This window comes from Natrix helvetica, assembly GCF_964273705.1.
Source record: "Natrix helvetica genome assembly, chromosome: 8".
In the NCBI taxonomy this organism is placed as follows: Eukaryota; Metazoa; Chordata; class Lepidosauria; order Squamata; family Natricidae; genus Natrix; species Natrix helvetica.
The window spans coordinates 5501997-5644775 of NC_138559.1; the positions used below are offsets into that span (position 1 = coordinate 5501997).

Below are 142779 nucleotides of genomic sequence, written 5' to 3' on the forward strand. Positions count from 1 at the left end.
CCATTAGTCTGAGGATGGTGGGTGGAGCTTAACCCCTGGGCGGAGCCAATCAACTTCAAAAACTCCTTCCAGAAGAGGGAGGTGAACTGTACCCCTCTATCTGATATTATGCACTTCGGCACCCCATGCAAACGATATATATGTGTAATAAACAAATTAGCTAAAGATTTAGCTGAAGGGATCTTGGAACAAGGCACAAAATGAACCTGTTTAGAGAACAAGTCCGTGACCACCCAGACCACGGTATTTCCTTGACTCTCCGGTAATTCAACAATGAAATCCATTGATATTTCCTTCCACGGGGATTCAGGATGGGCTACACCTTGAAGCAGGCCTAAGATGTGTATTGCTTGTATCCTTGCTTTTTTGCTATTCTGTATCCTGCATGTTTATATTGTTAATCTAACAGGCTAGACTCGATTGTGGGTATTAATAGAGTCTAGAAGGGGGGATAAAGTTGAATAAAATATGGATTAAAATATAAGAATGAAGACGTGGCATAAAAGGGACAGTTAGAAGGTTGCTTAAAGGGACAGGGAAATGTCATCAACCTTCAACCACAACATGTTTCAGCAAACGTCCCTATGTCAAAAGTCCAAAACCACAAGGTTCAATTAAAGTTTGCATAAAGACACATAGTCAGTACCTGTGGCCCAAGACAAAAGGAGAAGTAAGACCCCCGTCTCCTTGTAAGGCTTTTTCCTCAAGGTAGCCAATAAGAAATGAGTTAAGTGTTTCCGTGTTACGCTGCCTTTGAGAATGTATAAGAATGTGTGCTTTGATAATGAAGGTTCTTCAGAACTTGCAATGCTAGCCATGGGCCAGCTTTCTGAACCTGGCTGCCAAATAAACTCTTCCTGTATCCTGAGAAGTCTAAGTCTGTCATTTTCTGCAACATAAAAGTGTATACACTAATATTCCCCCTTCTCTTATTTCTATCACTTATTCTAGCTTTTAATCATGTCACCCTTTATTAAAAGACTTTTCCTTTCTCTCCTCAAGATTGAATTACTCTGTAAAGAAGGCTTTAGTATTTGCTAGAATGTGGGGTCATGTATGTTTGGCACATTTAAAAAGAAACAAGAGACCTTCAATCCCCTGGACTCATCTGTTGGAAGAAATGTCCATCTGGGTTCAGTTCCAAGTGGGGAAAAAAGACACTGGATTCATGGAAGTTGCTTTTAAGATGGTTTTAATGGTGGATAGGACGACATGCCTTGAAGATGTTGGATGAAGAAGAAAAAAAGGGAAGAGATGCTGAGAGTGCCCTGAGTTTTATACCCTTTCTGGGCTTTTGAATTTGAGCTTGTATTGTGATTGGTTGTCAGACTCCCATGGGGCCATGCAGGGGCAACTCTGTAGGCTGTCCAACCAGGCTTGGTTGAGCCTTGCTGGGTAATGTAATCTTCCCAAGTGCTATGTGGTGAGATGGGTAAAAGGCTAAGCCTACCTTTGTTGGATCTTGGGTGAGGGCATTTGCCTATGAATAGACTTAGCTATCTCTTAAGTGCTGACATCTGCTGGGGCTTTTGAGAAGGGTGGGAACTATTAAGAGTGATTTTGCTTCCTGCCTAAAAGCAAGTTTCTCCATTTCTCATCCAGGGAAATATAATATTCTGCCTTTTTAATATTTCCTAGAATATTTCATTTTTCTAGGAGAGGGGTGGGTTAGGGTTAGAGTTAGGGACGCACTTTGGGCACGCGCTTCGTGTGTGTGTGTGTGCTTGATGTGCGTTACCCGTGCATGCGCAGTAATCATCATAAGTGTAAAAAATGTTTCCTTTTTCCAGTGCTATCGGTCACTAAATGAACTATTGTTAAGAAGACTCCCTGTGTATTATTAATTGCACGGAGTGGTGGGATTCAAATTTTTTTTACTACTGGTTGTGTGGGCGTGGCTTGCTGGGTGTGGCAGGAGAAGGATACCACAAAATCCCCATTCCCACACCACTCCAGGGGAAGGATACTGCAAATTCTCCATTCCCTCCGAACTCCAGGGGAAGGATACTGCAAAATCCCCATTCCCCCCCCCACTCCAGGGGAAGAATACTGCAAAATCTCCATTCCCTCCCCACTCCAGGGGAAGGATACTGCAAAATCCCCATTCCCTCCCACTCCTGGGGGAAGGATACTGCAAAACCCGTATTCCCTCCCCACTCCAGGGAAAGAATACTCCAGGGGAAGAATACTGCAAAATCTCCATTCCCTCCCCACTCCAGGGGAAGGATACTGCAAAATCCCCATTCCCTCCCACTCCTGGGGGAAGGATACTGCAAAACCCGTATTCCCTCCCCACTCCAGGGAAAGGATACTGCAAAACCCGTATTCCCTCCCCACTCCAGGGGAAGGATACTGCAAAACCCGTATTCCCTCCCCAGTCCAGGGGAAGGATACTGCAAAATCCCCATTCCCACCTCACTCCAGGGGAAGGATACTGCAAAATCCCCATTCCCTCCCCACTCCAGGGGAAGGATACTGGCTGGGAGGTAGCAAATAGATCAGGGGCAGGGCCAGCCAGAGGTGGTATTTGCCAATTCTCTGAACTACTCAGAATTTCCGCTACCGGTTCATCAGAACCGGTCAGAACCGGCTGAATACCACCTCTGATTGCAAGTTTATAAAAAGCAACAGAGAATTATTATCATTATGACTGTGCAAGGTGCAACAGGCATGCTTCATGCAAGGATCCGTTTTAAAGGCCAGTCTAATTCCACTCTTAAAGCTCTTTATTATGATTCTTATTATTATCATCATTAAATCATGTCCAGAATTTTGCACACCACCTTTCTTCTGCCTCTGGAAAAGTGGTTGAAAAGCAGGTCATGAATGAGACAATATAGGATGCCATGCTGAATTCTGAACCTTTTGTCCTTGCACCTTGAAAATCACTCTCGGGGCGCCTAGCTGAAACGGGGATCCACTCTGCATGGCTGGCACCGATTTTCAGGGGATCACAGTGAACAAGAGGAGAGTTTGCTCCTTGGCTGAAGTGCTTCTGTCGATCAGCACCAGGGGGCGCTCTGAGTACTTCTGGATGATGCTGGAGACACTGTCAAACAGCTGGGGAGGGAAAGACAAAGATCAACATCTGGTGTTCCCAATTCTCTCCTTTCCCTACTTTTGAATCTGGGTTTCCGTAAATCAGGGAAGATCGTGGGATCTAACTTTGGGGCCACGCATTTCATAATTATCCCTTTCAACGAACGTTAGTTTACATAGAGTAGAACAGAACAGAATAATGGAAAATATACAATTATAATAGAATAGAAAAGAATAGAAACCAGAATAGAAAATAGAATAGAAAATAGAATAGAGGTGAGGATAGGAGATGAGAAAATAAGAGGAGAATGAATAAAGAAATGGGATGGAATAGAATAATAGAATATTGAGAGAAGAGAAGAGAAGAGAATGGATAATGAAATGGGATGGAATATGGAATGGAATGGAATGGAATAGAATAGAATAGAATAGAATAGAATAGAATAGATATTGGAATATAGAATAGAATAGACTAAGAAAAATAGGGAACACAATAAGAATAGAACAAAACAGAACAGAATAGAATAGAGCTGGAGGGGACCTTGGGGGTCTTCTAATCCAGCCCCCTGCTCAAGCAGGAGAACCTATATTATTTCATATAAGTGACTGTCTAGACTCTTCTTAAAAACCTTCGGTGTTGGAACTCCCACAACTTCTGGAGGCAACTGTTCCACTAGTTAATTGTCCTCACTGTTAGGAAGTTTCTCCCTAATTCCAGGCTGCTTCTCTCTTTGATTAGTTTCCAACCAAATGCAGGATATCTGCCCTGTTGTGTTTGGATGTCTCCTCATCCAACCCCATCTATAGCATCAGTAAGAGGAGTATTCCATGTTGTGGTTGCTAGATGTTGCTTTTCCTTCAAGATGAACCCCAGTGCTGTGCAACCTTTTAACTTTCAGAGTTGTGGACTTCAACTCCCAGAATTCATGAAGCATGGCTGGCTGGAGAATTCTGGGAGTGGAAGTCCACAACTCTGAAGGTTAAATGGTTGGACACTCCTGATGTACACTGTACCTTTTCCTCCAGCTTAGTCTCACCCCAAGGACCCTACTGGGGTGGTTGGACTGAGTACCATCTCCAAGACCACCTCCCCTCCTGAGTTCCTATGGGCCTCTCCAGGGAAAGTTCCTAGCCCAAATTACTATACGTACTTGGGGATTGTGGGATGGAGGGTTGGCTGAGCTGAGCCATTCGAAATGGTTTATGGTTTAGCATGTTGTGTGGAACCAATCAACTGTAGTTTATTCAACCAATTCTAGTTGAATAAAGCATGGCTTACTACCATGAGCGATCCAGGCCATAAGCTGTCAATTAAAAATGTTAAACCCACTGATTTCCTTCATTACCCAAATGATCCACAATCGACATGATTTTACCAGGTTGCCTGCCATGCTGAGATGACATCACAAGCATTGTGATGTCACCAAGCAAAGTTGGAGGTAACTTACACACATGACGTCACTCATGGCTGTTTGACTCCCATTGGCTCTCTCCCATGGTTGTCTATGCCAGATGGCTTCTAAGCAGAGGCTAATAGCAATAGTGTGAAAAATGCTCCTGTCATTTTTTTCAGTACCGTTGTAACTTTTGGTCACTAAATGAATAGATTGTAAGTTGTGAACTATTTGTATAGTGGCATCTCCTGGAGATCCAATTTTCCCTTCAACTCACCTCGTGGTTCTTGGGATCCTTGCCAAGCGCAAACTGGCAGCTGCTCTCCTGGTAGTGGATAGGGACATTGTAGACATGGTTCTTGTAGAAAACCACCAAGGTGAAGGGCTGGCTGGCAGAGTGGTGGGAACTCTGCCGTACCATGAAGGCGCCGTTCTGCAAGAAGGGGGGGGGGAAGCAGAGGAGAACAAGAGTAACAGTTGGAAGGGAGCTTGGATGTCTTCTATTCCAGCCCCCTGCTCAAGCAGGAGGCCTTATACCATTTCAGACAAGTGGCTGTCCAGTCTCTTCTTAAAAACCTCCAGTGATGGAGAACTTACAACTTCTGGAGGCAAGTCGTTCCACTGATTAATTGTTCTCACTGTCAGGGAATTTCTCCTTAGTTCTAGGTTGGTTCTCTCCTTCATTAGTTTCTACCCATTGCTTCTTGTCCTGCCCAGGAGCTTTGGAGAGTAGCTTGACTCCCTCTTCTTTGGGGCAGCCCCTCAAATACTGGAAGACTGCTGCCATGTCACCCCTAATCCTTCTCTTTGTTAAACCAGCCATGGCCAGTTCCCGCAACTGTTCCTCATCTTTTAGTTTACAGCCCCCCCCCCCCCAATCATTCACTGAAACACTAACAAATGAATTTTCTTCTCTCTCTTGTGGATTTAAGGCATCTCTGGCATGAGTGCCCTATGGAGAACTGTCCAGGCCAACCCTTTGAGATCTTCCTTTGTGTAGAGCAGGACTTCTTCAAGGTGAAGAAGAGATTGAGATTACAGAGAGTGGTGGTGCAGTGGTTAGAATGCAGTATTGCAGGCAAACTCTGCCCGCTGCCAGCAGTTTGATCCTGACCAGCTTAAGATTGACTCAGCCTTCCATTCCTTCCAAGGTGGGTAAAATGAGGACCCAGATTGTTGGGGGCAAGAGGCTGACTCTGTAAACCACTTAGAGATGGCTGTAAAGCACTGTGAAGTGGTTTATAAGTCCGTTGCCCTCCCTCCCTCCCTTCCTCTCTTATTCCCTTTCTCCTTCTTGATGCTCCAGTGATTAGAATGCAGTATTGCAGGCAAACTCTGCCCGCTGCCAGCAGTTCGATCCTGACAAGCTCAAGGTTGACTCAGCCTTCCATCCTTTTGAGGTGGGTAAAATGAGGACCCAGATTGTTGGGGGTAAGAGGCTGACTCTGTAAACCGTTTAAAGAGGGCTGTAAAGTACTATGAAGCAGGGACGTGCGGTCAGGGGAGGCAGGGGAGGCAGAGCCGCACCGCTCTCATCATGAAAAATTTTTTAAAAAGGGGAAAGGGAAAAGGCGCCGAGGAGCCTTCTGCACACGTGGTCGGGAATGGGAGCGCTCTGTGGTCCCCTTCATGTTGACTCAGGAGTCAGGAAGGAGGGGAATGGGACCACGTGTGCAGGAGGCTCCTCTAGCCTCAGCCTCCCTCCTGTGCACGTCCCATTCCCCGCCTTCCTAAGTCAACATGAAGGGGACCGCGGAGCGTGAGCCTTCATGTTGACTTAGGAAGGCGGGGAATGGGAATGGGACGTGCGCAGGAGGGAGGCTGGAGGATCGCGGAGGAGGGATCGCGCAGCGTGAGCTGTGGTCCCGCGGAGTGTGCTCCGTGGTCCCCTTCATGTTGACTTAGGAAGGCGGGGAATGGGACGTGCGCAGGAGGAAGGCTGGAGGGATCGCGGAGGAGGGATCGCGGAGCGTGCTCCGCGGTCCCGCGAAGCGCGCTCTGCGATCCCCTTCATGTTGACTCAGGAGTCAGGAAGGAGGGGAATTCCCCTCCTTCCTGACTCCTGAGTCAACATGAAGGGGATCGCGGAGTGTGAGCCACTGTCCCTAGGAAGGCGGGGAATGGGACGTGCGCAGGAGGGAGGCTGACGTGGTCCCATTCCCCTCCTTCCTGAGTCAACATGAAGGGGACCGCGGCTCACGCTGATGACGTCACCAGCCTCACCAGCCGTAAAGCTCACCGCACGTCACTGCTATGAAGCAGTATATACAGTAAGTCTAAGGGCTATTGCTATTGCTACAGACAGGCTTGCTATGTGATAGGATTACATTCTGTTGGGATTTCCCAGCCAGGGTGGACCAAACACGACCTCAGGGCTCAGACTCTGCAGACCGGAGATTGGAATGTATAAAAATCATAAAACAGGGCTAGGCTACCTTGTTAAATTGGAGGAGGGCCGCTTCCGCCGTACGCCGGTCACAACTGCCTGCATACCATGGAGCATTCTTCACATCCAGATCCTGCAGGAATATAACAGAGCCAGTGAAACTGAAAAACGCAAGCTATGGCCATGGGGTTGAGGGGTGCCTCCCCTTTTCTAAGAAATGAAACTGACACTTCTGTTCTTGAGCCTTGACCTTGAGCCTGGTGAGATTCAAACTGCCAAATTGCAGGCAGCTGGCAATCAGCAGAAATAGCCTGCAGTACTGCACTCTGACCACTGCGCCACTGCAGCTCTTTATAAAGTTGTATGTGGGCACCCAGCAACCAGCTATACTGTTTTTCACTCTTTGTTCTTGGGGGTGGGGGAAGACAACCAGTGCAAGTGGAAATTCAATGCCTTCTTCCTGCATTTGAGAAATGCATTGAGTAAAGCCCCTTGGGTCCTTCCGAATCTTAATTAACCTTAATAAGCATCATCATCAAAAGAGTCGTGGTGGCACAGTGGTTAGAATGCAGTATTGCAGGACTTCCGGTTCCGGCGGCTGACGGCGACGGGCAACTAGTTGCCTGCTCCGACTCCCCGGTGGGCTCCCCCACTTCTTGGGGGGCACAGGATGCCACGCAGAGACGTCCTGCTGGAGGGGCGGCATCGCGGGGGATCCCTGCATCGGCGGCGGCCGGCAGGAGGTCCCCTGCGCGCTCAAGGCACCGGGGAGCAGATCGGAGGACACGTGGGCGTCTTCGCTAAGAAGCTGTTCGGAAAAGAAAAGAAAACTGAAGGATGCGGCGGCGGAGCGGTGAGGCGTAGACTCTCTTCATTCCTATAACCAATTTAAAAACTCGTCAGTTGTGCAAACCCTTTTTTCGGTTTGACTTAAAGAGGTGCGGCTGGAGGGGAGGGGGATTTCCCCCCCCCTCGGACAAGCGGCTGGAAACAAGTTCTCAGCCCCAAGGGAGGTGGGGGAGAGCCAAACCAAAGATGCCACATCCTAACTAAGTGGATTTTTGGACTTAAACCTACAAAATAATGAGATCTGGAAGCTTTGGGACTTTTTGAACTTTGAAAACTTTATTTGTTGCCTCGAAACCCGAAGCTGGCAGGGCAAGATGGCACACTTCCGTTGTCTTTATGAAATGTGAAACTTGACTCCACCTTCCAAACTTCAGGCTTCCGGTCTTTGTCTCCGTGCTACTTGGATAACTCTCTTGTGGACTGTTTGCCTTTGAACCCCTTGGAGTGGAAAACTTTTGCTCATCTGCCAGGGTGATTAGAAAATCCCCCTCTGTTTGGACTCTCTGTCTCCTGGACTCTCCTGGCTGTCCTATTCTTCTGACTAATCCCTCTTTATACTGACTGGACTCTTTACTTTATAAACAATGGCATCTAAAAAACCACCTCCTGGAAAGTCAGGCTTTGCTGCCTCAGCCCCAACATCTGCAACCTCCAGTCCAAGCACACAATCAACGTTAACAGCCTTCAAGCAACCTAAATCTACGGACTTGGAGCTTCATCAAATGTTACAACAACTCCTACAGGGTCAAGAGGAAATAAAGAGACAATTGAAGGAGATGAAAGAAGAAATTAAAGAGAACCAGGATAAAATTAATAAGAACTCACAGAGACTGGATCTTTTGGAAGATGGGGCGGCTGAGATGAAGGGAGGGATAGAGGGTGTGCAAAGGGGAAACAAAGAACTTGACACCCAACAAATGAAAATAGAGTTTGAGATAATGTCTTTTTATCTTAGATTCCAGAACGTGATAGAGACAGATGATGAAAACATAAGGGACATCATGACAAACATTTTGGCTGAGTATATTCAGAAGGAGAAACAACAGATGGGGTGGGAAATAGACCTGGCTTATAGAGTAAACTCAGCTTACGCTAGAACACACAATGTTCCCAGGGAGGTACACATTAAATTTCTTAGGAAGAGTACAAGAGATGAAATCCTGAATGCACAAAGGGGGCAAGCCTTGACATATAAAGATAAGGAGATAACCATTCTGAAACAGATCCCCAAGAAAGTGAGGGAAAAAAGAAAACAATATTCGCAATTGGCGAATAAATTATACCAGAAGGGGGTGTGGTTTAGATGGTTGATGCCTGAAGGGATGTTAATATTCTGGGAGGAGATAAGAGTTAGGATTAACACACCCATAGAGGCGCAGGCCTTTATGGAGAAAAATAAACTGCTCCTAGAAAAACCAAATGATCCTCCAACAGACATACAAGACACGGGAGGGGCCGGAGCTCTGCCAGCGGGGGGAGATGGGGCGACAACAAGAAAGCTCAGATCACACAAATGAGTAAGAAAAGTCATCTGATATAAACTGATCGAAATTACCAATTGAATTTACCACACTGACTATATGTTATTATGTTATTACTTAATATTGAATTTTATGCAAATGTATACTATGAGTTTGGAGGGGGTGTGCATCTACCATATTTCGCAGCTGCCAAAATTTGTAACTTTTCCCGTACCTTTTCCCTTTGTTAAAATTAAAAAAAAACAATAAAATTTTGTTCAAAAAAAAAAGAATGCAGTATTGCAGGCTGACTCTGCCCACTGCCAGGAGTTCGATTCTGTCCCGCTCAAGAGTTGACTCAGCCTTCTATCCTTCCAAGGTGGGTAAAATGAAGACCCAGATTGATGTGGGGCAATATGCTGACTCTAAACCGCTTAGAGAGGGCTGTAAAGCACTGTGAAGCAGTATATAAGTAAGTTCTATTGCAATTCCTTCCTTCCTTCTTCCTCCCTCTCTCCCTCCCACCCCCCCTCTCTAACTTTCTAACCCATCCCACAATCAAAGGAACAGTAACCCAGCCAAACATTTCTATGCTCACCTCTGGAAGGTTATCAGTTTTGAGGCACCTACCTGGAAAAAAAAGAGAGCATTTCTGTAGAGGTCACAACCTTTTTTCCCCCAATGCTAGTGCTAGCCTTAGTCCAGACAGGAAGCCTGCCCAACGTGCACCATCTCTATCTTTATTCTAAGGTTTCCTGAACAGAATCCAGAAAAGTCTGAATGTACATCTCTACTGCCCTAGAAACGAGGGAGGGTCCCTTTCTGAGACATTTGCAGTGATGACTTTCTGAGACTTTTCTGAGACTTTTCGCACTGAGACTTTCTGAGACTTTTTCTTCCATGGGCTCAGCCATCTCTTATCTGACTGCTCCTAGTTTGCTCTGTCAGGGGAAAAAAAACGCCTGATATCTGAGATCAATGGACCGTGGCTGATTCCCTTCCGCATATCTTTTGAGATATTGAGAAAAATAAAAGTCTTTAAGTATTCTAATTAATAAACAAACTTTAATACGAAAATAATAAAAGTAAATGAAACAGAAAATAGCTAATGGTTACATTTTGATAATGAAAGCTACGTCTGCCAAGTTAGCAGGCGAACAAAGAAGAAAGGAATTTTGGAATGTGTAACGCGTGCGCAATAAATCACTTTCAGATAAGAACCTTTTTTGTTTTATGACCTGCGCAATAAAGCTTTCTTAGTTTAACTCTTGAATGTCAGTTTAGGCAGTTCAGGCCTAGCAAACTTTTTAACATCGTGACATGCTCCTCCTCCTCCTCCTGTTTCCTGGTCATTTCCCCATACTGTTACAGACAGACCAGAGCTCATGAGTTTGCAGAACAAATGAGTTATATTAAGAGAGCAGTAGGGATAAAATCCATCTGGAAGACGGTCTGGGGCAGTGATATTTCTGCAATTCTGCAAAAGTGGAGGAAGGGGCTCCTGAGATGAGGCAGCCTTTGCAGTAACAAAGCATGATTTATTTATTTATTTTGCTTTGGTCTTTCTCCCCCACTATCCATGCCCACATCCATCCGTGGAAAACCATACCCTTGTCACTCTCTGTGTTGTCTTCTGGACTTCCCTGGAAAGAGAAAAGATGGAGGAGATGGTTATTTCTCTAATCTGGATCAGATACATCTCTTCATCTGTTCCTTTACATAAATCTGGATTCACGTCCGTCCTCCGGTCAGGATGAGTCCCGACATTCTGAGACTCTGTGGCTTTTGATGCTCTCCGCATCAGCTGGCTGAAGGCCCAGAGCAATCCAGACCAGCCACATTATTTTCATCCACAAGGCCAAAAATTTCTCCCCACTCCTAGAAGTAAAGTTACAATAATACTAATGGCTGGTGGAAAGGAGGAAAGGAAAAAAGAAAAAAGAAAAAAAGGAGAGAGAGAGAGAGAGAGAGAGAAAGAAAGAGAGAAAGAGAAAGAAAGAGAAAGAATGAAAAGGAGGGAGGAGAAAAAAGAGATAAAGAAAGAAAGGGAAGGAAGGAAGGAGAAAAAGAAACAAAAAGAGGGAAAAAAGAAAGGAAAAAAAAAGAATAGAAAATCCATAATGACAGCTTCTGATTAGCATTTGATGTTCTCAAACAGTATTTTTGTTTTTCCCATTTGAAGATACCACAATGGTTTTGCTTGAGAGCTGCCCAGAAAACAACACTGAGGATAACAACCTATGGTTTTGCATGGCTAGTGGAGGAAAAAGATCAAAGTAAAACTCCTCCTTGTTACCGTAAGGGCTGCCTCATCTGAGGCACCTTTCATTCATTTTTACAGAATTGCAAAAATATCATTTGCCCTCTGGACATATTTGTTCTGCAAATCCATGGCCTCCAGTCTGCCTTTGCCAGAGTATTAGTATTAATAATACTGCATACTTTTTGAACACTGGAGCCATGAAAGGCATACAGCTATACATGAAGCCCAGAGATACGATTCAAACCCTATCTGTCCTGCAAATATTTTTAAAATGGGTCAAGAAAAGAGTTTCTTGCTTTGATGTAATATAAACTCTGCAACCCAGCTATGCCCATAAACCTAAACATTTTTTTAAAAAGTTTTAAAATATACCCAGGGGTTTTTAAGGTCAGCTCTTTCCCCACAAATGCTGCTTTATCTGCTCCTTATCTCAAGCTTATCCACTCACCTGCCGAGATCCCAAAGAAGAAATTTTGGACCTAATAGAAAGAAAGAGAGAGAGGATTTTGCTACATGAGATCCATAGTATAAGGAAGCATTTATCGACCAGGACAACTTTTAAAATCCATGGACTTCAACTCCAGAATTCCACAGCAGCACGCTGTGATGGTTTAAAGTTATACTAAGACTGAGAAGGTCAGCAGTTCAGCGTTTTGAATCCCTAGCACCGGTGTAACGGAGTGAGCTCCCATGACTTGTCCCAGCTTCTGCCAACCTAGCAGTTTGAAAGCATGTAAAAATATGCAAGTAGAAAAACAGGGACCACCTTTGGTGGGAAGGGAACAGCGTTCCCGTGCGCCTTCGGTGTTGAGTAATCCTAGCCACATGGCCATGGAGACGTCTTCGGACAGCGCTGGCTCTTTTGCTTTGAAACGGAGATGAGCACTGTCCCCTAGAGTCAGGAACAAGTAGCACATATGTGCAATGGGAACCTTTACCTTTAAGGCTGGAAATCATTGCTATAATGTGTAAGAGATAGATGTTTCATGCATTACAATAGACACCTCAAAGGTTGGTGACTCATTTGGAACTTTGAGAACATGCTAGTATGTTTTAAATAGCTGCCACGCAAGATAACTACGTGTGTATCAGCCCCCTTTACGTAGAACTTAGAATAACTTTAGTGTCACTTTCAATGTACACTAATCGGCATACATTGAAATGAAATTTTGTTGCGTACAGCTCTCTAAGGGTCACCACCTCCAATATATACTATGTAAACATGACAAAATCAATTATCTTCTTTTAACAACCCCATAATCCTTTTCAGGGTGGAGTCTGGACCACTAAATGGAGCTAGCAGAGTATTTACTGGCCGGATGCTCTTCCTGTTACCAATGCGGAGTTTTGTTCGGCAGATATATTTATATTGTGCCCAGAGAGAGAAATATCTGCCTCTACCAAGGATCAAACCTACAGCCTCCTGACTGTGAGGCAAGAACTCCACCTCCAGGCCACCCCACCACTCAAACATGAAAAAATAAATACATACATAAATACAAAAAAACCCCAAAACAATTGACTATGGTGGCTGGGGAATGCTGGGAGTTGAAGTCCAGCTTGTTAAACTTACTAAGTTTGAAAAACACTGGTTTAAACCCAATAATTTGCTGCAGGCCTTTCCTGAAGAAAGATCTTTGATGCCATTATTACTGTATTTTTCGGACTATAAGACACACCAAGATTTTTAAGAGGTAAATTAAAAAAAAAAGTTTTTGCACTTTGCAGGCCTCCCAAGCCCTCTGCATGCCTCATTTTTTGTGAAAAACGGGGCATGCAGAGAGTTTGAGAGGCCTTCAAAGTACTTCTGGAGGCTGGGGGGTGGGGTGGAAATGAGCAACAAACGGCCTGTTTTTAGGAAAAAACAGGGCATGTATGAGCTACGGGAGGCCTGTAAAATGCTCCTGGGAATGGGGGGGTGGGCAAAAAAACAAACAAAAACCATCCGGTTTTTTTTTGCAAAAAACAGGGTATGCATAGGCTTGGGAGGCTTGTAGAGCCTCCCCAGCCCCCAGGAGTACTTTGCAGGCCTCCCCAACCCTCTGTACGTCCATTTTTGCAAAGGGGGCGGGATTTCAGGAGGCCAAAAAAAGCTGTATTCAGTGTATAAGACGCACCCAGATTTTCACCCTCTTTTGGTGGTGGGGGAAGGTCAGTGGCGTAGCGTGGGTTGTCAGCACCCGGGGCAAGGCAAGTAATTTGCGCCCCCTAACCCGTGGCAACCCACGCTACGCCACTGGACTCAGGACATGAAGGGAGCTCTGAAGCAGCCGTCCTCCTTAGCAAAGCTCGCAGCGCCCTCTATAGGCCCGAAGCAGAATCATTTTCTTCCCTTGGTTCTGGGAAAATAGGAAAAGGAAAGCCGCCCGAGGTCTTCACTTGCTCTAATTTAAACGTATCGCGTTATTAATGTCCCTCGCCCTGCCCAGCAGTCTTCAAGAGACCCAGATCTGCAGAAGAAAACTTTGGCCCTCTTTCGTGCTCTCGACCCCGGGGAAGACCTGCTCGCGTCTCTTTTGTATTAAACGTGGGAAGCGTTCCTCGGCTTCATTCAATTCAAATTCAGCCTTGAAATACATGCAAGTCAACAGCAGAGAGCTGCGAGTGCGAGCGCCCCCCCCCAGATGTTGCGCCCGGTGTGGCCGGCACCCCCTGCACCCCCCACGCTACACCACTGGAGAAGGTGCATCTTATACTCCGAAAAATATGGTAGATGTTTGGATCCAATCTAACACCAATCCAGCATTACTTGGAGCTCCCTGGGGTCCTGATTCCCTGTCTGTCCTCTTGCCTCACCTGTTGTTGTTGTTGTTGTTGTTGTTTGGCTTTTAATGACCTTACATGGAGATAGAGTCTGGACAACTGAATGGATCTGAATGTTTACTGGCCGGATGCCCTTCCTGTTGCCAATGCAGAGTTCACAGCAGATATATTCTCAGTGTGCCCAGAGAAAGAAATACCTGCTGCTACCTAGGATCGAACTCACAGCCTCCTGATCGTGAGGCGAGAGCCCCACCTCTAGGTCACCGCACCACTCTCTTGCCCACCTGTATGATTGTCCTTAATACAGGTAGTTCTCAACTTACAACCATTCATTGAGTGATTGTTTGAAGTTACAATGGAAAAAGTGACACATGACTATTTTTCACTCTTATGACCATTTCACTATCCCCATGGTCACGTGATCAAATGCTGGATGCTTGACTTACAACAGTTGCAGTGTCCAGTCACGTGACCCCCTTTTCTGACTCTCTGACAACCAAAGGAGAAGCCAGATTCACTTAACAACCATATTACTAACTTAACAACTGCAGCGACTGACTTAACAACTGTTTCAAGAAAGGTTATAAAATGGGTCAAAACTCACTTAACAATTGTCTTGCTTACCAATTGAAATTTTGGACTCAATTGTGGTTGTAAGTCCAAGGACTATCTCTGTTCTTGCCAAACCATCGTCCACACAACAGATTCCTGAATTTCTGGACTGGATTTACACAGGAGTAGGAATGACCCACATGCAGTAGCCATTGCTTCCAAGCCTCTGCATGGAACATTAGGATAATTCTCAACCTTCTGCATCAGAATGAGCCAGTCTTTCAGCTGTTGTGTGCCCTAGAGCAGGGGTCCCCAACCTCGGCAACTTTAAGACTTGTGGACTTCAACTTCCAGAGTTACTCAGCCAGCTTTGCTCTAAAAATTAAAGGAAGGGAGAAGGGAGGGAGGGAGGAGGAAAACAAGAGAGGGAAGGAGGAAAGGAAGGGAGAATGGAAGGAGAGAGGAAGGAAGGAGGAAAGCAAGACAGAGGGAAGGAGGAAAGGAAGGAAGGAAGGAAGGGGGAAAGCAAGAGAGAGGGAAGGAGGACAGGGAGAAGGGAGGGAGGGAGAAAGAGGAAGGAAGGAAGGAAAGCAAGAGAGGGAAGGAGGAGAGGAAGGGAGAAGGGAAGGAGGAAAGAGGAAAATTAGAGGGGGAAGGAGAAAAGAAAGGGAGAAAGAAGGAAGGAAGGAAGGAACTTTGCTGGCTGAGTGGGAGTTGAAGTCCACAAGTCTTAAAGTTGCCAAGGTCGGAGACCCCTGCCCTAGAGAGCATAAAGAGAGAGCACTAGTTTCCAGATTTAGAACCACAGGGCCTTTAATTCCAGGTCACCAAATCTGGAACGTCGATGGATAAACATCTTTCCTGCCCTCCTCCTTTGGATACATCTTACTCACTTGTTTTGTTTCAAGAGGCAGGTTAGAGGTTCCAGGGCTGAAGAAGTAGACCCTTTACGGGGTGCCAAGCCTGGCAAGAAATGAAAAGCAAATCAGCTCTAGGATGAAGGTGGCTTACAAGAAGTTCAGGACCACGATGTGAAGTTTGGCGCAACTTTGCTCTAATTAAGTTTGAAAAGGGCCAGGTTATTCCTCTTTCTGGTTACATTTGCCTTGCCCAACAGATCCAGCAGAAGCCTATGACAGGTCCAGCCTGTTGTGGCCCACCAGCGGCCAGCAGAGCTGGCAGCAGATTCATACAGTGAGGAGGTTGGGGAGGAAGATGGGCCAGTCCTGGAGTCTGGGGAAGGCTCTGATGAGGGCTCTATGTCGGAGGCAGAGAGGGGGCCATGGCCTTATGCCAGTTATCAGCTGCGTTCAGAGTCAGACATCAGTGAGGCAAAAGTACAGCTGGAGCCTGTTCCCAGTGTGCGCGTGCGCAGAGCTGCCAGGAGAAGGAAACAGCTGAAGAACAGGGGTTGACTTGGGAGGAAGAGCACAGGTGAACGATGAAGGGCCCCTCCCAGAGGGAATAAAAGAGGAGCGAAAGGGGAGTGGAGTTTGCAGGAGACCATTAGTTCGCTTAATTGGTCGTGACTCTCCGAGACTCCTTGCCAAGTTCTGCAGAGATCGGCCTGGTAGCTCTCCAAGCCAGAGAAGGTCTGCGACTGTAAATCCTCCCTCGAAAGACTTTGCTGGATGTGAATGAGCAGAATTCACAGTCAATTAATAAAAGGGGCTTTTGTCGGGACAAGGAGTTGGCTTTATGCTTTTGGGAAGCCTCTATACCTTATGATTCGTGACTAATGTATCTTTTCTTTTATGTACACTGTTCTATTCTATTCTATTCTATTTGAATATTCCACAGAATAGTTTGTAATGTAGCCATAGCCAAAGCATATGAGGCTCCACTGAGCTCTCCTGAAATGCTACCTTGGAGAAGATAAGGCACCAAAAGAAGGGACTTCACCTGTGCTGGTGTCACATTCCACATAGATAGGTTGGTCTTCAGGTTCTTCCTGTAAGAGGGAGAGAAAATTTTGAGCCTTGTAGAAACTGGTGCACTGTGTTGTGTTAGAGTATGAGTACAGAACAACAGCTGGAATGTTCCAGATGAAGTAGGATGAATTTGTCATTTGATGCAAAGTTAGTTACCTTGTCCTCTTTTGTAGCCTGGAAAAGATCTGCGAAAAAGTTCAAAGAATAAGAATGAACACCACCAAAAGAAGAAAGTCTCTGGAGATTCTCAGTCCTCCAGGTTCATGGTTGTCCCAAAGGTGCTTTTTTGAAGAGGCAACTGGACTTCCTGGTTTTTCTTTGAAGGCGTTTCGCTTCTCATCCCAGAAGATTTAGAGCTGAAGAAGCTTCTTGGACGAGAAGTGAAATGTCTTCAAAGAAAAATCCAGGAAGTCCACTTGCCTTTTCAAAAAAGCACCTTTGGGACCAAAATATGAACTACCAGGGAGTTGATGTCCACAGGTCTTCAAACTGCCAAGACTGGACAAGCCACACAATAGAACCAGGGATGCTAAAATACTTTCTAATTTGTTGCACTTTCAACATAGGAAAACAGGAGGCTCACTGGTTAAGATGCTGAGCTTGTCGATCAGAAAGTTTGGCGGTTCGAATCCCTAGTGCCACATAACGGAGTGAGCTCCCATTATTTGTTCCAGCTTCTGCCAACTAGCGATTTGAAAGCATGTAAAAATGCAAGTAGAAAAATAGGCACCACCTTTGGTGGGAAGGGAACAGCGTTCTGTGCACCTTTGGCATTTAGTCATACTGGCCACATGACCACGGAGACGTCTTCGGACAGCGCTGGCAATTCAGCTTTGAAACGGAGATGAGCACTGCCCCCTAGAGTCGTGAATGACTAGCACATATGTGCGAGTGGAACCTTTACCTTTACCAACATAGGAATGTCCATTAAGGGTTCCAATAAACCCCAAATAATTTTTTGGGTGAATTAACCTCACCTTAAAATTACAAGAAAGATATATAACATTTTTTAAAAAAATGTTAAAATAGCAAACTCCAATTTTCTCTTCCAAATTTTTGGTAAGTTGTCAGCATGTACAGCAAACTCTTTACTTGCTGATGCAACTGGTTGGCTCAGTTCATTTAAAAAATTCTAATATGTCCCAAATCCTGGGAATTTCCCAAAGTGGCAATCATCGTGATACACCTTGCTACAATTCTACCTACTGCTGTTTATGGCCATTTTTGCTTGATGGCCAGAGAAGGCCGAAGCAGGCAAAGACACTCGGCGAGCTGAGGGTAGGAGTGAAGGGGTCTGAGGAGACTTCATCAATCCTTTTTTCAGTGCTGTAAAGAGAAAAAAATAGTTATCCAACTTGCACAGTGTTGGGGAATCTTCAGCTGCTCAACAGAAATAGAAAAAAGTGGAATTTATAACATATTTAAATATATGTATAGCGTTCTTTAATACTTTGATTTGAGGTGGAGTCAGGGAAACTGAATGGAGCTGTGCATTTGCTGGCCGGATGCCCTTCCTGACACCTATGCAGAGTTCACAGCAGATATTTTCTCTTTGAGTCACACAGAGAGAAACATCTGTTTCTGTCTAGGATTGAATTGTCAACCTTTTGAGTGGGGGGCAAGGGTCTTCACCTCTAGGCCACCATGCTACTCCCCCCCCCCAAGTTAATAATCTATCAAAAAGCTAAGTTTCACCCTGGCATCTGAGGTTTTGCTTCTCTGTTTTGATACTGATGGCTGGGGAATTCTGGGAGTTGAAGTCTACAAATCTTAAAGTTTCCAAGTCTGGAGACCCCTGATTTAATATGGTGCTCAAAGGTTCCAACATGCCTTCATAACCTCTCTTGGTGCCCAACAAACTTCTTGCCTATGCCATTGTGTCTTTCCTTGGCAAAAAGAGAAGCAATGGTTGTTGTTGTTAGTTGTGAAATCGTGTCCAACCCACCGCGACCCCATGGACAACATTCCTCCAGACCTTCCTCTCCTCTACCATCCTCTGGAGTCCATTGAAGCTCACACTGACTGCTTCGGTGACTCCATCCAGCCACCTCATTCTCTGTCGTCCCCTTCTTCTTTTGCCCTCCATCCTTCCCAGCATGAGGCTCTTCTCCAGGGAGTCCTTCTTCCTTCTCATCAGGTGGCCAAAGTCTTTGAGTTTCCTCTTCAGGATATGGTCAGGGTTGATTTCCTCTAGGACCGACCGGTTGGATCACCTTGCAGTCCAAGGGACTCGCAGGAGTCTTCTCCAGCCCCATAGTTCAAAGGCCTCCATTCTTTGGCGCTCAGCCTTCCTTAAAGTCCAACCTTCACAGCCATCCATTGCAACTGGGAAAACCATAGCCTTGACTATACACACTTTTGTTGGCAGGGGGATGTCTCTGCTTTTTAGTCTGCTGTCTAGATTTGCCATCACTTTCCTCCCCAGGATCAGCATCTTTTAATTTCTTGGATGCAATCCCCATCTGCAGTGATCTTGGAGCCCAGGAAAATAAAATCTGTCACTCCCTCCATTTCTTCCCCATTTATTTGCCAGGAATTGAGAGGGCCGGATGCCATGATCTTAGTTTTCTTAATGTTGAGTTTGAAGCCAACTTTTGCACTCTCCTCCTTCACCCGCATCAAGAGGCTCTTTAGTTCCTCTTCGCTTTCTGCCATTAGAGTGGCATCATCTGCATATCTGAGGTTGTTGATATTTCTCCTGGCAATCTTAATTCCAATTTTTGATTCATCTAGCCCCGCCTTTCTCATGAAGGTTAAAAAACTGGATTAGGCCACCTTCAAAGAAGCAAGTCCTTCCATCCCAGTGTTGCCTCCCCCACAGGCCCCTCCTTCCAACATCCCCCACCCCCCAGCAGCCCCTTCCTCTGACCTTCCTCAATGGCTTGGATGTTGATTGTCCCTTCATCACCACTATCTTCAGCTCCAGGCTTTGTGAGCAACTGTAAGGCACAAGAGGAGAAATTTGGTAGGACAAGCAAGAGAATTCTTCCAAGACATCTTGGAGTCCCTGTGGACAACCATTGAAATAGGAGCCATCCATGTGCAGCAGCTGCCAAAAAAGCCAACACAGTTCTAGGCTGCATAAACAGAGGGATAGAATCAAGATCCTGTGAAGTGTTAATACCACTTTATAAGGCCTTGGTAAGGCCACACTTGGAATACGGCATCCGGTTTTGGTCTCCATGATGTAGACAACATGTGGAGACTCTAGAAAGAGTGCAACAAAGAGGATTAGGGGACTGGAGACTAAAACATATGAATAACAGTTGCAGGAACTGGGTATGTCTAGTTTAATGAAAAGAAGGACTAGGGGTGACATGATAGCAGTGTTCCTATATCTCAGGGGTTGCCCCAAAGAAGAGGGAGTCAAGCTATTCTCCAAGGCACCTGAGGGTAGAACAAGAAGCAATGGGTGGAAACTAATCAAGGAGAGAAGCAACTTAGAACCGAGGAGAAATTTCCTGACAGTTAGAACAATTAATCAGTGGAACAGCTTGCCTCCAGAAGTTGTGAATGCCCCAGCACTGGAAGTCTTTAAGAAGATGTTGGATAGCCATTTGTCTGAAACGGTAAAGGGTTTCCTGCCTAGGCAGGGGGTTGGACTAGAAGACCTCCAAGGTCTCTTCCAACTCTGCTATTGTATTGTATTGTATTGTATTGTATTGTATTGTATTGTATTGTATTGTATTGTATTGTATTGTATTGTATTGTATTGTATTGACTCCAACTCCCAGAATTCCCTAGCCAGGCACTGGAACTGAAATCCACAGGTCTTAAAGTTGCCAAGGTTGGACAACTCGGGGTTTAAAACAGTGGTGGTATTCAGCAGTTTAGTCCAGTTCTGGAGAACCAGTAGGATACATTTTGAGTAGTTTGGAGAACCGGCAAATACCACCTCTGACTGACCCCGCCCCCAATTATTCTCTGCCTCCTGAGTCCCAGCTGATCAGGAGGGAATGGGGATTTTACAGTATCCTTCCCCCAGGAGTGGGGAGGGAATGGAGATTTTACAGTATCCTTCCCCTGGAGTGGGGAGGGAATGGGGATTTTACAGTATCCTTCCCCCAGGAGTGGGGAGGGAATGGGGATTTTACAGTATCCTTCCCCCAGGAGTGGGGAGGGAATGGGGATTTTACAGTATCCTTCCCCCAGGAGTGGGGAGGGAATGGGGATTTTGCAGTATCCTTCCCCCAGGAGTGGGGAGGGAATGGGGATTTTGCAGTATCCTTCCCCCAGGAGTGGGGAGGGAATGGGGATTTTGCAGTATCCTTCCCCTGATGTGGAGAGGGAATGGGGATTTTACAGTGTCCTTCCCCTGGAATGTGGAGGGGAGTCCCGGAGTCACATGATCTCCTTTTGTGACCTCTGACAAGCGAAGTCAACAGGGAAGCCAGATTCACTTAACAACCGGGTTACCAACTTCACAGCAGCAGTGATTCACTTAGCGACTGTGACAGGAAAGGTCATAAAATGGGGCAAAAGTAACTTAACAACTGTCTTGGATAGCAATGCAAATTTTGAGCTCAGTTCTGGTCATAAACAGAGGATTAGCCCTAGTTATATGAAAAAGTTTGTGGTTTCAGTAATACAAGAAAGAGGCATATTCAGTTGATACAATGCAAAGATTAAAAGCAGATTTGGGGAGGACACAATGAAATTATTCGTTGCCAGATTCTAGGAATTGGCCCTTTGGTTTCCCTCTTGAAAAACATAGTAGTTGAGTGATGGATAATTCATAATAATATGATAAGTATGAGCACCGCTTTCCAAAACCTTAGTAAGGTCACCCCTGGAATATGGCATCCAGTTTTGGTCACCACATTGCAAAAAAAGATGTTGACTTTGGAAAAGGTGCAAGGAAGAGAAACTAAGACGATTAAAATCATGGGAGGCTAAAACACACAAAGAACAGTTGCAGGATTTGGGTTTGGCTAGCACGGAGAAAAGAAGGACTATGATAGCAGTATTCCAGTATTTGAGGGGCTGCCACAAAAAAGAGGGGAGCAAATTATTCTCTAAATCACCTGAGGGCAGGACAAGAAACAATGGATGGAAACTAACCAAAGAGAGAAGCAACCTGGAATTAAGGAGAAACTTACTAACAGTGAGGACAATTAATCAGGGGAACTGCTTGTCTCCAGAGGTTGTGGGTTCTTCATCACTGGAGGTTTTAAAGAAGAGACTAGACAGCCACTTTAACAGATTAACAGAGTTGGAAGGGACCTTTTAGGTCATCCACTCCAACCCCCTGCCCAAGCAGGAGACCTGACACCATTTCTGACAGATGCTCTCTTCTTGAAAGCTTCCAGTGATGAAGCTCCCACAACTTCTGAAGGCAACTTCTGTTCCATGGGTTGATTGTTCTCACTGTCGGGAAATTCCTCCTTATTTCCAGGTTGAATCTCTCCTTGTTCAGTTTCCATCCACTATTCTTTGTCTGGTCTTCGGGTGCTTTGGAAAATAGATAAATTGTCTGATGAACGGTTGAGCAAATTAGCTTATTCAAGAGAAGGGTTTGGAAGTTACATGACAACTATCTTCCAGTCCTTAAGAAGCTGCCATAGAAAAGAGGATGGACTTATGTTCCAAAGCGCCAGAGGGCAAGACAAGAAGCAATGGGTGGAAGCTCATTAAAGTGAGATACAACCGAGAATTCGGGAGAAATTTCCTTAACAGATTCACAGGGTTGGAAGGGTCCTTGTAGGTCATCTAGTACAACCCCCCGCCCATGCAGGAGAGCCTGCACCATTCCTGGCAAATGACCGTCTCTTCTTGAAAGCCTCCGGTGATGAAGCTCCCACAACTTCTGAAGGCAACTTCTGTTCCATTGATGGATCATTCTCACTGTCAGAAATTATTTCTTGTCTGAAATGGTATAGGGTCTCCTGCAGGGGGGCTAGACTAGAAGACCTCCAAGGTCCCTTCCAGCTCAATTCTGATCATTTTCCCAAACCCCAACAGGTCTCTTACCATGCAGGGCTTGGTGTGCAAACTGCCGAGCGGCATAGAGTAACGTCTCACATTTGGACAATCTATGGACAAAGAATGATCTGAGATGTTATTGGAAATTTGCTCTTCCTCCATTTCTCATTTTCCGCTGCTGTCCCTTCTCCTTCTTCTCCTCCTAGCCCACCTTCTCCATCCATGAAACCTCTTTCTCTGGTATGTAGAGGTCCTCCATGGGTTATTGAGTCCAAGCTTGCTACATAATAATGTATGTGTCTTAAATTAGAGACATTGCCCTTTTTCTGAAGACATCTTTGACTTCAGCTCAGGGCCACCCAACAGCTGCAGCCAACATCAAGCCAACTTGTTTCCCAATCCTCCCTTTTTGACAGATCTCAGTTCCCATGTTACCCTGTCAAATACCATTTTCCATCAGGTTTCATGAACACCAGGAAAAGAGTTGTTTTATTTAACATATTGATGCTTTTTTTTATAAAGAAAAGAACTTTCCCACAAATGTGCAAAAAAGAGATTCATAATCCATCTCTTGCAGGCATGTGACTGAGTTTTTGCCCTGTCATCTGTAACTCTTGACCCCAGAAAATGAATGAATGAATGCTGAGATGGATCACTCTTGCTCAGTTTTGAAGGGTTATTTCATCCACATGCAGTTTAATTTTTAGAATAATGTGAAGAGAGCCAGGGATTTGAAGGAATTGCTGATCCATAAGTAGCACTTGCAAACCGGTTGAACAACTGAAGAATAGACAGATTTCCTTGCTAATTATTATAATAATTAGCTTTATTTAAATTATTATAATTAATCTTAGCTCACTGAATTAATGTCAAGTTTCAAGGTTTTGGCACCTAAATAAGGATCACAATGGTAACCTCTAGAATTGAGAAAGAATTGAGAAAGAATCAAGCAGACAGGAATCCCAAACCATCAAATCAAACTGAACTCCTGATGACCTCATGGATATATCTGCATATGGTTGGGTGGTTTTTTTTTCTTTTTGCAACAGAAAGGTTTGCCTTTGCCTTCTCCTGATCCAACTCTGTCATTTCCTAGAGGTCTCTCATCCGAGCCCTAACCAGCTGAATCTTGCTAAACTTTTTGAGATTAGCCAAGGGCAACAATTAAAACATAAGTGGTGTCTGCAAAATATTAAGAATTTGTGGCATGTATCTTTATTTCAATTGATGTCTCAGGGATTAGATCAATGAACCAAGTCTATCTCTCTGTCTCTCCTTCTCTCTCTCCTCCTTCTTTTTCTCCTTCTCGTGTGTGTGTGAGAGGGGGGGGGAGAAGAAAGAAAGAAAAAGAAAAAAGAGGGAGGAAATAAAGAAAAAGAAAGAGAGAGAAAGAAAGAGGGAATAAAGAAAAAGAAAGAAAGAAAAAAGGAAAGAAAGCATGCCTGATTGGTTTTCAAAATCTACCATGTCCCAAAATATCTCTTGCTATAGCATCACAATTTGGTCTGCCAAAATCCAGCAAATAAGGTTAAAGGAAACACCCTCCCCATTGTTATGATAATCCTTGCATGCTTCTCCCCTCTTTGCACCTTACCCAGGTATATCCCCTGGTCAGACTCTTGCGGTGGGACTACAGACGCTTTCTTAGTCGGTTCTTCTCTTGGGGGAGCTTCATAGGTATCCTGAGCTTCCTCCTCCCCTTCAGCAGGGCTTGGCTGAACCTAAAGGAACATCCCAAGAAAATCGCATGAGGTCCTGAAGATGCCTTCCCATGCCATTGTTTCCACACAGGTGCAGAGAAGCCACGAGAAGACCAAAACAGAGGCACAAGGGCAAATATCACAGTCTGGAATTCAAGGTTGCAACCCTACCAGCTCCAGATAAGGTAGGTCCCTTTCAGAGGTGGTATTCAGCCAGTTCGGATTGGTTCGGGTGAACTGGTAGTGGAAATTTTGAGTGGTTCGCCAAACAGGTAAATACTATTTCTGTCTGGCCCTGCCCCCGTTCCCCCCCCCCCGCTCAATGTCACTCATGTCGAGTTGGCCAAGCCCACTCAATCACATCACACCAAGCCATGCCCACAGAAACGGTAGTAAAAAAAAATGAATCCCACCCCTGGCCCTTTCTAAAGACCTGGAGTATGGAGAGCAACTCCCAAGCACTTCCAGAGCCAGTCCTTTCTCACATGAGAGCGGTCAGATGTGCTGGGACTACAATTCTAATCCCAGCTCAGATGCAGAGCGGGATGCTGTAGAGAAGGCAAGGAAATGTCATTTGGAAGAGCGTAGAGGTGACCTTGGAGAGAATGGTGCAGTGGCCCAGTGGTGGAGCTCTTGCCTCACAATCAGGAGGCTGTGAATTCAAACCTAGGTAGAGGCAGATATTTCTCTCTCTGGGCAGAATATATCTGCTGAAAAAAAACCTCTGCATTGGCGACAGGAAAGGCATCTGGCCAGTAAACACTCAGCTCCATTCAGTTGCTCAGACTCCACCCCACAAGGGATTATGGGGTCATTAAAGAAGAAGAAGAGGAGGAGGAGGAGGAGGAGGAGGAAGAGGTGACCTTGGAGAAGGCTTGGTCCTCAAACACCATTGAGTCTAAAATTTCCATGATTAAGCAAGGCCATTGTTGAGTGAGTTTTGCCCTGTTTTACAAACTTTTAGCCACAGTTGTTAAGCAAATCACTACAGGTGTTAAGTGAATCTGGCTCCCCCCTCCCCCCGCCAATTTAGCTTGTCAGAAGACAGCTGGGAAGGTGGCACATGGCAATCCCATGACCCTGGGACATTGCAGGGTTCATCAATACACACCAATTACCAAGCGCCTGAATTTTAATCACACAATCATGGGGATGCTGCAACATTAACCGTGAAAAGCGGTCATAGGTTTTGGGGAAATCCATGTACTTACCACCTCCTCCTGGATGTCTGAAACACACATAAAAAGTTTGGCTCAATTGCATTCATTGCCTTAACTTGAGCAACACAATATTGTGGCCCACCAGCGGCCAGCAGAGCTGGCAGCCAATTGGGACAGTGAGGAGGTTGGGGAGGAACCTGGGCCAGTCCTGGAGCCTGGGGAGGGCTCTAATGAGGGCTCTGTGTCGGAGGCAGAGAGGGGGCCAAGGCTGTCTGACAGTTATCAGCTGCCTTCGGAGGCAGACATCAGTGAGGCAGACGAACAGCTGAAGCCTGTTCCCAGTGTGTGCATGTGCAGAGTTGCCAGACGACAGGAACAGCTAAAGAACAGGGGGTGACTTGGGAGTAAGGCCACAGGTGGATGATGAATGGCCCCTCCCAGAGGGAATAAAAGAGGAGCGAAAGGGGAGTGGAGTTTGCAGGAGACAATTAGTTCGCTTAATTGGTTCCTGACTCTCCAAGATTCCTTGCCAAGTTCTGCAGATATCTGCCTGGCAGCTCTCCAAGCCAGATAAGGTCTGTGACCATAAATCCTCCCTTGAAAGACTTTGCTGGATGCGAGTGAGCAGAATTCAGAGTCAATTAATAAAAGGGTTTTTTGTCGGGACCAGGAGTTTGCTTCAGGCTCTTGGGAAGCCTCAGTCAGAACACACAATGAGTTTTTTTCAATCTTCACACTTATAATGACTGTATCCTCCCCCCCCCCCCCTTATGCTGGTTTGTCCGTCATAATGCTTGACATGATAGATCCAGATCAGAAGAAGTACTCAGGCTACTCTGATCTGCTAGGGAAAATTATACCTGGGCCTTTTATGTGTTAAACATTAGCAAGCAAGAGAACAAAACTAACTTAGAAAGGGAACAAAGGGCAGGCAAAAACAGGGGAAGAGAAAGATGCGAACAAAGCCAACAATTTACATTATCTCTGTATCAGAAAGCACAGAACTTTCCAGAACGGCTGAAAACAATTCCGAAGTCATCAGCCTGGAAAGTCCCAAAAGGCGCAGCCTTTACATATTCCAGTTTTCAGGCCCACAAAAGCAGCGGAAGAAAGACAGATAAGCTGATCTCTCTAAAGTGAGGCACGACCAAACTAAAAACAAAACAAAAGAAGAAATGTTTCCTCTTTTGCATTTGAGCATGCAAGAAGGGAGAGGAAAAGGAGAAAGGGAAAAGGGAAAGACAAAGACAAAGAGGGAAGATGGGAAGAAAGCAAGGAAGGAAGATTAAGGAAAGGGGGGTGGAAGAAGAAAGGAGAATGAAGACAGAAGGAGAAAGAAAGGAAGGAAGGAAGGAAAGAAAGAAAGAAAGAAAGAAAGAAAAAGAAAGAAAGAAAGAAAGAAAGAAAGAAAGAAAGAAAGAAAGAAAGAAAGAAAGAAGGAAGGGATTATAATGTGAATTGATGGAGGGTCTCAGGGAAGGCCTGCTTTACCACTTAGCCACCACAGGTGCCCCTGACATGAGTAACGTCAAGCTGACCATGCCCACATCCCCCTCGGCCCTCCAAAGTCAAACCCAATCCTGATGTGGCCCTCAATGAAATTGAGTTAGATACCCCTGTTCTACTACAATTAGGCATCATTGGAGAAATAATTTTGCTGGATGGGCATGATGGAATCAACAAACCTTCCTGACTATCATTCCCCCCAATCTTGGGCTACAGAGTTTTTTTCCCCATAAGGTCCCCCTAGTTTGGTTGTATCACTTAGAGAAATACTGCAATTTTGCTGACTGGGATCCAAGCAGGGGTGAAAAGCTATTAATTAGTAGTTAGTTACTACTAACTACTACCAGTTAGTAGTTAGTTACTAGTAGCTAGTAACTAACTACTACCGGTTAGTTGAAAAGCTACCTGTTAGTTACTATCGCCCGAACCGATAGTAAAAAAAAAGTTCTACCGATTCAGGTGCGCTCTGCGCATGCACGGAAGGTCCTGCACATGCATGGAGGTGGCACGAATACACGTGTGCATGCTCACATTGCTACCAAACTGGTAGCAAAGATAATTGGATTTCACTCCCAGATCCAAGTCTGATTTTAGGAGGTCTCTTAAGCGGTTAATGAAAAAGGAAAACTTTTCTGTAAGCTGTGAAAGATGCCAAGTATGGTGCTTGATAAGGAAGTTGAACTTTCGGAATGAAAAATCACAGGATCACAGGATCATTCTCTTATGGGATGGAATCTCACTTACCGGGTCTCTTTGGAGGTTCCGGTGGAAGTTCAGACCTTTAAGGATCACAGACAAAGGTGGCGAATTTAGAGACGTCCTGAAAGGTTCCTATTTCCTACCTTTGTCACTAAAAAGAGCTTGCAACCTGGCTACCATCTCATTCTCTTGCCAGAGCAAAGAAAACCTGACCATTAACTTGGGTTGTATTTTATTGGGTCAATTTATATCCGCAAGAGTTCAAGAAGGCATGCATGGCACCTCCTCCTCCCTTGCTCCATTTGGTCTCCAACCTGAAGCCGTGCTCAACTGGCTTCCACCAAGTTTTCAGAAGATTTCTGGAAAGCTACACGTAGGCAGGACGTGAAGAATGCTAGATGGCAACCAACATCTTATTCTTTCACGCAGAAGGAGTGTGGTTAGGAAGCCTTCTTATACTGGAATCCTAACTGGAACGAAGGCACCATCCTGCATCAGAAGATGGTAAAACCAGTGAATTAATGATGGTCTTGTAGCTGATAAGAATGCAGGATTGCAGGCTAATTCTGCTGCCTGCCGGCTGCCTGCAGTTTGGCAATTCGATTCTCATCGGCTCAAGGTTGATTCAGCTTTCCGTCCTTCCAAGGTCGGTCAAATGAGGACCCAGATTGTTGGGGGCAAATGGCTGCTTAGAAGGGGCTGTAAAGCACTGTGAAGCGGTATGTAAGTCTAAGGGCTATTGCTATTTTGTTACAAGACTTTCTAAGATACCCTGCTCTCTCGTCTGATCTCTTCTTAAATGCCCACCACTTATTCCAGTTTATTCCACTATATTTCTTAGTCTGAGTTTATGCCATAACATTCCATAGAGGTTGTTACTCACGCAGCCTTACTCTTCCCAAATATATTCTGTAGAGAGAATGAGAATGAAAATGTCATCAATATCTTCCTTAATTTTTGAGCATTCCAGATCTCCCAATCATCAAAGGGCCCATGTATTGACCTTTAGCAGCACTGACAGTCTGAGGATAAGTGGAGCTAATTCAAAAGTTCCCTGATGCTCTTTTGTACACTCAAATGTTCCTCCCAAGCTCCAGTTTGCTGGCAGAGGGTTGCAGGAGACCGCTGCAGCCGAAAACAGAGCTCAGGAGCCAGTTTTGGCTGGCAGAGTGCTCAGTCCTCCCCAGGCACTCCGCTGGCCACATCCACCCTGGCCACACCCACCCCAGCCCCCTGAAGTCAAACGCAACCCTGACTCGGCCATCCATGAAATTGAGTTTGACGCCACTGCCTTAGGAGTTATTTCCCATCCATCCACCCTCAACCCTTCCTCCATAAAATAATGCCACAATCACTTACCATGCTGAAGCAAAGCAGGTCCTCCGTGTCTGGTTGAATCTCCAGCACTGGAGAGAGAGAGAGAGAGAGAGGGACTGTGCGTTGCCTATTTGCATAGGCCTGCTGCAGGTATCGACAGGGAAGGTGGGGGACGGGACATATCTTCAGCTAATGGCATGGTAGGGAGGGTTGGATTCTTTCAAAGGTGTTTTTTCAAAAAGCAACTGGACTTTCTGTTTTTCCTTGAAGACGTTTCGCTTCTCATCTAAAGAAGCTTCATCGGTTTTGGCAGAATGGTTTGGGAGGTAGAAGGCTTCGTTTGTTCTGACAGGATGGGTTCCCCTTCCCCTTCATCCTGTCAGGACTTAACCTTTCATCTCCCCCCATCCTGCCCAAGCCAATGAAGCTTCCAGAGGGAAACTCACTTAACCTGTGTCACTCAGTGGCAGAAATTTCAGGCTCAATTGTAGTTGTATATCGAGGGCTACCCGTATAACTTGGAAAAATGGCTGCTGGACACTTAGTTTTGGAGATGTCTCGATTGGCCTGAATGCTGCACTCAGTTTGCTAGTATTTCTCCCACAGGTGGGATTCAGCCGGTTCAGACCGGTTCAGCAGAACCGGTAGCTCTGACCATCGGCTGGGAGCAAACCCAGGCATGAAAGGCTCTAATCTTCGCTACCGGTTCGGAACTAGGAGCGTGCTCATGCACGGCCCTTCTGCGTATGCACAGAATGTCCGTGATGACGTCTGGGTGGGTGGTCAGAGCTTCCCACCACCGCCACTACTTGTTGGCCCAAACTGGGGCGAACCAAGAGAAGACCACCTCTGAGCAAAACGGTTCATTTCAACTTTCAGCTGGGCCCACCAGCCCACCCCTGCACTATACTCACCTATATTGCCCTTTCTGAAGCCCAGCTGATGGGTGCGGCAGAGTGGATTGCTGCGCCTCAGCTGTTTCCCTCCCCAGGAGTAATGCGGAAGGTGATTTCTCTGTAAATTTTGTGCAAAGTGCGCGCTCAGCGAACCGGTTGTTAAACCGGTAGGATCCCACTCCTGCTTTATCCCCATTTTCCTTCTTGGTTCTCTTCAACCTACCCCTTCAGGCACTTCTCCATTGACAGGTTTGTCGGCTGTAAATCATGCAAATGGACCTCAGAGAGGGGTGTAGGTTGGTGCCAAATGATGACAAAGGAACTGACTTCTCTTCAAGGAAGTAAGGATTAGCTCGGACTTAACGTAAATATTCTCTCCTGAAGAATTTCTCAGAAAATGACCGGGCTCAAATTATCCTACTTTAGACATATGATGCCAAGACCCAGCTCTCTGGAGGAGGCTCAAAAGTTGGGAAGGGATGGAAGGAAAGAGAAGATAACGACTGCAGCAGAATGATAGCGGGACTATGTCACAGTGGCAATGAGGTAGGCAATTGTGGAGAAAATGCATAGAGGAAAACGCAAGGAGCTATTTTGGGAGCGCAGTGGTTTGAATGCAGTATTGCAGGCCAATTCTTACCACTGCCAGCAGTTCGATCCTGACCAGCTTAAGGTTGACACAGGCTTCCATCCTTCCGAGGTGGGTAAAATGAGGACCCAGATTGTTGGGGAACAATAGACTGACTTTGTAAACCACTTAGCACTCACAAACAATTGCAAAGCTTCCTTGGATTTGCAAATTTTTATAGACAGTTTATTCCGACATTCGCTGAAATTATCCTACCATTGACTGAACTATTAAAGACGGGGCCTTCCCCAACTAAGCCAAAGCAAACCAACCATTAAAATGGACAATGGACTGTCAAAAGGCCTTTGAGAAATTAAAACGGCTCTTTGTCCAAGAGCCCATATTGCAACACCCCGATCCAGAGCAACCATTCCTAATCCAAACGGATGCCAGTGATGTCGCGATAGCCGCGGTGCTACTGCAAAAGAAGGACACCTCTTGCCATGCGCTTACATCTCCAAGAAACTCACCGCTATGGAAAGAAGGTGGGCCATTTGGGAGAAAGAGGCATTTGCGATCAGGTGGAGCATGCTTACCTAGAGACATCTCCTGGAAGGGAGGGATATACCGTTTGAGGTATGGACTGATCATAAAAACCTCGAAGTTCTCCTTGGCCATAGGAAGTTATCCCCCAAACAAGTTTGTTGGGCCCAATATTTCCAAAGGTTCAAATTTGAAATTAAACACCCCCCCCCCCGCAGGAAAGAACTTGTTAGCAGATGCACTGTCAAGAAAACCCCCGTTTGACAGTAAGAAGGAAGAAGTTGTCCACCCCTTCATATCTCCTTCTCACCAAAAGGCAGCTCAAGTCATCACTCGAAGCCAAGATAAGCTGAAAACCGACAGGACAGACCCGTGGTTCAACAACAACAAGGACATCCTAACGATGAATGATGGCATAGCCTGGAAGGGGTCCAAACTGTACATCCCTGCAGAGATGAGACTGCAAGTGCTACAGCGGAGTCATGATGCGAAACTAGAAGGTCATTTCGGATTCCTGAAAACTCTCCACCTTGCCAGGCGGCAATTTTGGTGGCCAAATATGAGATTGGAGGTGGAAGATTATGTAAAAAGCTGTGCTACTTGTGCCATGATGAAAACCCGGCCGGGAAAGCCCCCTGGACTACTACAGCAAGTGGCCAGCCATAGCCGACCATGGGAAGAGATAGCAATGGATTTCATCGTCGAGCTTCCAGACAGCAGTGGTAATAGAGTAATCTGGACAGTTATTGATTTGTTTTCCAAGCAAGCGCATTTTATCGCTTGTTCAGGCCTGCCATCTGCAAAGAAATTAGCGAAAATATTAGTGAAACACATTTATCGCCTGCATGGGGTGCCAAAAAGATCATTTCAGATCACGGAGTTCAGTTCACTGCCAAGTTCTGGAGAGAATTCCTTAAATCGATCAGGTCCACACAGGGACTCAGCTCAGCATTTCATCCCAGCACAAATGGGGCAGCAGAGAGGACCAATGCGATGGTGGAACAATACATCCGGTGTTATGTGGACTATCAGCAAGACAATTGGTCGGACTTGCTACCCTTCGCTGAAGTAGCATATAATAATGCGGTCCACAGCAGTCCCGGATTAACTCCTTTCCAGATAACCAGTGGCATGGAATTCGCTCCCATGCCTGAACTACCTAAAGAACCTCCCTCCTCCATGTCTCTGAATGAATGGCTGGAGACACTAAAGAAGGGATGGGAGAATACGAAAAAGGCCCTAGCAGATGCGGCAGAAGCCTACAAGAAGCAAGCTGATAAACATCACTCCCTCCAACCCCCCTTTCGAGTGGGGGACAAAGTTTTTGTGTCTACTAAATACATAAGATTAAGGATGCCTAGTAAGAAATTAGGTCCAAAATTTCTGGGTCCTTTCCCAATAGAAAAGATAATTAACCCAGTTACAGTTCGACTTAGCCTACCCAGACTCCTAGGAAAATTTTATCTGGTATTCCATTGTAGCTTATTGAAGCCAGTAATGGGGTCTACCATAAGGCCATCCACCCAAGCTCCCCCTCCTCCTGTAGTGGTAGAAGGAGAAACACATTATGAGGTGAAAAAATCAGGCTGTATAGAGGTCACTTACAATATTTAGTGGATATTGGAAGGGGTACCCTTTGTCTGAAGCTACGTGGGTGAAAAGTTGGGATCTGAAAGCGGATAACTTAGTGAAACAATTCCATGAGAAGTTCCCTGATAAGCCAAAGGGTCCCCCTGGGGGAGGCAGAGGTGGTTAATTGTGTATAGTAATTTCTACTTTTACTTCTTTTGCAGAAAATGTTTTTTTTTAAGAGAGGCCGCCTGTCAGGCCTGCAGAGGTTCCTTTAAGAATCTTTGGCCTGCCACACTTTCTTATAATTTCCTATGATGTTTCATTAGAGTAGTAGTTGGGAGGAGGGAATAGAAAGGAGTAGAATTGTAGACTGTGTTGTTGTCAAAATAAACCATTCCTTTCTAGAAGCCAAGGTCATCTTTTGTCTCCGCACCTCGACATTTGACCGGAAGAAGCTGGGTGGAGATGCCAGCGTGGAAGAAGATTGGGCCATGTGATGGATTTATGAGTGTGGGGATAGATCATGAACTTTCAACTGGGTGGAATTCCAGGATGTAAATCAGAGTTGGAATTCTACAGATGTGCCAACATACCTGTAAAATTAAATTGGAACTTTTAGGGCTGATTCTGCCTTGGACTTTGATTTATTCATGCATGGTATTTGGAACGCTGACAGCCATCTTGCTTCACTGATGCCAGACTGCCATGAACCCCAAGGGAGGGAGGAAACAAGCACATTGGGGTGGGGGACGACAACCAGAAACCGAATCGGCTGCCTGACCCCAAGTCTACAAGTGTGGGAATGAAATGCAGATCATTCCCCACTCCACCTGTTACCAAAACAATTTGTTTGAATCTCATTGCACACTAAACAGGTAATGGGGGCGGGATCTGGGAAAGTAAGTAGGCAGTTTTCACACGCAAACATCAGATCTGGTTCTTCCTATCTTGTAACCACTTGGCTTTATTAAACTTATACCTTTGACTATGAATGCAGTCAAAGGCTCTTCTTTTCTAAATGACCGAGTCAGAACAAGTCTGTCAACCCTTAGCAAGCCTAGCTGAGGCCATCTTTGAGGCTTCATGGTTGCCACAAGGCAGAGGAGGAGAAAGGGAGGGGGGAAATTAGATAGCTCGGCTTTGCCATCAAAATAAAGTTTTCTTGTGGGAACCAAGGTCATTCCAACAGGTGGCTGAGAAAAGGAGGAGTAAGGCAAGTGGCCAGCACCACTATTGGTCAATGTGACCAATGACCTGCGGGGAAGGGGAAACTTTTACTTTTTAATCAGGTGAAAACTGTGGGAACCTTCAGAGTCGGCTTTCACCAGTGGTGCCAATATGATGTATCCAATAAATTGTTTTTGGAGGAATCTACTGCCACCCAATTAAAAGTAAAACTTAGTCACTTCCCCTCCAGTCACATGGTCCAATCAGCATGTAGTCCAGTTACTAGGTGACCTCAGTCTCCACCTTTCAAATACCTGCACGAACGTCCTTGGTTCTCAGGAGAAATAATTTTATTTTGGCTACAACACCCCAGCTATCTCTACACCCCCTACCCTGCCCCCTTAGCTCCAGGCTGTGTCAGCCCTGAAGCAACGCAAAGAGAAACCTTTTTAGAGGAAAGCTACAAAGAGAAAATGGCCACAGTTAGGCCAGCTTCAGGGTTGGCATCTAACTGTCTCAGAGTTCTGCTTTCAATGGGTGCGTTCAGGGGTGTAATTCAGCAGGTTCTGACAGGTTCTGGAAAACCAATAGCGGAAATTTTGAGTAGTTCAGAGAACTGGTAGTGGAAATTTTGAGTAGTTTGGAGAACTGGTGGTGGAAGTTTTGAGTAGTTTGGAGAACTGGTGGTGGAAGTTTTGAGTAGTTCGGAGAACCGGTAGTGGAAATTTTGAGTAGTTCAGAGAACTGGTAGTGGAAATTTTGAGTAGTTCAGAGAACTGGTAGTGGAAATTTTGAGTAGTTTGGAGAACTGGTGGTGGAAGTTTTGAGTAGTTCGGAGAACCGGTAGTGGAAATTTTGAGTAGTTCAGAGAACTGGTAGTGGAAATTTTGAATAGTTCAGAGAACTGGTAGTGGAAATTTTGAGTAGTTTGGAGAACTGGTGGTGGAAGTTTTGAGTAGTTCGGAGAACCGGAAGTGGAAATTTTGAGTAGTTCGGAGAAACAGAAGTGGAAATTTTGAGTTCGGAGAACCAGTAGCAGAAATTTTGAGTAGTTCGGAGAACCGGCAAATACCACCTGTTTAGCCACAGAGTGGGGAGAGAATGGAGATTTTGCAATATCCTTTCCCCAGAAGTGGGGAGAGAATGGAGATTTTGCAATATTGTTCCCCAGCGATGCCCACCAAGCCACGCCCACAGAACCGGTAGTAAAAAAATTTCAGTTTCGCCACTAGGTGCATTACTGGGAACACTGACACCAATAGTCAGGAGACTGATTCTCCATAGCACGGATGACACAACAATGCAAAACCGGCATTTCTCATTTTTAAAAAAGTGCTTTATTCCATTTTTTTTTCACAGTATGAAGATAGCAACTGCAGTAACAACGATGGGCTACACAAAAGGACCTGGTAAGAGAAGTCAAACCAGGCACAATGATTCCTGTAGGGATATGCAGACTCTCCAAGACCTCAGCCAGCCCAAGAAAGAAAGGAGATGACCATGGAGGCCACCCCAACTTCATTCTGTGTTAATCAATGACCAAACGGAAAGAATCCTCTCCGTCCCTCCCCTAAGTGGAGAGGTGCAAAGTGGGATATGTAGTCCCAAAGGTGATAGTTGTTGCAGGATGCTGTAGTCCAAGAGCATTTGGAACACTCTAGACTGAGAAGGTCACCCCTGATGGGGCCAGAGATATTCTTCACTCTGAAGTGAGACCTCAGTGACCACTGCCTGGCCAAAAGAAGACAAGATGAGCAATGAAGGGAGATATAAGGCACTAGAAATTCCACAAGGTGTCTTTTAGAGTTGTTATCACCGGGGTTTGCAACCTTTTAGACTTTTGGACTTCAATTCCCAGAATCCCCAAGAATTCTGGCAGTTGAAGTCCACCAGTCTCAAAGTTGCCAAGGCTGGACACCCTGGGGTGAGAGGCTTGGCTCCTCACCCACATTTTCCCTTCTGCTCTACCCCTGCCCTATTCCAACACAGAAAACTCCAAACTTGGGATTAAAGATCGAGCATCCTAAATTAAAAGGCAGCACCCAGATTGGATTCGGTTTGGAGACAGGAGGAAGCCACTGCCAGGAAATCACGAGGAAAAGGAGAGGGTGTCTTCGGTCCTTGGTGCTAGCCAAAGGACTCAGGAACGGCAACCGACACCAGAACAAGCTTGCAATTTTATGAGCTTCTGGTTCATCTGCACGAGCAGCGAAGGGTCGACGCTCTTGGCTACATTGGAGAGCTGGTGTGGGTCTGCCGTCAGGTTGTAGACTTCCACAAAATTCTGCAAGAGAAAAGTAGGATGAGCAGTGAGCAGTGGTGGGTTCCAGATCCCGTTGCAACTGGTACACTGCAACGGGGCTGGGCGTCCACCACGGGCACGCATGCTGTGCACACATGCGCACTCACCGCCTGCGACGCTCCAGCTGCTTGGCAGAGTGTTGCGTAGGCACCATATGCTGTGCATGTGGATAAATGACCCGTTTCATTCAAATACAGGTAAGGAACAAGGGTGGGTGGGTGGGCCCTCCAAAGCACTGTTCCGGTACAGTGACTGCTGCTTCTGCCAGGCAGTGGTACGTGTGTACCAGGGCATACTGCCTGGAGCCCACCACTGGTCAGGAAGCAGCCCCTCCAAGAGGAAATCTTTCCGCAGCCTTCCTTCAGAAGTCAACGACCATCCAACCTGTCTTCTGCTTATAAGGTGGTCTTGGTTGCCTTCATGCCTGGGGAAAGACTTCACCCCCTTGGCAGAACCAACCTGGGAGAATCATTCCTTAGAACAGGGGCGTCAAACTCAAGGCCTGGGGGCCGGATCGGCCCACAGGATACTTAGATCTGGCCCACAGAGCTGCCCTGGAAACAATGAAGGATCAGCTTGCGAAAACAGGGTCCCGAGCTACCACGGCCTCCTGCAACGCTCTGCCAGAAAAAACGGAGTTCACGCAAATCAATGCATGAACAGCATGACACCTGGGTGTCACACATTCTAATACAAATAAAACTAATAAAATTAGTTATAGAGAAAAGCAAAAGCAAATCAGAACAACAAAAAAGAGAAATCCTCTATCCATCATCTCTGAGGGAACAAATCATTCTGGTAGAGGGTTGTTTTATTAGGCCCTTACTCAAGAGGCCTTCACTGGACCCAATGGAGCTGGCTAATTATCGTCCAGTCTCCAACCTTCCCTTTTTAGCGAAGGTTGTTGAGAATGTGGTGGCACAGCAATTTCCACGACACCTTGACGAATCTGAATATCTAGACCCACGCCAGTCCGGCTTCCGACCCGGGCACAGCACAGAGACAGCCTTGGTCGCGCTGGTTGATGATCTCTGGAGGGCCAGAGATAGAGGTTGTTCCTCTATCCTGGTCCTATTAGACCTCTCAGCGGCTTTTGATACCATCGACCATGGTATCCTATTGCGCCGGCTGGAGGGGATGGGAGTCGGAGGCACCGTTTTACGGTGGTTCGGCTCCTACCTCTCCGACCGGTCGCAATGTGTGTTGACAGGGGGGCAGAGGTCGACCCTGAGGTCACTCACTTGTGGGGTGCCGCAGGGGTTGGTCCTCTCGGCCCTCCTGTTCAACACATATGTGAAGCCGCTGGGGGAGATCATCCATGGTTTGGGGGTTGAATACCATCTGTACGCTGATGATACTCAGCTGTACGTTTCAACCCCAAATCACCCCAGCAAGGCTGTCGAAGTGATGTCCCAGTGTTTGAAAGCCGTCGGGGTCTGGATGGGGGACAACAGACTCAAACTCAACCCCTCCAAGACTGAGTGGCTGTGGCTACCGGCACCTCGGTTCAGTCAGCTGACTCCAACGCTGGCCATAGGGGGCGAACAACTGCCCCCTGTGGAACGGGCGTGCAATTTGGGCGTCCTCCTAGATGCCCGGCTGTCAATGGACGACCATGTGGCAGCCGTGGCAAGGGGGGCGTTCCACCAGGTTCACCTGGTGCGCCAATTGCGCCCCCTTCTGGACCGGGATGCCCTACGCACGGTCACTCATGCGCTGGTGACGTCTCGCCTGGACTACTGTAATGCTCTCTACATGGGGCTTCCCTTGGGACGCGCACGAAGACTGCAGCTAGTCCAGAACGCAGCCGCGCGGGCAGTCATGGGGAGTACTAGGTACTCCCACGTAACACCGCTCTTGCGCGAGCTGCACTGGCTACCTGTGGTCTTTCGGGTGCGTTTCAAGGTTTTGACCACCATCTTCAAAGCGCTCCATGGCATAGGGCCTAGTTACCTGCGGGATCGCATCCTCCCACACACATCCCTGCGGCCAATTCGCTCTCACAGGGAGGGGCTTCTCCTGGTGCCGTCCACTAGGCAATGCCAACGGGCGACACCAAGGAGTAGGGCCTTCTCTGTGATGGGCCCAACCCTCTGGAATGACCTCCCCCCCGACATTAGAACCACCACTGACTTCCGCTCCTTCCGGCAGAAACTGAAGACACACCTGTTCCGACTGGCTGGCCTGGCATAACTTTTAACGTCTACCTCCTGGCATATATATTTCCTACTGGTTTTTTAGGGGACTTAATTTTATAGGACACTGGGGTTTTAAATTCTGTATATTTTAAATTATTTATTTAGCAATTACAGTTCTGTCTATTTTTATCCTCCTCTTATTTATGTATTTATCCATTTAATAATTTTAATTTTTTAAATTTTATTTATGATGTTTTTGATATGGACTGTACACCGCCCCGAGTCCCTTTTGGGAGAGGGGGCGGTCTAGAAGCGCTAATTAAATAAACAAATAAATAAATAAATCTTGCCCGCTTCAATACTTTAATTGCTATGCTTTTTTTGACTTGCCTCCCAGATTCCTCCCTTGAATCTTGATCTCTGTCTGCATCTGAGAAGCTCTGAACATTCTTGAAGACCACAGACCCGACTTTCTGAGCCCTAACACAGAACCTCCTGACGCTAGAGAAGGTGAGACCAAAACCTTACCTCTTTATCGGCAAATTCACAGTATTGCATGTTCGCAGGACTCAGAGTGCGCACGCAGGCATATGTGTTGTTGTAGGCATCTTCACACACGCAGTCAGGGAAACATTGCTGGGGCAAACAGAGTTTGGGAAACCATTCAGAAACTGAAGATTCAATGGGAAACTTAGGTTCTCCTGCCGAGTACGAACACAGCTAATGAGGACTGACCGACTTGCATCAAACTACACCTACCAGAATCGAGGGTGATCACAAGGCTGCAACCCTGTTTGCCTGAGCTTTGCAAAATCCCAAGACCTTTTTCGGTGGGACAAAAACTCTTAGTAGAGCAGTTAAGATGTCAATGCAACCTTCCTTGGTAAAGAGGGCATAAGTAGCTGGCTGGCTGGAGCAGATTTATTCCTTATTTATTGATCGAAGGGGCAGCACAGTGGCTCAGCAGTTAAGACACTGGGCAAATTAGCTGGAAAGCCGGCAGCCCAGATTCGAGACCCGAGCACCCTTTGGTGGCGTGAGCTCCCGCCCTCTCCTCCAGCTCCTGCCAACCTGGCAGTTCAAAAGCATGCAAATGCAAGTAGATAAATAAGTACCACTTTAGGGGGGGGGAGGTAACAGAGCTCCAGGACAGCACTGCTTCAATGGCTTTGAAACAGGGATAAGCACCACACCCTATAGTCGGCAACTAGCGGAGTAAAATTGGCAGGGACTCCATTACCTTTTTATTGAACTAATCAATGGATATAGCTGCTCATTTTTCAACAGCAACTCTTAGTGACTTATATAGAGTTAGAGACACAAATAGACTATAGCAAACTGTAGCATAATGGCAACCAAGAACAACCTCATTTATCAACAATAGCACAACTGTCTTGTGGGCCCTAATTACCTCCAAGCTCCCATAAATAAAAAGGAAAGACAAAAGTTCATTCATCTTTCCATCACTTTCTAGAACTGTGATGGTGAACCTATGGCACATGTGCCACAGGTGCCACACAGAGCCCTCTCTGCAGGCACACCAGCCATTGCCCAGCCCAGCTCCACCGCACACACGTGTGCACCTCTGCCAGCTGGTATTTGGGTCTCTGCTGCCACAGGGGCTTCACCGATCTCTGCAGATAGGGGAAGGCACGGGAGGCAGGAATGAAGAAAGCCTCTGCGCGCTGGGGAGGAACTGCTCAAATCAGGGAAGCAGGAATGGAGGAGAAAGTCTGTCTGTGCTGGGGAGGAACTACAGAGATCGCAAGCCCTCCCTACCCCTGGTGCCATGTTTAGGGCTTGAAAAGCCTCCAGCTGGAAGCTAAAAGGCGGGCGGGGCAGGGCGCATGCACAGAGGGATGCGCAGGAAATGCGGGTGCATGTGGGGGGGCACTTGCATTGCACTTTGGGGATTGGGGTACACACATGTGCATTCGCAGGGGGGCGCACACACTTTGGACTCTGGGCACCAAAAAGGTTAACCATCACTGTTTTAGAATATCTGTTTCATTGCTCTGTATCACAGCAACTGCCCTACTCCTACTCTTAACTTGGTGAACTAGGTGCCCAGGGGTGGGAGACCATGCCTACGCAGGGATGTGAGAATGCAAGAAAGCCTGTCTCTCAACAGCGTGTTAGGATAGACCCTTTATGTTCGCTTTGTGCTTTGCTGTTATGTGGTGACAGTCCATTGTGAACTGTGGAGAGGGGGGATGCTTGGGGGGAAAGTAGAAGCTACTGGTGATGCCACTTCAAGCTCACCCAGCTGGAAGAAGGATGGAGCTGCATACCACCCTGGGCTCAGACTGACCGTTATGGAAACATTTTGCAGGACAGACCGAGATGCGCGTCTGTGTGTATAGAACTTAGTGATTTGGGCACGCGAATCTCAGTTCCGGCTTTGCATCATTGTAATACATTTGATTTCTATTCAACTCTATATTTCTCCACAAATAGAGCCGAGGACCGTTCTTACAAAGAAGTTCAAGCTGTAATAGCAGGTCTGACAGCCTGAGCCATAGGAAAATGATGTGGAGGGCCAAGCCAAGATCTGCTTTGCATAGGGAAATGTGCCAGCCTCGTTTGGAACAGAAATGCCATTCCTGATCGGAACTGCTTTAGGGAGGGTGAAAGAGCCTATTTCTCGGAAGCCAAATAAGACAATGTTCATTTATTATGAGGACCCAGATTGTTGGCGGCAACAATCTGTACTCTGTAAACCGCTTAGAGAGACCTGTAAACGTTCTAGGAAATGATATATAAACCTAAGTGCTATTGCTATCTTCCTTCCTTCCCTTCTTTTCTTTCTTTCTTCCTCCCTCCCTCCCATCCTTCCTTTCCTTCCTCTCTCCTTCTCCTTCCTGGTGGCACAGTAGTTAGAATGCTGTATTGCCAGCTAACTGCCAACTGCCAGCAGTTTGATCCTGGCCAACTCAAGGCTTGACTCAGCCTTCCATCCTTCTGAGGTGGGTAAAATGAGGACCCAGATTGTTATGGGGCAACATGCTGGTTCTGTAAACTGCTTAGGGAGGGCTGTAAAGCATTATGAAGCAGTATATAAGTCTAAGTGCTATTGCTCTTCCTTCCTTCCTCTCTTATTCCCTTTCTCCTTCTCGTTTCTGGTACAGCAGTGGTTAGAATGCAGTATTGCAGGCCAACTCTGCCCACTGCCAGGAGTTCGATTCTGTCCGGTTCGAAGTTGACTCAGCCTCCCATCCTTCCGAGGTGGGTAAAATGAGGACCCAGATTGTTGGGGGACAATATGCTGATTCTGTAAACCACTTAGAGGGGGTTGTAAAACACTGTGAAGCGGCATATAAGTGTTCTTGCTATTAGAAGTTTATCCCATCCTCCCTCTGTGAGTTTGCTCTGTTAAGCACCTAAGTTATGGTTAGCCATTATGGGAACAGAGTACCAATACAGACAGGGGTTCAATCAGACACAACAGGATTTTTCTAAGACCCATCTTCTCTCTCACAGAGGAGTGAATTTTTTAAATGACTACATTCCACTGCCCAGAGGTTTTGCATCACAACTCCCACAATCCCTTGCCACTGGCCATGCTGGCTAGATGGGTAGGGGAACTTTTAGTTTTTCTACAGAACTGCCTACTGTCTTTGTTGGGGTCTTCTGCAGCTACCTAGCAATCCAGAGCCATACCCTTGCCTTCTATTTCTAGAAATGCTTTCTTTACATGCAAAACACATGGAAATTTAGCCGACTAAAATGACAAAGATAAAAGTAAGTCGTTATCTGAGTGGCTTTCACAATTAAAATAAATATTTGCAAAGGAGGGAGCTGTCTTCTGGCCAGCTGTCACAGATGCAAATGGCAGAATCAACGTTTTGTCATGAAAGAGGGTGTTGTATGTGAAAATGAAGCCAGTGCGGACACTTACGGACACTCCTGGCCCCAATTTCGGACACTGGGGGTCCGTGGTTGTGTAGCCTTCTCCAGTATATTGCACCAGGAAATCTGACCGCCATGCAGATTTCTGCACCTTGTTCACCTGCATGAAAGGACACTCGTTTCAAGAAACAAGACGTAAATAGAAAACTGACACTCTTTTACTGTTATGATTTCTAGATGTATTTTAGACACTTCCTTTGTGCCCTATCAGGCACCATTGCCACCTAAGCTCAGAAAGAGAGATTAAAATATTCTTTAATAAACTAATTTGCATCTCTCTCTCCCCCCCTCTCTTCCCCTCCTCTCTCTATCACTCCTTCACTCTGTCCCTTTTCCCTATTTCCTTATCACTCCTTCTATCCCCTCCCTCCCTCTCTTCCCCCTCCCTACCATTCCTTCTCTCTCTCCCCTCCTTCTCTCCCTACCACTCCTTTCCCCCTCTCTCTCCTTCCCTATTTCCTTATCACTCCTCCTATCTCCCTCCCATTCTCTCTCCCCCCTCCCTCCCTTCTCTCTCGCTTTCCCTATTTCCTTATCACTCCTCCTATCTCCCTCCCTTTCTCTCTCCCCCCTCCCTCCCTTCTCTCTCGCTTTCCCTATTTCCTTATCACTCCTATCTCCCTTTCTCTCTCCCCCTCCCTACCGCTCTTCTCTCTCATTTTCTCTTCCCCTCCTCTCCCTACCACTCTTTCCCTCTCTCTCCTTCCCTATTTCCTTATCACTCCTTCTTTCCCTCCCTCTTTCTCTCCCCCCTCCTCTCCCTCCCCCCTCCTTCTCTTCCTACCACTCCTTCCGTCTGTCTCTCTTTCCCTCCTTCCCTCCCTTTCTCTCTCTTTCCCCCTTCCCTTTTTCTCTCCCTCCCTCCCTCCCACTCCTTCTCTCTCTCTTTCCCTCTCCCCCCTCTCTCTGACAGTGGTCTCCATCCATTCAGATTTCTCCTCAAGATTTCTTTATTTGAATTTATTAGAGATCTGCTGAAACCCCATGAATCTTAAGTTCACATTCTGTGGTGTGATTCTGCAACGCATAAAAGTCCCACGTGCGGCTTCTGAGCAAAGCCCACTTTCATAAACACTGCAAATACTTTAAATAAACAACCCCCCTCATTCCTCAGGAAAGCTTTCTAACCAGACTCTCCCACTGGACTATATGCCAAAATTCAAGGCAACCTATTACCAAGAGGGGCAGGAAGGACACCCCATCCATGCTGGTCTGAGAAGCGTTGACTCCTGCAATGTCCAAGAAGGTGGGTGCCAGGTCGATATTCAGGATGGGTTCCTGAGAGGAAGAGAGGAGAGGAGACTTTCTCAAAGCAACTCGGGACCATGGCTCCCTAACCAACAAGTATCACCCTCACAGCCTGCAGGAAGCTAACACAGACAGTCTCAACTTAAAACCGTTTGTTTAGTGACCATTCAAAGTTACAATGGCACAAAACAAAGTGATTTGTTTTTCATGCTTATAACCGTTGCAGCATCCCAACGGTCACATGATCAAAATTCAGGTCCTCGGCAGTTGGTTCATATTTATGACGGTCACAGTGTCCTGGGGTCACGTGATCCCCTCTTGCAACCTTCTGACAAGCAAAGTCCATGGGAAAGCCAGATTCACTTAATAAGTGTGTTGCTGATTTAATAACTGCAATGATTCACTTGGCAACTGTGGCAAGAAAGGTCGTAAAATGGGACAAAAGTCACTTAATAAATGTCTCACTTAGCAACATAAATCTTGGGGTCAATTGTGGTCGTAAGTCGAGGGCTATCTCAACTTTCCATAACAGTGGCAGGAAAACTGCACAGGGGATGAATTCCCCCTCCCCAAGTGCCTTTCCTTCACCTTTACGATTACACAAAGAAAGATGTTAGATAGAAACTCAGTATTATCTAAAGTAAAGGCAAAGGTTCCCCTTGCACGTATGTGCTAGTCGTTCCTGACTCTAGGGGGCGGTGCTCATCTCCGTTTCAAAGCTAAAGAGCCAGTGTTGTCCGAAGACATCTGGCGGCAACAATCCGAAGGCACATGGAACGCTGTTACCTTCCCACCAAAGGTGGTTCCTATTTTTCTACTTGCATTTTTTACGTCCTTTCAAACTGCTAGGTTGGCAGAAGCTGGGACAAGTAACGGGAGCTCACTCCATTTTGCAACACTAGGGATTCAAACTGCCAAACTGCCAACCTTTCAGATCAACAAGCTCAGCGTCTTAGCCATGAAGCCACAGCGTCCCTGTCACTGTTGTCTAGCTCATCCCAAGAAGATGCTCTCCAGCCACACCTTGGTTGGGGAGAACGGAAGCTGTAGACCCGCAACGAGCAACATCCGTCAAGCAAAGAGCTATGGGTGGCCCTCAAAGCCTTCTAGTGTAGCCCTCAGAGATGTTTCCAAGCACATGGGCTGGATGTCTGCTCTTCATTTTGAAACAGGAGACATATCAAAGCGGTTCTGGCCACAAACCTCCAGACGAGGCCTACAATCGATGAAGCAATAAAGGAAAAGATGATCAGATGCTATCTTCTGCAAACTGACCCAGAGGACACTAGGCTATGGGGCTTCAGATCTTCTGCATCAGGTCTGCAGACTCTGTTGTTTTTAAATTGGGGGGGGGGGGGAAGGGCCGGAGAACACAAATGAAGCCTGCGTGGGCTCCTCTTTTTCTCCACGCTCCAAGTGACCCTCTATCAGCAGAATGATGTGAACAAAATGGCAGGGTTTACTCCAGCCAAGATTCTTTGTGACCATTAGCAATGGGAGAACTGCAAGCAGCAATCTTGATTGGGGTGGGACTGGAGGATGGAGAAACCTTAATTGTGGTCTAGCCAAGCAATCTGATCATCAGGTACCATGGAGTCCACCAATAGTCCTATCTTTGCCCAACTCAATACGGAGAATGTATGCTCATCTAACCTATAACCCATCAAAAAGGTAAAGGTTCCCCTGGCACATATGTGCTAGTCGTTCCTGATTCTAGGGGGTGGTGCTCATCTCTCTTTCAAAGCCGAAGAGTCAGCGCTGTCTGTGGTCATGTGGCCGGCATGACTCAACGCCGAAGGTGCACAGAACTCTGTTACCTTCCCACCAAAGGTGGTTCCTGTTTTTCTACTTGCATTTTTTACGTCCTTTCGAACGGCTAGGTTGGCAGATGCTGGGACAAGTAACGGGAGCTCACTCTGTTACGTGGCGCTAGGGATTCAAACTGCCGAAATGCCGACCTTTTTGATCGACAAGCTCAGCATCTTAGTCACTGAGCCTTAACTCATCATGCCCCCATTTTAATTGAAGATGCCCTCCCACAAAGCCTGTGCTACAACTTCAGCACAGGCTTTTCTTCTGAAACAAGTAAACCTACCAGGAATGTTTTATTTCCTTTAACACCTGGGCCTCGCACCAGCAACGGCACCCGGATATCAAACTCGTAAAGTTGTCGTTTGTCAATGGGCAACGAAAATTGTCCTGGAGGGGGGGGGAACCCCAAAAGATAGCAGAACAGACAGAAAGGGAGAGAAAGTCAAGAGGAATGATAGGCAAAGATGAAAAAGAATCATTCTTCAGCGTGCCAATATTCAGTTTGCAGAGCGGATTCAAAGGGAATTCAAATCCTATTATCACCAAAGTGAATTTCCAGATCAGGCTGAGACAACAAATGGCCAAATTAGACCAGATAGCTCACATGAAGAAAAGATTTGGACAACCATTTGTCTGGGATGGTATAAAGATTCCTGCCTTGGGCAGGTGTGGACTACAAGACCTCCAAGGTCTCTTCCAGCCTTATGATTCTATGGATTGAAAAACATTTTTCCAAGTTGATTTAGAAGCTTGAGTAGAATAGAGCTGGGAGGGGACCTTGGAGGTCTTCTAATCCAGCCTCCTGCTCAAGCAGGAGATCATTGAGCCAGCACTGTCCAAAGCCATTTCCAAGGTCATGTGGCCAGTATGATGTCCCGGAGACCTGTTAGCTTCCCACCAAAGTGGTACCTATTTATCTACTTGCATTTTCACGCTTTTGAACTGCTAGGTCATGGGAGCTCATCGGGTTGCGCTCGGATTTCGAACCCGGGCTGCTGGCTTTCCAGCCAACAAGCCCAGCATCTTCACCCCTGAGCCACCACACCACCCTTTTTAATCAAAGAGAGACTCTAAATAGAAACATGATAGCAGTGTTCCAATATCTCAGGAATTGCGACAAAGAAGAGGGAGTCAAACTATTCTCCAAGGCACCTGAGGGTAGAACAAGAAGCAATGGGTGGAAACTAATCAAGGATAATTTAGAACTGAGGAGAAATTTCCTGACAGTGAGAACAATTAATCAATTGAACAACTTGCCTCCAGAAGTTGTGAATGCCCCAACACTGGAAGTCTTTAAGAAGATGTTGGATAACTATTTGTCTGAAGTGGTGTAAGGTTTCCTGCCTAGGCAGGGGGTTGGACTAGAAGACCTCCAAGGTCCCTTCCAACTCTGCTATTGTAGTATTGTATATTGTAAATACATAGTGCTTAGTGAGGCATTTTATTGAATGGTAGGGCTTTCTTGTAGAATCATATTTTCTGCTGCTTTTCTGCTTCCATTAATTAACGGTTGTAATTCATGGCTTCTTATTAAATCTAGTTTTGAATGTTGCTGCCTATAACACCGGTGGAAGGGTTATACGTTCCCAATGTTCTCTGAGGATGTCTTGAAATAATTTCCTATCTCCGTTTGCCCCGTCACAAGGTTTCCTACAAATATACTCACCTGTGTGGTAGCCATGATCTGAGGTGTAGAACACATATGTGCTGTCCAGCAATTTTAGGGACTTCAGCTGGTCCAGCACCTTCTGTACCATATCGTCCACTGACAACAGAGTTTGCCACCTGAAGATCAAAGAGAAACCACGGGGTTAATGCTGATTCCCCCCCCCCCCCTGAAAGTTTAACCATATGGAATGCTTGCAACAGAGCATAGAACCAAAATCACGTGAAGTATTAATACCACTTCGTAAAACCTTAGGAGGACCACACCTGGAATACCGCATCCAGTTTTGGTCACCACGTTACGAAAAAGATATTTGGAAAAAGTGCAAAGAAGAGCAACTAAGATGATTAAAGGCCTGCGGTTAAAACATATGAAGACATATGAAGAACGATTGAAGGAATTGGATATGGCTAGTCTAGAGAAAAGAAGGACTTGGGGTGACATGATATCTGTGTTCTAATATTTGAGAGGCTGCCACAAAGAGGAGGAGGTCAACTTATTTTCCAAAGTGCCAGAAAGCAGGACAAGAAACAATGGATGGAAACCAATCAAGGAGAGAAGCAACCTGGAATTAAGGAGAAACTTCCTAACAGTGAGAACAATTAACTAGTGGAACAGCTTGCCACCAGATGTGGGTGCTCCATCACTGGAGGTTTGTTTTTAAGAACAAATTGGACAGCCACTTGTCTGAAATGGTACAGGGTCTTGTGTTAGAGCAGGGGGTTGGACTAGAAGACCTCCAAGGTCCCTTCCAGCTCGATTTTGATTGATTGATCAGTCTATGAATAAAAACGACCTGCCTTATTTTTGGGTCCATGTACCTTGTTGGTTTTATTGATGGCCAGCTCAGGTCCTCAGGATGGGTCAAGAAACACAACAGAAGATAGATTGTAACTATGTATTTTCTGCTTAAGGATTGATGTCCAGAGAGATTCTTAATCATCAGGGGTCAGCAACCCTCAAACACTCAAAGAGCCACAGAGATCCTAACCGGAAGCCCTCCGTTCAATTTTGGAGCCAACCGTAAGTGCCATTCCCCCACCATAGAGTCTCCTCCTAGTGTGGCATCCTTGCGGGATCGCATCCTGCCACACACATCCCTGCGGCCAATCCGCTCTCACAGGGAGGGACTCCTCCGGGTGCCGTCCACCAAGCAATGCCAACGGGCGGCGCCTAGGAGTAGAGCCTTCTCTGTGATGGGCCCAACCCTCTGGAATGACCTCCCCCCCGACATTAGAACCACCACCGACTTCCGCTCCTTCCGACAAAAATTGAAGACTCACCTGTTCCGATTAGCTGGCCTGGCACATTCATAACTTTTACCTCCCGGCAGATATATTTTTAACTGGTATTTTAGGGGAATTGTTTTTTAAATTTAATTTATGGGATATTTTTAGGGGTTTTTAAAACTATATTTTAGACACTTTACTTAGCTGTACAGTTCTTTTTAACCTCCTCCATATCCATATCTATATCTATCTATTTAATAATTTAACTATCTAATTTTTAACTATTCATGTGATGTATTTTTGTATGGACTGTACACCGCCCCGAGTCCCTTTTGGGAGAGGGGGCGGTCTATAAGCACAAATAAAAGTAAAGTAAAGTAAGTAAAGTTTTTCCTCTACTTGCCCTATCCAAAAGCCCTATCAATTGCGGAGCTGACCGGCAACAGGGAGCCACAGCAGAGGGATGAAAGAGCCACATGTGGCTCCAGAGCTGCAGATTGCCAACCCTTGATCCAGGTCATGGTTGTCCCAAAGGTGCTTTTTCCAAAAGGCAACTGGACTTTCTTGGGGTTTTTTCTTTGCAAACATTTTGGTTCTCATCTGAGAAGCTTCTTCAGTTCTTCCGAAAAGCGAAACATAAGAAAGTCCAGTATGGCTTTTGGAAAAAGCACCTTTGGGATGGCTGGGCTTACATGTCGCACTAAACCATCTTGTGGTTTTTGTTCCTTGGTAGCTTCATATCTTAACCCAAGAATTGGGGCTTTATATGCTGCATTATTGGCTATTTGGGATGTATAAAAAGCCCTTTTAAAATTGTAAGCCATCGTTTATGCCTTACTACAAATGTGTGAACCCAATCAATTACAGTCGCTTCAAGCCAACTGACTTCATCAAGACATCAATCAAATTGGTTTCAGGGGATGCTTTTTCCACCCCTTTTTTCTTTCTTTTTCTTTCACCACTTTTTGGTTAAACAGTGAAAGTCACATTTTCTTACCGGGCTCGATAAACGTGGTCCAAGAACTGAATGGAGGTGTTGGACATGGGCGTCTTCGCTTGTTTTACCAGCCAGTGCTTGTCCTACAAAAAGAAAGAAGATCAAGGAGAGGACTTCCGGAGAGATCCAAAGGTTCAAGGGCAGGAGGGGGCTTCAAAAAGTGCAGCAACGGGTTTGAGGCCCCGTTGCTGGGTGGGCGTGGCGATGGTGGGCATGGCCTAGCCAGCCTCCTGCACCATGGCAGGGTGGTGGTGTTTGCCCTCCCCTGTCTCCGGAGGCCTTTCTCGAGCCTCCGGGATGGGGAAAACTGCTTCCCCCGGGCTCCGGCCGGAAACAGGCCCCATTTCCCCCCACTCCCCAAGCCTCCGCACAGGACTTGCACTTACCTGGTATGATGAACGGGCTGCATAGAGACTCCTGGGGTGGGAGGGGCAATGTGGGTGTGGCCAGCCAGTGGTGGCATTTGGGGGTTTGCCAAATTGGGCACAATCCTAGCTAGAGGATCTCCCGAACCCGTCCGAACCCCCAGCAGCCTACCCCTGTTCAAGGGTGGATATTAGACAGGGAGGATTTATAAAAGGACCCCCCTCCACCATTTCATGTAGTCCTCGACTTATGACCACAACTGAGCCCAAACTTTCTGTTGCTAAGTGAGACCCTTGTTGGGATTTGCTCTACTTTATGCCTTTCTTGCCCCTATTGTGAAGTGAATCATTGCCATTGTCAAGTTAGTCACACGGTTGTTAAGTGAATCTTGCTTCCCCGTTGACTTTGCTTGTCAGGTCACAAAGGGAGATCACTGCAACCGTCATAGATACGAGCCAGTTTCCAAGTGTCTGAATTTTGATCACGTGACCACGGGGATGCCGCAACGGTCGTAAATGTGAAAAACGGTAAGTCACTTTTTTCAGTGCCGTTGTAACTTCAAATGGCCACTAAAAATAGTTGTAAGTCAAGGACCAGCTGTAGTAATCTAAATGGGGTGCGTTAACGTGGCCCTAAGCATACGGTCTCACAGAGCGCTAGAACTCCATCACTAAATAAAATGAGTTTTTAAGTCCTGCGTAAAATCTTTGTAAGATTGCTGAGTTTCATACCATCACCTTCATTTAATAACCCCATAATCCCTTGTGGGATGGAGTCTGGGCAAGTGAATGGAGCTGAGTATTTACTGGCCGGATGCCCTTCCCTGTTGCCAGTGTGGAGTTTTGTTCAGGAGATATATTCTCATTGTGCCCAGAGAGAGAAATATCTGCTTCTACCTAGGATCGAACTGACAGCCTCTTGTGAGGCGAGAGCTCCACCTCTAGGCCACCGCACCACTCTCATACTGACTTTCATACAATGCATTCATTATTCATTTATTCCATTAATATATAATCACCATGCTCAAGTGACTCTCTTGAGATATTAAACAACGACGCCCAAATGGCAACTGGCACATTAAAATGCTGCCAATTCAACCCTCCCATTGATTAGGACTTTGGAAGAGTGCTGCAGCGGCCTAGAGGTGGAGCTCTCCACACCAATCAGAAGGCTGTGAGTTCAATCCTAGGTAGAGGCCAATATTTTTCTCTCTCGGCATGATGAGAATATATCTGCTAAACAAAACTCCATACTGGCGACAGGAAAGGCATCTGGCCAGTACAAACTCAGCTCCATTTAGTTGTCCAGACTCCACCCTTCCAGGGATTATGGGGTCATTAAAAGAAGATGATTGATTAGGACTTTGAAAAAATCCAACCAATGGCTTCCAAAGGAGGCTGTCATTCATGGAAGGTTGACCGAAGAGTTGGAATAGCGGTCAAGATTTCCAAAGGCTGCTTTAGAAAGTAAAGGCCACTGACCGTGAAGTGAAGGCCACTGACCGCCTAGCATGCATTGGCAACTCACCTTCCCGTGCACGTTGAAACTGCCATTGCGAGGGGCTTTGAGGGTGCCGTAGGTGGACTTGTAGTGAGGCGCCACCGTCCAGGGCGAGTGTGCAGCAGGTGGGGCTAACACCATGAGGAAGGGAGGGCGCGAAAGCTTCCGTAGGAACTCCAGGCTCCGGTTCGTCTGCAACACAGAAAGGATTGGGAAGGGTAGAAGACGACACACAACGACAGAAGTGGAGAAGGCAGCTATTCCGAGTCTTACCCGTAGGCAAGCAGAAGACGGTGGCACCAGCGCCACTTGCAGGGACTGGTGAAGAAAAAGTCGAGATGGCAGCCGCCACGCTCCAGTCAAACCTTTACTTGTTCTGTTGATGCGCCGTGCGTATTGCGTTGTGGCTGTGGCCGCCATCTTGACTTTTTCCAGCCTCCCTTGCGGCCACCCCTGCATGGCACCAGAGTGGAGGTGAAGCCCAGGAGGAAGCGGAGTGACTTACAAGCAGGTCCGTGAGGTAGTCCTCTTCATAGTGGTCCCCGTGCTCCTCCTCATGTCCGTTCAATGAAAGGGTGTAGTTGTAGTACTTGGAATTGCCCACCTGTGGGAGGAGACACATGGCCCGTTAGACACACAGGGGCACGTACTTATTTATTGAAATTTTTTTTACATTGCTCGGTCTTAAAATCTGCCCACACAGCAGTTTACATTACCCTCAAAATGCTGAAATGGCAGTTAAAGCAAATTCATATAAAGCCTACATTAAAACAGAACAGTACAGAACAGAATAAGGAATAGGATAAAATTAATAGAATGAAGTGGAATGGAATAGAATAGATTAGATTAGAATAGGGAATAGGATGGATTAATAGGATAGGATAGAATAGAACAGGATAGAATGTAGAATATAGAAAATGGAATAGAATAGAATATGGAATGGAATGGAATGGAGGGGAGTATAGAATAGAATAGAATAGAATAGAATAGAATAAAATAGAATAGGGAATAGGATAGAATTAATAGGATAGGATAGGATATAGAATATGAGAATAGAATATGGAATAGAATAGAATAGAACATGAAATGGAATGGAATAGAATATACTGTATTAGATTAGAATAGATTAGAATAGGGAATAGAATAGAATTAATAGGATAGGATGGATAGGATAGGATATAGAAAATGAGAATAGAACATGGAATAGAGTAGAATAGAATAGAATAGAATAGAATATGGAATGAAGGAGAGTAGAATAGAACAGAACTAATAGGATAGGATAGGATAAGATTGGATGGATAGGATTAGGATAGGATAGAATATAGAAAATGAGAATAGAATATGGAACAGAATGGAATTGAATGGAATTGAATAGAATTAATAGGATGGATAGGATAGGATAGAGTATAAAAAATGAGAATGGAATATGGAATGGAATGCAATAGAATAGAACAGAAGCTAGAAGGGATGGAGATCTTCTAATCCAGCTCCCTGCTCAAGCAGGAGAACCTATACCATTTCAGGTAAGTGTCTGTCTGATGGTCTCTTCCTAAAAACCTCCAGTGATGGAGTACCCACCATTTCTGAAAGCAAGCTGTTTCACTGATTGTCCTGCTGAGGCTGATGACAGCTGGAGTCCAGCAACCCTTGTGGGATGCAGCTGTTCACCCCAGTGCTGGAGAATTTGGGAGTTGAAGTCCACAAGTCTTAAAACTTGCCAAGGTTGGATACTCCTGACTTGGGAGGAAACAAGATACTGTCCTACTCACCAAACCTAGCCAATGGGTCCATCCCATGGGAACATGCTGAACGCCGCCGGCTTGGGGGTGCCCGTACTGTAAGAAAAGGAGAGGCATTGGTGAAAGCACAGCAGGCACACTTGCACAATCGACAAAAGGAAAGTGATTACAGCAGTGGTGAAGTTCAATTTTTTAAAACTATCGGTTCTCTGGGTGTGGCTTGGTGGATGTGGCAGGAGAAGGATACTGCAAAATCCACATTCCCCCCCCCCCCAAAACTCCAGGGGAAGGATACTGCAAAATCCCCATTCCCTCATCAGTCCAGAGGGAAGGATACTGCAAAATCCACATTCCCCCCCAAAAAAACTCCAGGGGAAGGATAATGCAAATTCCCCATTCACTCCCTACTCCTGGGGGAAGGATACTGCAAAATCTTCATTCCCTCACCAGTCCAGAGGGAAGGATACTGCAAAATCCACATCCCCCCCCAACTCCAGGGGAAGGATACTGCAAAATCCCATTCCCTCCCTCTCTCCAGAGGGAAGGATACTGCAAAATCTCCATTCCCTCCCCACTCCAGGGGAAGGATATTGCAAAATCTCCATTCCCTCACCACTCCAGAGGGAAGGATACTGCAAAATCCCATTCCCTCCCCACTCCTGGGGAAGGATACTGCAAAATCTTCATTCCCACCCCACTACAAGGGAAGGATACTGCAAAATCCCCATTCCCTCCCCACTCCTGGGGAAGGATACTGCAAAATCTCTGTTCCCTCACCACTCCTGGGGGAAGGATACTGTAAAATATCCATTCCCTCCCCATTCCTGGGGGAAGAATACTGCAAAATCCCCATTCCCACCCCACTCCAGGGGAAGGATAATGCAAATTCCCCATTCCCTCCCCACTTCTGGGGGAAGAATACTGCAAAATCCCCACTCCTTCCCAACTCCTGGGGAAGGATACTGCAAAATCTTCATTCCCTCCCCACGCCAAGGGAAGGATATTGCAAAATCCCCATTCCCTCCCTCTCTCCAGAGGGAAGGATATTGCAAAATCTCCATTCCCTCCCCACTCCTGGGGAAGGATACTGCAAAATCTCTGTTCCCTCACCACTCCTGGGGGAAGGATACTGTAAATATCCATTCCCTCCCCATTCCTGGGGGAAGAATACTGCAAATTCCCCATTCCCTCCCCACTCCTGGGGAAGGATACTGCAAAATCTCCATTCCCTCACCAGTCCAGAGGGAAGGATATTGCAAAAACTTTATTCCCTCCCCACTCCTGGGGAAGGATACTGCAAAATCTCCATTCCCTCACCAGTCCAGAGAGAAGGATATTGCAAAATCCCATTCCCTCCCTCTCTCCAGAGGGAAGGATATTGCAAAATCTTCATTCCCTCCCCACTCTGGGGCCAAATACCACATTTGCCAGTTCTCCAAACTACTCAAATTTTCCGCTACGGATTCTCCTGAACCTTTCAGAACCGGCTGAATTCCCCCCCCCCCTCCAGATTATAGGGAAAGACTATACCTGGTTGAGGTATTTGCCAGCGTAGAAAGTTTGGTACCCTTGCTTCTGCAGGTAAACCGGGAAGGCGAAGGGCTCCTGGAATTTCTGCCAAGCAACGTTGCTGCAATTCCCTTCCAAGGAATTGTTCCTCACCAAGTGGTTGTGGGGATACAAGCCGGTCAGGATGCTGCTCCGGCTGGGGCAACACAGGGGGGTCACTGCAAACTAAACACAGAGAAATCCGTTGGGAGAAGGGGATGATTCTGTCCCCCGTCTACTCCAAAGTAGCACAACTGCAGAGGCTTTCCAAGTTTCTCTTGCTAGATGCAGCCTGGCTGCCTTGGAGGAGGCCGGAATACTCTAAAAGGTAACCGAGTTGTTTCCAAGAGATGACAGAAGCCATTAAATTGGTGAATGGACAGCAGTTCAAATGCCTCTGTCCAACTTCCTGACAGTGAGGACAATTAATCAGTGGAACAGATTGCCTCCAGACATCATGGGCAGTTCATCACAGGAGGTTTTTAAGTAGAAACTGAACAGTCACTTGTCTGAAATGGTATACGTTCTCCTGCTTGAACGAGGGGTTGGACTAGAAGACCTCCAAGGTCCCTTCCAGCTAATTCTAATTCTTGTTCTATTCTATGGTCCCTTCCAACTCTGTTAATTTGTTAAGTACTCGGTTATATATTGTTCTATTCTGTATTATTTTCTATATTCTGTTTTACTTCTTGTAAACAAACGTGTTTAATTAACATAATAGAATTACAAATAGAATAGAATAAGAATTAAAATAGAATTAGAATTACAATAGAATTAGAAGTAGAAGTAGAATAAGAATACAACCGTGATGGCGAACCTATGGCACGCATGCCACAGGTGGCACACTGAGCCATTTCTGAGGGTACATTGCCCTGCTGTCAGCTCCAGCACACATGCTGACCACGATTTTCAGCCGTTTTTCAACCTCCGGAGGGCAAAAACCCACCCAACACTCAAACCAGAAGTTCGGGGATGGACGCGCAAAGACCAAGTGGCTGGCGTGCTGAACTCAGAAGAGCAATGGGTGACGGGTGGCGTGCCCGGAGAGATGGCTCTGCGTGCTACTTCCGGCATGCGTGCCCTAGGTTCACCATCACGGGCCTGTTGGGAAAGCTTGCAAGTCCCCGGAAGGCAGGAGGAGATGGGTTGGCTCTCCCCTCCTACAGGTGAACCTACACCAAGCAATTCTGCAAACCCCATTTGGGGGATACTTACAGCATTAGCAAAGGTAGCCCCGAACTGACCAATCAGAACTTGGGTTTTCTTCATCGGGCTCTGAAGATTGAAAGTCAAGAATCAGAAGGAAGCCTTCAAAGCAAGACTACTAAACAGTCCCTTCCTTTGGAGAAACTCCACTCTTACATCCCTGCGGGCTGCAGGCGGCTCTCCCGAGCTCCGTTTTCTCTGGCAGTGGTTTGCAGGCGGCCATCACAGCCGAAAGCAGAGCTCGGGAGCTGTTCTGACCCAGCCTTAGCAGAAACAAAACAGACACTCTTTGTCCCGAAAACCCCCTCTATATTTAGCTACTGTGAATTCATGGCATTCACCCACAGAAATGTCCAGGCAATAATCCTTGCAAGGGTTAATTGCAATAACAGACCTTATCAGTCCTTCGATAATTGCCAGGCCGAGAGCTTCCAGTCGCAAAGCTGTAACGTAATTGCTGGCAAGAAGTCTCTGCACATAAGCAAATCTTCAGAAAGAAATATGAACTGTTGTCTCCTATAACCATCACTCCCCTTTTGCTTATATTTATTCCCCAGTCAAGGAGAGGCCATGCAGCGTCCACATATTTATTTATTTATTTATTATTTATTTTATTAAATTTGTTAGCCGCTCCCTCTCCACAAAGGGACTCGGGGCGGCGTACAATAAATAAAAACACATATTATAAAATTACACCTTGTATGGAGGAGGTATAAAACACAATACAATCATTATAATAACATAGAAATATTAAAATAAGTTAAATTAAAACCCCAATGGAAATTACAAGTTTAAAAATTGCCAGGAGGAATAAAATGGAGCTATGGTTGAGCCAGGCCTGCTAGTTGAAAAAGGTGGGTCTTGAGTTTTGAACGGAAGGAGCGGAGGTCGGTGGTAATCCTAATATCCGGGGGGAGGTCATTCCAGAGGGCTGGGCCCATCACAGAGAAGGCCCTACTCCTGGGCGCCGCCCTCTGGCACTGCTTAGTGGACGGCACCCGGAGAAGTCCCTCTCTGTGAGAGCGAATTGGTCGTAGGGATGTATGGGGCAGGATGCGATCCTGCATGTAGCTAGGTCCTGTGCCATGTGTGTCTTTCTTCCTGACCTGGCCCATTCCTCAGTTGTTATCCTCTCCTGAAAGCTCTGTACAGCTGTTCCTCTTCCCCACTTATCTCTGACTCTGAAGGCAGCTGGGAAATGTCAGACGGCCCTGGCTCTATCTCTGCATCCCACACAAAGCCCTCATCAGAGCCTTCCCCAGACTCCAGGACTGGCCCAAGTTCCTCCCCAACCTCCTCCTCATCCAAGTCTGCTGCCAGCTCTGCTGGCAGCTGGCGGGCCACAGCAGGAGCCTGTTTTCACTGGCAGAGTGCTTGGGCCACCCACAGGCATCCCCAACATGAGTGACATCGAGCTGGCTACCCTGGAGACACACACACGCACACACAGTGTGTCAAAAAATCCTGATGCGGCCCTCAATGAAATTGAGTTTGACATCCCTGGTCTAGGGTCTCCTGCCTGAGCAGGGGTTGGATTAGAAGACCTCCAAGGTCCCTTCCAACTCTGTTATTCTGACTGGGTCATGTATCAGAAAAGGAACCAAACTGATCTACGCTGTCACATGGAGATGAAGCATCCTTCGTGACTGGAGAAAAGCAGAACGGAAACTTCAGACACAGCAACTTATTTGTGGTTCCTTTACTAAGCCACATGAGCCACACTAAACATTTCCTTCCTTCATCTGCTGGGACTCTCACAGCATCGCCTTCCAAAATCTATAAGCAGCAGCGATCAGAGAGGCCCTTCGGATTAAGACTGTTTTCCTTTCTCAGAGCGGGGTGAATGGTGACCCATGTCACCCAGTTATAAGAGGTGGCGTGGCAGGACACTTGAACAAACAGCGGATTTTAATACAAACAGTATTAAAAGAATAGATAAAGATAAAGGTTCCCCTCACACACATGTGCTAGTCGTTCCCAACTCTAGGAGACAGTGGTCATCTCCGTTTCAAAGCTGAAGAGCCAGAGCTGTCCGAAGACATCTCCGTGGTCATGTGACCAGCATGACTAGATGCCGACGCCGCATGGAACGCTGTTCCCTTCCCACCAAAGGTGGTCCTTATTTTTCTATTTCATTTTTATGTGCTTTCAAACTGCTAGGTTGGCAGAAGCTGGGACAAGTCACGGGGGCTCACTCCATTACGCGACGCTAGGGATTCCAACCGCCGACATTTCTGATTGACAATCTCAGCGTCACTAAGCCACCCTAAAAATAGACTGGTCTTCAAAGCTGGTAGCCAACTAAGTTTGTTTGATTTTACAAAGCCAAGCGGATCAAAACTGGTAAATATATAGATGAGAGATCACCAGAGCTTCAGACAAGGATGAGGTGGGGTTTTTAAAAATAATTCTTGAAGAAACTAATAAAAACGAGTGAGCAAGTTCTCCTTAAATTGCCCCTCCCCATTATATTACGGAACACTAATATAAGATAATGAGCATTAACAATTTATTACTTTTAAATAACATTGACAGGCCGATTAATATTATTATTATTATATTATTATTATATTATTATATTATTATTATTATTATATTATTATATTATTATTATATTATTAATATATTATAATATATTATTAATATATTATAAATATATTATAATATATTATTATTATTATTATTATTATTATTATTATTATTATTATTATTATTATTGTTGTTATTATTATTATTATTATTATTATTATTATTATTATTATTATTATTCAGGTAGTAGGCTATTTCTTCAGAGTTTCTGTGCTGTGTGTGTGTGTGTGTGGGGAGGTTTTTAAGGACTGTTCTGTTTCTAACACTTAATGTTCTTTGCAAAGTTAGAAGGTAGGCCGGTTAGGAAACACTCTGCAAAACAGTAAATGCTAGAATGTTATCATTGGGTGGTGAAATACCAAAATTTCCAAAGGCGGGTGAATGTTGTCTCCTCCCCTGTTATATCCAAGAGCAAGAATCTCCAACCTTGCAACTGGTGTAGGGTCTCCTGCTTGAGCCATGTGGGGGTGGGTTGGACTACATGACCTCCAAGGTCCCTTCCAACTCCGTTAATCTGTTAACTTTCAAGACTTGTTGCATTTCAACTTCCACGTCTGGCTGGGGAATTGTTGAAGTCGACAAGTCTTAAAAAGTGGCCAAGGTTGAAAACTTTTGCAGGAAGAAAATTAATGCAGGGCCATCTTGAGTCACTTTCTCACCCTTTCCTGGACTAAGGTACAAGATTCTTCTCCTTCAGGCTTATCTTTCCTCCCTTTATAGGACTAAAGTTCGAGGTTCTTCTTCTCTTTCAGGCTTATCTCTGAATCCCGTCCCCAGAGGAATTTACACCCGGTAGTAACCGTAGTAACTCCGTCCCCCACCTTCCTGGGCAGCTTGTTCCCTATCTACGCCCCTTCCAAGAACAACGCCCACCGCAGCCAGCAGGTAGATTTCGGCTGGGCATTTGAGTACGAGACGCTTCCACGTTGCGTCGGGAGGGCGCAAGTCCGAGCTCCGAAGCTTACCATTCCCCCCAGCACCAGATCCTGGTCGTCGGTCAGGATGAGGACGATGTTAGCTCTCTTGGCACCGCCGGCTTCTCCGCGTCCGGCGCCCAGGAGCAGCAGGAGAAGCAGCAAGACCCCCGCGAGCCCCTCCCTTCCCACCAAACCCCTTGCGGGCCGCGTGGGTAGCATCCTCACTCCGTGGAAAGGCCCCTTTGGCAGCGCTGCCCGACCGAAGCGACTTTCAGGAAGCGCCGATGTGCCTCTTTGCTCCGCGTCTTATGACTGGCAAACGCCGCTCCAGCCGCCCACGCAGCCAGACCGGGCTCCAGAGGTGCACAAACACCCCCCCCCCCCAACACGCACCCTGCAAACAAGCAAACAACTCCTGTAGCTCGGCTGGGCTGCGCTTGGCTGGAGCAGGAGAAAGTGAAGCGCTTTCACTTTCGCTACGCGCGGTCGGACTCCTGGCGGGGAGGCGCGGCGCTCTTTTAAGACCTCCCCCCCTTCATTTGCATGAGTGGGCGGGGACAGTGGGGGTGGGGGTGGGGCTTCCTTCGGACCGCAGCTGGAGCAGATGCTGCACCTGGAGGGGGCCTTCTCCTCCTCGCGCCTTGCTCTTTGCCTTGCACTTTGTCGGTTGCAGCAGCCACCCCTCGGGGCTCGGCGGGTTGCGGGAGAGAAAGACGCGCGGAAGCTTTGCGGTAATCACTTTCTCTCCGGAGTGGGGTGGGGGGAGGCTTGGCAGTTTTGTGGCCGCCCGCCCACCCCCCATAGCATCCCTTTCCCCCCCCCCCAACTGACCAAGAAGGTGTGGGAAGCCCCCACCCCCAGAAGCCCCACCCCCCTAGAAGCCACCCCCACCCCTCCTAGAAAACCCCATCCCCCTGTAGAAGCCACACCCCATTGAAGCCCTCCCACCCCCTCTAGAAGCTCCCCAGCCCCTAGAAGCCCCCCAGCGACCCCATAGAAGCCACACACCCTAGAAGCCACCCCCCCACCCTCCTAGAAGCTCCCAGCCCCCTCCCCCCCCCGTAGAAGCCACACTCCCTCGAAGCCACCCCCACCCCCTCTAGAAGCGCCCCCCCCAGAAGTCACACAACCTAGAAGTCACCCCCCCACCCTCCTAGAAGCTCCCAGCCCCCTCCCCCCCCCGTAGAAGCCACACTCCCTAGAAGCCCCCCAGCCCCTAGGTTTAGGTTTAGGTTCATTGGACTTATATGCCGCCCTTCTCCCAAAGGACTCAGGGCGGCGTACAACATAAAAACACATATGACAAAAGTTAAAAGAAAGATTAAATAGACTATCCCAAAAACCCAATAGACATTTACAATGAGATTTAGAAATTAAATTAAAATTAAACATTAAAATTAATAATTTATTTTATTCAGGCCAGGGCGGCTTGCTGGAAAAGCCAACTTTTTAGGGTGCGCCGGAAGAACCGGAGATCGGGGATTATGCGAAGCTCAGGGGGGGCAGCTCATTCCAGAGGGAAGGCGCTCCCACAGAGAAGGCTCTCCCCCTGGGGGTCGCCAGGTGACACTGCCTGGCCGACGGCACCCTGAGGAGGCCAACCCTGTGGGATCGTACTGGATGGTGGGAGGCTACAGGTGGCAGTAGGTGGTCTTGCAGGTACCCTGGGCCTAAGCCATGGAGCGCTTTTAAGGTCATAATTAGTACTTTGAATCGCACCCAGAAAACAACCAGCAACCAGTGCAGGGTGCCTAAAAGTGGTGTAACTTGGGAGCACCTAGGTACCCCCATGATAACCCGCGCGGCCGCATTCTGGACCAGCTGAAGTCTCCGGGTGCTCTTCAAGGGCAGCCCCATGTAGAGAGCATTACAGTAGTCCAGGCGAGAAAGGACGAGGGCGTGAGTGACTGTGCACAGAGCATCCCGATCCAAGAAGGGGTGCAACTGGCATACCAGGTGAGCCTGGTAAAAGCCCCCCCTGGTCACGGCCGTCAGGTGTTCTTCTAAACTAAGCCCTGTGTCCAGGAGGACTCCCAGTTTTCAGGCCCTCTCTTAGGGGGCTAAAATTTCTCCCCCATCATCAAAGATGGTACAAGATGCACAAAGAAGCCCCACAGCCACCCCCTAGAAGCCACACCCCCTAGAAGCCACCCAGCCCCTTCCCTGTAGAAGCCACACTTCCTCAAAGCTACCCCCACCCTCTCTAGAAGCCGCCCCCCTAGAAGTCACACCCCCTAGAAGCCACCCACTGCCACTAGAGAAGCCCCTCCCTCATGGAAGCCACACCCCCTAGAAGCCACACCCCCTAGAAGCCATCCCTCACCCTCCCTAGAAGCCGGCAGTCAGCAGAAGTTGCTTGCAGTACTGCACTCTAGCCACTGCGCCAACTGACAAATTAAACAAAAATAATTCATTTCTCCAAGTAGGCTTCTTGGGGAAAGGCTGGGTGCATCCCACCAGTGGGCAGATTATGGCCCAACTGCTAGTGAAAAAACGGCGCCCTCCGCGGATTGAGCCAGGTCAACCAGCTAACTCCGTGCACCCAGTGCTTTTCCCCGAAGTGGTGCTCAGCCTGGTTGAGAAGAGGATGGGCACCAGCCGGAAAATGTTCCTCACTTCCTTGGCTCGCAGCCGAGGCTTCTGTGTAGACGATCCCTGCAGGTAGGTGGGTCCCCGCCGGAGTGGGCTGAAAGGCCAGGAAGATGGAAGGCAGGGGTGTCAAACTCGAGGGCTGGGGGCCAGATGCAGCCTGCTGGGTCCTTAGATCTAGCCCATGGAGCCAACGTGGAAAAAGCAAAGACCGTCCCACGATGCTTCTGCCAGCGAAAACGGAGCTTGGGAGGGCCAAGCTCCGTTCTCACCGGCAGAGGGTTGCAGGAGGCCGTGGCAGCCGAAAACTGAGCTCAGGAGCCCTCTCCCTTTTTTAATAAAAAGTTTTCTTTTTTTCTTTCCATATACATTCACAAATATACTTTTACTTTTTACTTTACTTTATTGTCATTGTACATATATACAGAGTTTACACATACAACGAAATTCACATAACACCCAGAGACCAGGCCCAACACACAACAATCCCCAAACATCCCCCCACTCACCCAAAGGTTCCCCGCCTCTAAACCACCCAAACATCCCCACAACAGACCAAGTAGTGCTGTCCAATAGCTCCCTGATGGTGACTCTCATGAGTCCTCTTCATATTTATCGGTTATTTTCTAGCATTTATCACAATCTGTTTAAACATATAAAAAGCATAATCGCTTTCTTTCCATCCCGTACATCCATCTTATTTTGCAACAACTCTACTCCTTTCTTCTTCCCAACCTCCCTTCTCTACCTTCTTCTTTCCTCCTCTCCTTCCTCTTTTCTTCTTCCCCTCCCTCTCCCCCACTCCTCCTCTCTTCTTCTCCTTCTTACCCTCTCTCCTACTCTTACTACCCCTCCCTTGCTTCCTCTCCTTTAACCTTTCTTCTTTTCCCTCCTCTTTCTCCCTCCTTCCATTGTTGCCCTTGCTTATTTTCTTCTTCACTCTGATGGATTTTCGGGGAGAAATTCCAGTCATCCTGGTCTCATATTTACAAACAAAATTTCCTCTTCCACATTTTTTATTTCCCTATAATAATTCCACTTGTATCATCTTTTAAACTGTATATTTCTATCTTAATACTTTTCTATTTTTCCCTTTACGTCCCCTTGATTTGATAATGTGTCATATGGGTTGCTTAATCTGTAATCTTTTTCTTTTTTACTTACATTCCTTTTTCTAACCAATCATAAAATCACCCCCATGTCCTGAAGTACACCGATTCCTCTTTGTCCTTTATTCTCAGTGTTAACCTATTCATTTCTGTGCAATCCAATATTTTCTTTATTATCTCCCCTTCTTGTATATAAAGTTTTTTTATTTTTTTCATTTTCATAACATATAATCACATGTATATAGCCAACATTGTATTATATTATTAAATGTTTACATCAATTCGTCTTACCAACAACTCCCAAAAATAATTATTGGCTTTTCTGCCCTCCATACACCATATTTGTACCTTATCCATCACTTTCTTCTCCCTTTCTCCTCCTCCTCCCTACCTCCTTTCTTCCCTCTGTCATCCTTCTCTTCTCTACTTCCCCTTCCTCTCTCCCCTTTCCACTCCTTTATTCTCTTCTCCTTCCCCCCCGCCCACTCTCCTATCCCTCTTTTCTTCCCTTACTTCTCTACTTCCCACTTTTCATCTCGTTTGCTTGGCGTATTTCATCCTCTGAGCAAGCTCCATTTTATGTTGATGGTATTTATAATTCCTTTTCAATATACATATTTAATTTTAACATATATCTTTCTCCTTCTTTAAAAGAGAAAAAAAGTATACATATATAGTGATTGTATTTTTAACCACCACCCCCAGGCTATTTTTCTTATTTTATTATCTCCCCTTCTGACGGGATTTTGTCTGTTTTCCAGTTTTGTGCAAATACAATTCTGGCTCGGGTGCCCATTTTCACTGGCAGAGAATTCAGGCTGCCACAGGCGCCCTGAGACAAGTGATGCCATCTAAGGTTTAATCTGTGATTTGACCCCAGCTCCATACATCTTTGCTTTTGATCCTAGTGAGAAAGTGACTCACGTTGTGTCCGAAGGCAATTCTGGAGACGAGGTGGTTGAGTGGCTGAAGAAGAATGGAAGGCCACCTGCCAAAGCAGGTGTAGGAGATGGGCCAGCTCTGCTGGACTTCAGCTGGTTCTCGGAGAGCATGGGTGCCAGGCGGCCCGTTGAGATTGAACCCAGGCATCGGCTGAAGGTACGAAAGCATCCTTACAGATTGTACTTTGGGGTTGTCTTTAAGAACAAGGCTGGAGCTTTTCACCTGTACGCCTTTCACCTGGCTCTGCTCAACCTGAGTCCTTCAGGGATGGGCCAAACCTTCTTCTGCATTTAACCATCCCTGAATTCAAGACGAAATCCCTCTGGAAAAGAAAAGATAGTGAGAAAAATTTATTTGTCCTCCTTGCTGAAGATTTATTTCATTTGACTTAGCATTCTGTGTGCACCAGTCATTGTGATGAGTAAAGTATGAGTTAGTGTAATGTGTGTACTTATACTATGGCTTAAGCAACACAACCTGTGGTGTCTAAACCAGCCATTATTGGTTGGTCTTAAGTCTTCCTCCCTCCTTCACTCCCTCTTTCCTACCCTCCATCTATGCTTCCTGCATTTGCTTTGCTCTCCTTCCTTCCTTTCCTTTCCTTGCCCATTTATCCTTCCCTATCTTTTCCTATCTTTCTGTTTCCCTCCCTTCTTCCCTCCCTCCCTTTCTTTCTTTCCTTCCATCCATCCTTCCTTCTTTCTCTTTCCTTCCTTCTTTCTTTCTTTTTTCCTTCCTTCCTTCTTTCTTTCCCCATTCTTCCTTCCTTCCTTCCTTCCTTCCTTCCTTCCTTCCTTCCTTCCTACCTACCTACCTACCTACCTACCTACCTACCTACCTACTTTCTTTCCCCATGGTTTCTGAGACTTTGCTAGCATGTGAATCAGAGCAAAATTAATTAAGGCTTTCATTGAAGGAGGGACACTTCTGAAGCGTCTCATCTCTTCCTCTTTTTTTTAAAGAATTTTATTGGTTTTTAAACATTTATAGGGAAGGGTAGGTGGATATACAAAAAATGTTGGCAGCTACATCATGCTGAAAGTAGAAATCTCTCCAAATCTCTCAACTTTTACAGAGAGAAAAACAAAAGATAAAAGATAAGCAGAAACAGCATCTTGTTATACATTGTATCAACCATATGTTCAATCATCTCTTTTACCACTTTCTAATACATCAACAATTACAATAATATTTCAAATACATTTATTTTTGTGACCTGAGTCTTTTCAGTATTGCTCCCTCTCCCTTGTCCCCTGGTGGAGCCGCAGCCCCTCCCTCCCTCATATCTTGTATATTATCACCTTTTTCACTACCTCTTATAGTTTCATCTTCTAGGAGGGAACTCTGTTTTTTCATGAAGGCCTCTGCCTCCACAACTGAATTAATTCTAATTCTATTTCCCTCCCAGAAAATCAACATTCCTTCTGGCAATAACCATCTAAACAAAATTCCTTTATTATATAATTTCTTTGATAAAGAGGAATATTTCCTCCTCTTTTCTCTTATTTTTTTCAGAATTTGTTTAAGAATGGCAATTTCTTTATCTTTATATTTTAGTGGTCCCCCCCCTTTGGGCTCCCAAAACCTCATCCCTCGTGGTCTTCCTAAGAAATTTAACATAGATTTCCCTTGGAACATTATGTGTTCTGGCATATTCTGAATTGATTCTATAAACCAGGTCCATATCCCACCACAGCTGTTCTTTATCTCTCTTAATGTATTCTGCTAAGATTGTACACATAATATCCTTAAGGTCTTCATCTTCTGTCTCGGGTAGGTTCTGGAATCTGAGAAAAAGGAACATTCTTTCAAGTTCCATCTTTACCATGAAGTTTTCCAGTTCTCTATTCCCCTTCTGAGTTGCCTTCACCTCCTCCCTCAGCCCAACCACGTCCTCCTCCAGTACTCCAACCCTCTGCTTATTTTCTATTGTTTGCTGCTGTGCATCTCTGAGCTGCTCTTTAAAATCTGTCAGTTCTTTTTTCAGTTCTTCCTGTCCCTTCATAATAGCCTGAAACATTTGGGCAACTGATAAGTCCTTTGTGCTCTCTCCAGCCACTTCTTGTTGTAAGAATGATAAAGTTTTTGTCTGTTGGGTCATTGGGCTAGATGCAGAGGAGGCAGGTGCCGAGGCTGCCCTCCCCGGCGGTGGTCCTCTGGGCCCCATTTGTTAAGCTCAGGGATAAGTGTAAATCCTTATACAGAAGAAATGGCATCTGTGGAGTGCGCAATTGGGTGATACCGAGGAGACAGACAAGCCCAGAGGTGAATGTTAATCCTCAGTCGCAGTTCCAAGCCAGAAGAAGAGAGTCAAATAATCCAAATCCTGAAAGACCATAAAACAGGGGAGGCTCCAGAAGTCCTTCGGGAGGTCATAGTAATATAAAGCCAGAAATTTCTTCAAAGGTAGTTTCAAAAGGCTAGGTTCATTTATTAGAGCAAAGAAGAAGAAGGAAGTGAGCCATCTTAGCTCTGCCTCTCACAGGGAACCAGGGAGCAAAGTTTCCCTAAGGCTTTTAAAACAGCTCAGGAATCACTTCTTGCAATTGTGATGTAAATCTTTCTCATAGTACAAGTGGGTAATTCAACGTTTTACTCTCTCACTCCATTCCGAGATCGAGAGATAGTTCAAATGCCGCTTTAACCGAGGGGGGTAAAAAAAAAAACCTCCAATCTTGCAACTTCAAATAGATTAAATCCACAACTTGCAAATAGCTGTTGCTCGTCCATTAAATGGTGTTAAAAGAGATTAGGGCAAACTTCTCACCTCCAGCACTTCACTGCAACTTCTGATTGATTATTTCCTTCCGGAATCCATTTGGCGAAGGCGCAGGCAGCCGACAGCTACGCCATGCGCCCCCCTTCGCTCCCTGGCTCCTGGGGCAAGACTGGAAATCCCCCGATGGCTGCCGCCGCTTCTGGGGGCTCCAGCAAGCCACCCTACGGCAGGTAGTCCCTCCAAGACCCCCTGTGCTCCCTAAGGGAGTCCACTGGAGAGACGAGCAGCGGACGGCAACGTCCATCGCCTCTGGGAACTGGAAGTGATCTCCTCATCTCTTCCTTTTTGCCCAGGTGGCCACTCCTACAGAGCCACCAGAAGAAAAAGTCCAGGTGGCCCCCTACATCTGCCAGAGACAGACTCCCCTGCTGCACCACAACTCCACACTCACGGTAAGGTGACTTCCTCTAGACCAGTCAATCTCCACCATTTAGAGAAGTGTGGCCTTCAGTTCCCAGAATCCCCTAGTTCCTCTAGCTCTACCTCCCAGGGCTCGAGGAAAGCCCCCGGAGCCTGAGGAGGGCAAAAGCCCTCCCCCCTGCTGTGGTGCAGGAGACTGAGTAGGACACCGCCCCCATGGCCACGCCTGCCCCCCAGCAACCCGCCTCTTTGGAGGGCTTGGACTTGGTCTGGACCAAGGACTCTCCAGGTGTCCATGTTATCTTCTGCCTTTTTCTAGGAGGCCCTTGAAACCATGGCGGAAGAGGCGAAATTTAGTGGCAGTGAGGTTCGCAGCTTGGCCTTTTCCAGGGCGGCTTCGGTGCTTAAGGCCCTGCCCTGGAGGGTCGACAGGATTCAGCAGCTCCACACTGTGCCCTGCATTGGGGAGCATTCGCGGAGAATCATCCAGGTAGAGGAAGACTCTGGTCGTCTTATCTCATTCGAGCATCGTGACCTTCCTGTTGGTTTTGCATTGTGGTGCCCCTTGTTTGTCATCTTTCTTTCTTTCTTTCTTTCTTTCTTTCTTTCTTTCTTTCTTTCTTTCTTTCTTTCTTTCTTTCTCTCTCTCTCTCTCTCTCTCTCTCTCTCTCTCTCTCCCTTCCTCCCTACCTTTCCCTCTTTCTCACACTCATACTCCTCCTCACCCTCATATTCCTCACCCTCCTTCTCCTCACCCTACTGCTCCACCTCCTGCTCCTCCTCACTCTCCTCCTCATCCTCATATTCCTCCTCACCCTCCTCCTTACACTCTCATACTAACCCTCCTCCTCCTCACCCTCCTCCTCCTCCTCCACAGCCTCCTCCTCCTCCTCCACAGCCTCCTCCTCCTCCTCCACAGCCTCACCCTCCTTTTCACCCTCCTCCTCCTCCACCACAGCCTCCTCCTCCTCCTCCACAGCCTCACCCTCCTTCTCACCCTCATACTCCTCCTCACCCTCCTCTTCACTCTCATACTCCTCACCCACCTTTTCCCCCTCCTCCTCCCCCTCCCCCTCCTCCTCCATGGGGAAGCCAGATTCACTTCCCAACTGTGTTACTAACTTACTGCAGTGATTCACTTAACCGCTGTAGCAAGAACATCATAAAACGGGGCCAAACTCCTTTACAACTGTCTCGCTTAGCAGCAGAAATGTTGGACTCTATTGTGGTTGTGAGTCAAGGACTACCTGTATTGTGTGTGTGTCTTCTCAACAGGAAATGCTGGAAGATGGGGTCTCTGCAGAGGTGGAGAAAGTCAGACAATCGGAGAGATACCGGACAATGAAGGTGCAGCCAATAGCTACCGCTGGATGGGGGAAGAACATGGCATGGAATTTGGGACGTGGCATTTCATGCATCCCTATTGTCAGAGGTTCACTGCCTGAATCCTGGGTGCACTGCTGGTTTACGGGGAAGTTTAGTTTCCTTAGGTTTTGAGGTGCCAGTGCAAGTTTCTAGTCCTCAGTGTTCTCTCGGGTCAAGATATATGCTGAAATTTCAATCCCCAGGTAAAAAAAAAACACGATTCCCACTGAATATTTTATGTTCAGATCTGTAGCTCAGGAAATGTACTTCTACATCTAGTGAAATCCCCCCACACACACCTGCTGACTTTAGAGGGGCCCCCTCCTTCACTTTTATTTTTGTGAAAATTATTCAAGAAGTTTTAAGAACTTCTCCTTGGATTCAGCCTATTGCTATAAAGCCGCTTGGCCAGCCTATAGAGAGAGATGAATTGGAGCCTGTGGTTTTGGATGATCGTTTATTGGGGTTTTTTTTATGTAAAGTGGGATGTCTTGGCCATAATTTACCCAGTTAATAGCCAGGATTGAAAACGGAGTGAAACCCATTTTCTAGTCTTAAGAATGAACTTAAGAAGGAAATTTGATACGACTTGCGGGATCGTATTCTGCCCCATACATCCCTGCGACCAATCTGCTCGCACAGAGAGGGCCTCCTCCAGGTGCCGTCCACCAGACAGTGTCGAGGGGCGGCGCCTAGGAGTAGAGCCTTCTCTGTGGCGGGCCCAGCCCTGTGGAATGACCTCCCTCCGGATATCAGGACTATGTCTGACCTCCGCTCCTTTCGTGTAAAGCTCAAGACCCACCTTTTTCAAGTTGCTGGCCTGGCTCAACTTTGATCCAACTATATCGCTCCTGACGGTTTTTTTTTTATTTGGGGTATTTTAATTGCATTCAATTTATTTAGGGGTTTTTAAACATTGTGTTTTTACATGTTTTTATCTATCAGTTCACCTCCTCCTTGTATATGTCGTATATATGTCTTGGTATATGTTTTGTTATATGTATGTCGATATATTTATTTCCTATGTTTTGTTGTACGCCGCCCCGAGTCCTTCGGGAGAGGGTGCGGCTAAGAAATAAATATTTATTTATTTATTTATTTATTATTTATTATTATTTCCTTAAGAAATTGCACCAGAGAAGACCAGGAAAATGCTAGCAGCAGAACGATGGTTTTGCTTCAATTTTTGGAAATGCCAATCCTGTATGAATTTCTTCCTCCAGTAGAGGAGAATATTTGCAGCTCAGGGTTGAAATGAGGGGTACTTGGTGCTCTCTCTCGGTTTGGTGGTTTTCTTGCAGACGCTTCCTTACCAGCGCACTGAGGATGTCGTCTGGTTTGGTAATGAAATGATTGCAGGAAAGCAACCAAGTCAGAGAGCACCGTGGACCCCACAGTCCTCCTGCTCCTCTTCCTCCTCCTCCCTGCAAACTCCAGTCCTTTCTAGCACTGATGATTTTATCTAGTTTGGTAATGAAATGCCTGCAGGAAAACCACCAAGCACCAAGGATCCCATGCTTCTTCCTGCATTCTTGACCTGTTACGTGGTTGAATTACGGGCCTTTTGCTTACACAGGCAGGGAAGGCATTTTAAAGAACTCCTTTTTCTCCGTAGCTTTTCACAAAGATCTTTGGAATTGGAGTAAAGATAGCCAGCCAGTGGTACCAGGAAGGCCTCAGGACGCTCGCTGACTTACAGTTGCACCAGGTAAAACTGAACAAAGAACAACAAGCAGGTGAGTGGTTCATGCAAAAGAGGCCGTTTTTATTTAGTTTATTTGAAGGGCCCTTTGGTGACACCATATTACAGCAACGGCATAGAAGATTGGAAGCTGGAGTGATAATTACCGTGTTTTCCCTAAAATAAGACAGAGTCTTTTTTTTTGACCCTCGAAATAAGCGATTGGCCTTATTTTCGGGAGGGGGCTTATTATTTTTGAGGTGAGCATGGTCACCTCATGGCGGCTGCTGTGTTGCAAAATTTTCATGGAGGGCTTATTTTGGGGGGAGGGTTTATTTTAGCACAAGCGCTGAAAAGCCCAATTGGGCTTATTATCCAGGGAGGTCTTATTTTCAGGGAAGCAGGGTATGATTTTGCTTCAATGAGGGGTGGACAATATTTTGACTGCAAAGACTTTTTATAGAATTGTTTTTGGAAATGTTGAGATACAAACCTAGTTCTTAAATTACATTTCTGTCTTCCTCCTCCTCCTCTCCTCCTCCTCCTCTTCTCCTCCTCCTTCTCCCTCCTTCTTCTTCGTCTACTCGTCTTCTCTTCCTCTTCTCTTCTTTTTCTCTCCTCTTCTTCTCCTCTTCTTCTCCTTCTCCCTCCCCCTCTCACTCCTTCTTCTTCTACTCATCTTCCTTTTCTCTTCTTCTCTTTCTCTCCACTCCCCTCTTCTTTTCTTCTTCTCTTCTTTTCCTCCTTCTTCTCACTCCCCCTGTCCCTCCTCCTTCTTCTCCTTCTCCTTCTACTCATCTTCTCTTCCTCTTCTCTCCATCTCCTCCGGCTCTCCTCCTTCTTCTTTTCTTTCTCTTCTTCTTCTCCTTCTCTTCTGCCTCTCCTCTCCTCTGCAGGACTTCTTCATTACGAAGACCTCAATACCCCCGTGGAGCTCTGGGAAGCCGAGGCCATCAGCCAGGTGGTCTGCCAGGCGATTGAGCAGGTTTTGCCTGGAGCGACAGTCACGCTGACCGGAGGATTTAGGAGGTGAACGGATTTTGTGGGGTTCGTTGCCTCGTTTTGAAATAAACAATTGCTAAAACTCCCAAGTGAAAACAAAGGGGATTTTATTTACTACTTTGCAAAGAGGGTGCACCACGCACACACAGATACAGGGGGCACCCCTTAAATAATCAGTGTGTTTTCTTTATATTCTCTATTGTTGCAAATTTACCTCCCACCTTTTCCTCCTTGGCTTAGTTAGTACCGTGTTTCCCCGAAAATAAGACATGCCCTGTTAATAAGCCCAATCGGGCTTTTCAGAGCATGCGCCATAATAAGCCCTCCCCTGAAAATAAGCCCACCCCAAATATTTAAGCGCATGCGCAACCAGTCCCCGCCATTAACACTGTACCACCTACCGGTACAGCTTCCGGGGCAAAAAGAGGGCTCGCCGCAAAACAGCGGCAGGCCAGCAATGTGATCACCCCCTCCTGCCTGTTCCTTCTCGTGCAAAAAAACACCGCCCACCCCAACGGCAAAGGCAGCCTGCCTGGTTCCCTTCCTCACGTTCCTCGCCATTGTGCTCAGGGAAGCGGCTGGTGAAAAAAAAACTTCTCACGAGTTCAATCAAACATCTTGAAATCGCGAGAAGGTTTTTTTTTTTTACCAGGGGCTTCCCTGAATACAATGTCGAGGAATGCAACAAAGTTACAAAGGTAAGAGGCGCGCCCCGCGGCCCAACACCGCCCACTTTGCCCCAATGGTAAAGGCAGCCTGCCTGGTTCCTTTCCCCGCCGTCCCTTTAACGAGGGGCGGCAGGTGGGGTGGGGGGGGAGAAGCGAGGCATGCCTCCTACCTTTCCAGCTCCATCGCGTTCCTCGCCCTTTCGCCCATTGAATCCCCTTGTAAAAAAATCTCATTAGTTCAACTCGAGAGATTTTTTTTACAAGGGGATTCAATGAGCAAAAGGGCGAGGAACGCGACGGAGCTGTCAGTCTCTGGTAGCGCTAGGACACGCGTCGCGCTTCTCCCCCCCCACACCTCCCCCCCCTCACTAAAGGGACGGCAGGAGAGGGAACCAGGCAGGCTGCCTTTACTGTTGGGGCGAGGTGGGTGGTGTTGGGCTGTGAGGTACACCTCTTATCTTTCCAGCTTCATCGCATTCCTCACCCTTTCGCCCATTGAATCCCCTTGTAAAAAAACCTCGCAAGTTGAACTAATGAGATTTTTTTTACAAGGGGATTCAATGGGCGAAAGGGCGAGGAATGCGATGAAGCTGGAAAGAGGTGCGCATCGCAGCCCAACACCGCCCACCTCACCCCAACAGTAAAGGCAGCCTGCCTGGTTCCCTCTCCTGCCGTCCCTTTAGTGAGGGGGGGGAGGTGTGGGGGGGGAGAAGCGCGACGCGTGTCCTAGCGCTACCAGAGACTGACAGCTCCATCGCGTTCCTCACCCTTTCGCTCATTGAATCCCCTTGTAAAAAAAATCTTGCGAGTTGAACTCATGAGGCTTTTTTTACAAGGGGATTCAATCGGCAAAAGGGCGAGGAACGGAACGGAGCTGGAAAGTTAAGAGGCATGCCTTGCTTCTTCCCCCCACCTGCCACCCCTCGTTAAAGGGATGGCGGGGAAGGGAACCAGGCAGGCTGCCTTTACCATTGGGGCGAGGTGGGTGGTGTTGGGTCGCGAGGCATGCCTCTTAGGTTTCCAGCTCCGTCGCGTTCCTCGCCATTGTATTCAGGGAAGCCCCTGGTAAAAAAAAACCTTCTCGCGATTTCAAGATGTTTGATTGAACTCGCGAGAAGTTTTTTTTTTACCAGCCACTTCCCTGAGTACAATGGCAAGGAACGCGACGGAGCTGGAAAGGTAAAAGGCACGCCTTGCTTCTCACCTGCCCCAGAAATAATAAGCCCTCCCCTATAATAAGACCAAGGCCATATTTCGTGGGGCAAAAGAAAATAAGACCCTGTCTTATTTTCGGGGAAACACGGTACTACTACTAATATATGTATAAGGGTGGTGTGTGTGTTCCAGCATAACTCTGGAATGCCTGGGCTGCTGATATGAAAAGGAATGAATTATATCTATAGTGTCAAATCCCAGTACTTTTGACAGTGAGAGTGTGCATTTTGGATTCAAGTTTGTCTGTGTCTGTGTGTGTGTTCCAGCATTACTGTCAGGCCTGTAGTTATGTTTCTTTTAGGATCTTTGGCCTGCCACACTTTCTATTATTTTCCTATGCTGTTTCATTAGTGTAGTAGTTGGGAGGGGGGAATAGAAAGGAGTAGGATTGTGGAATGTATTGTTGTCATTCTTTCTAGAAGCTCAAGGTCATCTTTTGTCTCCGCATCTCGACACCTGACCGGAAGCAGAGGGGTGTAGATGCCAGCGTGGAAGAAAAGGATTGGACCGTGTGATGGATTGTGGGTGTGGGGATAGGATCATGAACTTTCAACTGGGTGGAATTCCGAGAAGAAGATCAGAGTTGGAATTCCTCAGAAGTGCCAACATGCCTGTATGATTAAATTGGAACTTTAAGGATGATTCTGCCTTGGTCTCTGATTGATTTCATGCATGGTATTTGGAACGCTGACAATTACTTTGACTTGACACTATAGATATAATTCATTCCTTTTCCCATCTAATACAGGATTAGCATAAATAAATACCCAGGCGATGGCAGGTTATCAGCTAGTTAGTAATAATTTGAGTATAATGTTTTTGTCTGAACCCAGCCAATGGGGGTCGATGCAGCAACATTTAGCACTATTAATACAATACAATACAGTGCAGTACAGTACAACACAACACAACACGGAAGGGACCTTGGAGGTCTTCTAGTCCAACCCCCTGCCTAGGCAGGAAACCCTATACCATTTCAGACAAATAGCGATCCAACATCTTCTTAAAAACTTCCAGTGTTGGGGCATTCACAACTTCTGGAGGCAAGCTGTTCCACTGATTAATTGTTCTGACTGTCAGGAAATTTCTCCTCAGTTCTAGGTTGCTTCTCTCCTTGATTAGTTTCCACAAATTGCTTCTTGTCCTGCCTTCAGGTGCTTTGGAGAATAGCTTGACTCCCTCTTCTTTGTGGCAACCCCTGAGATATTGAAACACTGTCATCATATCTCCCCTAGTCCTTTTTTTCATTAAACTAGACATCCCCAGTTCCTACAACTGTTTTTTGCATGTTTTAGCTTCCAGTCCCCTAATCACCTTGGTGGTTCTTCTCTGCACTCTTTGTAGAGTCTCCACATCTTTTTTACATCGTGGTAAAGCTGAATGCCGTATTCCAAGTGTGGCCTTACCAAGGCCTTATAAAGTGGTATTTAATAATGTTAAATGCCAATAAAAACGAACTTGGCTAGAAATTTGTTGCGACCGTCTGTCTCTCTCCCCCAACAGAGGGAAGCCATGTGGCCACGATGTGGACTTGCTCATCACCCATCCTTCCGAAGGTGAAGAAATGGGACTCCTGCCCAAAGTCATCAGTATCCTGGAGAGGCAGGTAGGCCAAGGGCTTGAATGCAAAGTGGTAGGGAAGGATATGGCAAAATGGGCAGATCTGAACACGAGTGGAAGCACTAAACTTATGTTTGTTCAAAAGGTTGCACACAAGTCACAATTCTGCAGGGGAGGACTTGCCAAAGAGATACAGATTAACAGAACTGGAAGGGACCTTGTATGTCATCTAGTCCAACACACACACACAGACACACACACCGCTCAAGCAGGAGATCCGATACCATTTCTGACAGATGGCAGCCCAGTCTCTTCTTGAAAGCCTCCAGTGATGAAGCGCTCACAACTCTGATATTCTATATTCAACATTCCATTGAATATAGAAAAGCAGAGTTGGAAGGAACCTTGGAGGTCATCTAGTCCAACCCTCCACCCAAGCAGAAGACCTCACACCATTTCTGACAGATGGCAGTCCAGTCTCTTCTTGAAAGCTTCCAGTGATGAAGCTCCCACAACTTCTGAAGGCAACTTCTGTTCCATGGGTTGATTGTTTTCACTTTCAGGAAATTCCCCCTTATTTCCAGGTTGAATCTCTCCTTGATTAGCGCATAGAAGTACATAGAATAACAGAGTTGGCAGGGACCTTGGAGGTCATCTAGTCCAACCCCCACCCAAGCAGGAGATCCTACCGCATTTCTGACAGAGGGCAGTCCAGTCTCTTCTTGAAAGCCTCCAGGGATGAAGCTCCCACAACTTCCGAAGGCAACTTCTGTTCCATGGGTTGATTGTTCTCACTGTCAGAAAATTCCTCCTTATTTTCAGGTTGAATCTCTCCTTTATCCCTTTCCATCCATTGTTCCTTATCTGGCCTTCGGGTGCCTTGGAAAATAGCTTCAAGGAAAGATTAACCGCTACATAGTCCTCGACTTATGACCACAATTAAGCCCAACATTTAGGTTGCTAAACGAGACATTGGTTAAGTGAGTTTTGCCCCATTTTACGACTCTTCTTTCCACATGTGTTGAGTGAATCGCTACAGCTGTTAAATTAGTCCCATGGCCATTAAGTGAATCTGACTTCCCAATTGACTTTGCTTGTCCGAAGGTCACAAAAGGGGGAAATCACGTGACCCGGGGACACCGGAAAAGTCATAAATATGAACCGTCATTTATCTATCCCTGTTGCCAAACGCCCAGTTTTTGGTCATGCCACCATGGGGATGCTACAGCAGTCGTGAGAGTGAAAACTGGCAATGAATCTCTTTTTTTTCATTGCCGTTGTAACTTTGAACGGTCACTAAATGAAAGGTTGTAAGTCGAGGACTACCAATAATGGTGGTTTGTCATCTTTGGGATGCTCTCTTCTCAGGGCTTCTTGCTGTATCACAGTTTCCACCGAAGCGGCCTCCTCTCCCTCGAAGACGAAGAGCTGTGGGTTAGCGGTGGTTCGAGCACCATGGACCACTTTGAGCGCTGCCTCTCCATCTTCCATCTCGGGGACCATCTTACTGGAAGCCGTCCAGGAGTTGTTGGGGCCGCCGCTGTTCAGACGCCTGGCACCTCGGTGGGGTCTGGCAAGTCCTGTCCCCGGAAAGCTGTGCGGGTGGACTTGGTGGTGACCCCTTATGGCCAGTTTCCGTTTGCTTTGCTCGGCTGGACCGGCTCACGGGTGAGTTCCAGGTGGGCTGGGTGGATCTTCTGTCTGAGCTTGGGATGGTTTCCTGTTAACTAGGACTCCAAATTTGGGGGGTGGGCTGTCTGTCTGTCTCTCTCTCTCTTTCTGTTCTCTTTTTCTTTTTCTTTCTTTTCCTCCATTCCGTCCAACAGGCGTTTGGGGTTTTTTTAAAATTTACCTGGAGAGGCCAGGTGCTCCTGCAGGAAAAGAGTTTGTTTTAACCTTTACACTCCAATCCTTCTGCAATCCTTCTGAGAGAAGGTCAAGGCTCTTCACTGCAGAGTGGAAGAGAGATTCACCCAGACTTTCTCAAAGGCGTTTCAGTGCCCAGGATGAGAGCTTAAAGTACCGATTGTTGGGGCTGAAATAGGAGTCCTCTGGGCCTCCATTGTTATTGAATTCTTGGTGCTGCTCTCTTTGAAATGCTCGACTTTCTTCTTCCTGAAATGTTTGTACGAAGGATTAAGAGTCGTTTCTATTTTATAAGCCTGTAACCAAATCTCCCATCCTTTGCTTGTTTGCTTTTGGAGATCTTTCCTTTCCTTTTCTCAAATTCAAGACAATCTCCTACGGAAGAAGACATTTTAGGCATTTCCCTTCTGTAATACTGCAGAAGGAATCCTGCCAACAAAACTGCATCTAGTCAAGGCGATGGTTTTCCCAGTTGCAATGGATGGCTATGTAAGTTGGACCATAAGGAAGGCTGAGCTCCTAACAATGGAGGCCTTTGAACTGGTGCTGGAGAAGACTCCTGCGATCCCTTGGACTGCAAGGCCATCCAAGTGATCAGTCCTAGAGGAGATCAACCCTGACTGCTCTTTGGAAGGCCAGATCCTGAAGAGGAAACTTAAATCCTTTGGCCACCTGATGAAAAGGAAGGACTCACTAGAGAAGAGCCCAATGCTTGAAACAATGGAGGGCAAAAGAAGAAGAAGGGGACAGCAGAGAATGAGGGGGCTGGATGGAGTCACACAAGCAGTCGGCATGAGCTTCAATGGACTCCAGAGGATGGTAGAGGACAGGAAGACCTGGAGGAACATTTTCCATGGGGTCACGATCAGTCGGACACAACTTCACAACTCACAACAACAATACTGCAGAAGACTGAAATCAAATTCAGAATGGATATGTTAAAGAATTAGGGTGAAAATTTTAAAAAATGAAACTTAATTCAGATTTCTGTTTTTAAAAAAATCACCCGAAGGCCTGTTTTCATTTTTTCCAGATTGCATGGAGTAACAGATTGCAAACAGAGGAAGGCAAAAGAGTCCTTCTAATTCTTTGATTATCTGGTTATCATCCTGTTAGTTTTCAAAGCTGTCTTACCTGGATGTTTGAAGTACTTGTTTGAGGCTTTATTCCTGCTCACCAGCCACCAAAGTTAACATCTAATCAAGGGTGTTCAGCAGCCTGGCATTCCTAGAAATGCCAAATTCCTTCCCCAGCCTTCTAAAACTGATTCAAAATTTGGGAGAGAGCAGGTGATCTTTCAGAGACAGGTGAGGCAAACTCCTCCATTCCCATGTATTTCACATTCAGAGGAGCCTTTATTAATAAACTAGCTGATAACCTGGCATTGCCCAGGTATTTATTTCTCCTGATCCTGTATTAGACAAGGGCAACATTAAAAATAAAAATATGATTTTCTGCCTCGATAGTCTTCTGTAGTGAGCCGAAGGACAGAAAGGGGGAGTAGTGAGCTCCCTCCCATATTTGGGCATACCAGGGGTTGTAACACAAATACATACCTATTTCCCTGGCTCAGCTGATAAGGAGGAAAGCCTGTGGCTTAGTGGCTAATACATCTGCCTAATATGTAATACAACCCAGGTTCGAATCCCAGTAAGGGTATGGCTAGCTGATGAGAGCTAAATAGCTTGAAATAGATCTATACTAGTCTCCCTTTATTTATTTATCAGCACAAATACAACACACACGTGTGTGTGTGTGTGTGTGTGTGTGTGTGTGTGTGTATTTGTTTTCGTAGATTTTCACGGGTGTAGGTATGCTGGTTTTGTTGTATTCGGGTCTTTTTCCGTGTAAGGTTGAGATTGTCTTTGCAACGTTTCGGCAGGATCCAAAAGGAGACTCCCCCAAAAAACCAAGATACAGAACAGGACAATGACATCGCCCTCCTCCCTTACATCAAAGGCACCACAGATAAAATCAGCAAAATTCTCCACAAGCACAATATCAGGACAGCCTTCACCACTGACCAAACAATAGCCAACATCTTAAGAAACCCCAAAGACAAAATCCAGCTAGAAAACCAAGGAGTCTACGAAATACCATGCAAAATCTGCCCAGCAATAGGACAAACAAACAGGAGAATAAATGCACGCATCACAGAACACAAAAACGCAGTAAGAAAAAAAGAAAAAACTTCTTCCCTTTTCCAGCACCTTAAAGCTACAGGACATGAAATCAACTTTGAAGGAGCCAGGTTAATCTCCAAAACAGAACACCTCCACAAGAGAATAATCATGGAAGCCATCGAAATAGAGAAACACCCCCACAGCATGAACAAACGTGATGATACCTCCCGCCTACCAAACATCTGGAAACCAGCCCTAGCCAACAAACGAACCCCACCCACCACCCAAGCCGTTACAATACAAAACAACAATGCACACACAGCCTGCACCAATCAGCACCAATCTACCAATCATGATACAACCACACAACCAATCATTCCACTTACTGAAACAAAGCCAGCACCCCATCCCCTCCCACCAAGACTTACAGAAAGACGGCAGCTCCGTTCCCATTTTAAGCCCACATTTTGAGCCCACGCTTGAAGATGGCAGGTGAGATCCTGCCGAAACGTTGCAAAGACAATCTCAACCTTACACGGGAAAAGACCCGAATACAACAAAACCAGCATATATATATGCTGGTTTCACTCAGGACTAAGTTATTTCATTTCCTTCCCCTTCCCTTCCCAGAATTTTGAACGAGACCTCCGCCGTTTCTCTAAGCGGGAGAAGAAGATGACCCTCAATAGCCATGGCCTCTATCACCTGGAGCAGGTAAGGGGTTTCTGGAGGAAGAATCTCAGGAAGGAAGGAAGGATTTTGCATTTGGCACCCTTGGAGAGAATTTTTCTTTTTCTCCTGCAAAGGTTCAAAGCAGATGGTGTCATTGGAGGTGGTAGGGAGACCTGGATACAAGTTCTGGTGTATAAAGGCCAAGAAAATCTTGCACTTAGATGGTATTAATTTGTGTGTGTGTGCGTGTGTGTAGATAGACGGATAGATGGATGGATAGAGAGATGGCTAGGTAAGTAGGTAGATAGGTAGGTGGGTGAGTGGGTGGATGGTGGAAGATAGATGATAGATAGATAGATGATAGATAGATAGATAGATAGATAGATAGATAGATAGATAGATAGATAGATAGATAGATAGATAGATGATAGATAGATAGATAGATAGATAGATAGATAGATAGAGTGGTAGTTGGTAGGTAGTTGGCTGTATTCACACACTTACACACACAGATTATAGAGACAGAGATTGAGATAATATATAGATTGTAAGCCGTCCAGAGATAATCTTCTGGTAAGATGGGCACCAATAAATGTTATAAAGAAATAAAATTCCCTTTTATGACCCTGTAATCCCTTAATCTAGGGTACAGTCAATTTAACTAATTTTGTTATATGCATGATGTACAATGACAATAAAGGCTATACTATACAGTCATGGCAACTGGATGGAGCTGAGCGTTTATTGGCCGGATGTCCTTCCTGACGCCTATGCGGAGTTCGCAGCAGATACTTTTTTCTTTGCTCCCAGGGAAAGAAATATCTGCCTTTACCTAGGATTGAACTCTCAACCTCCAGAAGTTGTGAATGCCCCAACACTGGAAGTCTTTAAGAAGATGTTGGATAGCCATTTGTCTGGAACGGTATAGGGTTTCCTGCCTAGGCAGGGGGTTGGACTAGAAGACCTCCAAGGTCCCTTCCAACTCTACTATTGTATTATTGTATAACCTTCTGAGTGGGAGGTGATTAGCTTCACCAGTAGGCCACCATGCCACTTAAATAAATAAATAATATACATGCATACATAATTTTTGGCTGGCCTGGTCTGAAATCCAGCCATTTCAGTTTGCCAATCATGAGTTCTCCAACCAATACAATTAAAACCTGGTTTAGCACAAGCTACGAATAACATCTTTGTGCACAAGCATACATGTATGGGCAGTCATATGTATTTGGCTATGGGGAATTGGCCAAACCTTGGACAGGATGCAAAAAAATAGAGAAGGTTTTTACTAATCAATTCATGTATATGTATTTATTTATTTTTTTGCTCATTCTTCAGAAAATTTTCCTGCCCGCTGCATCTGAGGAAGAGATTTTCCAGCATTTAGGACTGAAGTATATATTGCCTGAAGAGAGGAATGCTTGAGCCATTGTTGTGCAAAGTCCTTTTTTCACCCTAAGGAATTCACAAATGAATGAGAATCACCCAGGTTACCTTTCATATAACTTTCACTTGTGTGTATGTATTCTCTCTAATAAATGATTTATTTCTGGGTTGTGTCAATGAAACTTTAGGAAATACATCACTTTTTTCCCCCATACGCTGTTGGTTTCAGTTTTGATTTTTTTCACCCCCTTTAACATGGTACAGATGGTCCTTGACTTAACAACCAGAATTGGGATGAGAATTTCTGTTGCCACGCAATGTGGTTGTTAAGTGAATCTCAATAATATGATCTTTTTGCCATGGTTGTTAAGGAATCGCTGCAATTGTTAAGTAAATCCAGCTTGCCCCATGGACGTTGCTGGTTGGGAGCTAGCTTGGAAGGTCACAAATAGCAATAGCCCTTAAACTGATATCCCGCTTCACGGTGCTTTACAGCCCTCTCTAAGGGGTTTACAGAGTCAGCTTATTGCCCCATCTTTTGCCCTTGGGTTTATTATCAGGGAGGGCTTATTGTTTTGGGGCTGCCGGGCGCCTGCTCCCTTGTGAGCTGGCTCCCGAGGAGCCGGGCGCAGCCTCGGTGGCGAGGCAGCCATGGGGTGGCTATGCTCACGAGCGGCCGCCCGGCGGGTCCTCTCTCCAGCCGGGAGGAGCGCCGTTCACTGACCTGGGGGGTGGTCCCTAGGGTGCCAGGCCTTGTGGCGCTCTGCCCGCCCTCCAGCTCCCACGGCTTTGCACATTCAGGATGCCCCCTGGGTCAGTGCATGGAACATAAGCCTGAAAAAGTCGTCGAGGATCAGATGGTCAAGATCTTGTGGGATTTTTGCATACAAACGGATAAAATACTGGCGCATAATACACCAGACATCACACTGGTTGAGAAAAAGAAGGTTACAATCATAGACATCGCAATACCAGGTGATAGCAGGGTCGCCGAGAAGGAATATGAAAAAATCACGAAATACCAGGACTTAAAAATTGAAATCCAACGATTATGGCACAAACCAGCAGTGGTAATTCTAGTGGTAATCGGCACACTGGGTGCTATACCAAAAGCACTGGAATTACATTTAAAACAGTTAAAAATTGACAAAATCACCATCAGTCAAATGCAAAAGGCTGCACTGCTTAGATCCGCACACATATTACGAAAATACGTTATGACGTCCTAGGCCCCTGGGTGGGGCCCGACTAGTAATTAATGCCAAATCCGGCAAAACAACTGGCCACTGTGATACAATTCTGTTGATATAATAATAATAATAATAATAATAATAATAATAATAATAATAATAATAATAATAATAATAATAATAATAATAATAATAATACTCCGCCATTGCCGGTCCCAAGCCCAGTTATAAGATACACAGCTGGTAGAGTTAACTGGACACAAGCTGATTTGGACATTTTGGACCGAAAAACCAGGAAACTAATGACAATGCACTACAGTTTACATCCACGTGGTGACACTGATAGACTATACCTGCCCCGAAAATCAGGTGGCAGAGGATTATTACAAGTGAAGCAAATAGTTGAAGAAGAAAAACATGCACTAGCTGATTATTTAAAAGAAAGTCAAGAACATCTATTAATTGAAGTAAAGAACAAAAATCTACTGAAGGTCCAACAGACGAAATAAAAATACAGAAAAGATGTGATAAAATCAAGAATGGAGAGTTGGCAGAACAAAGCCTTACATGGTCAATTTCTGGAAAAAATAAAAGATAAAGTGGACAGTGAAAAAACTTGGTTATGGTTAACAACAGGTACATTAAAGAAAGAAACAGAGTCACTAATCCTGGCTGCGCAAGAACAAGCTATCCGAACAAATGCCATTAAGGCCAAAATCGAAAAATCCTCTGATGATGCCAAATGCAGACTCTGCAAAGAAGTTGATGAAACTGTTGACCACATGCTCAGCTGCTGTAAAAAAATCGCGCAGACTGATTATAAATTGCGGCACAATTCAGTAGCACAAATGATCCACTGGAATTTGTGCAAAAATTATAATATTAAAACAACAACAAACTGGTGGGAACATGTCCGGTTCGGTGGCTGATGGCGACGGGCAGAGACTGCTCGCCCCGCGCATCCCCGGTTGGCTCCCCACTCCTTGGGGGGCACAGGACGCCCCGAAGAGGCGTTCTGCCAGAGGAGCAGCACAGCGGGAGGACCCCTGCATCGGCGGTAGCCGTCGGGGGTCTCCCGCTTCGCTCCAGGCACCGAGGAGCGCGAAGGGGAGGCGCGAAGCGTCTTCGCTGTGAGGCTGTCTGGAAGAAAAAAAGATACTTGAAGGATGCAGCGGCAGTGCGGTGAGGCGTAGACTCCCTTCATACCTATTACCAATTCTAAAACCTGTCAGTTGTGCTAATTAGAACTTTTGTTTAACTTGGAGAAGTGCGGCTGGAGGGGAGGGGGATTTCCCCCCCCCTTGGACAAGCGGCTAGAAACAAAAGTGCTCGTAGCCCCAGGGAAGGAGGAGGGGGAGAGCCAAACCAAAGAGGTCACACTCCAACTAAATGGATCTTCAGACCTAAATCCTTAGGCTTTAAGAAAATGTGATCGTTGGGAACTTTGAACTCTGAAAACTTTATTTGTTGCCTCAGTACTCGAAGTTGGCAGGGCAAGATGGCACACTTCCGTTGTCTTCATGAAAGCTGAACTTGACTCCACCTTTTAGCTTCAGGCTTCCGGTCTTTGTCTCCGTGTTATTTGGATACCTCTCTTGTGGATTGTTTGCTTTTGAACTTTCTGGAGTGAAAAACGTCTGTTCCCTGCCAGGGTGATTAGAGAGTTCCCTTGTGCCTGGTCTCTCTACCCCCAGAACTCTCTTGGCTGCTCTACCACTCTGACTGATTCTTCTCTATACTGACTGGACTCTTTATTACTAACAATGACATCTAAAAGACCACCTCCTGGAAAGTCCGGCTTTGCTGCCTCTGCCCCGACATCTACAACCTCGAGTCCAAGCACGCAATCAACATTGACAGCTTTTAAACAAGTTAAAACTGCGGACTTGGAGTTTCATCAAATGTTTCAGCAAATTCTACAGGGACAAGAGGAAATTAAGAAACAGCTGAAGGAGATGAAAGAAGAAATTAGAGGGAACCAGGAAAAAATTGATAAGAACTCACAGAGATTGGATCTCTTGGAGCAGGGGGCGGCTGAGATGAAGGGGGGGGGTGGAGGGCGTGCAAAAGGAAAACAAAGAGCTTGACACCCAACAAATGAAAACAGAGTTTGAGAGAATGTCCTTTTTTCTTAGATTTCAGAATGTGATGGAGACAGATGATGAAAACATTAGGGACATCATGACAACTATCTTGGCTGAGTATACCCAGAAAGAAAAGCAACAGATGGGGTGGGAAATAGACCTGGTCTATAGAGTGAACTCCGCATATGCTAGAACACACAATGTCCCCAGGGAGGTGCACATTAAATTTCTTAGGAAAAGCACAAGAGATGAAATTCTGAATACACAAAGGGGACAAGCCCTGATATACAAAGATAAGGAGATAACCATACTGAAACAGATCCCCAAGAAAGTGAGGGAGAAAAGAAAATATTATTCGCAATTGGCGAATAAATTATACCAGAAGGGGGTGTGGTTTCGTTGGTTGCTGCCTGAAGGTATGTTAATATTCTGGGAGGAGACAAGGGTCAGAATTAACACACCCATAGAGGCGCAGGCCTTTATGGAAAAAAATAAATTACTCCTAGAAAAACCAGAAGACATTCCAGTAGATACACAAGACACGGGAGGGGCCGGAGCACTGCCAACGGGGGGAGATGGGGCGACATCAAGAAAGCTTAGATCACATAAATAAGTAAGAAAATCCACATGATACAAATTGATTGAAATTATTTTTAATTTATCACACTGACTATATGTTATGTAATATTTGAATGCTATGCAAATGTACACCATGAGTCTGGAGGGGGCGTATACCTACCGCAGTTTGTGGCCACAATTTGTAACTTTCCCCATACCTTTTCCTTTTGTAAAACACCAAAAAACCAATAAAACTTTGTTTTAAAAAAAAAAAACCTGGTGGGAACATAAGCCTGAAAAAGTCACCGAAAATCAGATGGTCAAGATCCTGTGGAATTTTCGTATACAAACAGACAAAGTACTAGCGCATAACACACCAGACATCACACTGGTTGAGAAAAAGAAGGTTACAATCATAGACATCGCAATACCAGGTGATAGCAGGGTTGAGGAGAAGGAACATGAAAAAGTCGCGAAATACCAGGACTTAAAAATTGAAATCCAACGATTATGGCACAAACCAGCAGTGGTAATTCCAGTGGTAATCGGCACACTGGGTGCTATTCCAAAAGCACTGGAATTACATTTAAAACAGTTAAAACTTGACAAAATCACCATCAGTCAAATGCAAAAAGCTGCACTGCTTGGATCTGCACGTATATTACGAAAATACGTTACGACGTCCTAGGCCCCTGGGTGGGGCCCGACTAGTAATCAATGCCAAATCTGGCGAATCAACTGGCCGCTGTGATACAATCTAATAATAATAATAATAATAATAATAATAATAATAATAATAATAATAATAATAATAATAATAATAATAATAATAATAATAATAATAATAATAGAAAATGAGATGGAAAACCAAAGCTTTGCATGGACAGCACTTGAAAAACACTGAAGGAAAATGTGATGACAACTTGATAGGGACATGGCTTAAGATGGGAACTATCAAGAAAGAAACGGAAGGTTTAATACTGGCTGCTCAAGAACAAGCCCTAGAAACTAATGCCATGAAAGCAAAGATACAAAAATCCACTGACAACCCAAACTGCCGACTTTGCAATGACAAAGTCAAAACTGCTTCACATTTAATATGTGAATGCAGCAAAATTGCACAAACCAATTACAAAGCTAGACACAACCGAGTTGCTAAATCAATCCACTGGTCATTATGTAAAAAATATGATTTACCTGTATCCAGAAAGTCATGGGAACATAAAGTGGAAAAAGTTATTGAAAATGAGAAGGTGAAGATCTTGTGGGACTTTCGAATACAAACTGATTGTCATTTGGAGCACAACACGCCAGATATCACAGTTGTAGAGGACCGAAGTGTACAGTTTATTGATATCGCTGTTCCTGGAGATGCCAGAGTTGAAAAAAAAGAACTAGGAAAAAATCATGAAATGATTTTCATTTCGCGACCTGGCCATCGAACTACACGGCTATGGATGAAGCATGTAGCAGTGATACCCATTGTCATCGGGGCACTTGGCACCATGTCCAAGTATTTTACAAGATATATCAACAAATTGCAGCTTCCTGCAATAACACCAGCGGAACTGCAAAAAAGCTGTGCTACCCGGAACATCTTATATTTTAAGAAGGTCTTTGGTGGATACCCAGGACGCTGGCAGCAACTCGTATCAACCATTAGCACCAGTCAATGGTATTTGTGATGCATTTTTGAATGTTCAGTTGGCAGAGTTTCATGTTTAATGAATAAAGTTTATAATAATAATAGTAATAATAATATCAGGGTTGTAGAGGGCCGAAACGTACAATTTATTGTCATCGCGGTACCAGGAGATGCCAGAGTCAAAGAAAAAGAACTGGAAAAACATCATGAAATACCACCACTTGGCCATCGAAACTAACCGATTATGGATGAAACATGTAACAGTGATACCCCTTGTCATCGGGGCACTTGGTACCATGTCCAAGCATTTTATAAACTACATTAAGAAACTGCAGCTTTCTGCAATGACACCAGTGGAACTGCAAGAAACTGCGCTACTCGGAACATCTTATATTTTAAGAAGGTACTTGGTTGATACCCAGGACGCTGGCAGCAACCCGTATCAACCATTAGCACCAGTCAATGGTATTTGTGATGCATTTTTAATGTTCAGTTGACTGAGTTCCATGTTTAATGAATAAAGTATATAATAGTAATTGACAGCCAGCATGTCCAGGGATTGCATTCCTGACCTATTAAGTAACATTAATTGGGTTGGGCCCTAGAGGCACATTTTGCAACCTAGCCCAGGGTGGTAAGATTCACCTGCAAACCACCCTTGGCATGAATTCACTTCCTGATGCTTCGTTCAGCGAGGCAGGAGATGCGCTTAGGTAAACCTCAGCCAAACAATGCATCCTTGAACAACTGGTTCTGAAAGTTTTTCCCTGGGGAGCCGGTCACAACAACAGCATTTACAAATGCAGGTGCTTCTAAAAGCCTGTGACACCAAGCACCAGCAGCCCCTCTGCTATATGCCACTTTTTTCAGTGCTCTTGTAACTTGTAACGGTCACTGAATGAACGGTTTTTAAGTCAAGGACTATCTGTGTATCTACAAAGATCAGAGTCGTGCAAGCCATGGCAGTCTGTGGAAGTGAAGGCTGGACTTTTGAAGAAGCAGGAAAGGAAGATTATTGAAATGATTGAACTTTGGTGTTGGAGAAGACTTAGAATAACTTTATTGTCACCTTGCCGACTCAGGAGTAAAGGCACAGGTGGACGGTGAATGGCCCCTCCCATAGGGAATAAAGAGGAGTGGAGTTTGCAGGATACAATAAGTTCACTTAATTAGTGTGAAGATTTTTTCCTGACTCTCAGAGATTCCTTGCCAAGTATTTCCTTGTACAGCATTGCGTTTGGAAGCTATCGGCCAGGCGGCTCTCCAAGCCAGATAAGGTCTATGGTTGTAAATTCACCTTTGAAAGACTGTTTGCCGGGACTTCATATTAAATCCTACTTAGTGGCGGTAAAAGCGGCAAAAAGGCAACATTTTTCCGCTCTTATCGCGTCCGCAGACAACTGCCCAGCCGCCCTCTGTTTAGGGTGACCTGCTCCTTACTTAACCAAGGAACTGGGAAAGACCCCTTGCAGGGTAGGGCTGAAGAATTTGTTCAGTATCTGCAGGATAAAATCACTCAGATCCAGACAGGCTTGGACTCTGACTGGGTAGATTTGGGCGAGTCAACGGGGATGAATCTTGTGGAGACAATCTGGGATGAGCTTGACTCTGTGACCCCCGAGGGCATGGACAAGATTATGGGGAGACTCAGTGCTGCCACTTGTGTGCTGGACCCGTGTCCCTCTTGGTTAGTTTCGGCTTCCTAGGAGGTGACACGAGTCTGGCTCCAGGCGATTACCAACGCTTCATTGAGAGAGGGGTTCTTTCCCACCGCCTTGAAGGAGGCGGTGGTGAGGCCCCTCCTCAAGATGCCTTCCCTGGACCCAGCTTCTTTAGCCAACTATCGTCCGGTCTCCAACCTTCACTTTGTAGCAAAGGTTGTCGAGAGCGTGGTAGCACGTCATCTTCCCCAGTACCTGGATGAAGCTGTCTACCTGGATCCGTTTCAGTCGGGTTTCAGGTCCGGGTACAGCATGGAGATGGCATTGGTCGCGTTGGTTGATGATCTCTGGTGGGCCCAGGACAGGGGCTGCTCCTCTGTCCTGGTCCTATTAGACCTCTTGGCGGCTTTCGATACCATTGACCATGGTATCCTACTGTGACGGGTTGGGAGGGGGGGCACCATTTTACAGTGGTTCTCCTACCTGTCAGATCGGTCGCAGTTCGTGTTGACTGGAGGGCAGGGATCGCCCCAAAGCGCATCACTTGTGGGGTGCCCCAGGGGTCGGTTCTCTCACCCCTCCTGTTCAACATATATATGAAACCGCTGGGCGAGATCATCCGTGGTTTTGGGGTACGGTATCATCAATATGCTGATGATACCCAACTTTTCATCTCTACCCCAAACCACCCAAACGATGCCCTCGATGTGATGTCCTGATGCCTGGAGGGGAGGAACAGGCTCAAGCTCAATCCCTCCAAGACTGAGTGGCTGTGGTTTCTGTCATCCAGATTTGTGCCCCGAGTCCCTTTGGGGAGAGGGGGCGGTATAAAAATCGAAAATAAAGGTAAAGGTAAAGGTGCTTCTTGTTCCATCTTTGATGATAGGGGGAGAAATTGTAGCCCCCTCAGAGAGGGCCCGCAATCTGGGAGTCCTCCTGGATACATGGCTTAGTTTAGAAGAACACCTGACGGCCGTGACCAGGGGGGCCTTTTACCAGGTTTGCCTGGTACGTCAGTTGCGCCCCTTCCTGGATCGGGATGCTCTATGCACAATCACTCATGCCCTCATCCTTTCTCGCCTGGATTACTGTAACACTCTCTACATGGGGCTGCCCTTGAAGAGCACCCGGAGGCTTCAGCTGGTCCAGAATGCGGCCGCGCGGGTTATCATGGGGGTACCTAGGTGCTCCCATGTTACACCCCTTTTAGGCGGCCTGCACTGGTTCCCAGTTGTTTTCCGGGTGCGATTCAAGGTGTTAATTATGACCTTAAAAGCGCTCCATGGCTTAGGCCCAGGGAACCTGCGAGACCACCTACTGCCACCAGTAGCCTCCCACCATCCAGTGCGATCCCACAGAGTTGGCCTCCTCAGGGTGCCGTCAACCAGACAGTGTCGGCCGGTGACCCCCAGGGGGAGAGCCTTCTCTGTGGGAGTGCCTTCCCTCTGGAATGAGCTGCCCCCAGAGCTTCGCATAATTCCCGACCTCCGGTCCTTCCAGCGCGCCCTAAAAAGTTGGGTTTTCCAGCAAGCCGGCCTTGCCTGAACAAAATAAAATAAATCCTTGATTTAATTGTTAATTTTAATCTAATTTTTAAAATGTTATTTTTAATATTAATTGGGTTTGTTTTTGGATACTCTATCTAATTTCCTTTTTAACTTTTGTAATAAAGCTTAATAAAAAGGGGCTTTGTTGGGAAAAGGAGTCTGCTTCATGAGTCGGTGACAATTTCTCACTTCCACATCAATTCAATGTGCAACCCCTTTCTACAAAGGGGACTTCGCCATAGCTAAGATGCCAGCTCCAAATTGCTTCTTCCTCGTCCCTTATTCTTGACCATCGCTCGCTGAGGAAATGTTTTGGAGAACTTGAGGTCTTCACCCTAATTCAACTGTGGATACAGTAAAGGTAAAGGTTCACCTGGCACATATGTGCTACTCGTTCCCTAGGGGGCAGTGCTCATCTCCGTTTCAAAGCTGAAGAGCCAGCGCTGTCTGAAGACATCTCCGTGGTCATGTGGCCGGCATGACTCAACGTCGAAGGCGCACAGAACACTGTTACCTTCCCACCAAAGGTGGTTCCTATTTTTCTACTTGCATTTTTTATGTGCTTTCAAACTGCTAGGTTGGCAGAAGCTGGGACAAGTAACGGGAGCTCACTCTGTTACGTGGTGCTAGGGATTTGAACCGCCAACCTTTCTGACCGACAAGCTCAGCATCTTAGTCACTGAGCCACTGCATCCCACAACTGTGGATATGGTTGTTTTTTCCTGATGGATACCTGTGTTGGTTCCGAAGCTCAATAGCTCTTCTCCTTCCTTCCTTGGCTGTTGCTTTGCTGTTTCAAACCACAGTTTGATTTGTTGTTCTTCATCGCCCCATCCCCTGAAGACTGCAGTAATGGGATTAGTGCCAGGAGATTTGCCTGGTGGTGTGGGCGGGCTGGAGACTTAGTACAAAGACACCTGCACACCTGGACAGAAGCAAAAGGGCCCTGTAGCTGTGGTTTAGTTGCAAAAGGTAAGAATTTGGGATAAATTGGAGGAGTAAGACAGGGAAGTCCTTTTGATCTATGGAAGGAATGGGATCGCTGGGTTTTTTCAGTTGCTTTGCTTGTTGCTCGCAGATTAAGGGCAGATTAAGTCTTTGTCCTTTAACGCCCTATAAAAATGATAATGTGGAGTATTGTTAACGCAAACTGTATCCTATGCTTCTCTCTTCTCTTTGAATTGATTTTCAAAACTCCTTCCAGTCTGGAAATTGAACAGGGTACATAAGTCTCAAAAGCATTAAGAGTTAATTAAGAATTAAGAGAAAGACAGTTTCCACTTCTTCTTTTTTTAAGTGAGACTATTAATCTTGAGTGTTCATTTTGTTTGTGTTCTAAATGAATGCGGATTGTGGATTGAAGATAATATTATATTGCAGAATTTGTCTCCCCATAAATTAGGGAAAGGGAGTTTGTGACCTGAGAGATGCTGTTGGGACTACAGTTCCCATCGCCCCTGATATCATGGGGGGGGGGGTTTGGGGGTGTCATTAGAGCTTGAGTCCAATATCTTCTCGGGGGGAGGGGGGAATTTGAAACAGATTTATATTTGGAGTTGCTTCTAATTGATTTATTGCAAAAATGTAAGGTCTGCTCCGGGGACTTTGATTATATATTTATTTAGTGTACATGGACTAGCAACGGTATATTAACATTTCAACGAGGTTAAAATAAAAATGTTTTAAAAATCTGGGTTCAAACATCAACATCTAGGCCATTTAGTGAAGCACAGCATCGTTTATATAGGTAGTCCTCGACTTACGACTGCAGTGGAGCCCAAAATTTCTTGTTGCTAAGTGAAACATTTGTTAAGTGAGTTTTGCCCCATTGTTCGACCTTTCTTGCCATCATTGTGAAGTGAATCACTGCAGTTGTTAAATTAGTCACATGGTTGTTAAGTGAATCCAGCTTCCCCATGGACTTTGCTTGTCAGAAGGTCGCAAAAGTGGATCCAAGCATCTGACGTTTGATCTGGTGAGGGTGCTGCAACCGGTTGTAAGTATAGAAAACGGCCCTAAATCACTTTTTTCAGTGCTGTTGTAAGTTTGAACAGTCACTAAATGAATCATTGAAAGTCAAGGACCACTTGTGTTAAAAAAAATCAGATACTGGACTCGTTTCTGCCTTCAGCTTACAATCAGTCAACGGTCGTAAGTGTGAAAAAAAGATTTCAGTGCCGTTATAATTTTAAACGGTCATTAAATGAACTGCTGCGAATCGTGGACTATCTGTGTTTGATTTAGGTCCATCTTTTCTCATTAGGCCAAGGGACGTGGTGGCTCAGTGGCTAAGACGCTGAGCTTGTCGATCAGAAAGGTCAGCAGTTGGCAGTTCGAATCCCTAGCGCCGCGTAACAGAGTGAGCTCCTGTTTCTTGTCCCAGCTTCTGACAACCTAGCAGTTTGAAAGCATGTAAAAAATGCAAGTAGAAAAATAGGAACCACCTTTGGTGGGAAGGGAACAGCGTTCTGTGCGCCTTTGGCATTGAGTCATGCCGACCACATGACCACGGAGACGTCTTCGGATAGCGCTGGCTCTTCAGCTTTGAAACGGAGATGAGCACCACCCCCTAGAGTCAGGACCGATTAGCACAGATGTACGAGGGGAACCTTTACCTTTTCCCATTAGATCCTTCCTACTTTTTCTTTTGGGAGAAAGGCATGGAACAGAAGCTGTCTTCTGAGAAGCTGTATTAAAATAATGAATATTTAAAGGATGTATTTATTTCTGTGTGTAAACCATGACTGATTTTCCAGGGCTCCTTGCTCTCTTCCTTGTGCACATCTAGATGCTTTTAGGAGGCACTTTTCACCTTCTCCTGCTTGGGCTTCTCCTGTTGGACTAGATAACCTAAAAGGCCCCTTCCACTTCTATTTATCTGTATTTCTTCCTCTTCTCTCTGTATCTTTGGAAATTCTTTCCCCTTACATCCCAAATTGTACCCTCCCCAGTGGGAAATTGCTGGTCCTCCCTGCTGCTTTTAATCCCAGCTTTCTGCCATCCATCCCGTTCTGATTTTGGCTGTTTTGAATTATTAAAAAATCACCCCAATCGGTTGTTTTTTTCATAACAAGGGCCCAAGAAGGGAAGCATGCAAGACCTTACCTGACAGAATCATCCCCTCCCCTGCCCTGTAGGCCAAACACCTAGGTTACCCCATCTTCTACGTTTGGACCAGAAATTCTAGCAACCTAATGCGGGGGATGCTTATATGTTTGCTCTTCGTTGAGAAAGGGATCCAATCCACTATGAACCTCTGCAAATTCTTCAGTAGATGCAGAAGGTCCTTTGACAAGCTCTGGGACCTGAGATGCCTAATCTTTCTTCCTTTATGTGACTATATTATTTTGTTTTTATTCTTTTCTTTTAATACAATAATACAACAGCAGAGTTGGAAGGGACCCTGGAGGTCTTCTAGTCCAACCCCCTACCTAGGCAGGAAACCTTATACTGTTTCAGACAAATGGCTATCTAACATCTTCTTAAAGACTTCCAGTGTTGGGACATTCACAACTTCTGGAGGCAAGTTGTTCCACTGATTAATTGTTCTAACTGTCAGGAAGTTTCTCCTCTAAGTTGCTTCTCTCTTTTATTAGTTTCCATCCATTGCTTCTTATTCTACCCTCAGGTCCCTTGGAGAATAGTTTGACTCCCTCTTCTTTGTGGCAACCCCTGAGGTATTGGAAGACTGCTATTATGTCTCCCCTAATTGTTCTTTTTCATTAAACTAGAGATACCCAGTTCCTGCAACCGTTCTTCATATATCTTAGTCTCCAGTCTCCTAATCCTCTTTGTTGCTCTTCTCTGCACTCTTTCTAGAGTCTCCACATCTTTTCTACATCGTGGCGACCAAAACTGAATGCAGTATTCCAAGTGTGGCCTTACCAAGGCCTTATAAACTGGTATTAACACTTCATATGATCTTGATTCTATCCCTCTGTTTATGTAGCCTAGAACTGGGTTGGCTTTTTTGGCAGTTGCTGCACATGGATGTCTCATATTTAAATGGTTGTCCACTAGGACTCCAAGATCCCTTTCACAGTTACTACTATTGAGCAAGGTACCACCTATACTGTACCTGTGTGTTTCGTTTTTGTTGCCTAAATGTAGAACCTTACTCTTTTCAGCATTGAATTTCATTTTATTAGATAGTGCCCAATGTTCAAGTTTGTCAAGATCCTTCTGTATCTTAAGCCTGTCTTCTGGAGTGTTGGCTATTCCTGCCAGCTTGGTGTCATCTGCAAATTTGATGAATTCCCCATTTATTCCCTCATCCAAATTATTGATGAAGATGTTGAAGAGTACTGGGCCTAAAACAGAGCCTTGGGGTACTCCACTGCATACTTCCCTCCATGTAGATGCAGTTCCATTGAGGACTACACGTTGAGTGCGGTTGGTCACCCAGTTTCGAATCCATCTGGTGGTGATGCTGTCTAACCCACATTCTTCTATTTTATCTAGTAGTAGGTTATGGTCTACCTTATCAAATGACTTACTGAAGTCCAAGTAAACTATATCGATGGCATTCCTCTGGTCCACTAATTTTGTCACTTTGTAAAAGAATGCAATAATATTAGTCTGGCATGATCTGTTTTTGACAAACCCATGTTGACTTTTGGCTATTACTTTGCTTGCTTCTAGGTGTTCGCAAATTCGTTGCTTGATTATCTTTTCCAGAATCTTTCCTGGTATTGAGGTCAGGCTGATAGGTCTGTAGATTCCTGGATCTGTTTTTTTTCCCTTTTTTGAAGATGGGAACCACATCAGCTCTTTTCCAGTCCTCTGGCAGTTCCCCGGTGCTCCAGGATCTCTGAAAGATATAGTTCAGTGGTTCTGAGATCTCATTTGCCAGTTCCGTCAGAACCCTGGGGTGTAATCCATCCGGTCCTGGTGATTTGAACTATAGTGGACAGGGGCTCACTTACCATTTTCTTCCCTATTTCAATTTGTGTTCCTAATCTGATTTTTGTGGTACTGTTTTCTTTTATTCTATTCTATTATTTTTTATTTTTTATTTTATTTTATTTTATTCTTTTGTTTTTAAGTTTTTAAGAAGAGACTAGACAGTCACATCTGAAATAGTAGAGGTTCTCCTGCTTGAGCAGGGGGCTGGACTAGAAGGCCTCCAAGGTCCCTTCCAGTTCTATGCTAGTCTAGTCTTTTAATTTAGTTTAGTTTAGTTTATTATTTTAGTTTAGCTTAATTTTATTTATTCTTTTATTCTATTTTTATTATTTTATTTTATTTTATTTAACATTTTCTTCATTATTCTTTTTTATTAATTCTTTTTTATTCTTTTAATTTATTCTATTTGTATTCTTTAATTTTATTATATTTTTATTATTTTATTTTATTTATCATTTTCTTTATTCTTTTATTATTTATTGTTTTATTTAATTTATTCTTTTCTTTATTTTTCTTTATTCTTTCATATTTTATTTATTCTTCTCTTTTATTATATATTTTGTTTTATTTTATAATTTGCGTGCCACTCATCATGGAGCAATTTCTTACAATGGTCTTTTTCTGAGCAGACACCCTCCAAGCAAACTGTCAAGCAGTACAAATTGCCTTCGACTTAGTCATTCGTTTAGCAATGATTCAAAATGTAATAATGAAATGGAAGTAATAATGGAAAAGAGCTAACTATAAATTGTCTGTATGGAGATTCTCCGGCATCCAGGACATGGTTGTCCCCAAAGGTGCTTCCCCCCGCCACCCCAAGACGCGACTTGGACTTTCTGTTTTTTATTTGAAGATGTTTCAGCTTCTTTCAGCTTCTTCTGTTCCGTTCCATTCCATTCCATTCCGTTCTATTGTATATAGAATGTATCTTGTCTTTTTATGTACCCAGAGAGCATATGCACCAAAGACAAATTCCTTGTGTGTCCAATCACACTTGGCCAATAAAGAATTCTATTCTATTGTACTCTATTCTTCATTCCAATATCTATTCTATTCTATTTTATTCTATTCCATTCCATTCTATTCTATAGAATGTATCTTGTTTTTTTATGTACACTGAGAGCATATGCACCAAAGACAAATTCCTTGTGTGTCCAATCACACTTGGCCAAAAAAGAATTCTATTCTATTCTATTCTATTCTATTCTATTCTATTCTATTCTATTCTATTCTATTCTATTCTACTCTACTCTACTCTACTCTACTCTACTCTACTCTATTCTATTCTCCTGCCTTCCTGGAAAACACAGGCATATCTCTCGTACGGCCTTTGCAATATCTCTGCTGCAGTTACCCAGGTAACAACCTGCACACATCCATGCTCTGCTCTTGGGACCCCAAACATGTTGTAACCTGTCATTAGCCAGTGTTAGGAAGTGGAAAACATTCCCCATAGGAGGATCTTTCTCATTAGATCAGAGAAAGCTTGAAAACAACTTCTAAGGAGACCTCTGCAAAAGGGTTAAGACCAGGGGTGACATGATAGCAGCCTTCCAATATTTGAGGGGCTGCCACAGAGAGGAATGGGCCAAGCTATTTTCCAAAGTACCTTTGAAGGCCAAGCAAGGAATAATGGATGGAAACTGAACAAGGAAAGATTCAACCTGGAAATAAGGAGAAAATTTCTGACAGTAAGAACAATCAACAGGAGTTGCCTTCAGAAGTTGTGGGAGCTTCATCACTGGAGGGTTTCAAGAAGAGACTGGGCTGCCATCTGTCAGAAATGGTGTAGGGTCTTCTGCTTGGGCAGGGGGTTGGACTAGATGACCTACAAGGTCCCTTCCAACTCTGTTAATCTGGATTTAATCTGGGTTGCCCAACCTTTGTTGCATTCCCATTCCATGCTTAGGACAATTCAGGATTTAGAAAGTGCTTGGTGTCAACATGCAGAAGGCCCCATTTTTTAATTATTATTATAATATATATTTTTTATTTTTATATAAGCAATATATTTTCCACTAAACAGCATGTCTTCTGGGTACAAATATTTTGTGCCAACAATTAAAATGTACAATCATATTCATTGTTTAATCTATTCTTAGCTTAACTTCCAATACCTTAAATGCCTGATACTATAACATATCCTCATCATGATTTATTTAATTTTATTAATTATATTAACTATTAATACATTTTCTATATTTTACACAATTTCTTTTACTATTAATTCTTATGTCTATTCCCTAACCACCGGTAAAATGATTTCCAAATTGTATAATAATCCGTTTGCTCTTTCTCATTGATAGCCAGTATCAATCTGCTAATTTCTGCCCATTCTAATATTTTCCTAATCACATTCTCCTCTGTAGGGATCTCTTCACTTTTCCAATTTTGTGCAAATACAATCCTAGCTACTGTTATAACATGAATAATCAAATATATGTTTTCTTTACCAATGGACTAAATACCTATGTGGCTGGAAAAGATGATACAACAACACATTGACTTAAAACCTGAAATATTTTTGTTGAGGGATTTACCAGGAAACTATACTAAAGACAAAAGCCCCAATTCATGGACAGGGCTGAAAAAGCCATATAGATGAATGGTTAATTCAAGTGCAGGCCAGTATCCTCCAGGTTTCATTGCCTGCTGACATGACACTTTCTATATTTACGAAGCCAACTCAGTTTTTCATTAAGATCTCTTTCTGTCTAGTCACTATCCTATTCCTACAGCAATAATAGCAAGAACCCTGGAAAAATCAAGTATTAGTACTGTTTTATATTGCACTGAGGCAGGGGTCGGCAAACGTAAACACTCAAAGAGCCATTTGGACCGTTTCCCACAGAAAAGAAAACACCGGGAGCCACAAAGGTCCTAACCGGAAGCCCCTGTTCAATTCTGGAGATGACCGGAAGTTCAATTTCCCCCACCATAGAGTCTCCTCCTGTCAGCCGTAGTTTGCTGACCCCTGCACTGAGGGACGTGGTGGCTCAATGGCTAAGACGCTGAGCTTGTTGATCAGAAGGTCAGCAGTTCGACGGTTTGAATCCCTAGCGCCGCGTAACGCAATGAGCTCCTGTTACTTATCCCAGCTTCTGCCAATCCAGAAGTTCGAAAGCATGTAAAAATGCAAGTAGAAAAATAGGAACCACCTTTGGTGGGAAGGGAACAGCGTTCCATGCGCCTTCGGGGTTTGAGTCATGCCGGCCACATGACCATGGAGACGTCTTCAGACAGCGCTGGCTCTTTGACTTTGAAACGGAGATGAGCACCGCCCCCTAGAGTCAGGAACAACTAGCACATATGTGTGAGAGGAACCTTTACCTTATATTACACTGGTGAGACCATACTTGGAAAATTACACCCAGTTCTGATCACCACAATATAAAAAAGATGTGGAGACTCCGGAAAGAGTGCAGAGAAGAGCAACAAGAGGAATTAGAGGATTGGCGGCTGAAACATACGAAAAAAGGTTAACAGGAATTGGTAATGTCTAGTCTAGTGAAAAGCGGGACTAGGGGAGACATGATAGTAGTGATACAATAGTTGAGGAGTTCCTACAAAGATGAGAGGGTTGAACTATTTTTCAAAGCACCAAAAGGCAAGATGAGAAATGATGGATGGAAACTGACCAAAGAGGGAAGTGACCTAGAACTAAGGAGAAATGTCTTAATAGTGAAAAGAATTGACCAGTGGAATAGAAATTACATTCAGAAGCTGTGGGTGCTCCATCATTGGAGGTTTTCAAAAGCTAGACAACCACTTGTGTGAAAAACAAATGGGGTCTCTTGCTTGAGCAGGGGGTTGGACTAGAAGACCTCCAAGGTCCCTTCCAGCTTTATTATTCTGGGTGCTATGTGTCCCGAGAAAGGGCGTAGAGAAGAGCAACAAATATGATTAGGGGACTGGAGGTTAAAGCATGTGATGAATGGTTGCAGGAACTGGGTATGTCTAAAGGTAAAGGTTCCCCTTGCACATTATGTGCTAGTCATACCTGACTCCAGGGGGCGGTGCTCATCTCCATTTCAAAGCTAAAGAGCCAGCGCTGTCCAAAGACGTCTCTGTGGTCATGTGGCTGGAATGACTAGATGCCGAAGGCGCACGGAACACTGTTATCTTCCCACCAAAGGTGGTTCCTATTTTTCTACTTGCCTTTTTACATGCTTTCAAACTGCTAGGTTGACAGAAGCTGGGACAAGTAACAGGAGCTCACTCCGTTATGCAGCACTAGAGATTCGAACTGCCGACCTTCTGATCGACAAGTTCATAGTCTTAGCCACTGAGCCACCACGTCCCTTATATACCCTTATGGACATGTCTAGTCTAACAAAAAGAAGGACTGGAGGTGACATGATAGCAGTTTTCCAATATTTGAGTGGCTGCCACAGAGAAGATGGAGTCCAGCTATTCTCCAAAGCACTTGAGTGGTGGATAAGAAGTTACAGATTACAAAATCATTATAGAGATCTCCAATCTAGAGTCTGGGTGCCTATGTCTATCAGGAAAAAATCACACTCAAAATAGACAAACTGAAAGAGCTGCAGGACAGGTGGCAGCCCAGGTTAAATAGGAAAGCCTTGGCAGGGTTGGTCCTAGGAAGCCAGCCAGAGTTCGTTCCAATAGAAATAGAAATAATAGAAGAAATAGAAATAAATGGAAATAGAAATAATAATAGAAATAATAGAAATAGAAATATAGAAATAATAAATAGAAAATAGAAATAATAGAAATGAAGGGAAGGGAATAGGATCTTGGAGGTCTTCTAGTCCAACCCCCTGCTCAAGCAGGAGACCTTTATTTTATTTATTTGTTTGTCAAACATGTACAAGATAACAGGTATAAATATAAACATGGACACGAACAAAGGAAATGAATACAGATGCATGGGGCACTAGGAGAGGGACGGTAGGCACACTGGTGGGCTTATGCACGCCCCCTTTATGGACTTCTTAGGAATGGGGTGAGGTCCACAGTAGACAGTTTAAGGGTGAAGCTATGGGGGGTTGGAGGATGTAACAAGGGAGTCGGGTAGAGCATTCCAGGCGTTGACCGCTCTGTGGCTGAAGTCATATTTTCTGCAATCGAGTTTGGAGCAGTTCACCTTGAGTTTGCATCGATATATTGGACTTAACTCTTCCCATCAGCTTTTTAGCAGCCGTGAAATTGTGTAGAGCTCAGCAGACGCAACTTTTGTGAAACCGGACGAGCCGTGAGGGTTTGCCAGGCAAGTTCCTCAACGCCATTCAAGGCATCCAAAGGCCCCGAGTGACGCCAGGCTGAGCTCTGGGGAGGCATTTCAGCAGGCAGATCCGCGCAAGTGAAGAGGCAAGGCTGGTCCCTGGGGGTCTCATTTAACAGGAAAAGGAGGTGAGGCTTCCATGAACTGGGGGGGGGGAGGAGGAGGAGAGAAAGCAGGGAGGGGGGATCAGCACCCAGAGGAATGCAACTGTCTCCTTCCTTCTTCTGCTAGGTGAAATTTGCAGAGCTGGACTAGCCAGCCCAAAGGCTGAAGCAAAAATGGGGATATGATTAACCCAAAGGTGGGTATTCCCCTCTTGTGTGAAATTGCTGCTGCTTTTTTTGTTGGCATAAACAGGTAAATAAATAAATGCTGGCCGAAAACCAAAATGGAGCATCTTGCCAACTTACAAGGATGCGGTGAAAATAAACCCTGGTGTAGTTTTTGGAGGGAAACACAAGAGGGTCCCAGAGAATAATTACTTCTCTCCAATGTTTGTATTTATGTACATACAGGTAGACCTCGCTTTACAATAGATACAGAGCAACAGATTAAGAGAGTTGGAAGGGACCTTGGAGGTCATCTAGTCCAAGCCCCTCCCAACGAGGAGATCCTACACCACTTCTGACCGGCGGCAGTCCAGTCTCTTCTTGAAAGCCTCCAGTGATGAAGCTCCCACAACTTCTGAAGGCAACTTCTGTTCCATGGGTTGATTATTCTCACTGTCAGAAAATTCCTCCTTATTTCCAGGTTGAATCTCTCCTTGTTCAGTTTCCATCCACTATTCTTTGTCTGGTCTTTGGGTGCTTTGGAAAATAGATAAATTGTCTGATGAACGGTTGAGCAAATTAGCTTATTGAAGAGAAGGGTTTGGGGGTTACATGAGAACTATCTTCCAGTCCTTGAGAAGATGCCACAGAAAAGAGGATGTACTTATGTTCCAAAGCACTAGAGGGCAAGACAAGAAGCAATGGGTGGAAGCTCATTAAAGTGAGACCCAACCTAGAATTAAGGAGGAATTTCCTTAACAGATTCATAGGTTGGAAGGGACCTTGGAGGTCATCTAGTCCAACCCCCCACCCATGCAGGAGGCCCTACACCATTTCTGACAGATGGCAGTCCAGTCCAGTCTCTTCCTGAAAGCATCCAGGGATGAAGCTCCCACAACTTCTATAGGCCAAGCAAACACTTCATTTAGTGACTGAAGTTACAGTGGAACTAATAAAATGACCTACGATCACTTTTCACATGTGCTGAAGCAACCCCAATGTCAGGTGATCAAAAACTCAGGACGCTGGGCAACTGACTCACATTTATGACAGTTGCAGAGTCCCAGAGTCATGGGATTCCCTTTTGCGACCTTCTGACAAGCAAAGTAATGGGGAAGCCAGATTCACTTAACAACCGTGTGACTAACTGAACAACTGCGGTGATTCACTTAACGGTGGCAGGAAAGGTCGTAAAATGGAACTAAGTTGACTTAATAAATGTCTAACATAGCCACATAAATTTTGGGCTCAATTGTGGTCATTAGTTGAGGACTATCTATATAGACAGAAACCTGAGAGCTGGAAGGCAAGTAGTTTTAGGTAAAGGTAAAGGTTCCCCTTGCACCTATGTGCTAGTCATTCCTGACTCTAGGGGGCAGTACTCATCTCCGTTTCAAAGCCGAAGAGCCAGTGCTGTCCGAAGACATCTCCGTGGTCATGTGGCCGGCATGACTCAACGCTGAAGGCACACGGAACACTGTTATCTTCCCCACCAAAGGGGGTTCCCCTTTTTCTACTTGCATTTTTACGTGCTTTCGAACTGCTAGGTTGGCAGAAGCTGGGATGAGTAACGGGAGCGAATAGAATAGAATAGAATAGAATAGAATAGAATTATTTCTTGGCCAAGTGTGATTGGACACACAAGGAATTTGTCTTTGGTGCATAAGCTCTCAGTATACATAAAAGATAAGATACATTCCTTAAGAATTATAAGGTACAACACTTAATGATACTCTTAGGGTACAAATAAGCAATCAAATCATCCTAGGAAACAATCGCTATAAATCGTAAGGATGCAAGCAACAAAGTTACAGTCCTGCAGTCATAAGTGGGGGGAGATGGGCGATAGGAACGATGAGAAAACTAATAGTAATAGTAAGACAGCCTTAGTGAATAGTTTGACAGTCGTGAGGGAATTATTTGTTTACTAGAGTGATGGCATTGGGGAAAAAACTGCTCTTGTGTTTTTGTTTGTAGTGGTCTTTAGTGTCGTTTTGAGGGTAGGAGTTGAAATAATTTATGTCCAGGATGTGAGATATTGTCTGTAAATATTTTCCTAGCCCTCTTTTTGACCCGTGCAGTATATAGGTCCTCAATGGAAGGCAGGTTGGTAGTAACTGTTTTTTTCTGCAGTTCTGATTATCCTCTGAAGTCTTTGTCTGTCTTGTTCGGCTGCAGAACCAAACCAGATAGTTATAGAGGACAGACTCACTCCGTTAATGCGGCGCTAGGGATTCGAACTGCCGACCTTCTGATCAACAAGCTCAGCGTCTTAGCCACTGAGCCACCCTAAGTAGTTTTGAGTTCCACCCAAGGTCAGGAAATTCAGCATTTTCCTGATGCTTTGTTTAGTTATGCAAGAGCATGAGAAGTTGTGCAATTGTGTCCCAAGAATTCTCCTTGGCGCTGAATCTGGCAAGTCACAGCCTCCAACTGGAGGTCGGTTTGTCTTTGTTTGAAGGACAAAAAGTACAGCCAATTCAGCTACGAGGCCTTGGAGCGTAAAAAGAAAACATTACAGCTTGAAAGCAGAAAAAGAGAGAAACGATTTACGGGACAGCCGGGAGCAAAGTGCCACCTGAGGGAGAAAATCACAGGTATGGCTGCTCTTATTTTCAGATTTCTCTGAACCGTAACAATTGAGAGTGCAGGGTTTTGTTTAAGGCAGGGGTGTCCAAACTTGGGAACTTTAAGACTTGTGGACTTCAACTCCCAGAATTCCCCAGCCAGCTGGCTGGGGAATTCTGGGAGTTGAAGTCCACAAGTCTTAAAGTTCCCAAGTTTGGACACCCCTGGTTTAAGGTGAGCTTCCTGGGAATCCATTTCCCTCTTTTTTTTAATATTTTTTTTTATTAAACACAAATTAAAACATTGGAGACAGTGTAACCGTCCTGGCAAAGTCTTTGCCATGCATACTAAGATATAAAGCTATACATTATAACCACCATGCTTATTTACAATTGGTCTATTCAGTATTTACAAATATAAAAATATCGTATTTCCAACCAGGCTGCTCTGTTTTTATCTTATACATTTTCACGGTTATAGTTTCATACATAATTCTAATCTTCATTCTATAAATCTTAGTCATTGCTTATTTTGGGTCCTTCCTTTTTTGTTCCAAACATCGATAAAATTTGTCCCAGATCTTACAATATTCTGATTCGTCTTTATTCTTCAATTCCCACATCAATTTATCCATTTCAGCACAAATCAGAATTTTCCCAATTACTTCCTCTTCTTGTGGAATTTCCCTGTTTTTCTAGTTTTGGCATTCTTGCTGCTGTAATAATGTTTTGTTCAGTAGATTAGCCGCTTGTTATGTTTATTGTTTATGATTCTGGGAATCCATTTCTTAATCAGAGGTTCAGATTTTATGGAATAGAGATAGAATTATAGATCTGGAAGCCACCCTGGGTGTTTTTAACAGATTAACAGAGTTGGAAGGGATCTTGGAGGTCATCTAGTCCAACCCCCCCCCACCGAAGCAGGAGACCCTACACCATTTCTGACAGATGGCAGTCCAGTCTCTTCTTGAAAGTTTCAAGGAATGAAGCTCCCACAACCTCTGAAGACAACTTCTGTTCCTTTGGTTGATTGTTTTCACTGTCAGGAAATTTCTCCTTATTTCTAGGTTGAATCTCTCCTTGATCAGTTTCCATCCATTGTTCCTTGTCTGGCCTTCAGGTGCTTTGGAAAACAGCTTGACTCCCTTCTCTCTGTGGCAGCCCCTCAAATATTGGAAGACTGCTATCATGTCTCCCTCTGGTCCAATTCCCTGCCCAAGGCAGGAGGTCTTATCCCATCCCAGACACATGGCTTTCCAATCTTTTCTTGAACATCTCCAGAGATGGAGCACTGACAAGCTGCTCCATGGATGGATTGTTCCCTCTTGCCAGGAAATTCCTCCTTACTTCCTCCAGATCGTATCTCCCTCCTTTGCTTCTTATCTTGCACTCAGGGGCTTTGGAGATGAGATCCCCTCATCTGTGACAGTCCCTCAAGTACTAGAAGAAGGCTATCATGTCACCTTCTCTTCCTTAATCCTTCTCTGCCTTGGACTAAGCATATTTAGTTCCCTTAACCCTTCATCAGACAGTTTACCTTCCAGAATCTTTATCATCCTGGTTGCTCTTCTCTGCACTTTTTCTAGTCTCAGAATCTTTTTTGTTTTTTGTTTTTGTATCATGGCAACCAAAACTAGACTCAGTATCCCAACTGTGGTCTCACCAGTACAATCTAAAGTGGTACTATCGCGGTGGCTCAGTGGCCAAGACGCTGAGCTTGTCGATCAGAAAGGTTGGCAGTTCGGCAGTTTCAATCCCTAGCACCGCGTAACGGAGTGAGCTCCCGTTACTTTTCCCAGCTTCTGCCAACCTAGCAGTTCAAAAGCACGTAAAAATGCAAGTAGAAAAATAGGGACCACCTTTGGTGGGAAGGGAGAAGCATTCCTATCACCCATCTCCTCCCACATATGATTAAAGGACTATAACTTTGTTGCTTATATCTTTACGATTTATATTGAGATTGTTTCCTGACTGGTTATTTGTTCCCTATGACCATAACTAAGTGTTGTATCTTTTTATTCTTGATGTATTTTATTCTCTTATATACACTGAGAGCATATGCACCAAAGACAAATTCCTTATCCAATAACACTTGGCCATAAATAATTCTATTCTATTCTATTTTATTCTTATTCTATTCTAATTCTAACCTAGCAATTGCCAACCTAGCAATTTGAAAGCATGTAAAAAATGCAAGTAGAAATATAGGCACCACTTTTGGTAGAAAGGTAATAGGGTTCCATATTCCTTCGGCGTTTAGTCATGCCGGCCACATGACCACGGAGACGTCTTTGGACAGCGCTGGCTCTTTGGCTTTGAAATGGAGATGAGCACCACCCCCTAGAGTCGGGAACGACTAGCACATATGTGCAGGGGAAACCTTTACCTTAACGCTTCTTGTGATCTTGATGGTATCCCTCTTTTGATGCAAGCCTAGGATTGCATTGGCTTTTTTTGGCCGCTGCAGCATACAGCTGGCTCATTGTCCAGTGGTTGTCCATGAGGATTCCTAGATCCCTTTCACAGTGAACTACTGCTGAACCAAGTACCACCTCTTCTATACCTGCATTTATTATTTATTTTTTCCTGCCTAAGTGCAGGACCTTGCTTTTTCTACCACTGAGCCGCATCTTGTTGGAGAAGGGCCAATGCTCAAGTCTATCAAGATCCTTCTGAATCTGCAGCCTATCTTCTAAATCTAAAGTGTCGCCTTGGTGTTGTCTGCAAATCTAACTCCGTGTAGATAATACTGTTCTTCCTTGAAAATAAGACCTAGCTTGATTTTTACATGGGTGTCCAATATAAGCCCTGCCCCCCAAATAAGCCCTAGTTAAGACCATACCCACTTCATTGTATGAGGTGAGGCAAAGCACATGGGTAAAAATCAAGCTAAGGTGGGGGTGGGGGGTGGAGCTGACCCTTGTGCCCTGCACCCACTTAACTTAGCCAATTGCAGCAAGGCCTCCCAGACCCCGACACCTGCCTCACCTTGTTGGCCCACTTCTTCCGTGGCAGCCATTTCCGCACATTGCCCCCCGCATCCGTTTCACTGTCGGGCATTTCCAAAGGGCTCTGACGGCAAAATGGAGGCTGCAGGGCCCTGTGCACGAGTGGTGGCAAGCGGCTGCAGAAGTGGGCCAGCAGCAGGTACATGGGCTCCTGATGGTCACACCCTGGTCAGTGTCTCTTTGCACTTCTACCATCAGGCAGAAAGCATCAAAGTATAGCCAACCGAACAAGCAGGCTTGGTTTCTATCCTTGGGCTGTGAGACTTTTAAATACAACCACAATCACTCCATGCACATGCTAGTTTTTTTCTTTTTCTTTCTTTTTTCGTTTCTGTTATAATTTTGCACCAGTGAGGTTAAAACCAATTTCGTTGTATTTAAGTACAATGACAATAAAGATTATACTTATACTTATGGGTGAGGCTGACAGTGGAAGATATCCTCCCAAAATAAGACCTAATACCTCTTTTGGAGGGGAAAAAGGATTGGGTCTTATTTTAGGAGAAACACAGTAGTTCCATTGAGGACGATACCCTGAATGCCATGGGTCTGTCAACTGTGATGCCATCTGGTGGTGATGCGACCTATTTCATTCTTCTATCTTACCAAGAAATAGGCTGTGGTCTACTTTGTCAAATGCCTTACTGAAGTCCAAGTATATTATACCAATAGCAAACTGTAAGAGGAACCAGTTTTGGGATAAGTGTGCATCCAGGCTTACCCCCAACAACTTAAATTCATGTTTTACAAGGTAGGCCATGGTGGGGAAGGGAGGGGGGAAGGATGGCAAAACTCTAGATAACCCCAAAGATTTTTAAAAAGAAGAAAAATGCTAACACTGTGCAACGATCCAGATCAGAGTTTTACAAACATGGCAACGTTAAAATGTGTGGACTTGTTTCCAGAATTTCCCAGCCAGCTGAATGCAGAATTCTGGCAGTTGAAGTCCTCACATCTCAGTGTTGCCAAATTTGAAAAACACTGAACTAGCTGGCGATCCTTCCCGAGGTTTCCCTGACTCATTAGACCCAAAGCTAACTAGCATCCATATTTTATTTAATACGTCTTTATATTTATTTATTAAATGTATATGCTGTCCATGTCACCGATAAAGCAACTCTAGATTTGCAAAGATAAAATATAAAAACACATAGCAAGTTATGGTTTGCAAACTACCAATCTGGGCTAACACAATATCATGTCCTTTTAACAACCCCATAATCCCTTGTGGGATGGAGTCTGAATGGAACTAGTAGAGTGTTTACTGGCCAGATGCCCTTCCTGTCACCAATGTGGAGTTTTGTTCAGCAGATATATTCTCACTGTGCTCCGAGGATTGAACTCACAGCCTCGTGATTGCGAGGCAAGAGCGCCACCTCTAGGCCACCATACCACTCACTGACACAATATGCAAAGCCAGATATGTGATGGTTTAGCCCAAGAGGTGAACCCCTAACTATACCTGCCTGTTTAGATTTGCATCGTTGGCCTTTCAGGAACAGAACAGATTTGGAAGGTACTTGAGCTTTGTGATAATATTTCTATCTTTTTCAGGTGACAACTACTTCCTCAAGCAAATATCATTCTGCGGAAGGGTTAATTTGAATTGCTGTGAGCCTGGACAGTGAAATGTGAAATACCAGCCGATAGTAGACATTGTGCAGGATCCTGTCCTAGCTAGAAAGGGGGGGGGGGGAATTGAACTGTCATCAAGCTCAGGTGTGAAGGATTGAGAATTGCAGAGTTTACGCTTCCCATCTCAGAGAAGGTTCAGAAATGGCCAGAGTTTGCCTTCTGCTGCTATGTCTCAAGATGTGTGAAATTCACACACAAGAAGGACGCTGGGAGACCAACTGGAAAAGGAACGACTCCGATGTCATGAATGACCTGCTGGACCAGTGGAAAAGGAACGACTCCGATGCCCTGGATGAGGATTGGAAGCAGCGGCTACCCAAGGGCATCATCATTGGCGTGAGGAAAGGGGGCACACGGGCTTTGCTGGAGATGCTGAGCCTGCATCCCCAGGTGGCCGCTGCTCACTCTGAGATACATTTCTTCAACGTGGAAGAGAATTACCAAAGGGGATTGGATTGGTACAGCCAACAGATGCCCAATTCCCACAGCACTCAAATCACCGTGGAAAAAACGCCGGGCTATTTTGCTTCCCTAGAGGCCCCAGAACGCATTTATACCATGGACAGATCTGTGAAGCTCCTCTTGATTGTGCGGGATCCTGTGGAAAGGCTGGTGTCCGATTACACCCAGATCCTCTACAACCGCAAAGCGCGGCAGAAACCGTACCAGCCGCTGGAGGAAATCCTGAGAAGGGGCCAAGAGCTGAACACCGACTACAAGGCCATGCAACGCAGCCTCTACGCGCTACACTTGGCTCGGTGGCTGGAGTTCTTTCCCACAACACAGATTCACGTAGTAGACGGAGGCGGCTTAATACGCCAGCCGCTCTCTGAGATGCGTCACGTGGAACAGTTTTTGGGGCTGGAGCCTTACCTAGGCCCGGACAACTTTTATTTCAACGAGACCAAAGGCTTCTTTTGCCTTCAGGCCGCAGGAGAACGGCACTGCCTTGACCCGTCGAAAGGCCGGCCTCACCCCACCGTGGATGAGTTACTGCTGGAGAGACTCTGCACCTATTTCAGCCAGCACAATGAGGACTTTTTTGCCATGGTGGGACGGACTTTCAACTGGTGCTGAGTCTGGTGTCGAGACCAAGCTCCGTGAACATTCCCACCAAAAAACCTTCCCTTTTTTCTTTCAAAATGGAAATTCAACTCTACCACTGTAGGGTAAATCGGTTTAGAGTGAAACAGCCAAGCCTGAAGTTGGAGGTTTTAAGATCCTTGGGGAATCACTTGAAGCAAAAGCATTTTTTGATAAGTGTTTTAAGTGTTTTCTAGCAAACCCAGCAGGTGAAGTTATGCTCTTTATGGTTATGGTGCCCCCACCTCCGCAAAAAAAAAACAAAAAAACCCTTTAGTTTAAGCCAGGGGTGTCCAAACCTGGGAACTTTTAAGACTTGAGGACTTCAACTCTCAGAATTCCCCAGCCAGAGTTGAAGTCCACAAGTCTTAAAGTTCCCAAGTTTGGACACCCCTGGTTTAAGCTTTAGGATGTAGCTCCATTGTTCTTCCTGAAAATCTTGTATTTAATAAGCCATGGGGAAGCTACATGGTTGACCTATGCCCCCATATTCCCACAAACAGCTTGCAAGGATTGGATTCGGCGTCTCTTTTCTAGCCAATCCTGGATTGACTCAACCCTGTAAACTAAGCTATTTGCCTGCCTATTTAGCTAACACGGTTCTGACTGGCAGGGACCCCAGAGTGCCAGGTAAGACTTTCGCCATGAGAAATAATTTAATTAGAGTTTAAAATCAGGCCTTTCTTCTCAGTGGCCTTTCTGTCCAAGAGACACACTGGCACTTGATTGTGGGCCTTTAGTATTTCCTTCAATCAACACCTAAGAAATAATGAGTAAATTAAATTAATCCTGGAACCTACAGGTATTCCATTAATCTTACATCATTCAGCTAAAACGTGGCCAAATAATAACATTTGGATCTTGGCAACATGTATTAATTTTCTGCACTATGATTAATGCATTAAACAAACGGCCTGGAAATTAGTTGTTTTCAACCCCTGACAAAAATAACCTTTCACTCCAATCCTTTCTCTTTTATTTATCTGTTAGAAAACAGCCTCTTTCATTAACAAAGCATTGTTGACATTGTTAATCCAGTGTCAAAAATAAAATGTTGCAGCATCTTCAGTATGGAAATTCCAACTCCTGGAATGCTGAGCCTTTAGTAACAGACGCCTTGTCTGTTCTGTAGCTGTCAGTCCAGGCTATCCATTATACAAGAGTGATATTAATGTTCCTAAGAAAAGAAACACCCTATTCCTAGCAGTGCTCATTTGCTACAAGGCTGTTACTGAAGGGACATCTGGGGGGAAAAACCTATGCCAAATTCAAAGATCTACTTTGTTATATAAATATCGCCTTTGTTAGGACAGTATTTTATTAATTACCAGATACCATGGAATCGGCAAATATAACGCAAATCCCACTCCGTATCCAAATTGGCCATTGCATCTAACTTCCCTAAATAACTCCACCTCACTCACTTTTACCATATGTAGCATTTTTGAAAGCTATTTTAATAAAGGACAATGTTTAAAATTACTTACAATGCACAGGAATATAGTGAATAGTACTTAAAAATACAAATAGCCATCCACACGGATAGGAATGGAGAAACCATCGAAGCCCTATTTCACCTTCTTCAATCCAAAATTCTTAACAATCATCTCCTTTAAAGACTGCCACTCCTTAGAGTTTTAGATAACTAATCAGAGGAAGCCTGGAATTATAACGGAGATAAAATTTTATACGTTAATTTGAGAACAACTATAAGTAAGCCAAGAATTTGGAGATTTGAGACCAGGATGTTTAATCAGCAAAATGCCTATAGTTCTATTATGTAAAGCAGTTCTGAAAATTAGTAGTGGAAAGAAACACTGGCTCTTGTTCAGAGGGGTACCAAAGTGGTAACCTTTCCAGTTGTAATCAAGGCAGCATTGCTCGTTTAACATTTTGTTACAGATGAAGTGTTTGTCAGAACAAAACAAAGTAATACTGAAACGAAAGCAACTCTGCTGGGTCAACAACAGCAGTATTCACTGCAAAGCCATTACCTTCAGTGAGATTATCAACTGTGAGCAGCAAAATTCAGGATGGGCATCTTTGCTAATATGACACTACGACACTTTCCATGTTTGTGGAGCGTAGGAATTTAGAGAAAAGATTTTAGGCAAAGATTTTTTTTAAAAAAAAGCTGTATTGTTAAAATTCATGAAAGTTATTTTAAGTGACATTAAAATCTGGACTTTGATTTCTATGTTAATAAGCAAGAGTAAACAAAGTTAACCATGATTGTGGCTATATCCAATTTAGAATGTGTGACTGTTCTAAACACTTCAATTTAATATTACTGGATTTATCCCTTGTATACCCGAATGACACACAAGAATAGGTTTTGTAAAAAATGGTTTTATCAGTTCCATTTTTGTATAAAACACATGGGAGAAACCTAGCCAATCAACACACAAATTGCTGCCACATAACAGGGTACTTTTTTTGTCAAACTTTAAATCTAGAACATACAAATGTTTTAAGTCTACAGTCAATTGTCTATGTTCTTCCATTTAACTATTCTTTTAAAAAAATTCCACATATCCCCATATTTCTTCTGTCCCAATTACAGTACAATGACAGGGAGGAAGCGGGCTGCCGAAAGCGCCTCTTTACGCAGTCTTCTGCTGTCCCTTCTTTCCAATCAAAGACTTGTGAATGTGAGGAATTACACCTGCAGAGAGAGAAAGAGAGAGAGAGAGAGAAAGAGAGAGAGAGAGAGCAAAGGATCAGGAGACATAGCCACGATCGTATCAAGATTTAAGAGGCTGATCAATACTTATACAAACTCGTCAATTCCTCCTCTTCTTCCCTCCCCCATTCCAACGTCAATATTTAAAAGGGTTTTTATGGAAGAGGAAAATGTCCTTATACTACTTGGAGGACCCTGAACAGGTTGAGAGTCGGAGGGCCTAAATGTGAAACCAATACGCTCAAGTGGAGGCTCTCTGCAGATAACAACACACTGTGTAAATGTGGCGAGGTGCAGAGCCCAGTCCACCTGCTAGTATGTTGGCTACTACCAGAAACATGTACTGATAATGACTTATTTTTGGCCAACGACAAAGCCAAGGAAGTGGCTTCATTCTGGCAGTTTAAAGTTTGATCTAGATACGGAAGAATAGAAGATTCAGGAAAGACTACACAATGATTGCTTCACGTTTCCATTAAAATTAACACTGGGAATATAGTGCTGCTAAATATATTGTCTTAATTTAAGACAACTCATAAGGACAACAGTGCAGAACTGATGTATATATAAAGTAATACCCCATACAAAAATATGAACTGGAACATTTTGTAATATTTTTCACTTCAGGAATGTTGGGCAACTTCAAACTTGTAGAATGGGCGTTGGTCCTTACCTGATATGCTTATTTTCTGGTAGAGACAGCAGCCAGACTGGGTATGCTCCGTCCATTAACCAATCAGACTGAGTCTACGCTTATGATGTCATTGGGCCCTTGTCGCTCCTCCCCAGTTTCAAATGAAGGAAAATTGTAGACTCAAGTGAGAATTGTGAGCAAAAAGTGAAAGTCCATAGTCACTGTATCTCTCTCTCTCCTCCGCACCAGGAATCCTCTCGCGTGACCCATACCAGGGCAGGGCTGTCTGCTGTCTCTACTCTACCAGAAAATGAGCGTATCAAGTAAGGATCAATGCCCATTTTTCTGTTATCATAGAGGCAGCAGCCAGACTGGGACGTACCAAAGACTGGGCTGTCCACTAGGGTGAGAAATTGTAAAAAAGGTCCGCTAGGGCACAAACACTTGTTGCAGCACCCTGTGCCCAAAGGCCACATCAGCCGACGCATACTTGTCCAACTTGTAATAATGAAGACTGTGGGAGCCGCCCAGGTGGTCACCCGGCAGGTGTCTTCCAAAGTGGCTTAAGTGGACCAAGCCACAGATGTTGCAGCGCTGCGTGTAGAGTGAGCTGTAATGTTTGCAAGGACCTGTATGGATTGTAAGTTCATAAACAGTTTAATACAGGCTCTTATCCAGCACCCCAGACTAGATGATGAAGCCTTGGTACCCAAGGAGGCCTGGTGAAAGGAGATGAAGAGGGCTTCTGAGTGGCGGAACGAGGTGGTGCGGTCGATGTAGATCTTGAGGGCACAATGTACGTCAAGAGTGTGCCACTTGCGCTCTCTCTCGTGACGGGCAGACAGACAGAAACAGGTAGAAACAGCTATTGGCCTTCGGTATGAATGTTGGGTCCAGTCTTAAGACAACTCGGTCTGGATGGAACATACACAAGTCATGCCTGACTGAAAGAGCAGCCAAATCAGAAATACGCCTGGCTGATGTTACAGCCACCAAAAACAGCGTTTTAAAGGACAACAGTTTCAAAAAAGTGGATCTCACAGGTTCAAGGGGCGTGGAAGTCAAAGCCTCTAGGACACAAGGTAAGTCCCACGTCGGATATCTATGTATGGCAGGGGGACACAGGTTGGACGCTCCACGGAGAAATCTCCGGATCATGGGGTGAGAAGGTAGATGTTTGGATGCCAGGCCATCCAGAACAGAGGCCAGAGCGGCCACCTTTCGGCGTAGCATGTTAGTCCCTGATCAAGTCCCTGATCAAGCCCCCTCTTCAGGAAATCCAATATCTGCGGAATGGATGCCCTAAGTGGGTCAACAGTCTGGTTTTAACGCCACAGAGCAAAGGTCCACCATGTGGCATCATAAATGCGGTTAGTAGAGCTTCTGCGTGATGCCTGAATGGTAGCAATGACGTTGAGGGAGATGGCATCGGCTGTTAAGGTTTGCCGCTCAATTGCCATGCGGTTAATTGCAGCCACTGGGGGTCGGGATGACAAACTGACCGTAGGATGTGCCATGGGGTGGAGATTGACAGAGTCACTAGGTCAGCATACCAAGGCCGGCGTGGCCAATTCGGCGCTAGCAGCAACGGTTCTGCCTCCTGCTCCAGCATTTTTTGAATTACCCTCTGAATGAGGGGAAGGGGAGGAAATGCGTACAGGAGACCCCTGGGTCACTGGCATCTGAGAGCGTCTACTCCTTCTGCCATGGGGTCCATGAACCTCGAGTAATACCTGGGTACCTGGTTGTTGTCTGCCGTTGCGAACAGGTCTAGGACTGGGAGGCCAAACTGTAGTGTCAGTCGATGGAAGAGGTTTGGATGGATGTTCCACTCCGCCTGATCTATCGTTGTCCGGCTCAGCAAGTCTGCTTGGATGTTGGAGACCCCCGAGATGTGTTCTGTCCTGAGAGATGACAGCTGAGATTCTACCCACTGGCACAACAGGTTGGACTCCTGCATCAGGGACCAGGAACGAGTTCCCCCCTGTCTGTTTATGTGTGCCTTGGTCGTGGTATTGTCCGTGAGGATTAATATGTGTCGGGCCTGAACTCTGTAGTGGAAGAGTCTGAGGGCGGGGTGAACAGCCCACAATTGTAGCCAATTTATGCTGTTTTGGCTCTCTTTGAGGGACCACTGACCCTGAGCCACTAGGTGAAGAAGAAGGGATGCTTTGCATAGACGTTGCACCTTCCTGACAATTTCCCTCAGACTGAGAATGCGGTCGTTGGATCGGAACATCCTCTCCGCCATGGTGTCTATCAAGACCCCGAGGTGAAGGCGAGTGCTGGGAACGAAGTGACTCTTCTTGAGATTCACCCCGAACTCGTGATTCCGCAAGGTGTGAATGGTGAGGGCGAGATCTCTTTCTGCCTGAGAGAAAGAGGATGTCGTCCAGGTAACAGAGAATCCGAACTGGGGATGACCTGATGTGGGCGGCCAGTGCTGCCAGTACTTTTGTGTATACCCTGGGGGCAGAGGGTAGACCGAATGGAAAAGCTCAGTACTGGAAGTGCCTCCCCCCATAGGAGAAGCAGAGATATTTTCGGTGGTCTATGAAGATGAGGATATGAAGGTAAGCTTCGGTGAAGTCTACCGACGTGAGGAAGTCGCCTTTCCTGACCCCTAGAGGATGGTGAGCAGAGAATGCATTTTGAACCGCCGATAGACAATGTGGCAGTTCAATGTTTTTAGATCTAAAATTGCTCTCCATCCCCCGGAACTCTTCGGTACCACAAACAGGCTGGAATAAAAACCCTGCCCTTCCTGATGGGGAGTAACCGGTTGGATGGCCCGGATCTCCAACAGGTGCTGAATGGCCTGTTCCATCACTGCCCTCTTGTGAGGACACCGAGACCCACGGGAGGCAAGACAGGTGGAGTTGGGGACGCCACTTGGGAGGGAGGGCTGGGCAGTTAGACTATGTTGTTGTTTTTGGGCCCTCTGAAATTCTTTCTCAAAGGCCTTCTGCCTGCGCTCTTCTGCCCTGGTAGTCACTTTAGAGACCATGGTGTTTACTCCTGAGGAAGGGGCCTCTTTGGCTTGCCTCTTCCTGCTGCTCTTTGCCCCTGATGGCCTTGCCTCCTCTAATCCTGCATTCGTATCCATAGCTGGATCAGCCATTTCCCCAAACATAAATCAACACCCCAATAAGATAGGCAACGGTCTCATCCGTTTGCTGGCCAGGCACTCCTGATCCGGTCCACCTGGGGTGAGCCCGTGTTGCTGGGCACTCCAAACAGCTGCTGTAGAGTTTGCGCCTTTTTTAAAGCGTCCAAAATGGCCAACTTTTTTTCTCTGAGGCTTTTCCGAGCCTCAAAATGGCTGCCGCTTCTTTGCGGGCTTTTCCGACCCACAAAATGGCCACCGATACTAAATGGCGATCTGCGGAATGGCCACTGGACTCGGCTGGAACTACTGCGCGCGAAACGGCCAGTCGCGCGTCCCTCCGAGTGCCCAGAATCAAGGAGACCCGCGGGGAAATAGCCGTGGAGCCGTAGCTCATGAGCTGGCCGATCTGATTGCAAGGCAGGCTTCTTGAGTGAGCTCATGGCCGCAGGCAATCAGATGGCTGAGGAGAGGCAGCCAGAGATCAGTTTCGAATTTCCCTCCAATTTGTAGAATAAAGGATTATTTAAGGAACCAATTTAAAGGAACAACAAAAATTTTTGGAAAAATTCACCAATTAAAGATATAATTAAATAATTTGGACAGGAGATCAATTCTCACAGCCAGTCCAGGTTGGACTGAGTCTGAAACTGGGGAGGAGCCACAAGGGCTCGATGACATCGTAAGTGTAGACTCAGTCCGATTGGTTAATGGATAGAGTATACCCTTAGCAGCTGTCTCTATGATAATAGGAAAATGTTAGGGTTCCTCATCAACTGTCCTAAAATGTTAAACGTTCCATAAATTTCACTGCTGCCAAACGTTTTTTCCAACATTCAAATATTTTTCTCCATATAAAATACGTTGGATTTCATTTTTTTCCACACCAAAGTATGTAGTCCAATACCTGTACGGGTAGTCTTTGACTTACGACCACCATTGAGATAAAATTTATGTTGCTGAGTGAGAAATGTACTAAGTGAGTTTTGTTCCATTTTACAACCTTTCTTGCCACATCTGTTAAGTGAATCGTTGCAGTTGTTAAGTTAGTAATACGTTTAAGTGACTCTGGATTCCCTGTCGACTTTGCTTGTCAGAATGTCGCAAAAGGGGATCACGTGATCCTGAGACACTGCACTCTCTTAAATATGGACAGTTGTCCACCATCCGAATGTAAATCACATGATCATGAGGATGCTGCAACAATGGTCATAAACCACCTTTTTCAATGCCGTTGAACTGTTGTAAGTCAAGGACTACTGTGTACTGAAATGGGAGCCTCTGACACAGGCATTACTGAATAGCCTTGGATAAGTAGTTAGAATGCAGAAGCCACGGTGAGACATACCTCCACCAGCGATGGTTGCTTTAATAAGGGAGTCCAACTCCTCATCCCCACGAATGGCCAGCTGCAAGTGACGTGGAGTGATACGTTTTACCTTAAGATCCTTCGAAGCGTTGCCTGCCAACTCCAACACCTGTTGGAAGAAATACAGCGCATATTTTAGTTTCCTAGCTTTTAAAAAAAATAATTTAACTTGCTTATTTTAATTTTTGCAAATAGCGGTAAACATTTCATAGTTCTGTAGGAGGAGGAGTGGCAGAGTCTAAACAGGGATCAGCCTAGAATCCTCACATAGCCTTGAATTCAGTCGATTCTTATCTAACTGACCATTAGTTGAGACGAGTCCTGTGCAAAGACTTTTAGCAATAAATCAATTCAACTGCCCTCTCATGTTCAGAGTAATGATGCAAACGACTAATATCTCTTACAGGAACAGCCGTTTGTGTTACATATATGATTGTTGCAAACTTGATAAACCATTTCTTATGAAAATTCTGATCTAAAATGTTGATAATATGAATATTGCAATTATACATACCAATAAAATCCACAATAGTACTAAGGTGTTGCACAAAATTGGCACAAAACACACTCCGGATTTAAAGGGGGAAATAGTTAACTGCAGCTAAGATCATTACAGGAAAATGAAGTATTTTGTAAGAGAGTGTTTTTCTAAAGTTTGCCATGTAAAAAAAAGAATAAAGACTACAAGCAAATTAAACTGGAGATTAGAATAGTTTTGGTAGATTTTTGTGGAATTTGAAAGCAAATATAGTTGGATATAAGTATGTAATTGATACTTTGGGAATAATTGTAGCAAAAATCAGTATATAAAGTCTAAATATACATATTTATCTGGCTCATCCTTTTTTTAGCTAGGAAAAATATTATTTTTCTTCTATTAAAAACATGCCTCCTGAAGTTAAGTTCAGAAGAATGTATACACTGATGAGCAATACCTTCATTATTACACATGTTCTTTTCCTCAGAAATATTTGAAATGAATTACAATTTTAAATGTTTTAAAAGCATAAGGGGGAACTAATGAGAACTTACTCAACCTTTTCCAACTCGAAAGAGTATAAACAGGGTTTGCTATTTCAATATTTTGTGTTCTTAATTTTCTGGTGTGTTTATAATGATGTTTATAAACAGAAAGGTGTACTGTCAGGGCAGCCTCCATCAGTAACCAAGAAAGAAACCACTCAACTCCATTTTTCAGAATTAAGAGTACTTTTACTGGTTATGAATAGAAAACAGCTAGCAAAGCAAGATCTGAGGCAAAAGCGCGCGTAATCATAGATATCAATATGTGACCCAACTCCCTCCCCTTAGTAACCCCAACCCCCAGCCCAATCCGCACACCCCACAGGTGTCATGTGGGCTGCAGCTTCAAAACCCATCATCAGGTTGGTATGCCGGACGGTTGGCCTTGGCGGCAATTCCACTATCTGCAGCATGCGCAGTAGATGGTGAGAAAATCACTCCCTTCTTCATTCACTTCTGTGCTTAAGCTTCCCCTCCCAAATACCATGTTATCTCCCCCCCTCCCCGCTTTAATGACAGCCGAAAGCAAGCAGCAAAGCAGAGGCTGACATCCGGCCCTCCGTCAGGAAGGATATCACCTCTGGAAAAAACGTAGAGAGAAAACAGGAACAAGACAGATTAGACATATGTATGGCAATATGAGTCAGGGCTTATCGGGATAGGTAGAGTAGAATTTCCGCAAAAGCCTAGGAGCTCTAACATGGGACTTATCAACCCACTCAGCTTGGGATGGGGGAAAATGTTTCCAGGAGACCAGATATTGAACCTGATTCCTACGTCTCCTGGAATCCAAAATCTCTTTGATCTCAAAATGTTGCTCTCCTTCAATGAGAACAGGGGTAGGAGGCGGCGGTACTGGTGTCTGAACAAAGGAAGTGTGCATTGGTTTCAAAAGGTTAACAAGAAACACGGGGTAAATGCGGTTGAGATACTTTGGCAATTCCAACCGTACAGAAACAGGATTAATGATCTTCACAATTGGAAACGGACCAACATACTTAGGCCCTAATTTCTTTGAATTTTGGGTAGTTTGGAGAAATTTGGTAGACAAAAAAACTTGATCCCCAATCTTGTACTCCCTTTCTTTCACCCTCTTTTTGTCAGCTTGTTTCTTGTGTGCTCGATGAGCAGCTTCCAATGTCTTTTGGGCTATGGGCCAAACCTTTTGGAGCTGGTCACTCCACTCTGAGAGGGACAAGATTTGTGGTTTTTCACGGGGCAATTCTGGGATTGGCACAAAGTCCTGCCCAAACACAAGTCTAAACGGGGTGAAACTGGTGCTGCTGTGCACAGAGCTGTTGTATGCTACTTCAGCATGTGGTAACAGTTCAGTCCAATTATCCTGCTGATAATTGATGAAACACCGGAGGTAATGCTCCAAAAGAGATAGTCCTTTCACAAGCTCCATTAGTCTGAGGATGGTGGGCGGAGCTTAACCCCTGGGCGGAGCCAATCAACTTCAAAAACTCATTCCAGAAGAGGGAGGTGAACTGTACCCCTCTATCTGATATTATGCGCTCCGGCACCCCATGCAAACGATATATATGTGTAAGGACTTAGCTGAAGGGATCTTGGAACAAGGCACAAAATGAACCTGTTTAGAGAACAAGTTCGTGACTACCAGACCACGGTATTTCCTTGACTCTCCGATAATTTGACAATGAAATCCATTGATATTTCCTTCCACTGGGATTCAGGACGGGCTACACCTTGAAGCAGGCCTTGGGGCTTCCCTGGAGGTCGCTTAACAGCAGCACATACAGGGCAACTGGCCACATATGATTCAATGTCTTTTTTCAAAGACGGCTACAATTTTGTCTTTTGATGAGATGCAGAGTTTTCACAAATCCAAAATGCCCTGCTATGCGGGAATCATGAGCTTGTTGTAGCACCAAAGACTTCATGCTTGAAGGAACATACAATTTAGTGTCTATCCAAGCCAGTCCATCTTTCATGGTGCATTCATTTGAATGTTTCTTAAACCAGTAATCGGACTCAAGGCTTTCCTTGAGTTTGCAGATAAGGTCTGTTGTGACCTCCAACTTAGAGTTGCTTTGGCTTCTGGTAACCATTGGAGCAGCAAGATTTTTCGCTGGGATGACTGGAAGTACCATGCTTAACTTGGAACTGTTGTATTGTGAGAGTCGGGATAATGCATCCGCCATAAAGTTCTTCCCTTCAGGGATGTACTTTAGGGTGAAATTGAATCGGTTGAAATGTTGCGCCCAGCGCATTTGTTTAGGAGATAGCTTTCGAGGGGTCTTTAACGCTTCCAAATTTTTGTGATCAGTCCACACCTCAAAAGGGTGTTTAGCTCCCTCAAGGAAATGTCGCCAGGTCACCAAAGCCCACCTGACTGCAAAAGCTTCCTTTTCCCATATAGCCCATCGCCTCTCCGTCTCTGTTAGTTTTCGGGGGGTGTAAGCACAAGGCTGCAGGTGCCCGTCAGTGTTTGCTTGAAGTAACACTGCCCCCACCACCACATCACTAGCATCAGCTTGAACAATAAATGGTGCATCCATGTCCGGGTGTTTCAAAATGGGTTCAGCTGCAAAGAGTCGCTTTAGTTTTTCGAATGCGGCCTGACATTCCATAGTCCATTTTAATGACTTTCCCGATTTGGGTTTGGCCTCTCCTTATGACTTAAGGAGATTTGTAATGGGTAGCGCAATGCTGGCAAAAGATAGAATAAATTGACGATAAAAATTCGCAAATCCCAAGAAACTTTGCAATTGTTTGCGGGTGCGGGGGGGGGGGTGCCCATTCGGTAACGGCTTGGACTTTAGCTGGGTCCATCTCGATACCATTGTGGGAGATGCGATAACCAAGGTAGTCAATTTTCTCCTGATGAAATTCACATTTAGACAATTTGGCATAAAGCTCCACCGTGCCGAGTTTTTTGAGAACTGAACGCACCAAAGTCACATGTTCCTCATGTGTTTCCGTGTAAATAAGGATGTCATCGAGATAGACTATCACGCCTTTGTATAGGTGGTCATGCAAAACTTCATTTATTAGTTGCATGAAAACCGCTAGTGCCCCCTGTAGGCCAAAAGGGAGTGCTCGGAATTGAAAACAACCAAGTGCACAGTTGAAAGCAGTTTTCCATTCATCTCCCTTTTTAATCCTGACTCTGTAATAAGCCTCCCTTAAGTCCAATGTTGTGAAAATCCTCCCTTTACCCAAATGAGCCAACATGTCCTTCATTAGAGGGAGGGTGTAAACATTGTGTACAGACACTGCATTTAAGTTCTTATATTCACACAGAGGCGAAGAGAGCCATCTTTCTTTTCTCTAAACAGCACTGGAGCAGCCACTTGGGGCCCGGCAGGTTCAATAAACTCCCTTCGTAAATTTTTATCAATAAATTTCCATAATTCGTCCATTTCACGAGGTGTGTGTGTGTCATTGAGTAGATTTGGGGATTTGGAAGTTTCCCCCCTGGGAGAATATCAATACTGCAATCTGTTGCGCGGTGAGAGTGTAACTTATCAGAGGATTTTTCACTGAAAACATCCTTTAGGTCCCAATATTCTTTTGGGATTTTCTCCCCCCCCCTCAATTTTTTCTTGTCCTGTGGCCGCTAGGTTAGGTTTAGCGTTAATGGGCTTTGGAGCCCCCCCACCCTCAGGAGGTGTTGCGGATCGGATGCGCAACCACCTTTTCCGCCAATTGATGTGTGGGTTCCAGTTCCGTAACCAAGGTAATCCTAGTATGAGAAGCCGATCCATTCCTGGGGCGACAATAAAACTTATAGTCTCTTGGTGAGTTCCCATCCACATGTCTATTGGCTCAGTTACAAAATGGGCCGGGCTCCCCCCAGCTATTGAGCCGTCCAGCTGGCAAAAAGCAATGGGGACTTTTAAAGTTTTCAATTTCAGCCCGTTTTTCCACCACCTCAGGACTAACGATGCAACGTGTGCATCCTGAATCTAAGAGGGCCAGCATTTTTTCTTGCGCTCCAGTAGAGGGCACTTTAAGTTCTACTGGGATAGTCATGGGGCCCGATCGGGAACTTACCAGACGTTCGTCGTCAGATTTGGTTTCACTTTCTTCCGATGAAGAGGATGGTTCCCCCTCCCTTAGGGTGGGATGGAACTGCGCAGTTGGCTCCACCCCTTTCATGGCGGTTTCCCTTCTTTTCCCGGGCTGTTTGTCTGTTTTTCTCTCTTTTTCACTGTCATCACGGTACTTGTCTCGGGCCAAATCAATTTCCACATCTGCTGCCAATTCATACCAGTGCTGCAATGTGCGGGGAGCCCCCCTGTTTACACAGTGCTGGTATATATCTTTGTTTAAACCGTCCATGAAGCCATCCAACAGGGCTTGTTCGGACCAACCCTCATATAAACAGACAATTCACAAAATTCTTGCGTATATTCAGCAACTGGCCTGTTTCCCTGAGCGAGGGTTTGAAATTTAGTTCTGGCTTTTCGCTCTGTGAGTGGATCATCAAAGCGTTTCCTCAGGGCAGCCATAAACCTATTGTAATGTCTCAGTAGGGGGGAATTAACGTTATGCGGAGCAACCATCCAAGCAGCCGCTTTATCTTCTAATGCTAGGGTAACAATTTTCACCTTGGCTTCTTCTGTAGGCAAATCCTCGCCAAACTGACGCATGTAATTCCACACTTGAACAAGAAAAAATCCTAGATCTTTTGCCTCCCCAACGAATTTCATTCCAAGTGGAGGAACATTCGCCATCCGGCATCTGCGGGGGGCCCCTCCCCCTCTTGGGATGGCTCTGGCGGCTGCTGCTACTGGGATTGAGGCTCGTTCATCCTGATCATCACTCCCATCCGCGGCCCAAGTCTCTCTCGGGCAGAACAGACCCTCTGCAGTTCTATCCTCTGTTTCTGGGAGAAGATCTTCTCTTCCAGGACCACTCTCACGTAAACGTCGCCTCTCCCAAGCCTCTTCAAAGAATATCATGGCCTGAGACATCATAAGGTTCTCCTCCTCAACCTCCTGCTACTCAGCAGCTGGACGCCTGTCTCCTTGTGGTGACCCCAAACGGAGTTTCCTCGGGATCATACTTCTGTCCCACTCCCAATGTCCATCTGGGGCGAACGGATTGTTCTTCCAAGTGTAGTCCAGCCATTCGCTCCGTTTCCAGAGGGCAAGAGGATGCAGCTGCTCCCATGTCTTCCTCCTGGTCGCTGCCTGGGTGGGACATTCTTTTGAAGTTTGAGATTTTATTGCACTCCCCTCGGAAGGTGTTAACTCCGGGTTGAATGCGAAACTGAGATCTTGCTTAATGTCAGGGCAGCCTCCATCAGTAACCAAGAAAGAAACCACTCAACTCCATTTTTCAGAATTAAGAGTACTTTTACTGGTTATGAATAGAAAACAGCTAGCAAAGCAAGATCTGAGGCAAAAGCGCGCGTAATCATAGATATCAATATGTGACCCAACTCCCTCCCCCTAGTAACCCCAACCCCCAAGTCCAATCCGTACACCCCACAGGTGTCATGTGGGCTGCAGCTTCAAAACCCATCATCAGGTTAGTATGCCGGACGGTTGGCCTTGGTGGCAATTCCACTATCTGCAGCATGCGCAGTAGATGGTGAGAAAATCACTCCCTTCTTCATTCACTTCTGTGCTTAAGCTTCCCCTCCCAAATACCATGTTATCTCCCCCCCTCCCCGCTTTAATGACAGCCGAAAGCAAGCAGCAAAGCAGAGGCTGACATGTACAATAAAATAGCTTTTGCAAAACATTTGTAAGCTTGCAAAGAACTATTAGAATAGATCAAATGAAATTAATGTTTGGGAAAATGAAGAAATGGTAGGTATAAATAATTGAAGTATTCACTACCCAAATGTTAGAGGAAAAGCACATATTCCAACAACTTACCTCAGCAGTGAGGTATTCAAGAATTGCAGCACTGTACACGGCAGCTGTAGCGCCAACCCTCCCATGGCTTGTGGTGCGAGTCTTTAAGTGTCTGTGGATACGGCCCACTGGGAACTAGAAGCAAAAGGACTGCTTTAGCATACATGCCCTTTCAAGAGGCTTTCACTGACAGTCCGTATCTGTGACCTGTTTCCAGAGAGGTAGAAGGCACTTGATCCAGGCATACCCTATATAGTCTGGATGTAAATAGCTGTTTTTTTACATCGGATCAACCAAATGCCAAAGTACACAAGTACACTATTACTGGAATTGCAACTAAGAAAATGACACAATTTATTTGGCAGGGTTCAAGGTGTAGGAATAAAAATCTGGAGTTCTCTGGTATAAGATGTATTGATAATGTTGGCAAACTAGCATTGATTTATAAAAGGTCATTCATTCACAAATAGATATAGTTTTTTAAACTTTAAATATATTAATTTGTGCTCTACAAACCTAAGGCAATGCAGTAGATCTTACAAGACACACAGGATTAAAATCCCACATCAAAGTAATCTGAGATATAAACACTACTGTATAATACAACCAGAATGCTTGATTCGGCAAGCAATTTTTTTTACTAACATATTCCAATTTCCAAATTCCCATCAAGAATAAGATGCCAGCATGTGTTTATGGAAAGAAGAGCTTCCTCCCTAATGCTACTTTGTTATGAGTCAATAAAAGAACAGAAACCTGTACAAAGTTCACAAATTTGGGGCTTCAACTATAAACAGCAAACAGCTGGTGCAAGAGAATGGAAACATTCTTTGGGCAGTAGCTTCTGAAATATGACTAAAAGATGGAATTAAGGAGGTTCCTCCTAGAAACTAATGTAACATTTTTGATAGGTAAAACTTTAAATGTAGGAATCCAGAGCTCCAGAAGGAGAGCACGAGTAAGGAGAAGTCTTTTCTCTTTCTTAAAAAGATGTATGTGGAAGCCATTGTAGACAGGACCAAAACAGCCTCCTGAATTTCAAAGCTTTGCAGAAGCCATGGCTCTGATGGAAGGCCAAGGAATCAGCAGGGATGATGAGCCTCTTCTTATGCATGGTTGCAACTGCCAGAGAACAAGTATCTTCCTGAGGAATTCTTCTAAATACCCATATCCAGTTCAGTGAAGCATATTTCTCCCTCAGGCGCTGTGAGGCAGTACAAAGTACAATCCTGCCTGCTTTGAAGTAGCCCATTCTTGTTGCAAGCATCCTGATCTGGGCTTCCTTCTCTGGCATCTGATCTGGAGTGTCTGCAGCTAGAGGCGGCTTAGGAAATGGGGTATTTTTCTTTTGCCTGGGTCACTAGTGCACGGATAAAGGAATGTGGAATCCAGTCTGTAAAGAAAATCACTTGCCTTGGATGACTTTGGGTCACTGTTTTAGGGCAAGTGTTCCGATATATGAAACTGCTAAGCCTTACATTCATTTGGTGGAAAGAAAAAGCACTGCTCCCTTTATTCAGCAACTCCTGGTGTCTAAAGGCTGATCATCTTTACATAGCTGAAAATCAGACTGAGCCTTTGAATGGCACCAGGAAGAATCCAGTCATGCATGCATTTCACTTCTGTTGCATTAAAAATTATAATCAGTTCTTGTAGGGGCAAGGTGGGGGAGAGAGGATTGAGCTTCCACAGATCAGACCTAAACCCTGTGGCTTGAAGTTGTCCACCACCACCACCAGAAGTATGGAAATTCCCTCTAATTAATGACCAACTGAAAAGCCACACAAAGACTAGTTTCAGGCTCTCAAAATACTGGGCCACCACCAGATACTGCCATCTAGTGCCATTTGAATTTCTGCTGCCCAGATTTGATAGCTTAAAAAAAGGCAACTTTCTGTTGACAGAATATAGCCAAATAGCATAAGGAAAACTGATTAAAAAGAAAGGGCAAGAACTGGTTAAAAAGAAAGCCAAGTCACACTCCTATCACCTGGGGAAAAAAACCTCTAAGATTTGGTTTACTACAGACATAAAACCAACCAGAAAGAACGTTGGTCTTACCTGAACGTGTCTTTTCTGGGGAAGAGAGGGAGTGGTCACGTGTGGGTATTCTCACAGCCTGATTGGTCCAAAGACTGAGAGCAAACTCTTAAATACTCCTGCCTTCCTTTCCTTCCCAGGTTCCTCGAAGGCCAACAGTAGAACTGGAACTAAAAACAACAGAACAACACAAAAAAAAAACCCAGAAAACCCCCGGAGGCTCCCCTTGGTGCCAACAACCCAGAACAGGGTGGGTCGTGACCACGCCCTCTCTTCCCCAGAAAAGACATGTTCAGGTAAGACCAATGTTCTTTTTCCAGTGGAAGAGAGGGAGTGGTCACGTGTGGGACATACCAAAGCCCAGTCCCAAGGGAGGGATAAACGCAACCACCAACTATGGCCTAAGGGGAGTACTGCTACCACCCTCTGCAAAACCCTCTGACCAAAGGAAGCATCCGCCGAAGCGAACAAATCCAAACGATAATGTCTGATGAACGGGGTCGGGGACGCCCAAGTGGCGGCCCGACAAATGTCCTCAAGGGGGGCCCTAGAGGCCCACGCTGCCGTGGTCGCGACACTTCTAGTGGAATGGGCCGTTATACCTGACGGAGTGGGACGCCCCACCGTCCCGTAGGCCTCCCTGATGGCTTGACGAAGCCAATGGTGGCCGAGGACACCCTAGCACCCAAGGACCTGGGCTGAAAGGAGACAAACAAGGCCTCCGACCAACGGAACTCCGCCGTCCGCCGGAGATAAATGCGCAAGGCCCGACGTACATCCAGGCGGTGCCAGAGCCGCTCCCTATCCGAAGACGGCCCTGGACAAAAATCCGGCAGAACAACCTCCTGAGCCCTGTGAAAGTGGGTGGTCACCTTCGGAAGAAAGGTGGGGTCAAGCCGAAGAACCACCCTATCTGTGTGAAAGTGGCAAAGATCATCCTTGGATGACAAGGCACCCAGCTCCGAGATACGCCGGGCGGAGGCAATCGCTACAAGAAAAACTACTTTAAGGGACAAGAATCTGAGGTGGACTGACCTGAGTGGCTCGAACGGAGCCCCCGTCAAAGCCCTGAGAACCAGGGGCAGGTCCCACGTGGGGAACCTGTGAACAGGGGGAGGCCGGAGATTAGCCGCCCCTTTAAGAAACCTCTTGATCAGGGGAACATGAGAAAGCGAGGGAGACCCCACTTCCCCCAGAACCGACGAGAGAGCAGCCACCTGGTGTCGCAAGGTGTTGTGCGATAGACCGTTTTCCAAGCCCTTCTGCAAGAAGTCTAAGCGTTGGGGATGGTGGCCCTAGTCGGAGAGATCTGATGAGGGGTGCACCACCTCACGAAAGCGTCCCAGGTCGAATTGTAGATCCGGTTCGTAGAGGGACGCCTGGAAGCCTCGATGGTACGGATGACCCCAGAGGACAGACTGGCTGCCCTCAGTAGTCCCCGTTCAACAACCATGCGGTCAGATGAAGCCACTGGGGCTCTGGATGAACCAGGACCCCCTGGCGCAAGACCACCTCCTCCCGTGGAATCCTCCATGAGGGAGCCACCGATAGCTGAATGAGATCCGCGAACCAAGGCCTCCTGGGCCAATAGGGAGCCACCACTATGACCAGAGCCTTCTCCGCCACTACATTACTGAGAACCCCCGGGATGAGCGGAATTGGAGGAAAGGCGTATAGGAGGCCCACTGGCCACCTGCTCCTGAGAGCATCTGTCCCTTCCGCCCCCGAGACTGAAAACGAGTGAAAAACCGGGGAAGATGCGCGTTCGTTGGAGACGCGAAGAGGTCTACCAGGGGAGAGCCGAATCTCTGACATATCCTCCGGAAGATGCCCGGGTGGATCTGCCACTCGCCATTGTCCAGAGTAGCTCGACTCAGCCAGTCAGCCTGGTGGTTGGAGAGGCCGGAGATATGCTCCGAGACCAAGGACAACAGGTGCCTCTCCCCCCAGGCGCCCAGTCTCAGAGCCTCTAGCCAGAGTGCTCGAGACCGCGTCCCCCTGACGGTTGATGTGGGCCTTGGTGGCCACATTGTCCGTCAGGAGGAGGACATGCCGGCCCTCCCCCGAGGACCGGAAGTGTTGGAGAGCGAGTCTGGCCGCCTTCAGTTCTAACCAATTTATACTGTGCCGGAGATCTGTCTGAGTCCACCTGCCCTGAGCCAGGCAAGAGCCCACCAGGGCTCCCCACCCGGACAGGTGACGGTCACCCTGTCCGGCTCCCAGAAGGAACAGCCTTTCTGGATGGCCAGCGACATCCACCACCTCAGAGACGCCCAAACCCCCGCCGGAAGGCATAGAGCACGGAGGCAGTTGCTTATCTGTCCCCTCTGGAACGGTATGAGCTCCTACTGCAACGGGCGAAGGTGGAGTCTGGCCCACGGAACTACCCCTATGCACGACACCATCTTGCCCAACAACTGTGACAACGTGAGGACAAAAACGGACCGACTTATGCGGACCTTTTCTGCCAGCTGGCGCAGCCCGTCCTGTCGATCCTGTGACAGGCGAACAACCCCCTCCACCGAGTCTATCACCGTCCCCAGATGAAGGATGCGATTGGAGGGGGACAGATGGCTCTTGGGAAAATTGACCGAGAACCCCAGGGATTGAAGAGTCCGAATGGTGAGCTGAAGGTCCGAGACCTCCTGAGGAAAGGACCCCGCCTGGACTAAGACATCGTCCAGGTAACATTGAAGCCTCACTGGAACGGCCCGAAGGTGCACCGCCAGTGCTGCCAGCACCTTCGTAAAGGCGCGGGGAGCCGAGGTCAGGCCAAACAGAAGAGCCCTGTACTGATAATGCTGGCTCCCGTGGGAGAACCGTAAGAACCTGCGGTGAGCCGGGAAGATAGGGATGTGAAGGTAGGCCTCCGTGAGGTCTACCGATGCTAGGAAGTCCCCTTTCCGGATGCCCTGAAGGATAGACTTGAGGGAGGACATTTTGAACCGTCTGTACACCAAGAATCGGTTCAGACGTTTGAGGTCCAGAATTGCTCGCCAACCCCCCGAACTCTTCGGAACCACAAACAGGTTGGAGTAGTGGCCCAGTCCCCTTTCCAACCGGGGAACCAACTCCACCACCTGAATGTTCAGGAGGTGTTTGATTGCCTGATCCATCAGATGGCGGCGCTCCAGACTCCAAGACGGAGGGAACGATCTGAAGGAATTCGGGGGTGTGGAGAGAAATTCTAACCTGAGACCTTGGCGCACTGTGGACGTTACCCAAGTGTCGGACGTGATGTCGTCCCAACGATCCGCATAGAGGGACAGGCGGCTGCCTATGGGACAACTCAGGTTCGAGTCACTTCCCTCTGCGGTACGGACGACCGCCACCCCCACGAAAGGGCCACCAGGACTGATGCTGGAATCTATTCCGGTCCTGATAGGGCTGCCGTGAAAACTGCCTGTCAGACCTAAAGGAAGAAAAGCATTGTTGATGATCAAACTCAGGGGCCCTATAAGATTGCCTGCGGTAAGGGTGAGACCGGTTCTCAGACTTTTTCGTATTGGTCGGGAGGACCTTTTTCTTGTCCTTGTTTTCGACAAGAATTGGATCAAGAGCCTCCCCAAAGAGTTTGGGGCCCTTGAATGGGGCGGCTGCCAGATACCACTTGGCCTTGTTATCCATCTGCCAATTACCGAGCCACAGAAGGCGGCAGGAAGTCACCGAGGTGGCCAAGGCGCTGGACGTGAACTTCACCGTGTCTAAACTAGCGTCAGCTGAAAATTGGGAAGCCGCAATAATTTTAATAAGGTCCTGGTGTAACCGTTCGTCCTGGATCGGAATGCGATCCCGGAGTTGGTGTAGCCACATGACCGTAGCCTGGTTGAAATATGAAGCCGCGGCTGCCGACTTAATGGCCCAAGCCGTGGCATTGAAGTTCTTCCGTAAGGTAAGTTCCGCCCGCTTGTCTTCGGGCTTCAACTTATCTGCCGCGTCCCCAGATACCACTGGGGAAGAAGAGACCAGGGTGGCCACCGGGGCGTCAATGGAGGGCAGTTGAATGGCCTGTGCAAAGTTCTGCTCTACATTATAGAAGCAACGGTCATTACTCCCCGGGTTAGAAAAATTGGAGGGACGGGACCACTGGTTGGTCAGCACCTCCATGAACAAGGGAGGGGCTGGAATCTCTTCCTTGTTTGTGGCCGTGTTCGAAAACATGGCCATATCTGGGTCCCTAGGAGGGCGAACTGTAGGGTCACCCGTTCCCACCTTGGTGGTCTTTCTAGCCTTGCTCAGAAGAACCTTGAACATGGCCGGAGGAAAAAGACCCTTGGGTGGAGGACTCTCGGGCCGAGTGGTCTCCTCATCCTCAGAAAATCCCACATCCTGGGGATTCTCCTCCCCCATGGCTGAGGTTTCGCTTACCATAGACGGAGACGATGCCCTATACTGAGATCTAGCAGAGTGCGAACCACTATCTCTCTGTCTTGTCGAAATAAGTCTCTTAACAAAATGCACAACTTATTATTAATGGAAATTTGTCTACAACCTTCGAGATACAAAAAGGTACAAGACAAGGTTGCCCATTATCTCCATTGTTATTAGGGGCGGTGTACAGTCAGAGTAAAAAACATACATATAGATAGAGGAGGCAATATACAAACTGTACAGTAAAATAAAATTAAGAACAACGTTAAAATCAACCCCTAAAATCTACCCCAAAATTAAAAATAATTAAAAAATAACTGCCAGGAGGATAAGAATATAACTATAGATGGGCTAGGCCAGCTAATTGGAACAGATGGGTCTTGAGTTTCATACAGAAGGAGCGGAGGTCAGCAGTGGTTCTAATATCGGGGGGGAGGTCATTCCAGAGGGTTGGGCCCATCACAGAGAAGGCCCTACTCCTGGGCGCCGCCCGTTGGCATTGCTTGGTGGACGGCACCCGGAGGAGTCCCTCCCTGTGAGAGCGAATTGGTCGCAGGGATGTATAGGGTAGGATGTGATCCCGCAGGTAACTAGGTCCTGTGCCATGGAGCGCTTTAAAGATGGTAATCAACACCTTGAAACGCACCCGAAAAACCACAGGTAGCCAGTGCAGCTCGCGCAGGAGAGGTGTTATGTGGGAGTATCTAGTACTCCCCATGATAGCCCGCGAGGCCGCATTCTGGCATTCTGGACCAGCTGCAGTCTTCGGGTGCATCTCAAGGGAAGCCCCATGTAGAGAGAAGTCGGAGAATTATACACAGGAATGGGTAAAAAGGTCAGAAGCAGGAGAATTATACACAGGAATGGGTAAAATGGATTGATTATATACAGAATAAGTATCAGACTAGAAAGTACTATGTAGCCTTTAGGTAAGAATGCTTAGATTGACAGATGAACAGAGTAAATAACATATGGGATGTTTGGAATTACTGGAGTGGTGCATAGCGGAAGTCAGGGGGGTGGGTTTGATTGAAAGGTGGGGGAGGGTTAGGGTGGAGGGTGGGGAAATATATATGTATAATTAATTTAGAAGATGGGACTAATGGGATATTGTTACTTTAAGAGAAATTTATGTTATGATTTATATATGTTCAATTAATTTAGAAGATGGGGTTAATGGGCTATTGTCACTATAAGAGAAATCTAAATTATGATTGTTGGGAAACGAGGGGGTACAATATTTGAATGAGAAACTTATCTTAAGACGGGGGGAGGGAAGAGGGTATAGTATTTGTATGTGATCTATATTATATGTCGGGGGAGTAAAAAGGGGGGGGAAATTTGTTTGTATAAAACTTTTTCAATTAAAAAAAAAAGAAATAAGCCTCTTAATACTTTCTGGGAGGTGTTCCAAATCCTCCCCACCCCCACCCCCTATAGGTCGATCCAGGCCCTTGAGGCGCCAACCTGCGTGGGGAACCGTGTCCCCTGGACGTCCCTTCCAAGGGATCCCCCACATCCCTTCGTGCTAACCCCAGAGAGACAGAGGGGGAAGGAGAGGGAGACCCCCTCCGCCTAGAATACCTATGGGACCCGGGTGGAGAAACAGAGGGGGATGAGGGGCTGAAGCCTCTGGGAGAGGATTGTTCAGACCGAGGCCTGATGGGCGAACGAGACCTGTTGGCCGAACCCCGCCCCGCAGACCTGGCCTGCCTTTTGGCCCTGGCAAAGGTCTTCTCCAATGCCCTCTGTCTCCTTGCCTCCTCCCTGGTAGAGGATCTGGAGGGTCGCTGGGCCGCCCCTGGATTAACCGAGGGATCCCCGGCCCCCGGGCTTCCTCCCCTCTCGCCGGGCCTTCGGCCTGGCCCTGGGAAATCACCGCGCCCTTTTCCATCGCCCCACTCACGTGCCTCGATGTTGGGAAGCCAAGGAGGATAGGCCGCTGTAGGCCCTTCTGGAGCCTGGACCTGGGCTGCAGACGAATCCTGTGTCCTAGCTGCACGTCTCCGATTAGGCCTCCAGTAAGCCTAAAATCGCCGGAGGCCACGCGCACATGGCACGAGTCAAAATGGCCGCCGGGACTCTTGTGCGGCTAAGGACGGCCGAAAACCTCGTGTCCCGGCTCTTCTGGCCTCCAGCGGTAGCGGCGATTGCTAGGTGGCACCATGGGGGTCTCACGGCAATCCTGCCCGCACTCCCCTCCATCTCGCTCGTCTCTCCCAGAGGGATCGCCCAGAGCGACAACGCCGTCTGCAGTGCTCGGCGGCTGCTCTCGCCGCGTGCAAAGAAGCCTCATGGCGCTGAAAGCCTCCCGTAAGGGGAAAGATCGGCGCGACTGCAGCTGCCCGAGAGCTGGCACCCCCGCACCCACGGGGATCGGGCTAGGCTCCGTGCCCGCGGAAGGGAGGCTGGAAGCCCCACGGGGCCCTCCCCAACCGCCTAGAAGCAGAAACTGTCCCTTTGGGCCACAGCTGCAAATTTCAAACAATTGAAAAACCTTTTAGAGTGCCCAATTAGCCAAATTCAGACCAAATAAGAAAAGAAATTCAAACAATTCTCAGTTATTTCCTACCTACACACTAATTCTCAAGTGATTGGACCAACAGACTGAGAGGAAACTGGGAAGGAAAGGAAGGCAGGAGTATTTAAGAGTTTGCTCTCAGTCTTTGGACCAATCAGGCTGTGAGAATACCCACACGTGGCCACTCCCTCTCTTCCACTGGAAAATGTTTTTTTTTTAATGTAAGTGGCTAGGACAGTGATGGCGAACCTATGGCACGCGTGGCACAAGTGGCACGCGGAGCCATTTGTCAGGGCACGCGAGGCGCTGCCCTGTCAGCTGGCCAGCACCAATGTGCGCGCTGGCCAGCTGAGTTCATGTTTTTAAAAGCTATTTTTCGCCTTCCCCAGGCTCCAGAGGCTTTATAGGAGCCTGGTGAGGGCGAAAAGAGCCTCCCCCGCCCCCCCGGAGGCTTCAGAGACGGTCCCTGAAGCCTCCGGGGGGGGGGGGGGGGAAGGCTCTTTTCACCCTCACCAGGCTCCTATAAAGCCTCTGGAGCCTGGGGAAGGCGAAAAAAGCATGTAAAAATGGGGGTGTCGCGCGTTGTGCGCGCATGCGCACTGGGGGGTCACGCATTGCATTATGGGTGCGGCACGCCCGCACTCAACCCCCCTGTGCTCCCCCCACTTGTGGCACGCGAGCCAAAAAAGGTTCGCCATCACTGGGCTAGGACAACATAAGCCAAACCACAAGGGGGGTTAATTTTATATATTAATCAACCTTGGAAAAGAGAAGAAGGAGCTCCTCCCAAAGCAGTTCCAGCCTTCTCTTATCCAGGTAAACAGACTTTTAGAGATGCTTAGAATTCTGTCTGACTCAAAAAGCAGTTAAAAGAATCTATTACAAAATTAAATAAATTAAATCAGCATGCCTGGCTGAGGAATTCTGGGAGCTGAAGTCCACAAGTCTTGAAGTCGCCATGGTTGGACACCCCTGAATACATAAATAATGCTTCTAGGCCCCAAACAGAGAATGTCGTTCTCCCCAAACTTAAGTAGGACCATGAGAAAATACAAATAAACGTATCTGTGAAAGGCTGCCTGAAAGCTTACCTGAAGCCCAGCTCTTTGTGAGCGAGATACTGCCTTTGCCTTGGCCTTTCCACTGTCTTTGCCAGCCTTGCCTCCAGCCTACAAAAAGCATAAGAGGAGATCAGTCAATCCTATCTTCCATAATGCCCATTGTATTACTACTTTTGAAATGCATGTCACACGTTCAAATTTAGTAATGACCTTTCTCCTGCTACCAATTCTTATTTACAATCTTGATGGAATTTTTCAAAAGGAAGTACATTCTTCAGACTTTTCCTGTCACAATGCAAACATGCAGAGAGAAGTATTTTGGGGGGGAAAATACAAGATCAAACATTGGCCACAAGTAAATCTAGGCATATATCCAATTTAATACTGTAAACATATGTAAGCATGTATATTTTGGGACAATTAATTCAAGAAAAGAGTTTTAGGACAGCAACATTAGTTTATGTTTCCACCTACACACAATGGCTGATTCTCTCAGATAACCAACCTTGCAAGACCAAGTCATAGAATTTGAAAATATAGCACATCATTTGTACATGCATAACTAGCCACATATACAGTATACATAACTTATATGTAAAAAAAAAAGAAACTATAAAGTTAGCTCTGGTTTCTCTTCAAATCACATAAATCACAACCTGACACAATTATTGTTGTGGAGTAAAAATGGGAAGGAGCACTGCATATTTGGGCTTCAGCTCTTACAAAATTCAAAACCATTTTGTTGTTGTATCATTGGGTGGGGAGGGTTTTTCATCCTGGTCTAACCTACAGCCCAGGAATTTCCTAACGGTCTTATAATCTAAGTATTAACCAGTTCTGACTCCGTATAACTTTCTGAAATGGGTCAAAATCTCAGGAGGTTGCTAAGTTGCAGGACAAAAGCAGCTATTTTTAAATAAAATCTTAAACCTGTCAAAATATAATATCTATCCAAGCCCTAAAACTATGTTTTAGTTTTATTATTTTTACTCCTCCCCCCAAAAAAATAATGTAAGTGGATTCTTTTGCTCAATTTTTTCTAAATGTATATGGCTGTTATGAAACGCATGTAGGACAAGACTTAAAGCCAATACTCAGTGAAACCTTTTTCCATTTTCATCCTTTGTCCCTCAAAGAAGATACTATGACTTTCAAAAAATAGGTGTATTTAAAAGCAATTCATTCTCGGAAGCTGTTGGCTACTTAGTGTGCTTAGTTAGTGTGAGCATAAAAGCATAGACACAAATTGCAGCTGTTCTCAATAGCTGTTGGCTGTACAGTGAGATAAATTTATGGGAAGAGTTATGAACATATTAACCTATTTATTCACATATATATGAAATGACCCATATTGACTTTTTATTTACATGTCTAGTATTGCATTATTTATTTACTTGATTTCTGTAGCCACTCAATTAAACAAGTGACTCTTATGATCCCAAATCCTCTTATTATTGCAATGTTCCAACCAAGGACAGAACATTTAATAGTTTTTCTTTGCCTTGGATCTATAGAAATTTAAAACATATTTATCAATCCCAGTTAGGTTCTTTTTCATCACTCTCACATATACTTTCCCCAAAACTTTCTCCCCAGATCTGCTAAGTAAAACTTCTCGTACTACAATTATTGGATGAAAAGCTTATTATTTCATTGCTAACAGAAACAAAGAAGAAAGCCTCCGCTTTTAGGTTATATAAAACTGACTGCTTTTTTTACACTGCTATTTATTCTTCCAAAGTCAAAATAAATACAGGTAGTTCTCCACTTACATCATTTAACAGCATTCAGAGTTTAAAAAAAATATTATATAGACAATTAAAGTTGTGCAAACTCCTATTTTTAATGACCAAATTTCCATTTGTCTCACAACAACATTCCTGTTGCAATACTGGGTATTATTCATAAATGTCTGCCATGAAATACATTTTAAGAATGTTCAGATCACAAAAAATTAAGTGTCCTTGGTACAATAGTAGGGACTCTGATACCCATCCACAATTTCTTTGATACTAGGAATTGTTCCTCATTGGCCATAATGCAGAAGAGGTGTGATTGAAACTATAGTTCAGTACATATTTGGACATTTTAAAAGGTCAATATCCTAGAATCTAATACCAAAAAAAGATCTTTCAAAAACAACTAAGATATTCACAATCTTCATAACCACTTACTTCCAATTCTCAGATATAGATTGTTGTAGCATGCACACACTCCAGAGAGAAGGTCTTATTTCATTTTGACATTTGAGCTTTCCTAAGTTAAGTTTGCCTTTTTTAACAGATAAATGTCCACATTTCTCTTATTTATCTAAACTAAATTAGAGCGTTGTTCAGCCAGAATAGTCTCCCATATATAATCAACAATTTATGTTATAGAGTAATTTATGATGATGCTGCCCACTTATGAACTTTTGAGGATATTCTTCCTTTTGGTCAGCTTAGGCAGATGGTGATTGCAAAAAGGGAATTTGAACTATGACTGTTTTACAAAGATTCCTTTCACCTTGGAGATCTGTTCAGAATCAAGCACATCAGAATTTAGTTTAGGAGATTTTGCTTTTTTAATTACAATTTCCACCTGGCTGATTCTAACCCTATCAACCTTTTCCAGAAGTCTAGCAATGCAGAAGCTTATCAGCAGCTATGTCTAAAAAGGAGGTCCTACATCAGACATCAACATTTCCCAGGCTACTAGAATTGCCCGAAGAGCACTCAGCATCAGAGACTTCAGTAATATTGTCAAAATGACAAATTCATGCATAAATTCCACTCTTTTTATTCATGCAACACCAAAATGCACATACAAAAGTGAGGAGCCCATTTCCTACTTTGTACACTTGGAATTGCAACCTTGTATATCTTTCTCTAAAAATATTCTTGCATCACCTAACTTTTTCATATCTTGCCCCTTTATACTTCCCACAGTTGTTACATGCGCAAATATTACTCACTTTTGCAAAATGCTACAAGAAACCCTTTTTCTGGTTATGCAATTTTTTCATCATATGGGGAAAAAGAGTTTATTAATAAATATAAGTGACACTGAATTATCAAAAGATCAGTTCTTCAAGCCCCAGACTAGATCCTTTACATCAAATAAGGACATGAATGTCAAAACTCCTGTTCAAAACTAAAGCAGGTAGTCAGCTTTAGTTTTCCCTAATCAGCCTTCCCTGCATCCATTCAAGATAAGCTTTAACAGTAAAATATATTTAATTCATATGCAGATAAACAAGGGTCCCAAGTTAGATTCTGGGCTACAATATCCTTAATTGCTGTCAGTCATTAGTATCAGTACAGCAATTGTTATAATTAGTTTATTAATCTGCAATAGTGCTCTACCACTGAAATTGATTGTTGCTGCATTCTATTCTCTAAAATACAATCCCAGACCAGACTCCCTAAATACACTCCTAACCCAATTTGCTCTAATATGCAATGCTAATTCTAAATATGAACAGGCAATTGCCAAGTTGTTTATTTTTGTAACACTATTATTGAACCTACTCTAATTTTAGCAATTTTAAGCATAGATACAAGACAAATGACAAGGCATAAACTGACATGTAAAACAATGTGTATCAAATTAAGGGGGGCTGTATAAAAGGTCCCATTTCAGAACTATCTGACAGTGATAGTTATGATTGAAAGTTTATTGTAAAAATACAATGAAAATAGCTTTCTAATGGCCATCCTACTATTAGGTACATCCTATTCTGAAATTATTGCATAAATTAGCTACAACCCAAGCGCATGCAGTGGGATGCAGGCAACAGTATATTTGTTTTTGTAAGATAGGCTCTCGATTCAAGGCCCTAGCTTCCAAAAATAATAGTGTAAATGTTCTTGGCATAAAACAGGAATTTATTTCATGTATCATACTGGCTAAAATACCCAACAAGTCAGCAGTATATCCTTATCATTAACAGAGAACACTCCATGCAGTGCAGATATAACTTAGGTGGGTAATTTAGTCTAATTCTTTAAATTCCTAAAAATATAAAGTAAAAATCTTGATTAAGACCATGTTTTTCATATCTTATGTTGATTACAATATAGGACCATGGATACTAACAAATTTAATAAATAAATTTAATAAATAAATAAATACTAATCTATGGGCCTATAATAGTACCCGCATAACATGGAAAACTGAGACTTGGCAAGCAAATGGACTAAATGATAAACAGCATGAATTAGCAAATGAAAAGAATGAAAGCAAAATAGATATGTTGTGTACTTGTGAAACTAACAGAAAGGAGAGGGATCTAATCAATGTGAATGAGGTTAGTCTAATGTTCTTGAGTAAAATTGATGAATGAAGGCTGGGAAGTTAATTTTTTTCTTATGAATGTAAGTGCTAAAAATACATCAATAAGAATGAGTAAGTGGCATCTAAACTGTGGATGCATATGAAATAGGAATTCTTATTGAGGAAAAACAGTTGCATGCAGCATTCTAATGAACAGTAATAATGAAAGAATCAAAGATGAATTTTGGAAAAAGTGCACAACATTCTGAATAAATGCACTCATGGTGGAAAAAAAAAACCACCCCATGATTTTGATGACATAAAATGAATAGTTGGGAATAAGTTCAAGACAGTAGAGATTGGACTATCTGGAAATCCAAGAATGAATGAAAGTAATTTTTGGTATTTGATTAAAAAAAGATGTTTGTTTTAAATATTTGGTTTAAGAATTGTATTCATAAATATACACAAAAGGAATAAATATAAACCTAGAAGTATTTTGATTATTCATAATGAAAGACTAAAAATGTAATGAAAGCTACAATGTTGATGAGAACTTCTGAATGAGACATTGTGTTAAGAAAGGGTTTTGGAAAAAATGGATATGAAAGAAAAAGAAGACCTGAAAGAAAGTGGAATGGCCACTTGAAAAGAAAGCATAGGTCCTATATGTAAGAAAGCAGATTAATTTCCCAACTGAATGTATAGAAAGTGAGTTTAAGGAAAGAGGATGTGGAAGCAGCTTGTAATAGAGTAAAATATTATAAACTGCCACATAAGCATTTAAAGTTATAGTAATGAGAAATATGAAAAATGCTTGGTGGAATTATGAAGCCAGTCAGCCTATAGACAAGAAAAATGCAAAAAAGAGAATAATTGTTGTAAAAAATGAAGATGAAAGATATTGTGTAAAGCATATAATATGACAAAACATTGTTGCACGTAATATTGTTAGAGAGGGGAATTATTTTTTCATATCGGAGGCCAAAATGCACAGGAATAAAAAACTTAAAGTATATATATTTAAAGTGGCAATGAGAGAACTGAAAGGAATGCTGTATTTTATGGGAGTGTTATTGTTATGTGGAGTTGAACCAAAATCTGTAACTGTTACTGTCAAAGAAAAAAATGGTTGAGAAGAAATTCACAAATGCTGCCCGATGTTGAAAAATGATAAGACTGCAGCTTTTGATGGCATAATTGAGAAAAATTTTAAAATGTGGCAGTTTATGGAATGGCCTTGCAACTTTTTTAACATGTGAAGATTATATCTATGCCTGATAACTGGAAGAATGCTGTTAATTTTCTTCTATTATACACAGGGAAAGGTAAAAACATAACTATTGGAGATTAGTTTATGAATGTCCTTGAAATTTTCTTGTTACAATTCTAATTACAAGATCGCAAGAGGTGATAATGGACAAAACTTGGAGATATGACGCAGCTTCTATACCAAGAATATGTGTAGACTCTTTAGCAGGTTTTCAAAAAATGTATGAAGAAAAATGTATGAGAAATAAACTATATTCCATGTTCGTTGGGTTTTTTTTGGGGGGGAGTACAATAGCGTGGATTTGAATTAAAGAATGTTTCATATGGGCATGGGATTAAAGACTGCTGAATGCGGTAAGAAAAATACATTATAAAAGTAAAGCATGTGTGAAAATAGTTGGAATGCTTAATGAAAGATTTAAGTTTTAGATGAAAATGTGATATTTCCATGGTGAACATATTTATATGTAAGTGTATGATACACCTGGTATGGTACTAGCAGAGATGCTTTAACTGCATACACAAACATGCATGCACTTTTCTCTGTGGATGGCATGTTATTAGCTGAGAATCAAAATTATTCTCAACAATTGACAGAAAGATTAGGTGATGTAACAAGTAATGTTATCTCAAAATTACATATTAAAGACAAAAATGTAAACTTGAATGGAGAAAGTTTAAGATGTGCACATATTGGCACATATTTGTGAAAAACCAAAAACAGCCTTGTAAGAGTGTGCTCATATTACTATCTAGAAATGAGAACTGAATCTCTTAGGAAGTTTGAGCAAAAATGTTGTCTAAAGCAGGGTATAAACTAAAACAGGAAGAGATTAGAAAATGTACTGGTGCTGAATGAATTAGAATGATGAGTTGCCAGTATAGACATTAAGGCAGCATGGTCAAACAGACCAAAGGCATGAAGATCAAATCCCCAAAGCAAATGTATAAGAGTGACTGAATGGATAAAATTGAAAAAAGTTGTGGTTGGTTGGATGATAAAACCCACATGAGGAAGATGGGAGACAAGCTAAAGAACAAAGAGAATGTATGAAGTGAAGTGGTAGAAGGATGATTTAGAAAGTTACAGAGAATGAAGTTCATGAGGGTACCTTTTTCCTTTTCTCACATTCTCCGTCAATCCTCAAAACAATCTATTTCTCACTCCCCTTGTGCACTTTGCAAGTAATAGAGACCATTATTGTACATATTATCTACACCCAGGCTTTCCAACTTTGGCAACTTGTGCCTTTCAACTCCCAAGCTGGGAGAATTCTGGGAGGTGAGGTCTGCAAGTCTTAAAAGTGGCCAAAGCCGGACACCCCTGATTCTAGATGTTCCCCTTGATGCAAGTTATTAACAGGAGGGAGGGGGGAGAGAGGCCATCTTGAGCCTTCTAGCCAAAAGCAACCTTTCCTTAAAACAGAAAAAAAGAAAAAAAAAAGAAAAAAGCACTTTACAGAAATCCTATTCAGAAACCTCAAGCTGGAAAAAGTAAAAACGGCTGCTGCAGCTTTTTCTGACCCTACTGGGAACTTATATTGCAGAGAGGTCTTCAAACTGGGCAACTTTAAGACTTGTGAACTTCAACTCCCAGAATTCCCCAGCTGGCATAATTTACTCTCTTGTAATCCCTTCCTCTGCAATCTCTCCACTTAGATCAGAGGTCTTTAAACTTGGCAGGAATCTGGGAGTTGAAGTCCACAAATCTTAAAGTTGCCAAATTTGGGGACCCCTGTTATATTGGGAAGAGAAAGCAGGAAACCTCCCCCTCCAAAAACAAACTTTCCCAGCAACCCCACGTCACCGTCGGGGGTGGGGAGAGCCGGGGGACAGATGGCTTCTCAGGTCCGCCTAAGCGGATGAATATGAACCACCCGGGATGATTGGAGAGGGGGGCGCGGAAAAAAACCCGCGGCCGCCCCGTCTTCCCGGAGCCGTCCCGTTGTTGAGCAACAATTTTAAAAAAGGGAGAGGAGGATCTCCTGCTTGGGCGGGGGGTTGGACTAGATGACCTACAAGGTCCCTTCCCACTCTTGTTATTCTGGGAAAAGGAGGAACCGCCGCCGTTGCCGCGCCACTTCCCGCAGCGGCAGATAGGGGCTGCAGCGTGCCAGGCTGTCACCGCCGGAGCTGCAGAGCGCCGTCACCCGGGCTCAGCCCCGTAAGGGGGAAGCGACGTCCGACCGCCGCTTCGACGTCCCGGCCGCCGCCGCCGCCGCCGCCTTTTGAGGGGGGGGAGACGTCGCGCGCGGAAAACCCGAGAAGCGGCCGGTTACCGGCGTGGCACGAACTGGGGAGGGGGGACTGTGTTGGCGGGGCGCTGACTGACACCCCAGGACGGGGGAGGGTGGGGGAGAGAGAAGGGGGGTTCGGCAATCTGAGGAGAATCGCCGAATCCGTCTCTCTCTCTCTCTCTCTCTTTTCGCTCCGGCTGGGATGAGGCGCTCCCGGAGCCAAAGTGAACGGCAGGCAGAGACCTTTGCCCAGCGCGGCGCGGTAACCGAGAGGCGGGGGTTTCCCGGGGCCGCTCGCCTCAAGGAAAGAGGGAACGGCCCGCGCCGCCGCTGCTTCACCCTCCGCCGTCCCGATAAGAAAGAAAAGACGGTTCGGCCCGCCGCGACTCGACGCCCCCCCTCACCGGGAGAGCCGTCCCTCACACGGCCGGCGTGAAGGAATCCCCTCACGAGCTTCCTGCCGAACGGGAGCGCGGCCTTTTTTCCCCCTCCCCTCACACACCTTGGCTGCGGCCCGATCGTCGCGCGGCTTTTTCCGGCCCTTCTTACCATGTTTGCGTCGCTCCTGGGCGAAGTCCGGTCCCGATTCCGCGCGAGAGCCGCCTGCGAAAGTCGACAGACAATAAACCCGCCTGGGCGCGAGGAGGGAGCCTGGCCTGTCGCGGCCGCCCCAGGCCAATCAGGGCTGCCCGTGCTAGTTTGAACCTCCCGCCTTGACCAATCCAATTAAGGCTTCTTACTTCCTCGCCGAGGTCCCGCCCCGCGGCCCGTTTAACGGCTGTTTTTTTTTAACCAAACACCAACCTTCCCCCCCTTCTTCCTTTGCACACGGCACGTCAGAGCGAGAGGCGGGACGGGAGGTTGCCCCGCCGCCGGTAGAATGACAGGCTTGAGTTCCAATCAGCGTGAGAAGCTGTCGTTTTTCGAGGGCTGCACAGGTTGAAGGGCAGCGCCAAGAACCAATCGGCAGCAAGCCGAGTTTCCCGCCCATATTGTGACTTTCCCTAACTCTCCCCCCCCCTCCGGTTGTTTGCGCGGAGAGGGTTAAATATGGATCCCGGAGGCTGTTGATAGTTATATTTCTCACACACGCAGGATGGGGCGCTCCAGCTGGGTTGCCCCATAAGCTGATCCCGGCGTGTGGGGACAACAGTCCCGTCGCTGACAGGAATCTCTTCGGGAGGCGGAGCTTCCATTTCTTTTTCCCCGCCAAAACCGGGCTCCTCCATCAACCGGAGGCGAAAACATCTGACGTTGTGAGGAGGGAGAGGCCCCGCAGCACCCCTCCCCTCGCCGCCTTTTCGCGGAAGGGAGCCCACGGGGGGGGGGGGCAGAGGGAAGACGCGCCTAAAAATTGAAGGGGGTAGCGGGGGTTCCCGATGCCCTCCGGTGGGGGGTGAACTTCAACTTCCATCATCTCCAGCGCCTTGGAAGTTGCCTAGATGGCATATCGTCACTCGCTCCCTGGAAGGGCAGAAAGTGGCGAGGCGCGACGTCGGGGGGGGGGGGGGTCCCGAGTCTTCGCACTACCGGCAGGGTCGGAATGGCCTTGACTCTCTTCTTTGAGAGGGGGTGGACTAGAAGACCTTCCAAGGTCCCTTCCAGCCCTGCGATTCTGTCTTCTGTGATGATAAAGGATGGGACGACTTTTAAAAAAAAAAGTTGTTCAGGTAGTCCTCGACTTACGACGACAACGGAGCCCAACATTTCTGTTGCTAAGCGAAACGTCTGTTAAGAGAGTTTTGCCCCATTGTTGCCCTCTTTCTTGCCATAGTTGTTAAGTGAATCGCTGCACGTGTTAAGTTAGTAACATGGTTGTCAAGTGAATCTGGCTTCCCCACTGACTTTGGTGGTCAAAAGGTTGCAAAAGGGGATCATATGAGCCCGGGATGCTGCAACCGTTGTATATATGAGTCAGTTGGCAAGCAGCTGAATTTCATCACATGATCATGGGGATAGAATAGAATATAGAACAGAATAATGGAAAATAGAATAGAATAATGGAATGAAGAATAGAATATAGACTAAAATATAGAATAGAAGAATGGGATATAGAACAGAATAATGGAATATAGAATAGAATAGAGGAATGGAATATAGAATAAAATAATAACTTTATTGTCACTTTGAAGGTACACTAATTGGCGCACATTAAAATGAAATTTCATTGTATACAGCTCCCAAATGCTGCAAAAACAGTCATGTCACTTTTTTCAGTGCCATTATAACTTCAAACTGTCACAAACTTTTGTAAGTCAAAGAGTACCTGTATTTGGTCAACTATTTTTCCCCCCAGGCAATCCTGTTAGATGGGTTTGGCTGAGCAAGAAGGTTTGGCCCCAAATCATCTGAGGGAGGCCTAAAATCACAGACTCCTTGGTTCATGGGGCAGACGAGAAAATAGTTTAAATATTGAATATATTAGTTTTATCTCATCAATGAAATAAGAGGTTTCAGTCCTGGAAGAAGTCAGCTTTGAACAACAGCCAAATAGGGTAGAAAAATTCTTATGACTGGCCTATAAAGTATGGAGCTACTGATCAAGTACTTTTTTAATGCTTGCTCCAAAATACCAAAGATTTGCTCAGAAAGTGTCAAAAACCCACATATTTTAGCCTATTTAGGGGAGGAGGAGGAATGTATTGTTTTTAAACTCTACAGTCATTGGACATTTAAAAATCTGACTTCACATACGCATGCATTTCATTTAATTTGGCATATGGATTGAATGAAATGTTCTTAGGTTAGTATGTGGTCAGAACCCAGTCATTTTGGTCTTCCTACATTAATTAAGCACGCAAAGA

The 142779-nt window shown here is 45.4% G+C and overlaps 5 protein-coding genes across 8 annotated transcripts; 2 read left to right on the top strand and 3 right to left on the bottom strand.

The window, feature by feature from the left end:
• Positions 1 to 2720: 2720 nt before the first annotated feature.
• On the bottom strand, positions 2721 to 29020 carry LOC309395992 (uncharacterized protein). Its single transcript, XM_081960704.1, has 17 exons — positions 28984 to 29020; positions 28508 to 28533; positions 27670 to 27704; positions 25471 to 25487; positions 24154 to 24280; positions 22608 to 22669; positions 19507 to 19576; positions 17844 to 17963; positions 16794 to 16822; positions 16609 to 16702; positions 15600 to 15669; positions 11840 to 11870; positions 10738 to 10771; positions 9727 to 9758; positions 6869 to 6952; positions 4711 to 4866; positions 2721 to 3060 (listed from the first exon to the last, which is right to left on the bottom strand). Exons 1-17 carry the CDS (start codon positions 28984 to 28986, stop codon positions 2944 to 2946), a joined length of 1107 nt encoding a protein of 368 aa, XP_081816830.1. The 5' UTR covers positions 28987 to 29020; the 3' UTR covers positions 2721 to 2943.
• Positions 29021 to 35001: 5981 nt separating this feature from the next.
• On the bottom strand, positions 35002 to 59355 carry LOC309396263 (N-acetylglucosamine-6-sulfatase-like). Its single transcript, XM_081961258.1, has 13 exons — positions 58902 to 59355; positions 55357 to 55416; positions 54124 to 54327; positions 52624 to 52689; positions 51360 to 51458; positions 50882 to 51046; positions 48989 to 49071; positions 46763 to 46881; positions 45380 to 45483; positions 43213 to 43314; positions 42026 to 42136; positions 38656 to 38763; positions 35002 to 35971 (listed from the first exon to the last, which is right to left on the bottom strand). Exons 1-13 carry the CDS (start codon positions 59070 to 59072, stop codon positions 35828 to 35830), a joined length of 1536 nt encoding a protein of 511 aa, XP_081817384.1. The 5' UTR covers positions 59073 to 59355; the 3' UTR covers positions 35002 to 35827.
• Positions 59356 to 59447: 92 nt separating this feature from the next.
• On the top strand, positions 59448 to 80387 carry POLM (DNA polymerase mu). 3 transcript variants are annotated; one of them, XM_081960775.1, is made up of 12 exons: positions 59448 to 59584; positions 61280 to 61514; positions 63460 to 63649; positions 66566 to 66664; positions 66952 to 67122; positions 67908 to 67979; positions 69613 to 69733; positions 70575 to 70707; positions 74067 to 74169; positions 75492 to 75791; positions 78743 to 78826; positions 80126 to 80387. In XM_081960775.1, exons 1-12 carry the CDS (start codon positions 59458 to 59460, stop codon positions 80210 to 80212), a joined length of 1722 nt encoding a protein of 573 aa, XP_081816901.1. In that variant the 5' UTR covers positions 59448 to 59457; the 3' UTR covers positions 80213 to 80387. The 3 variants fall into 3 exon arrangements, with proteins under 3 accessions (XP_081816901.1, XP_081816903.1, XP_081816902.1); XM_081960777.1 differs by lacking the exon at positions 75492 to 75791; XM_081960776.1 differs by lacking the exons at positions 66566 to 66664; positions 66952 to 67122.
• A 21358-nt stretch (positions 80388 to 101745) lies between these two features.
• Positions 101746 to 107810, top strand: LOC309396302 (heparan sulfate glucosamine 3-O-sulfotransferase 1-like). The gene is made up of 2 exons (XM_081961334.1): positions 101746 to 101874; positions 106407 to 107810. The coding sequence occupies exon 2, from the start codon at positions 106629 to 106631 to the stop codon at positions 107562 to 107564; it is 936 nt and encodes a 311-aa protein (XP_081817460.1). The 5' UTR covers positions 101746 to 101874; positions 106407 to 106628; the 3' UTR covers positions 107565 to 107810.
• A 2093-nt stretch (positions 107811 to 109903) lies between these two features.
• H2AZ2 (H2A.Z variant histone 2) lies at positions 109904 to 140680 on the bottom strand. 2 transcript variants are annotated; one of them, XM_081960850.1, is made up of 5 exons: positions 140525 to 140679; positions 132243 to 132320; positions 122241 to 122354; positions 115342 to 115471; positions 109904 to 110235 (listed from the first exon to the last, which is right to left on the bottom strand). In XM_081960850.1, exons 1-5 carry the CDS (start codon positions 140525 to 140527, stop codon positions 110174 to 110176), a joined length of 387 nt encoding a protein of 128 aa, XP_081816976.1. In that variant the 5' UTR covers positions 140528 to 140679; the 3' UTR covers positions 109904 to 110173. The 2 variants fall into 2 exon arrangements, with proteins under 2 accessions (XP_081816976.1, XP_081816977.1); XM_081960851.1 differs by lacking the exon at positions 122241 to 122354 and having other exon boundaries at positions 140525 to 140680.
• Between the last annotated feature and the right edge of the window lie 2099 nt (positions 140681 to 142779).

Excerpts from the sequence above, each read along its gene's own strand:
- POLM (XM_081960775.1), top strand. The coding sequence starts at position 59,458 with ATGCTGCACCTGGAGGGGGCCTTCTCCTCCTCGCGCCTTGCTCTTTGC. Across the intron at positions 59,585-61,279 it reads AGACGCGCGGAAGCTTTGCG|GCTTCTTGGGGAAAGGCTGG; the intron begins GTAATCACTTTC and ends TTCTCCAAGTAG. Across the intron at positions 63,650-66,565 it reads AACCCAGGCATCGGCTGAAG|GTGGCCACTCCTACAGAGCC; the intron begins GTACGAAAGCAT and ends CTTTTTGCCCAG.
- LOC309396302 (XM_081961334.1), top strand. The coding sequence starts at position 106,629 with ATGGCCAGAGTTTGCCTTCTGCTGCTATGTCTCAAGATGTGTGAAATT.
- LOC309396263 (XM_081961258.1), bottom strand. The coding sequence starts at position 59,072 with ATGCTACCCACGCGGCCCGCAAGGGGTTTGGTGGGAAGGGAGGGGCTC. Across the intron at positions 55,417-58,901 it reads ATCTGGTGCTGGGGGGAATG|AGCCCGATGAAGAAAACCCA; the intron begins GTAAGCTTCGGA and ends TTCAATCTTCAG. Across the intron at positions 42,137-43,212 it reads TGTCCTTCCTGCCCCTCTTG|GTGAACAAGGTGCAGAAATC; the intron begins GTAATAGGTTGC and ends CCTTTCATGCAG.
- LOC309395992 (XM_081960704.1), bottom strand. Across the intron at positions 27,705-28,507 it reads TTTGGGAAGAGTAAGGCTGC|GTCTGAACTTCCACCGGAAC; the intron begins GTGAGTAACAAC and ends TGATCCTTAAAG. Across the intron at positions 22,670-24,153 it reads TGACCAGGGGATATACCTGG|ATTGTCCAAATGTGAGACGT; the intron begins GTAAGGTGCAAA and ends CTTTGTCCATAG.
- H2AZ2 (XM_081960850.1), bottom strand. Across the intron at positions 115,472-122,240 it reads TTGAATACCTCACTGCTGAG|GTGTTGGAGTTGGCAGGCAA; the intron begins GTAAGTTGTTGG and ends TTCTTCCAACAG. Across the intron at positions 110,236-115,341 it reads AGCAACCATCGCTGGTGGAG|GTGTAATTCCTCACATTCAC; the intron begins GTATGTCTCACC and ends CTCTCTCTGCAG.